General features: G+C 40.3%; 5 protein-coding genes across 17 annotated transcripts in view; 4 read left to right on the top strand and 1 right to left on the bottom strand.

Annotated features, from left to right (window-relative positions):
* Positions 1–4,265: 4,265 nt before the first annotated feature.
* On the top strand, positions 4,266–73,265 carry tiam1a (TIAM Rac1 associated GEF 1a). 7 transcript variants are annotated; one of them, XM_035953320.2, is made up of 29 exons: positions 4,266–4,284; positions 33,392–33,498; positions 35,628–36,277; positions 37,099–37,385; positions 38,536–38,808; positions 38,901–39,132; positions 39,840–40,012; positions 40,677–40,901; positions 42,257–42,442; positions 45,762–45,908; positions 46,161–46,235; positions 49,192–49,362; positions 51,341–51,445; positions 52,447–52,528; positions 52,785–52,871; positions 55,421–55,633; positions 56,736–56,869; positions 65,776–66,000; positions 66,292–66,360; positions 66,470–66,595; positions 66,887–66,995; positions 67,333–67,512; positions 67,636–67,754; positions 67,856–67,964; positions 69,022–69,080; positions 69,476–69,572; positions 70,307–70,394; positions 70,507–70,679; positions 70,807–73,265. In XM_035953320.2, the coding sequence occupies exons 3-29, from the start codon at positions 35,635–35,637 to the stop codon at positions 71,451–71,453; spliced, it is 5,034 nt and encodes a 1,677-aa protein (XP_035809213.2). In that variant the 5' UTR covers positions 4,266–4,284; positions 33,392–33,498; positions 35,628–35,634; the 3' UTR covers positions 71,454–73,265. The 7 variants fall into 7 exon arrangements, with proteins under 7 accessions (XP_035809213.2, XP_023137030.2, XP_054873180.1 ...); XM_023281262.3 differs by lacking the exon at positions 4,266–4,284 and adding an exon at positions 17,822–18,057; XM_055017205.1 differs by lacking the exon at positions 4,266–4,284 and adding an exon at positions 17,822–18,057 and having other exon boundaries at positions 49,195–49,362.
* A 1,353-nt stretch (positions 73,266–74,618) lies between these two features.
* Positions 74,619–113,784, top strand: grik1a (glutamate receptor, ionotropic, kainate 1a). Of its 5 annotated transcripts, none has more exons than XM_035953331.2 (18): positions 74,619–75,021; positions 86,797–86,964; positions 88,920–89,177; positions 90,533–90,714; positions 91,474–91,527; positions 91,734–91,904; positions 92,257–92,400; positions 95,871–95,978; positions 96,248–96,292; positions 99,789–99,905; positions 100,755–100,958; positions 101,503–101,726; positions 102,315–102,433; positions 105,901–106,118; positions 107,473–107,698; positions 109,901–110,151; positions 110,915–111,086; positions 113,235–113,373. In XM_035953331.2, exons 1-17 carry the CDS (start codon positions 74,940–74,942, stop codon positions 111,038–111,040), a joined length of 2,697 nt encoding a protein of 898 aa, XP_035809224.2. In that variant the 5' UTR covers positions 74,619–74,939; the 3' UTR covers positions 111,041–111,086; positions 113,235–113,373. The 5 variants fall into 5 exon arrangements, with proteins under 5 accessions (XP_035809224.2, XP_035809223.2, XP_023137008.2 ...); XM_035953334.2 differs by lacking the exons at positions 74,619–75,021; positions 110,915–111,086 and adding exons at positions 82,277–82,300; positions 83,225–83,335 and having other exon boundaries at positions 113,235–113,784; XM_035953330.2 differs by lacking the exon at positions 110,915–111,086 and having other exon boundaries at positions 113,235–113,784.
* A 5,537-nt stretch (positions 113,785–119,321) lies between these two features.
* map3k7cl (map3k7 C-terminal like) lies at positions 119,322–130,358 on the top strand. 2 transcript variants are annotated; one of them, XM_035953328.2, is made up of 6 exons: positions 119,322–119,742; positions 120,703–120,784; positions 123,626–123,684; positions 125,101–125,216; positions 129,426–129,590; positions 130,098–130,358. In XM_035953328.2, the coding sequence occupies exons 2-6, from the start codon at positions 120,709–120,711 to the stop codon at positions 130,114–130,116; spliced, it is 435 nt and encodes a 144-aa protein (XP_035809221.1). In that variant the 5' UTR covers positions 119,322–119,742; positions 120,703–120,708; the 3' UTR covers positions 130,117–130,358. The 2 variants fall into 2 exon arrangements, with proteins under 2 accessions (XP_035809221.1, XP_023137053.1); XM_023281285.3 differs by having other exon boundaries at positions 119,326–119,742; positions 129,426–130,358.
* A 132-nt stretch (positions 130,359–130,490) lies between these two features.
* bach1b (BTB and CNC homology 1, basic leucine zipper transcription factor 1 b) lies at positions 130,491–138,016 on the top strand. 2 transcript variants are annotated; one of them, XM_023281288.3, is made up of 5 exons: positions 130,491–131,620; positions 131,732–131,983; positions 132,658–134,043; positions 135,148–135,354; positions 135,444–138,016. In XM_023281288.3, the coding sequence occupies exons 2-5, from the start codon at positions 131,732–131,734 to the stop codon at positions 135,777–135,779; spliced, it is 2,181 nt and encodes a 726-aa protein (XP_023137056.2). In that variant the 5' UTR covers positions 130,491–131,620; the 3' UTR covers positions 135,780–138,016. The 2 variants fall into 2 exon arrangements, with proteins under 2 accessions (XP_023137056.2, XP_035809220.2); XM_035953327.2 differs by lacking the exon at positions 130,491–131,620 and adding an exon at positions 132,437–132,525 and having other exon boundaries at positions 131,845–131,983.
* A 3,059-nt stretch (positions 138,017–141,075) lies between these two features.
* rab38b (RAB38b, member of RAS oncogene family) overlaps positions 141,076–144,179 on the bottom strand; it is a 4,805-nt gene continuing 1,701 nt past the window's right edge. The window contains exons 2-3 of the mRNA XM_023281275.3: positions 143,574–143,851; positions 141,076–142,313 (exon numbers count right to left, since the gene is read on the bottom strand). Coding sequence (XP_023137043.1) covers positions 142,164–142,313; positions 143,574–143,851 — 428 coding nt within the window. The 3' untranslated portion in view covers positions 141,076–142,163. The remainder of the gene's footprint in view (positions 142,314–143,573; positions 143,852–144,179) is intronic.

Raw genomic sequence — 144,179 nt, forward strand, 5'->3', positions numbered from 1 at the left:
TCACATTTCTGGGGGAGGTTGCTTACTGTTTTCCCCCCAGGGTCGCAGTGTTCAGTATGGCCAAGAACTCCAAAAGAACATCTTGGACAGGCTTTTACTTGTTTATAAGCTGCATACTGTAGGTACTGGACAGATGAGGCTAAACATTATGACCAGACCTGAGTAATACGCTGTTGGCCCTTTACATGCCACCAAAACAGCCCTGACCCACCACAGCTTGCACTTTCCTAGAAGACACTCAGAAGGTGTCCTGCCTATCTGGCAGTGGTTGTGATGTTTCGGATCATCTGTGAGCTCATCAATGTGTTGTCTGAGGGGGAGTATTTTTCCATTTTTATGCTTATCAATCAATACAGAAAATGAAAAGCTCTTTTGGATCTGTGGTTTCCTCACAAACGTGATGGAGGCAAAATTGCTCTTAATTCAGGATGGAATTAAATTGCAACCACAGAGCAGTTCCTCTAAGCCAGGCAGATAGCATTAAGGCTTGTGTGATTAAGGGTACAATTACCCTCTTGAGATACAACCCTGCATGCACGGAGATGCTCGTTTTGAAATGAATCCAGAAACCTTTTCTGCACACTAGCCTGAATGCTCCCATTGAGGTATTGGGAGTCACTCCCCTGTGACCTTCCCCTGTTCTCTGGGGAGAAAGTTCACCTTCCGGTACACTGTCTACCACTGACATTGCGGGGATATTTTAGAGACTAGGAGCCATAGGTCAGGGGTGAGATGCCATAAATGGTGCCCGTCCTATGAGACATGGTTGGTTGGTAGACAGGCTAATTACAAGACCCCTATGACCTAACCTCTGACCCCTGAGAGGTGTGTCATGGGATCACAAGAGGGGAGCCCCTGAACACTGAGGTGCTGAAATTTACCAGCTAGTTTCTCTTTTTTTTTTATGTTCGTTTTATTTGCTTTCCTTCAGTTATTTATACTGCTAATATCCTTTTATGCTCTCCATTTAATAGGCAATAGTGAACCAGCCTCAGCAGGGTGTAGGACATGACTAAACTGTGTGTAGGTTATGTGAAAATGACTCCGAAGGGATTCAAAGGCCAATTTAACACATTACAACCCTGTTCTCATCCATGGTCAAACAGCAGTCTAGGGGTTTGACCTCTGAACTCAGTGAACTGCTAACCCTGCACGACCATAACTCTCACCTTTACTCAAGAAGTGCTTATTGTTCTTGCTTGGATGAAAGGCTGCAGGATCTTCAGTACTGATTAGGAAGGCAGGGAGCTCAGCATGATGAGGAGGATATTTGGCAATGAAGTATCTTACCAGATGTTTGACCTCCAAAGAAGCTTCTATATCCAACTTGTGAATGGTATTTGGTAGGAATATCACATAACTGGATCACAGTCAATGTTGACATGTTGTGCAATTTATGTAAGCTGAACTTTATGACTGCTTTTTTATCGAGCTATTGCATAATCTTATACCAACTTTGTAAATGCTATTCAAATAATGCATGTCTTTGGTATATTAGCTAAGCTAGGCTTTTTACTGGTTCCAACAAACAGCAGATCACGACACAAATCCTGGATTCCCTCCCCTGACTACCTGATTATTTACCTGATTATTTTAGAATATATTTTATTAGTCACATTTAAAGCTTGTTGGGGTCGGCTCTAAGCTATGTAGCAGAAATGGTGACCCTATTTGATCTACTTTGCAGCCTTAGATCCTGAGGTTGGGCCCTTATAACTGTTCCAAAGTTGAGGCTTAAATCTAAGGGTGATCAAGCTTTTGCCATCAGGGTCTCTCGGCTTTGGAATGACCTACCTGAGGAGATAAGGCTACAGAATCAGAGTCTTCTTTTAAATCACCTCTTAAAACCAATTTACCGGCTTTCTTTCATGAGATGTCAACTCTTTTACTCTCTTTTACTCTGCTGTGGCATTTAATGTCGATTTAATTACTGTATTTGTATAAATTGATGGTTATTCTATAAATTTAACATTGATTAATTTTTTAACTCTGTTTCTCCACTGTTCTTTGGTATTTTTTTCTGTTTGCCTTGACTATTTTTTTGTTGTTGTTGCAATATTTTCTTCTAGAGTATCTTCTTTTTAATTATGCCAGTCAAAGCACATTCGAAGCTTTTTTTAAAAAATAGAATTTGCTATATATATATAAAGTTAGTATTATATCATTGTGTGTTTCAGTATGTCCTAAACATATCGCTCTGACAACAGATTAATCATCAAGCAAACATTGCTTACTTTTTTTTCTGTTTTATATAATTGTAAATGGAATATTTGGACAGTTGGTCAGATGAGCAATTTTGAATAGTGGTAAAATGAAACTCAATAGTCAGTTGCTTATCTAAAACAAGATTCGGAGGCTGTATTAGAGCAAAAGATGGCTTCAGTTTGCAAACACACTCATGTAGACAATGCTTACAGTCTTAAATTACATGCCATCATCTGATAATTAGCACAAAATACCATGTATACAACTCAGTCCGATGGGAATGCCATTAGTTAACATGACATCTGTATTAAAGAGGCCATGTGAGAAATACTGCAGTTATATTAGTATTCATCTACATATTTTACATATATAAATTGAATCGAATGAGTTTTGAATTGCCTCTTCCCTCCTGTCCCCCACTTCTTTGTTCCCCAGAGTCCATTCATGCAAATGTTCCCCCTGCAGACACACTCTGGATTCCGTTATGTAAATTCATTCCCTATTCAACTGTTATCAAAGCAAATATGTAGCAGGGAGTTAGAGAAACAGCAAGTAGTGAACAAGATAAAGAGAGCAAGGCAGTTTGCCCAACGTTGCCAGCTTGAAAAGGTGTTTCCCAGCTCAGAGAAACTCTACGTTCTGTTCAGGGGTCTGATCAGAATAATATATCAGTGTTTATTTGCACTAAACCTACAGCAGACATGTTTACTGTCTTCAAGGTGACCTTTCTGTACAGACACACCAGCACAGATTACATGCCTCTGCAATTATTTTCTTCCTTACAGTGTGCACTTGTGCGTATGTATGTGAGATTTCCATTTAAAGTTCTCATACGAGTGTGTGAGATGTGCTGCACAGGTGTGAAGTGTTCTGCAGTTCCCAGCAGAACTACACACTCCTCTTTTTTGTCAGGGCGAAGGAGAAGGCTGGAGGGAAAGGAGGAAGGAAGTGAGCAGAAAGAAAGATGAAGAGAGGGTCCCTATTGCTCCTCGCAGAGAATAGAAACTCCACATTGTCCATAGACAGACCAGATCTGCTTCCCTCCCAGGCTTTTTCTTCAGCTCTTCCGTTCTCCTTTCTGTCCATTACAGATAATAGAACGAGTCTCAGCTCTGACCCCCACACTCTTTGAGATGAAGGAGGAAATTACTGTGCTAATATGCGCATATTTTGCATTCTTTTGAAATACCCAGCCCCGAATTATACACTTCACCCCATGTTTTGCTTAATTATTCATCTACTTGTGAAACGTTTTTGGGAAGTAAAGTATGTTCAGAGATTCTAAACCGTAAGAAGAAGACCAGGGCCGCATCTGCTGACTATTTTCTCAATTAATCGTTTGACCTATAAAATCGAGAGATAAAAATACTGAGTATTCCTGTTACAATGTCACTGGATATACATGACACATTTTGGGAGTTTTTGTAAGGACAACAATTCACAATTTTCATATCTGAGAAGCTGGAACCAACTCATTTTTGCCACTTTTGCCTGAAAAACAACTTGAGCAGTTAGTTTTCTGTCAATCTACTTACTACTCATTTCAACTCTAGAAAAGACACAGTATGGCATAGTTCGTGGAAGTCTACAAACTGTCTCTATTGCAATGTCGATTTTATTTTCTTCCAAGTGCTGGATCTCATTTATTCTTTGGAATAATAGGTGCTCATTAGCAATAGCGATTGATCTCCACTATGTATCAAGCTCCATTTATCTACTGTAAATTAGTCAGCACCCTAAGCAGTTAGATGCAATATGTTCATGCTATATCAATTTTCACAAGTATAAGCCATAATACTGTAATTTTATGGTTATTTTTATATGTCGTCTATGTTTCCTGCTGAGATTCCTCCTTGTTCTCCCACAGATGTTGGTCACCATTACTCAAGGTTGCTTGTTTTATGTGTCTGTATGTGCAGGTGGAGGTGAAGCTGTTCTGCCGCCGGTGTTTAAAGTCATCATATTAATTACTCATTGTGCCTCCAGTCTTGTCAGTCCTGGACAGCAATTAACCCATTTTAATTGAACTCATGTTGCCGAAGGAGGTGCGACAGCGACACCTGCAATCACAGAGAGGAGGTAAGTGTGAGAGTGATTCTTCCACCAGCAGCTGGTTGGTGGAAGGTGAGCATTCTGTTGCTCCATACAGCAATATCTGTTTATACAGGAAAAAGTGCTGTTTTGTGACTGTTAATATATGACTAAGAATTTAGATTCCCTTTGCACCAGGTTAGACAGTAGCTGTCTGGAACTGATGCTGTGCTGATGCAACCTTCTGAGGAATTAATGTCAGCCTAAAATGATTTTTTAAATCTATTCAACTTAATTAGATTAGTTACTGTGCTGCATTTTATTTAGGAACTTAATGTTGATTTTTTTTTTTTTTTTTTTTACTGATTAATTATCTCTTCTTGACACAATTTAACTAAAATGGCATCTACAGTAAATGCATCTAAATCCAACTTCCTTGTAATTGTAAACATTCATTTTTACAATAGTTTTGGTCTAAATTTGGTTAAGAGAATCATTTTTTCTGATTTGTAATCACTGGTATTGCATGTTTTTGTTTGACACTGTTTTTACAGTTACTCATTTACTCTAACAATCTTTTGTGCCAGTCTACAGCAGTTTTCAGCCTTAACTGGAGGAGTGTTTAGCTCGCTGCAGAGCTTACTAAATGATTTAACTTGCTATCTGAGGTTCAGGAGCAGGACAACGCCTCAAACACTCCTCTAGTTACATGTTCGGCATACTTAGGCCTGGTTAACCAATCCAGCACTGTTTGTCCCATTTTCCTGATCCCTTTCTCCCAACCTCCTAACTTGTCGCTACCCCTAACATCCCTTTTCCCATCCATTCATCCCCTCTTCCCTTCTTTTCTTTTTCCCACTTTTTAGACACAGTCTGGGTTCCATAGCTTTGTCAGTGAAACCATCACCTGAGAAGATAACCCCTCCCTCAGTCTCTTCTCCCAAACCTCTCAAGTAAAATGTCCCAGATCAGCTTCCCCATCCATCCTGTCCTCCATTGTGCTTTCCCATTAACCAATACTTCCTTTCCTCATTAAACCAGTAAACTCGCATCATTGTCACATGGCCCTTGCTAGTGCAATTGAGCAAATATGTGTGAATTACAGACCAATCTTCACTACACGAAAATCCTCCAAGGCGAGGATTTATTTCTAAAAGAGCTTGTTTATATGCAAATGAAGATTCAAATGTGAATACCATTAGGGTTAAAAGTTTTAACTTAAACCTGTGGATAGTGGTTCATCTTAAATGCTGTGGTACACATGGATGCCCTTAAACAGGATCAATAGCTGCTCATTAACTGTGACCCCAGAGCCATTTGCCTGCTCAAGCTGTGTGTTAATTTTTTGCTCAATTAATCAGTTGAAACCAGCAAGAATGGAGCAGGTCGTCAGAAGAGCACTTTGTCACTCATTCGGGAAACATACTCATCATCCATACTCAACAAACAGTTTGTGCTTAATGAGATGGGGAACAAGCCTCCTCTGCTTCACCTCACCCATCCAAAGGTCAGCATCCATTCTTGTCACATGACTGAGAGTAATGGATACCTGTGTGTGTGTGTGTGTGTGTGTGTGTGTGTGTGTGTGTGTGTGTGTGTATGTGTGTGTGGAGAGATCGTGTCTGTTTATGATGGTGCAAAATTAAGAAATATGACGAGTGTTTTCCATTTACATCGACTGACTGAAAATCAATTAACTAAAACACTAATTCAGCGCAGATCGGCTGTTGAAATAGTGTATTAACTACAGAAAAAGCTCATTTGACAAATGCAAACATTACTTATGAAGATCTATAATGTGTGTCATAATGGCAGCACTTAATGAAACAATACATTAATACATTAAACATGTCATCAACAGAACAAGCATCAAATTAATACATATAGGAGAATACTAGTAAATCAATACCTTGTTGTTTTTGTCAAAATATTTATGTAGAAGTCCTATATTTCACCATGTATCACAAAAACAATGGTACATATTTGGGATGTGGGCACTTTTCAGACATTTGTTGACAAAATTAGTGAGGATCAAACGGGCGATTAACAAGTTTTGTCTGTTTATTTCTAAAGTCAAATAGCCAGATGAAGTATGAAGTATCTGGAAGCTTATTTGGGGGTTTCTCTGAGCTTAAACTAGCTTGGCAGCATCTTTCAGCGTCACTAAATCCCATCCTTCTCTCCCTCCTGTTGTCTGCCTCTCTCTGGCCATTTGTGCTTTTAATTATTTGTGCTTGCCAGCTAACGCAGCATAAACCTAGCAAAGCACTGATGTGTTAGCAGGGTGACACACTTCCAAATCTGCTACAGACATGAGAGAACAGCGAAACACTCTGTCCTGTTTTTGTTTTTTTTTTTCAGAGCAGCTCACAGTGGTTCTTGGTTTTAGCTGATGTACACAGAAAGCTTCAGAGGAAGGTGAAGTGGGGTGTCAGGTGTGGACATCTGACACCCCACTGCACAATATCTTCCACCTCTGCATTCTGCTTGTGCAAATTTGGATATTTTTGTGTTAGTGTAGTACACACATTCTCAAAAAATACTATGCTACTTTACCATAAAATGTGTACATGAGTGTAAAATATGACATGACATGGGAGCATGCACACATCTTTTCAATTCATTAGCAGTATTTTTGCAATAGTTTGTGTCTTTGTACAGCCTGTTATGTGCGGCATCTCTGTTGTCACAATGCCCTACATCAACTTGGCTGTCTCATGTAGAAAATGTTGTACATGTGTCTGTGTTTCTGTGTCTCGTCTCTGTCTCTGTGTATCTCTCTCTGTGGGTGGTAACTGTTAAACTCTTCCATTTGGTGGGATTACTCTTCCACTCGGTCCTGTGGGAGCAGCCATCAGCCCGTCATCTTTCAGAGGAACACTATACCTTCTGATGCTTTAATCCCGTCTTCGCTCTCCTCCCCTCCTTTTCCCACACTCAACCTCTTAACCTCATCTCCCATTTTCTCTTCCCTCCCTCCCTTTTTCCCCGGGGCTGTCAACTTTCAGCTGAAGTGGCTGAAACTCAGTAGACGCAGCGGTGGCTGTGTTTAAAGCTGTGATGTTACGGCTCAGTCGGATGAGTTCAGTAGCAAGATGCTGCTCTTATTTATCCTTTTGGGAAGAAACTGTCAGCTTTGTATTAGTGTTTATCATGTAAACCGATAAATAAAAATGCTTGAGGAGGAAAATAACTTATTTCATCTGTATTAAGCAACGTAAATTTGTGCTTTGCATTTACACTGATCAGAAATAACAATAAATCATCTGCTTAATATTGTGTAAGTCACATTTGTGGTACCAAAATGGCATTGGACCAGTATAGACAAAGGTCATCTGGAGGTGTTGTGTGGTGTCTGGTACTGAGATGTTGTGGTGTGGGGTGGGCCTCAGTGGATCGGGCTTGTTCCCTAACACCCTGCAGATGGTCGATGTGATTGGTAATCTAAGTAGTTTAGAGGATGAGGCTTTTAGTTGAGTTCCTTGAGCCATTCATGAACAGTTTATGTGGCATGGCAAAAGTGTGTTCTGCTGGGGGGAGCTACTGCCATCTGGGAGTGGGTGGTACCTTTGTGTCATGAGATTTATGTGGATGCCAGACCCCAAGGTTTCCCAGCTATACATTGCATTTATTGAGGCTTATCGTTTATAACAATAGGTGCAAAACGTGGAAATAACTGTCATCCATCCTTCCATCCTTCCATCCTTCCATCCATCCATCCATCCGTCCATCCATCCATCCATCCATCCATCCATCCATCCATCCATCCATCCATCCATCCATCCAGGAAGGCACCCAGGAGGCATCCTGATCAGCCAAACCTCCTCAACTTCCTCTGTTCGACATGCAACAGTGACTGTACTTAAAGCTCCTCTGCATGTCCGAGCTCCTCACCCTGTGGACAAAAACTCATTTTGGCCACTTGTATCCACAATCTCATTCATTTGGTCTTTTTCCAGAGCTCATAACCATAGCTGAGGGGTGGAACAAAGACCTACTGGTAAACTGAGAGCTTTGCCATCTGGCTCAGCTCCATCTTCACCATGATGGTCTGGTGCAATGCCCACATTTCTGCTGATGCCATCTCATGCTCCACTTTCCCTTCACATGTGTGCAAGATCCCAAGATACTTAAACTCCTTCACTGGAGGCAGCAACTCACCCCCAACCCAGATGGAGCAAACCACTACCTTCTGGCAGAGAACCATGGCCTTAGAACAGTCATACAATTACATTGCGTACAAATGTTGTGACTGCATTGCTGACCTTTATATTCATTCTGATCATTTATACCTTCAACTGTGTGTTACTGTGCCAGCTTGCAGTTTCAGTGCTACTGAATGGGGCTAAATGATGTAGATTTGAGATGGCTGTGTGTCACAGATGTAATGAGACAAGCACAATTGGCAGACAAGCAAAGAAACTAATTCTGTCTCTGCTGCTTGACCTGGATACAACCCATATATGAAGATTTGTTAAACGAGTAGTGAGATGCGTGTGTGTAAAAAATGGAGGAGGGTAAGAGATAGAAAATTTGAAGCCCTTGTGCTCTATTAACTGTATTATAGTCACTATAGTTAAGCTGTATTTCGGCAGAGCTGTACTTTGGAATGGAGTCTAATGTCAGCATGTTCCCAATAGCAACGTGCTGATGTTAAGATGAGATATAATGTTTACCATGTCCACTGTTTAGGTTTAGCATGTTAGCATGCTATGGGGCTTTATGGGTAAAAATCATCCCTGAAATAGAGGGAATCTCATTACTCTATCATTCTGTTCACATTTGTGGTTTTGTGTCCCATAAATATCATCAATTACAAAAATGAACAATATTTCTATTATTACTATAGAGCTGAGATATGGTTTCATGATATTTAACTTATTTCACACGCACAAGTGTGTTTCTTTACTGGCCAGCATCACATGTGATATCAAAGCTTAGGGCCAGTGTTTTTTCCAGGATGCCACGTCAGAATCCATTTCCATCCTCGTCCAAGAGTCTCTGATGAGCAGTGAAGTCTTTTGATGTTCGAGGCTGCAGCCCCATAAGGGTTTGAGCTTATGTGTCTGATGTGTCTGGAGCGTGCTTAAATAACAAAAGAGCAGGATGGTCTGAGAGTGTGTGTGTGTGTCTGTCTGTCTGTGTGTGTGTGTGAATAATGAAATGGGCTGTGCAGTTTGCGCTCATGAGTTTGTGACAAGGTCAGGAGGTTGTGCGTCGTGTGTGCAGCCATCTGAGCACCATACAGCCCTTTCTGTCGCTCACTCTTCCTCTCTTGCATCCTTTACTGCTTCTCCACTTGCACAAACACCCACATTTTTTTTATTCCTTTGCTGCCATTCACTGTTCATTTCTCTGCAAATGAGAATCAGAGAATAAGAGAGCTGAGGTAAGCTAGCATGAAAACAAAACAGACACATGCAGCGTTCCCACCCCTCCCATGTGCTTGTATTCCAGATAATCATCTCTGAATGCGGCGCCCTAATTATTGCAGCTCCCTGTTTATGTTAAAGGGGATTATGATTGGTGAGTATGATACCATGCATTTACTCCACTCATCTGGAAGGTACCATTATGTATGGAGGCTTTATATCTGATACTTGCTGATTACGTTTGATTCTCAGTGATGCTGATTAGGCTTGCCAAACATGCCGAGTGCCGAGTGATGCCTCTTTCTCAGCCCATCCTCTTTATCCTCTATTTCTCTCAGGGAAAACAAGTGTGTGTGGATATTACTCTCATGGGACTTGGCACTGACGTTTGTGACTTGGTCTTGATCCATTTTTGGGTGTTGATTTGAGTTTATCCTGCCTAAACAGTTTTAAAGATACATTTTCTCTTCATTCATTGCTACGTATTCTTCATAGGATATTTTAATGGATTAACATGTGGATACAATAGACTTCTCTGCGGTAATTAGTCAAAATCCTTGGTTCGTTGGCTGTTGGAGGGCTTAGTACAAAGCCTCTACATCTCTGCTGACTCATGCAGGATACTTTAAGTACTATTTTTTCTGCCTTTGGAAAGACGTGCATTCGTTGCTGCCTATTTCAGTCTTAATTTAAACCCCACATTGGACATTATGTCTTAAATAAAGTAGTGCTGACTGTATAGCTCCAACTTGTTTTGTTTATGCTTCTGTTTGTCTCAGACATATACTGTAAATGACTTTGGTATGGTTTTAATTTTGTAGTGTCTCCAGGGGAAGGATTTGTTTGTGCTGTGATTGGGGGAGCACCTGCAACTTCAATGTGTTGTCTGATTTATGGTGGAACATTGTTGCCAGTACGTTTGAGTGAGTGCTTTATTAGTATTGATGTGTGAGCCGACTGTAACACGACCCATTCATTTCATAAGGGAATAAAGAATTTACATCTGGAGTCTAGCATTTACACCATGACAGGTCATTTATACATGTGTTTTCCTTTTTGTATGCTTATCTTGACCTGATTCTGCAACTGTTTGTAGAATGTAAAACAGTAAAAAGTAGCTGCGGTCATCTTTGAAACATTGGTACACACAAATTTTACCCCAAAGAAAAACTCAGAATTTTTGGAAAAATATACTTATTCACTTTCTTGCTGATATTTACATGAAAAAATCAATACCACTCTGATACTGTATCTCTATGCTAAGTGTAAATCCATTGCCAACATGAAGTTAATTTTGCTTTACACACAAAAGTAATGCTTAGGGGGAAACAGCTAATCTTGCTCAGTCTTGCTCTAACGTAACTTCTCAGGAGCCACTCAATTAGTTGCCTGGCAGCTGCACAGAGGAAGAAACAAAGTCTAACAAAGTCCAACAAAATAGAACAATTTGTCTTTTTTGTTTGTGTATCAAATGTAGGGTTTTCCTGTTTTTTTGTATTCCTTTCATTTTTATTTTAAAGACTATGCACACACATTGCTAGGCCTGTGGCAGTTTTGCAATTATTTGACAAGTGATTGAAGGTGCTAGTGATGCTTATGGCACAAAAGGAACGGCAGAAAAAGACAATTAAATTGTTGACGGCAATTATTTGTGAGACAGTTAATTGTCAAGTAAATTTCATGATGACGACAGCTCTACTCATGGCAAGCACACACAGATTACTTTAACTGTGACGCGTGATTAAACCTGCACATGTACAGTCTATGCTCCACTTACTAACAGTCTGCATTCAAAAACTATACTGTGTAAACATGTACTATAACTATACAAAAAGTAGCATGTAGTACGGATTTTATACTGATTCAGGATGTTCACAATAAGACCAAACCAGACTGAATTGACATAAATATACTGTAAGAAAAAAGGCGCTCAGTTGTACTGAAGCAAATTTAACGTTATACTGCCAAAGCAGCAGAAATACCAGGAGAACTAGTTTAAACCCATGTTTCACTTACAGTTAAGTTATGTAACAGTTAAGCGGTGAATCTGGTCCCTTCCAGTCGTCAGACAGGCATTACGTAAGTAACCATTCATCTTTGAAAGAATGATCATCATCCAGATTTTTATAGCTACCAAAACTGGAAACCAGCTAAACCTGTCCTAGCAATCTGCAAAATAAGTCGAGTTAACGTTGTGTACTATGGTAATATATGGTATGCAGTATTATCATAAATATGTAGCAAGCGGTTTTAAATACAGCCCTAGATTCTAGAGTCAAGTGACCTCTTGTCATTGTCAACATACATCTAACCTTCTTAAACCTGACCAGAGGTAACCAGCCAGAATAATTAAAAAAATTAAATTACATTTGGAGGCACATTATCTTGCCTGGCAAAAACAGACAATCATTCTCATGTGAAACTATATGGTCAGCAGAATTTGTACTGGTGTTACCCTTTGCTTGAATCCGATTTTCTTACTCATCTAGGTTGCTAATGAGAAAAGCATCACTTCTTGTGCATTACATACTTTATGTTATGTTTGGCTCTGTGCCATCAGTGCCTTCCCACTATCACACTGAGCCCCTCTCTCGCTTATGGCATCACTTAGATACATTTCTACCGTGTCTGTCAGATTTAACCACTCCGTGCCGACGCTCAATATGTGGTGATCAGACAGCAAAGCTCAGAATCAGACACATCCATGATGTAAATAACCAGCTCTTTTTTCTGACAGCACACTCACAGGGCTGAAGGTCATATCTCTCTGCACTTTAAAAGCATACTTAAGAATGAATAGTGGCGTGCAAATGACCACCAGCACAATATACAATGTTTCTGCGTAATGAACAAACTTCTCCCACATGAATATTCATTACAGTTACAGTTTTGGGCTAATGTGCTATGTGACCTTGCAGTCTAAAGATAAAGATCCTTCTGGCCCATTAGCAAATGTTAACATCAACTTGCTGCATATATGGCCTTTGGAGCTGACGATAGTGAACCAGAATCAATCTACTTTAAAATACAACTGTGCAAGTGTAAATCTGCCTCATATCCAAAATTAATTATCATTTAATATTAGCTGAGACAAAGACATTTGTCAAAAAAGTCGAGACAAATTCAAGACAGATTGAACACTAAGCATGGTGGATGAGTACCACAGCACTACCTGTATGTGGCTGTATGTTGGGTGAGGAACCACAGAGGAAGGCATATCCACGTATGATAGGGAATAATTGGCATCTCACCCATCGTGTCAAACCCAAACTGTCCATCATGACATTACGCCTGATGCATGTCACATTTTCCCAGTGTTGATCATGGTGGGGTGCAGTCTAACACCTGATGCCTGCTTATTTTTCAGTTTTTATTCCTGTCAGTCACTATTATTGAGCAATGTCTTCCTGTATACCTGTCTATTTTATTTTTTCTGCGTGGTGTGTGCCCATGTGTCTGTGCTTATATGTGATCAACACGTGCTTTGTGCACATACCGCTGCATATATAGTGGTGATCCACGCTAATGGAAGCTGTAATAGTGCTAGCCAGGAATTAGCTGATACGACCCTAAGCAGTGGAAAGAAGAACCAGTAGCTAAAGAGACTCGAAGAGAAAGGTAGCAGGCCAGAAGGGATATACCATTGTAGCCCAGCAGTGCATACATTATTCATCAGCTCTACTCGCATGGCTGGTGATAATGATTTTATCAAATCTGGCGTGGTGGGTGTTGGTTGGGTGGAGGAAATTCGCGTCCTGACTGTGCATGTGTGCATTTCTTTTTGTGTCCCTTTTCCAATACAGTATATGTTCATGAATTTCAATATAATAGCAACAGAGATGGCAGGAAGCATGAAATGGGAAACCAATCTCATCCCGCCGGCTCTTAACTGACATTGCCACCCCCACCCAGGCGTACGCCCTGCGATAACGCCCGATAAAGATTGAAAGGTGGAGTCTATTGTGCTGAAAGGCCGGCTAGCTCAGGTGTGCAGGAAGACGGAATGAAACGGCTACACTTACAGGGCTGCTACCAGATTTATTCAACAGAAAAGCTGAACAACAGAAACTGGTGAATAGGCTTTGATATCCATTTACTTTGCCAATCCGCCGACTGCGTGGTTGACAACAAACAATGTGTGTATCACTAAAGCAGCACTCCAAATGATGAGTGCAGGCAGAACAAAACAAGCAAACAAAAAGAAACCCCGACATCCCAGTGTTTCTCTGGCCCTCCCTTCGGCTTACATAACATCCTCCACCTGCAGTTGTTATTATTGCCTCCTCTGTATTCTGCTGGTTCAAACATGCCAACATCCACTGCATTGAGTTAGCACTAAACTGCTAGCTAATTTCTCCCCACTCCTTGGATAATTGCATTACAGCTCAATAACGGCATGTTTGGGTAGGAGTGTGGGAACGGGTTGTCGTTCATCCCTCTATATTGGCCATTTCCTGTTTCAGCCGGCTCACAGCACAACACGAGCAGCTATACTGTTAGATAACACGGAGAAAAACAAACGAGGGAACAGAAGGGACAGAATGGGAAGAGAATGAGGTCTGATGAGCAGACAGGTGCTTGGAGACAGTCAGACGGATAGCATATGTGCACGTACGTACACACAATCCTCACACAAAGGAGCTGTGATAGGCAAGAAGCACTGCAGGGGTATTGTCTGAGTAAGGTGCTGAAATGTCATCATGTGCCTGGGGGCAAAAAGCTCTAAATGTGTGTGTTGTCCATGCACCAGGGTACACAGATACTAGTGCTGTCTCCCCTCCCCTGTGGAGGCTCTGTCAGGTCCTTTTGTTGGGTAGATCTGTTACCTTCCCTGCCCTCTGTCCCGACTTGCTCGCCTATATAAATGTTAAATACCGAAACACCGGTTATTTCATTAGATGCACAGTGCAGCAGACAGAAGAAATGGGGCTCGTCAGCCTGTTATGTAATCGCCACTGTTTTTCTCATAAATTCCCATGTCCTGAAGCCAAACATTTTGGGGGGAAGGATTTGATGATCCTGAGAAATCTGAGAATTGTTTTGTCAGAGCATACAGAGAGTAATTTGTTGTTGCAGGGGGATTTGCCTAATTATTGCTTCATGTTTCTAGATTTGCTGTGCATATTTACTGATGGAAACATGTCCGTACATTTGTGTGAAACCCACCACTGAATCATCTCCTCAACGGACACATCGACAAGTTTTCTAAAAAAAAAAAAATGCCTGAAGGATACATCTTCCTTTTTGGATGCGAAAGATCTCTGGAGTGCTGCGGCAGTTTTTGGCAGTGAGACCCAAATTAGAATTTTTCTGCATGTCCTCTCTTTGGAGCTTGACATTCCTATGTGAACTTACTGACTTAAATTATTAAGTTGAGAAAATTTAAATATAAAAGTAAGTTTAGCTGATAGCAACTACATTGGTCTTTTTTTTTTTTTATATGGATCGATATCTGTCAAAAGATATGGGGAACTATTGTCTTTGCTTCCAGAACTTGCCTAAGAAGAAGAAAAAGATGGACCTACATGCAGAGCTAAGATTAATCAGGTTTATCTCAACAATATCTTCTTAGAAATTGCAGAGGAGAAGGCATGGGGATGATTCCCATGAGGAGGGTGGTGGGTTGGCAAGCAAGCAGTGAAGGCCCAAGAAAGTGGGATGCATTGAGAGGTTTCTGGCTGGATAGCCTGAGTGTTGTGGTGAAAAATGTGGCAGGCGGCTTTGATACAATGCAGAAGTGGCATGAAGAAAGAAGCAGGTGGTGCAGACTGAAGCAGCCACTTCTGGTTGAAGCTTGCAGAAAACAACGAGTGAACCTGAGGCAGAAAGACAACGGGGTTACTTGACTGGAAACGAGAACAAACTAGAGCTGACTAAACTGGAGTAGAGTGGGCCTTAGTGTTAGTACCATGTTAGCGAACTGAACAAACTGGGGTTGATTTTCCACTGAATCTCAGGTATGTGTGGGAATAGGCAGCAGAAGGGGATGGAGTGTCACACCCGGATAGACATACATGCAAAGAGAGGGAGACAAACCGGGTAAACAAGAGACACAAGGAGAAGGGAACAAACAACAGAAACAAAACACAAGGGACATAGAGAGGCATATGACACATACTGATATGGGAAAAGGGCTGTTTAAGTATGCTACCATGTTTGCTTTGAATCAACTGAAACTTTGGCAGAATGTTCAATACCTGATCTCAGTAAATGACTTCAAAACAACTTTATTTGACTTGGAAGCAGACAGATTCACATGTACATGTTATGACTGGTTCACATTGCTCTACATGAAGGAGTTACAGGCCTCAGTGGATGAGATGGGCTGTGCATACATCTGTGGTCTGGGTTCTTCACCAGGGAAAGCTTTATGGTCGCGTGCCAAAGAGAAAGCCACTGTTTAAAAATGCTAATTTTAAATCTATACTAGAGTTTATCAGATGGCATGTGGGAGACTCTAAAGTCAACTGGAGGAAGGTTCTTTGGTCTGATGAGACCACAATTGAGCTTTTTGGCCAACAGACTAGACGCTCTAGACTAGAGCCTGCACAAGCACTCCTCTCAATGCTCCCCACCTTGAAGCATGGTGGTGTCAGCATCATGATGTGGGGGTGCTTCTCGGCAGATAGTAGAAGGTAGAATTAATGTAGCAAAGTATTATAAATCTCTAGGACAATCTCATGCAGTCTGTGCTACTATATAGAAATGAAAGAGTGTTTATGTAAAAGCAATAAAAGAGGAAAACCACCATGGGGGTTGGATACTTGTTTGTGGCACTGCATAAGTTACAAACCTGTTTCTGTAAGGCTGAACTGCAAGTTACGTAGCACATTGCGTATAAGGGTGATTATTACCGACCAAACATTGTGCAACTCCTTTCAGCAGTTTGTAGTGACAGTTTGCCCCAACCTTTCCTGTGTTGAAGCACATAATTTTTTTGTGTGTTGGCTTGCACGAACATAAATGCTACAACTAAAACCGGTAGCAGCCAAGCTTCTCAGAATGCAAATAATTCATTTTAACAGCTTTGTCAACCACATGCAATCTTAAGGTCTCATAAAATGCAGAATGCTCTTTTGAAAATACCATAAGTAGTTACATATGGTTAATAGAATATTGGCATTTTTCAGTCAAAAGAAAGTTCCACATCCCGCTGTTTGCATTTACCTTCATATGCACCTATGTCCACTTGTGTTGATTACAGAGCAAACAGCTGACAATGCCAGTGACATTACGAAGCTGGGGCCTTACCTATGTTATGGTGCATTGAGTGTGGGTGTTTGAAACATATTAAGCTTTTGAATAAACAGTGGAATAGCGGAGTGTACTGCAGGAGAAGTTTGAGTAGTTGTTGTAGGTGTCTTGATATTGTTCTTCCCGCAAACTAGGTCATTGTGGAAATCCACAGTAACTGTTGTGAATCCAAGCTGACTACAACTGCTGTCAGTGAAGGAGCAACTCTTCAGAGCCACGTTTCAAGCCTGCAGGTGGTGATTTCTTGATACTCTTAAACGTGGGAGAAAATAGTGAAGTACAACTCGAGGGTCGATCCTTTTTCATTGAAGCTTCTCTTACAAAAGGCCTGGTGGGTTTTGAAATGGTAAAGGAAGGATGAAGTGAAGAAAAGGGAAGAGTGATGCAGCAGGATAACATGAGCTTTCGTGGAAGGTTTCCAAGACAGAGATGGATTTTTCTTGTACTCTACGGTGCACCTTTTCACCTTTTTACTCCAAGCACATCCCTGTTCCAGGGATTTCTTACAGGTTATATATAAAATAACATTTCCTGCCTACTTGCTCTTCACACTGTATTGGTTTTGGTTTTATTTTTCCTGAAAAATACACATACATACAGCATTAACCTACTTGCAGGCAGATGTGTTTGCGTGTACATGTGTTCCTATACGTTCACGTGTGCCTTCACTTGTCTACTGTATCTGTGTGTCATTGTTTTTGTGCAGAACTTGAGGCCAGAGAACCAGCAATTAAAAAGAGGACTGGGACATCTAAAGGCTTAGAGGCACAGACCCAGCACACATGCTGGCAGTCAATTGGCAAGCCAGGGGAGGTGAAATTGGAACGAGGGAAAGAGAGAGGGAGCAGAGAAGAGAGAGGGAAAGGAGGAGGATGAGGAGGAGGAGGGTGAGTGCATGTGGTAGAGAAGGGGAAACCAGAGAGAAGAGGGCGGGCTTAGACTCAGGCAGAGCACACACACCCTCTACTCAGGCTTCAGTCTGGTCTAGGCATGCGAGAGGCAGCATGTGTGAGTGTGTGCTGTGCTGTAATGTGTGTGTACATAGAGTGAAACGCTGCGCTGGAGCCCGGGACATGTCTCATTGATGCAAGGATTCCCCTCTTTGCTCTTGGAGAGGACACGTGCTGATTGTGTTTTAACCACCAAAGGGAATAAACTGTTACACACAGAGGAAACACTGGGAGCTTAAGTGAAGGTAAATAGACGCATCTGTTATTTTTAGGGTGTTTTTTTGCAGCTTTTTGAGAGATAGAGTTGTTGGAGGAGGGTTAAGGTAACTGGTTTCATGTGGTTTGTGTTAAGATGATTTGTTAACCATTTGTGAGGAAGGAGGTGAAGTTGGAAATTGTTCAGTAGTACAAGATTTTTTGCATCGTGTTATTTGCACGTTAGTATATGTGGGTGAGCGTACACTAACGTTTTGTAAGATGGCATGCTTTCTTACACAATGTGTGTCTCTGTATGTGAGTGTGACTTCTCTCCTTTGCCACTACAGTCTACTACTGTTTGGTAATGATTATTTCTTTCCCTCTTCATGACTCTCTCCCGCTCTCACACTCTCTCTTACACACACACACTCATGCAAATTTAGACAAATAAAAAGAAAATTGCTTTTAAAAAAAGGCCTTACAAATGTTTCAATAAGATACTGGCAGCATCCTTCATGGGCCATTGTGTGTATTAGTTGATGAAGGGAGTTTATCAATCATTAATGCCCTCAGCTGGGACATTACCTAGTTTCCTACCCGAGGTAATTTGTTGATAAGAAAATACCTTAACAGCTCTCTGGACTGCTGCACCTGATATTTCCCCTCCACTACAAACGGCACAGCTCAAAGGGCAAACGTAGGGATGCCTGCTGTAGCAGGGCATGTGTTTGATTGTGTGCTTTTACATAAGATAATACAGAGATATGAAATTACATGAGATAAAATGAGATTACTCTCACTGTGAAATTAAAAAAAAACGATACTCACAGTAATTACTGTTAAAAGCTCATCAGAGAGCTGCTGTACTCTGAAGAAAGGTAGTACAAGTCAAAATTTCTGGTTCCGTCATCAAAGGTGCACAAAGCAAAATGAAGAAAGAGGGATCACTCACTAACGGATTATGGTCTGATAAAGACATTAGCCTACTTTGTGTGTGCGCTCTGTGTTGTGAGGAAATAATAGAGGAGAGGAGAAACAGCTCAAGAGAATAGAGGGGGACTTATTCTGACAAAGAGGGAGACTTACTGAAAGTCATGAGGGAGCAGCAGTAAAAGGCAGAGTGGTATTGAAGACTTGGCAGAGAGCAACAGTAGCCGAGAAGACAGAGAGGGACAAGTTGCAAAGAAACTGAAATGCAGTAAACAAAGAAGGAGAGTCTGTAAATGTGCACAGTGGACATATTTACCATCTGTCACTCAACTGTATGTGTGTTAGAGCAGGTGTTGGGTCTCAGCTGTGCAGAGGGTCATCTTCAGGCATCCACACATCCAGTGAGTTATGGCAGATCAAGGGGCAGAGAGTCTCCGGTGTCCTTTCTCTTCCCTCACTTTCTTTCTTCTTCACTAGAGAAGAAAAACTGTCTCTTTTTGGCGTTTGGTTTTGCTCATTGAGAAAAATTTAACAGGTACAATGCAGATTGTTCTGGAGTATCTTAAACTGGATTAGTCATGAATCCAGTACAGATCAAATGAGGAATCCTTTAGTTTTGTTTTTTTAATCAAGGGACTCTGATTGATAGTATATAGTTTAATGTTGTTGTGGCATATCATATTCAGGGTTTTGACAGATAGGATATTCCTGTTCTAAACCGTGTAGATTCCTGTGATACACTCAGATCTTCCACAGAACCTCTTTGGAACTTTAAAATGAGATAAGTCACAGGACATTTTTCTCTCTCTATAACTGCAAAACGGACACAAAAATCAGAAATTCTCTCTGGCCTTATCAGCAAGCATTAGCACGGTGTTTACTCTGTTCATCTTTACTAGTAGCATTTGATGTGTTTTTTAAAAGAGTAAGACTGATAAACTTGCTCTCTGTCTATCTCTCTCTCTTTCTTATTTTCTTTTGCGTTATCTCCTCCCTTGCCACAATTCCCTGCTTCAGTTGCTGCCATGAGGAAGTTGAATATTGGCAGGGTATTTTGAGGAAGTGATCCGTGAAAGGGTTTATAGTGGCAGATAAAAACTGATGTCTGTGTGTGTGCATGTGTGTGTACCCTCGCACACTGTTTTTTTTTTTTATTTCAAAATTGACAAAGACTTTGCGAAAGCCTGAGGCAGTAAAGAGGCAGAGAGGGGGGGAGCCATTATCTCATATACTGTTACACACTGCTTATCCAGGTTTTTGTGTATATGTGTGCCCATTTACGATGTGAGCAAGCGTGCGTTGAGGGACAAACATGCCTGTGTGTACATCCACACAACCATGTGGTCTGGGTACAGTAAGCTAATATAGTGTGTGAGCGTGAAGGGGGGGATGGGACTGGGCTAAGTGAGCCTTGTGGGTGTATGTGTGTGTACATACTGACCCAGATTGATACAATGCTGGCATGGCTCACCTTTAAGGCAGATGTAGGTATTCTCTTTTACATACACCCAGCCTTGCATAAACAAACACTCTGGAGTCTCTAAATATACATTCATGCGTTTAACCAAGACTACAACGTGAGTAACTCCGTTCATAACCTCAAACAAAAATCAATGCTGAGCTTTAAAGTTAGAAGTTTAATGGATTTTTGTTCTCAAATGATAGATGGGTCCTTGTGACAGCTTGCTGCCCCCCATAGTGTAATTACAGTAATACTCACACAAGTTAATACATTGGTAGATATTCTGCAACCTCATTTTAGTCTCTACTATAAATACGAATCACCAGGTCATACTTATCCTTTGACCTGTTCATGTAAAGCTCATAATGCACTGCATGTATTAAATAGTGCATTATATAAATGTAAATATTCATAATAATAATGATAACAATCTTCTACTTCACCAACACCAATAACAACAGAAATCTCGATCTTCCAGCAGCTACTCTCTCATCATTGTCCACTACAAGACTCTTCTGATCTTGTGGCAGAGCAGACAAAGAAATGATTACAGATACGCTCCGTAAGATGTAATTTGATGTGCGTGCGGCAGGCATGATAAAGTGATGATGCAATTAAAGTGAAAGGGGTGATCTCTCTTTCTCTCTGTCTCATCTTTGCCTGTCTGCCTCTCTCATTTTCTAAATGTTGCTTCTTTAACGCTTCATCCGTCTTCCTCTGTGGTCCACTTATTTCTGCTGTTAAGCAAATACGAGGCTTATGCAGCCCCCGGTGCCCATCTCCCCGCATGCAATCAAGCTGTTTAAATGTTTGTGTTTGACTGTGCGCCTGTGGTTTCCCTGTCTGTGTGTGAGTTCCTGCCTCTCCATCTCCCAGTTCTCTGCCGCTGTCACTTGCAGCCCACTAGAAGTCTGCTTTGGGGAAAACCAGGGCAAAACTGGGAGTGATGGTGGAGAAAATGTTTGTTTGACTGATTAAGGTGCTGGTTCTGTCATGGTTGCATGCATTAGCAGAGGGAATCCCTTTGCAGTGTAGATTATAAAATATGGCTGTACTCCCTAAGCTTGGGGTCAGGATCCCCCGTCTTCAAAGGGAGTTACACACAGAAAAAATAACTTTTATGCTACTCTAAATGCACTTTGCTTCTTCTGATTGACTTTTTGGATAATTTAATTTCAGGTCTATATAAGGGGAAAACTGCTGAAACAAAATGCTATTTTGTTCAGCTGGTCGTAAACCATGTCGTGAAAATGGGTCACAAATAGACTTTCTTTCATTTTAAAGTCAAATAGTTTGTAAACCACTGGGATGGAGTGAGCTTTTGGAATTTTTCTGGAAATTGTGTAACACGGGAGCAGGCGAATGACTCGGTGTGAACATTATGTGAGACTGACGTGTTTGCTTATGTGCATCCGTTTGTAATGCCGCTGGTCTGGTTGAGCAGGACTAGAACAGCTGTCAGCAGGAGAGCGCAGAGCATCAGGTGAAGAACATTGTGCAAGACTCCTCAACATCAACCCTCTGTTGAGAAGAAAAAAAAACAAGATGCAAAAAAAGGGAGAAGGAGAAGCAGAAGGGATGCCTCTAATTTGTGAAGTGGTCCAGACGGGGGAGGAGTGTCTCAGAGCTGACATGAGCTGGCATGTGCTCTCATTCATTTCCTCCCTTTTGTCTGTTCTGTGTCTGCTGATGAATTGGGAGTTTCCTCCTCCCTTCCTTCCTTCCTTCCTTTGCTCCGTCTTTCTGTCGTGCTATTTTGTCTCTTTGTCTCCCTCTTTTCTTTCCTTTTCTTGCTCCATCATATCCCCTTCCCTGTGACAGCGTTGCCATCCCTGTCATGTCTGCCCATTATCTCTGATCAACGTTGCGTTCCAGCCCACACATCAGCTCTGGCTGCCAGCTGATGATGGCAAAATGCGTGTGTGTGTTTGTGTGTACAAGCATCTACATCTTATTTCACATACAGAAGGTTTGATCTTCATATTTCTTTCTGGGAGGATGAAAAAAGAAAGATGAATATTTATCATTTTGCATGAGTAATCAACATACACAGGATGCTGGTAGAGTGCAAGCAAGATGATATTTTGTCATTGCTAAGAAGTACAATATGGACGTGTGGTTTTGATGGGAAAGGGAAACATGCTCCGAGACAAGATGTGCTACTTGAACAGGAAACTGCTGTAAAAGACTTCAGAGACAGAGAGTGGAAATATATGTGTGTGTGAAGTGCTGAGTAGGGATTTAAGAGAGGAATTACTGCAGAGGTGCAAAGACTGTCTTCAAAGATTGTATTTATGCTTTGTTTGCACTGGGGAGATTTAGCCTTCCTGGGATCTCCTTTTATTTTTTGTCACTGCTCGGAAATCTTTACGCTTCCTACTTTTCGGCGTGGGTTGTCTGTGTAACTTTACATCCACTTGGCTGTGTAATTACAGCAGAGGAAACGGGTCAGTCAGCCGTTGTCTCTGCTCCTGCGTCTTCCTTGACTCCCATCTTTCCCTTCAACCCCCCACATAGATGGTTGCCGCTGCCGACCTGGCTTTTGGCGACTCAGTGCTCATCACATAGTCACACTTCACGTTGCTGCTTGTTGACCTGGAAGCGATGCGGTGGGATATTACAAGGCGGCCTCAAAAGCCTGCGTGTGCATTTGGAAGTGTGTGCAAGCATGTATGTGAAAATGCATGTGTGGGAGTGACAAAAACGAGGATGAAGGCTCACGGGCAAAGCTGGATTTTTTTTCTTTTTGTTTGTTCTTTGGGTATAAAGAACCTGTGCTGAGTGCTGGATAAGGTTTATATCAGACTGTGTGTTTTTTGACGTAGTCCCGTGGTGCATTAGGTTTTAGGCATGTGAATGTGTGCAAGCGTGGTCAGGTGGTCTTTGTCGTCTACCCTCAGGCCTGCACTCAGATGTCGGCCGGTCGTGTGGAGCTTATGCAGGTCACTAATGCACTGAAAGGCGAGGCTCTATTCACTGTAGCCACTCAGAGCCCCAAACAATAACCCCCGGCTCGGGTCCGCACAAGAGATCAACTCCCGGGAAATGGAGCCATTGACCTAGATCCAACCTCTTCCACTGGAAGAGACGCCACATAACCGACATGCTGCTGACATCCTCGTCTCAGAGACACAATTGTGTTTGTCACAAGGCGTCTATTAATCACTGGCTGAAATCCAACCGGGCAGTAATGTGAGGACCCTTATTCTATGTAGGATGGTATAGTTTAGCCTCATTAACATAGATTAAGTTTCACTTTCAGGAAGATGCTGCTTTAAGAAAGGGGAACTTATTGTTCACTTTTGCATACACCTTCTTTTCATCATGCTAATTTGACATCATGGGTTGGAATTTGTGTGTGGTTTCTACGCTTTAGCTTTACAACATTTATTTGTACCACTATCTGAGCATACTATGTTGTGTGGAGCTGAGTTAAAATCATTTAAATGCTATATAATATATACATAGGTTGCTTGGTTTTCCTAAAAGAATTGATCGAAAAGAAGTCAGAGAAAGTCTCAACAAAACAAGCAATGTGAAAAGCTAGTTGCTAGTTTGTTGGTTAATTAAGAGATCCATGTATTGTAAACAGTTCAGTCAGTTCTAAAAATAGTCATTAGTTTAGGCCTTAATCTGCCTTGAGTTTTATTTCAGCCTCTGTGTCTGTGTGTTTCTAACCTATTGTGTGCTAACAGAACTGGTCGGTTTGGTGTTGTTGAAATTTACAGAACATTGATGCAACAATCTGGGCGGAGGTCCACTCTCATTCTGTGAATTGGTCACACCTTGCAAGGGGTGTTTGTGTTTGTGTGCTCAGTGCACAAAGAAAGAAACAGAGGGAAGTCGGTTTTCTCTTGTGAAACAGATAAAAATAGTCTGATCGTGTGAAAAGGACAGTATATGATGCAGCAAATGCTCTTTGACTTGAGCTCATGTTGTTTATATTGTTGTCACTGTGTTATTAGGAGTTTTTGAAGGAGGATTTTTGTTTTTGTTATATTGTAATAAAACTATGTTTCTCGTCTCTTAACCCCTTTCGGCAGACTATCACAGGTTTGCGTTGAACTATAGTGTATTGTTTTGCTGGTCTGTCTCCCATGTTGGCCTGAGATGCAGACACAGTGCACAGTGAGCTGGTGTTTGTCTGTCACATTCTTGCTGAACATTTCTTACCCCCATCCCTCACTCCCTCGCAGCACATTGTCTGCTGTCTCTCCTTCAAGGGGGCACTTTGTTTGCAAGCGCTGCTGTTGACTCAGGTGCAGGGATGCACTAAGATAACTTCCTCTTTCCACATCCTGCTGCTCCACACCCCTCTCCCCCACCTCCCTCCAGGCTTAAACTCTGTGCTGACCGTTCCTCTGCTGCTAGCATCTCTCACGACATGACCTGCATCACCTGTGTCAGGTTTATATTGGGATGGTTTGTTTTGCCCCTGTCTCTCTGTACCATCTCATCCTTTAGTGTTTTTTTTCTCCCTCCCTCTCTGGTGGTAACATCTCCACTTTTCTACTCCTTTCCTGTCCTGTTGTTTTGCCAACCCCATCTATTGCTCCCTGGTGATGATTGAAGTATTACTACCAAGGTTTTGCATTTAACTTTAGCAGTGATTTTAATTACTAAAGTGATAACAGTTTTATAAACCATCTTTGCTTTGCTCTGACAAGTCTCTTTAACTAAGAGTAAGCCTGTACTTGTTTACACCCGAAAACTTTTATCTTTGATGCATTTATTTTAGAGTCAGATACAACAACAAACAGCTTTGTTAACACATCTGGGTTAATAGTTATTTTTTCTGGTTACTCTTGACAAATTTAAGGCCTAATTTCCATTTCTATTCTGTACAGAAACTGGAAATGATGACTCTGTGCTGTAGCTGCTTAATTTTCTCGTTGCAATTATATTTTTTGTCACACACATTAGAGTTCAAATCATATGTTTTTTCATGACGAATACCAGTTATTAGTAATCAAAGGCACCAGTAGGTGATATATGGATTTATCTTTTGTGTGAAAATTAAAAATCACGCAAACTCCAACGCAAAACTTTGTTGAAATGATTTTCTTTATTTATGTTTCACACATGTAAAATTAAAAGAGAATCTTGAAACATTTATCCTCCAGTGTTGAAAGGCTTTTCCTCATGGAACCAATCAGAAAGGGCAAGACAATACTCACTGTTTGGTGACTACAGATGGAGAACGGTGTCTGCATCAGGGCCAAAGTACAGCAGTTTTGAATTAACTTATTGTAATGATGGGTAAAATCACATCTGATAATCATCCATGCCGATAATTGGTCAGCCCCTTACAGAATGTAGCCTTAAAGCAAAAGACAGGATGCTATAAACCATTTGTGCAAAACTCAGTCAATCTAGATAATCATAGTAATCACAGCGTACACACGGAAATATTCAATTTGTTCTTCTAAAACATGATAATGAGGGCAATTTCATTTTTTGTGACTTTCTATTATATAGAAGAAACATATTTAAGCTTTGTTGTCCAACAGCACCAAACAAGCACCTTAAAGATGGCCTGTATCTTTCTTACAGACAGTCTGGTCAACACTCCAACAATAACCTCCTCAATGACTCTCTCCAGGTAGTCGCCCAGTCGTATCGTTACTTACAACAAATGGGGCCTGTTCACATCTGCCCTACTTTGAACTGACACAACATCTATCTCTACCAGCCCCTCAGGACCTATCAGCAGCACTCCACCTCTTTACCTCTTATGTCTCCTTCCACCTCGGCACACATCATTCATCTGTCTACCTGTGGCCCAACACTCGATTCCATCGGCTCCCCACCGCATTAACAGCCTCTCATCCCCGCTTTCAACACCATCATCTTTTTTTTTTCCAGACCCTCTTGCTGCTCTCATCCCATCCCCCCCCGTCTCAACCTCCCACCTCAATCAGTCTGCCTTTGCCTAAAACCCTCTTATCCCCCTCTCTCACCCACACAACCACCCTGTTATTTCGCTGTCCCTTCCGGCCTGCACACAGCGGAATAGAAGTATTACCTGCCAATTTAGCTCCATTCAAACCTCTCTGTGTTTGTCCACGAGTGTCTATATATGTGTCAGTGTCTGACTTTGAGGCGATTCTGTAGTGCAACTGGCATGAATTTCTGCAGACAGCATTTGATTCTGAAGTTAAATATCTTCAATCCAAGATGAAAGGAAACCAGTTTTCAAAAATACACTTAGTTGTCTGACTAAATTGGTTTTATTCTTGCAGTTTACATCATGCGGTAAACTATCCAGCTATTTCAAGCTGTACAACTCTTTACAGAATGGCCCATTCACACTTCATTACTTTATTGACATGTCAACCGAGCTGAGAGCAGTTTCGTCTCAGTGCACCACCAGTAAAACCTGAAGAGAAAAACAGGACAACTTCCACACATTACAGCACAATAAATTGCAAAGAATCCAATAGCACAAACACCGCAGGATTCCAGGGCGTGCCTAAGTGCAATGGTGATAAAAACAGATTGTAAAGTACTAAACAGACTATAGAGGATACCCAAGTGATTGGGTCATTAAACATGTTGAAGTAATTAATACAGTAGTAACAAGTTAGTTGTGATTTTGTCCTCCGTATTGGTGTAGTTTTGTGCTGATCAAATCTTCCAAAAATGCATAAATGACTTTCTTTTATCTCCTGATTAACAAAAGCCCAATATTGGCTGACAAATACAAGTCTCAAAATGCATGTGTTACAGTTCTGGAGTTTCTTTCCCCCTTTTTCTTCTTTTTCTTCTTCTTCTGTCAACAATAGCAGCTCCTCCTCCCCCAGGCAACCTCTTTGCCCTGCGGGGTCTCTGCAGTTACCAGCTGAATGTGGAGCACGGTCTCATCCTGCTCCTCCTGGATAATTAAACAACACTCCTCTTACTGCCTCGCACATATTTGGAACAGCAAATCACCGCATGAATATTCAGTTGATTGGTTTTGATGACTGGGAGGCGATTGTCTGTGCAATCACTGTTTCATCAGGACTGAGCCCTGATTGAGACCTGGCAAAAGAGGAAGATGACTTATTAATATTTAACAAACAGCAAATGGTAGTTTTTCATTCACCATCCAACCTGCTGCACAATGTGCCTGAACTCTATCAATAAGAGGATTTTCAAGTGGCATATTAACCTACAACAGAAGTCCCTGGAAGGATTTAATTAAGGCTGACATGTCTTGATCTTGACCTTGGGAGAATGGAGCGCTGTGATCATCTTGTGTAAAAGCCTCACACTGAAATATACATCTTTAAAAATCATAATGGGAGGTTTTAAATTGTGGGGTTTCCTGCCTTTGATTTCATACAGGGACTCCTGATAGCTGAGGTTGCACTCTGCAGCAGCAGCAGCAGCAGCAGCAGCAGCATTAAGAGCTGCACACAGTCATTGAATCTCTAGGGCCTCTCACTCAATGGAGGACTTGTGGTAGGAGGAATTTTCTTTAAAATATGGTAATCCCTGACTGCACCATGTGGCAGAGACAGTCAGCTGAAATCGGAGTTAAGGAGCGTACAGCGTAAGCTCCTAGAAAGACGGAGGAGCGTATTTAATGAGGTTAGTGACACTTGAGGAGCCCAGTGAAGTGAACTGACTGACAGTGAATTCCACTGTCCTTTATCTTTTTTTTTTTTTTTTTACTTGATCCTCAGTTGCCACACTGACCTAAAATCTAAAATCTTTTATATATGTCATCTTGGAGATGATATGCTGCACTACATATCATGTTTTTAAGCTCTTATCTTTATATTTCTTTCCAGTTTATCCTCCTTCACTCTCTCGCACATGCTTTTTTACAGCAATTGGCACTGAATTTGCTTTGCTAACACAATCCCAAACTCCTTTTCTCCACTTCGTTGTTGGGAGATGAAATAGAAGGGACCATAGTGAATGAATAACAATCATCTCATTTCCTCCCACTCCACTTTGTTCTGTCATTTTTTGTGCTTTGCCTCTGTGGCCTCGAAATGAAAGCGCTCTTCAGGAAGGAATTATAATTTGTCTCTCACCAGTTAAAAGAAATTAATGTTTGATTTGAGGAGCAGCCGAGACTCATGCTTGCAGGCACACTGTTTGTGTGTGTGTGTTTAAGCTGAGAGTCGGGGGGAGGTGGCGCGTGTCTTGTCAGATCCCGTAAGGATGAATAAGAAGCTAATCTCCCTCTTCCAGGGAATTCTGCTGCTGATGTTTCAGACAGTCGTCTCTCAGAGGGACTGTGGGAGTGCAGCGGCGTGCGCACACCCATCTGGACAATGGGATGTTTTCGGAGCGTATCTGACTCTTGTCTCGGCGTTAGATAGATGTAGTTCCTGCTCAAATGTGAACAATGCACACATACACACACTAAGGTGTGCACGTTCACAGAAGCAGTCAGGGATAAGCCCCCAGTTCTTAATTTTTTTGGACCATGAGCCTTCCTGCACTTAGCCCTAATTCACATGTTATTCACGGGGCATTTGTTATCTTTAAAAGCAGATTTGCTCAGCACAAACAACAACAAGGAAGCCCCACAGTGCATGCAGGCAGGCTTGTAGGTATACTTGTGTGTATTCCTACAGAACCTGGGGAGCATGGAGACAGTGATAAAACCCTTTGCCAAATTCCCATGGTTGCCTATTTAGACTTACTTGGGAATTAAGTTTTCCTCATCCACAAATTCCTTTGTTTACCCCCCAGCGAGAGCATAAACCTCAGTGACTTCACTCCTTGGCTATAGTGGGAGGATGAGGGGGGGGGCACAGTAACAATTTGAGGAATGTAAAAGGTGCGAGAAGAAGGCCTGAGGCATGGGTGATTCCTGTGTCTGCATCATGTGTTTTTTCAGCGAGATGCGGGGGGTGGTCATGGTTTAAGGGTGCGGAGAAAGGTCAGGGAGGCCGGGTAAGATGAGAGCTTCTCTGGTTACAGCCGTGTCTAGACCAGCCACTATTGTTGCAGTCTGCAGTTTAACTTGGATTATTTTTAAGCCAGTAATGGCAAAGAGAAAGCACTGGGTGGTAAGGATAAAACACAGTATCAATTACGACTGTCTTTTAAAGTGTTACAATTCAGGTCATTAATCATCATTATTTAGTCTTTGGATTAAGTACCTCTAAGGGGTTTTATCCAGTCCACAAAATTAGAGCTGCGACAGAGGTATCTAAACTGAAGAGTTAAAAACTATGTTTATCCAGCCCTAAACTAGTGTAGACATTGAGAAGTAATTTGATTTTATCACAAGTCATTAGTGGTTGCTTCTGAGGTGTAACATACTGTGACTAATCGTTTTTATAGCAAAACCTCAAAAACTTTTAGAGTAAAGTGTCATTCATATACGCTGAAGCTTTTTAAAAAGGCAGGAGATGACTTGTCTTTGTTAATGGTTTTTTTTGTTTCAGAAAAAAAAGTACAAAAAGTGACTTATTGTTTATAAAAACAACAGTAATGAAATAAAATGACAAATTCTGGTGCTTGTCTTCACTAAAGCCCAAGTTCTGCATTGGTAGTATATTGTTAAGTAAAGGAAATGCATTTGTCTTTGGAAAATAAAGTGCTCAGTGATTTCATAATATGAAACCAGTGTCAGACTTCAACAGCCAACTCCAGAATTCGGTGTAGACTTTGACAACAATGGAACATGTTTTCTTTGGCTCCATTCACCGCACAGTGCCGTACAGTGGTGCACATCCACGTCATGTGTAGTTTGAGTCTGCAGAGCGGCGCTGTGTGTCATTTGGGTGGAGCTGTGAGACAGGTGCAGAGATGAAAAGACTGGCAGGGGGAAGGAGGGTGTGTCTTCTCCATGGCTGTTCTGACAGGCCTTTGGTATTTTTCCAAAGAGCGCGAGTGCATGCGTGTGAGTCGGAAGCACAGCTCGAATTTCTCTGGGGATCATGCAGGTGTGTGTGCGACTGGAAGCATGTGTGCCTTCATGCCATTGTACTCTGGTGTGTGCTGCAGGAAACTACCTGCTTGTGTTTGTGTGTTAGGTGATAGGCCCTGTAAGTGTTGAGCGTCTCTCTAATGCAACCGTCTCCGTGTGGCAATGTAAGTTTGACAGCTTCAGTGCAGAGTTGTGTTGGTAAATGGCGCATAAAGTCCCAGTACAGTGCAGAGCCTTTGTCTTGCTCTGATTTTGTGGTTTAAATGCATGCAGAACAGATTTCCTCTCACAAAATAGAACATCTGCAATTTAAACATGCTGTTAGTGGAAGGATTCAGTGAATAAAAATCAAATCTAAAGTTTAAAATGAAGCAAAAGGCCTCTTTTCAAAATTTGTTTTAGGAAATCAGAATTCAATTTTATTTTCCCCAACATCCGTCTTTGTCCCCTCTCAGTGTGCGTGTCTGTGAGTGGGCATGTCTGCATGGTAATGATGCTCTGGCTGCTGTTGCGCAGGCCATTGTGTTAATACACTCTCTCAATGTGTTAATATACTGCGAGAACGAGAGGGTGAGAGAAAGAGAGCGAATAATTATGTTTCCCCTTTTGTCTCGGCTGCCTCAATTAAGCCTGAAGAGAGGCAGACAGAGCACATGTCTACTTATCCACTTAAAGCTCAGCAACAATAGGACCTCCCAATTTCTCTCTCTTTATCTCCCCCCCTCACGTTCTCATTCTGTACATCTTCCTCCCTCCATTTTTCCTCACTTTTCCCTAACAAACTTCTATTCATAGCACAGTACCCCCGATATTTTTTCCACCATGTTTCCCTCTTCTGTCTGTACCAGCCTGGGTTCCCGCCCTTCCTCATATGCTTCGCCTCCAGCCTTGCCTCACCTCTCAGCTCTTCATGGGTTTACCAGAGAACTCCCCCACCGCCTCCTCTCTTCGCTCCCCTTCTCCCTCTCCAGTGCCTTGCTGCAGGGCACAGGCAGAGGAAAAAATGAAGAGACTAAACATTTTTGACTGTACACTGCCGGGGGAGAGGCAGCGGTTTGATTTCCCCTGTGTCAGACAGGATGGTTTTGTTTGTTTGACCTGTGTGTGTGTGTTTTTCACCTTCTCCACACAAAACTCAGGAACAGACTGAACTATATGACTTGAGAACAGTAAAGCACATTGAACATAAGGTACATTCGTAGTAGAACACCTTCATTTGTTGTAGATGCTTTCATAAATCAAATATTGAGCCATTGTCGACTAACTATGTTGATGTGGGATTTTAAAGGAAAGCGGGACTAAAATCCAAAATAAATACTCAGCATCTGTCGAGCATTGTGCATCATGTTTGCTTTATGGGGGTGGGTGGACAGCATGTGGGTCGGCCTCATCAGGACATAAGGGACGGGGGAGAGATGAGAATAAAGGGTGAGAGGAAGAGGAGGAGGAGAAGCATCAGGGTCAAGTTTAGCTTATATAACCGCTTCCCACAGCTGTGCTGCAGTGGTTTGAATACACAAACATACATGCTGGCCTGGTGCAGTGTCAGAGCTGACCGGTGGAGCACAAGCATGGCAGCTTTTCGTGGTGCTCTTCCTTGCGATCAGCTGCTTTCATAGAGGTAGGATGCATCTTTTGCATCCTCCTCGTCTCCTCGAGCTGCATTTAAATGACTGCAAGATCCTCCGAGATGCCACAGGGTCACGAGAGGACAGAGGATGAGGAAGCACAAGTTTGCAGATCGCCTTTTTACTACTTCTCCTTTTCTGAACTCGCATTTCTGCATCTTTTCCCAGAACTGTAGAACAGTTGATTTACTGTTTCTACCCCAGAGAATAAACAAATCAGCAGCGTTATCTGATTACTATCTCTAATTTGATGACACAAATAACAAGGAAGGTCGAAGTTTGGTGCAAGTAACTCACAGCACTATTGTAGGACTATGGGAACAAAGTGATGCTTCTTTAGCATTCTAGAAAAAGGGGGAAAAAACGGCGTCTGTCCAAAATTACTCACCAGATGTGGGGGCTCCAAACAGACTCTGTGCTGATGGCCATTTGCTTTGCAACTCATAAAGCATGTCTTTTTCTCCCTCTTGATTTTTATTTATTTATTTTTTTAAATTTTTTACATCACAGTAAGAGATGTTCTATTCCATCATTTTCATGCTTATTGGCTTATCGGACCACAGTCAAATTGTACGATTGTGTTTACAGCATGGAGGCCAGCAGGTAGTCTTACACTGCTGGGAGCTCCTCACTTTCTGCACTGACCGACTGAACAAAATCATCAATAGCATCTGCCTTGTTCTGGGAAAAAGCTACATTTTCATCTGGTTGCGAGCTGAAAATATGTGCAAATCTTCACACAAGCGAGCATGCTGGCATACCTTCACACTATACATAGCACATTATGGAAATCCTGGTCTACCCTAAGCAGCTCAGGGCTGGTATTAGAGAAAATTAGGTCGTGTTGGCAAGGATCATTTAATTGAGTGTTAAGTAGAAAATCATACTCCATAGCTTCTTTCATCTTCTGTCATTTTACCACCAGTGTGCGTGTGTGTATGTGTGTGTGTGTGTGTGTGTGTGTGTGTGTGTGCGTTCTCTTTGTCTGCAGGGAAACAAGGGGTGTTTTCCCAAAATGTTTTGTGCACGAGTCTCTACATGTCTGCATGGTTTCGGGTGGGAAATGAGTTTCAGGGTAGGGTTCAAAGAAATTGTTTGTGAGCCCCCCGCAGGCTGGTACAATACATCTGTGCTTTGTTACTGATGATCTGTGTGTATCTCTTGTTTGTCTGCTGTGTTTTTTTGCCTGATTGCATGATCTTAATGACCGTATGTCCTTCGTTCCCTTTCATCATGTATACTGTCTCTCATTCTATACATTCCCTTTCTAGTGTGCACCATAGATTTAAATTTCTTTCAACTTTACTTCACCCTGTTTATGTAACATACCTGGCAGGTCCTCCTGCAGTAGTTTCAGAAATACCTTCCTCTTCTCGTCTTCTGTCTTCTACCTCTGTGTGCGTTTGACACATCAGGTCACTTTGAAGTTGTGAGAGCTCCTCAGAAACGCTCCTCTCTCTCTCTCTTCTTGTTTCTCTAAGGGCCAACTGACACCAGCCTTTGAGGATGTGTGGAGGATCGTGCGGCCGGTGAAAGATGACACCATACTGATGTGGGGAAAGCTGGTGATGCGGCTGCTAAATCATAGGTAACCACGAATTTTACACCTCGGTACCTCCACACTTTGCAAATCTCTGAAGGTGATTTGATTTTGCATTGAAGAAATCCTAAGAAATTATTTTTGCTGGTTTCAGTTTAAAGAAATAACCTCCGCTATGATTTTTAGATTAATTTTTAAAGGCACAATAGACTCGATGCAAGGAAACATTACATATTTTTCCATCAGTCTTTCTGCAGTTTGAGCCCACACTGAGAACCTGATGGTGTGGGTTTGATGATGTGTGACTCACAGAGGACAAACTGATCTGGCAGAAGTTGACTCAACAATTTCGTGTTCTTGTATAACAGAGAGCATGGGGTGAAATGGGTCACTGAGATAATGTCATGATCAACAGAACGCAGCCTAAAGCTGATTTCTTTGATGGACTACAGTAAGAACAGGACAACCAAGCCAACGGCCATTCATCAGTGTTTGAGATCAGAAGTGGACTGTGAAGAAGACTGAAATTAAGTGAAATGTTGTGTTACTTAGATTCCCATGACCTAAATTAAAATTAAAATAAAATTAGGGATTCAGGCATTTAAAATTTTAAAAGCCTTTGTAGTCCCTGAAAAAAAACACTAACATGATTTTGATGCATCCTGAATAGTTGAAAAAGAGCAAAGCCAGAAAACAGGGAAACTTTGAGAAAAGTGGCCTGTTTCTTTGCTCCAAATTAATCTTTAACTAACTTTTTTATCCTTGTGCTACCCCGTTTGAGTGTGCTGCATTCAGTAACTTAGGAAGTTTCCACCTTGACTGTGGATACCTGATCCCTGACCTTATTTGCCTGAAAGCTCAGCTCTGCAAGGCATTCGCGGACATTCTAGGACTTTGTTTCCAGCATGTGTAGAGTAAACATGAAACACATTAAACACAAATCTCCAGGCAGAATCCTAAGAAGTGGCTCAACTTTTCTTACTGTGTAATCCACCTTTGTTTAAGTTGCAGGTGCCTGTCTTAATTTTCTTACAAATGCAGTTCATGTACAAAGCCTACGTTTTAGTAATGATTTATTCATTGATTAAACCCCTAAAAACTCATCTCTATCTATCAATGTTACATTTAGAGGATTTTTTTCCTTCAAAATACTTATTTCCTGCCATCTATTAGATGTAACTCTACACTGTTGCTTCCTCTCTGAAGTCCCTTCCTCTCTCATCACCCACCTGCTCATTCACTCCAATTCATCTAGACTCAAACACTATAAAATTACTCTATGGTACACAATGACAGCTTGTAGTACAGGAGTCATTTTGGTGTACATGTTCAGGCTTGAAACAGATTCTGAGGAAAACGTTAAAAAGCAATTATACAGAAAGCCCCACCCCACAAGTTTACAGGATTGATTCATGTTTACCTCACTTTACGGGATGCCCATGATAAGCCACGGCACTGACTACTTATTTAGGTCATGATGTGTCTTGTAGCATCTACAAAACACCATAGGAACTTGTTAAAACAAGTGACTTCCATCCAGATGGGGTGTTTAACAACACATTGTTTTTCTGTCAATGAAAACAAAAAGCAACTGTCTATATATGACAAAAAGTCCATTCTGCTCTAAAAGCATTGCTTAAAGCCATTTTTTTCTTTAAACAAAATTAAGTAAGCCTTCACTGGCATAACAGTACAGCAAAGTGCAGTATTTTCAATTACATTTAAACTACTCTATTTGCCTGACCTCCTTAAAGACACTGGTTCAAATACAAAGTACAGAAAAATACATATATTTAATAAAAAGCAATAATAAGAAAAATAATAAAAATACTTTACAGACAGCGGGAACATGCATGTTTCTGCCTGAAATCTATGCCACTCCATTCAAATTTGATACTAGTCCCTGAATATTAAACACAAAAAGGTATGTGACACCAACTTCCTTTTATTCAAATGGTGTCGTTGGCTTGGTGTGAGGTTGATCATATTACTAAATACATGTACAGACAAACTGTTGTTCAGTTTGGTGCCAGACAAAAGCTTTGGTGATCAGTCTCCCTGTTCCAGCAAATTTAAAACACTTGTCCCTGCTTCCTAAGTTTATAATATTTGGTTACAGGCTGAATTAAGAGATAAAAATAACATTGTTTTACACAAATGTTTTCCTTATTCCACAGTTGAATCATGGGGAACGTGGAAAGTCAGAATGGGGACAGTGGTTTCTATGGCGACGTGACAGACCATCTCTCCCGCAAAAGCACATCCCGCTCACTCCGCCTCTCCAGCAAGCAGCCGATCACCCGCCGTTCAAGGCACTCATCCTCGGTGAAACAGGAGCACAGAAACTCCGAAGCCTCAACTCGCTCCTCCAGCACCCCGAGCATCCCGCAGTCCTTAGCAGAGAACGGACTGGAGCTATTCAATGCGCCAGATGAGTTTGAAGACTTCGGCATCAACCCGCACTGGACGCAGCGCGTTGCTATGACAATGAGGCCGGAGTCCTACCAGCAGGATGATGACCCCTTGGCCACGCCGACCCCTGAAACCTCAGAGGCCGACACTGTCGCTCAGGATGGAGGAGAGGACTCAATGGGCGAGGGGGACGTCATTGGAGATGAGAGGTACCTCCAGAGGATGACTGAGGGCCCCAGAGAGGGAGGGAGTTTTAAAAAGAAGCGGTCGAAGTCGGCAGACATGTGGAGAGAGGACAGTTTGGAGTTCTCTCTGTCTGACCTGAGCCAAGAGCATCTGACCAGCACTGAGGAGATGGTCGATGGTGGGGAAGAAGAGGAGGAGGAGCAGTTCACATGCCCCAGGGGCAACGCAGGTGATGATAATGAACACACAAAACACGTCCAATACTCTCATGTACTCATTCGGATGCTTATCTGTTTTCACTCCTGACATTAGTGTAAATCATGCCTCCATTCGCATGACTGGAAGCGAAGTCTTTAGTACATATTTTCTGTTAGAATATGTAGGTATATAGTATATAAGTATAAGTTTATTAATGTAAGAAAACATCCCTGTAACTGCCCAAGAGAGTGGTGACTAATAAGTGAGAAGCTCTATATACATGTGTGTCTATTCATGGGTGTTGGGGTGTTGATTTGATTCACTGACAGGTGATGAGGGGGATGAAGGTGGGAAAAACTGCAGCCTCTCACTGAGCAGCGAAAAATGATTTGAGGAAAATGTGCTGATTGAAGGTTAGCTGCCATTCATCAGTTGCAGCGGTTCAGTTGATCACAGGATTGTTAGCCTAACTGCCGCTGTGCTGGAGCTGTGGGAGTTCGGCGTGTCAGCAGGCGGTAGCTGGCAACTGCTGCAGGTCCAAGAGCTGCCATAAGTGGTCGGCTTGCTCAGAATAATATAAGGGCTTCTACTGCAGACACACAGACTCACAATCACTCAGAAAAATCACACAGATGCGCAGAAAGACACACGGAGAAGGTTAAATGTGGCAAAGTCATCTGAAAGTAACTGACTGTAATCAGAATACGCTCACCTTGCTTTGACTCACACAGACATTAAAACACACACTGCCTCTGCAGTAACCACCTGTGTGTGTGTGTGTGTGTGTGTGTGTGTGTGTGTGTGTGTGTGTGTGTGTGTGTGTGTGTATGTGTGTGTGTGTGTGTGTTCCAGGCTCGGCTGAAAGGGCATCATCTCTGGACCATCTGTGCAGCCAGCAGAGTCCAGGCCTCAGGGGGCAGAGGAATCGCTATGCTAAAAATCGCAGAGAAACCCAGTGTGGTGGAGATGGAGAAGGAGAGGAGGGGTTGATGTCTCCATCCGAGGAGGACGGCGGCGGCTATGGAGCGTTCACGCTCCCATGCCGGCGCTCCCACTGCCTCTCTGAGGGCTTGGCAGGGTTGGGTATTCCAGCTGCACCTTGTCCTGCCTTCCAGGGACGACGCGCACAGACTACTCAGGTTTGATCACATTTCATACATAAATAAATATTCAAAGCAGACAAAACTCTTCTCTTCCTCTACTTTTGCCTTGTATTCATTTCTGTTCCTTCTTTGCAAAATCCAGACCCCCTAAACTTAGAATATAAGATAGTAGGACTTTGTCTACCAGTAGTTTCCAGGAAGTTCAGGGGCCTCACAGAAATGACAGAGGACACCAGTCAATCCAGCAAATTAACATTCTGTTGACAACCGGAGACATTTCCTGTGTGTGCTTATGCTCTGCAGTTGTGTGTATGCATGTTATATGTATGCACACCCAAGTGTGTGTTTGCAGTTGGGAAGAGGATTACAAGAAATCAGATAGAAAGTTGTTGTGGTGCTCTTTCTCCCGTGTCCTCACATGCATCATTATATACAAAAAAGACATTTTGAACATTCTTTAGAAGATTTTCTCTTGATCTTACTCAAGCAGAGTAACCAAGTTGGTGTAATGCATCACCAAGAAGCCAGTTAGTAAGATATTCACTAGATAAAAACAGAACTATGTCAGTAGAATAAAGGCTATATCCATGTGCTTTCTGTAATTTCCGTGTGTCGTTGATTTAAAAAAAAAAAAAAAAAGTCAAATAAGAAGGAAGTACTAAAATAGTGAACCAGGCTTTTCTTGCAACTCATTCTCAGAACCCCTAAGCACCCTTGGATAGCAGATCACCCCTAAGTGCTCATTATAAATTCATCTAGCCGGGCTGAGGGGGGTTGTTGGATATAAATAGACCGAAAACACAGCAAAAAACAAAGAGAAACAGAGCAGAGGGAGACTCAGCTTGGTGAAAGCACAGAGAACCTCATGCTCAAAGTGAAAAGCCTTCTTTTATCAGAAATGCATAGGAAAACATGTGCACAGACAGACTTTATGATGCACTGAAGCACCTAGCAACATGCATGTACACACTTTAAGTAAACCTCCTGTGTATCCTGAACTGTCTGGTTGATTCGAGAAAAATAACTTCTTGTATAATGCAGACTGCTAGTTGATTATTTAGACTGGTGCTTCTTTCTGTGTGTATCTGTAATGTCACTAGTTTATATTTTGCTGATCTAAATACATCGATTTCTGTACATTGATATTCGCTAAGTAAATCCTTTCTGTTTCTATCCTGGATGACAGGACATCTCTGGTGTTTTGGGTGAGGGAAGTGAGTACGGCGACAGTGGGATCGACGGTGTGGCCACAGAGATAGATGGAGATGGAGAACTGGTGTCACGGCGATGTAAAGCCATGTCGGCCTCCTTCTCCGTCTACTCGGCCACTGAGAGCAGTGTTTTTAATGGGAGCGACAGTGGCAGCAGCAGCACAGGAGGAGGAGAAGGTAGAGGAGGCGAAGGAGGCAGGGGAGGCGTGTACGAAAACTTCAGGAAGGAGCTCGACAATCAAGCCTGGGTTAGTTATATTTGTATATGTGTGTGCATTGCCTTCAAATACAGACTCACTGTGTTTCTAATCCCTTCATCTTCCACTCACCTTCTTATCAGACAAATCAGGGCCGAGACTGCACGGAGGAGGCAGGTTCAGCTGTGAGCGATGAGCAGAGCAGCGGCACGCTGAGCAGCGCCTATCCATCCGACACTGTGATTGGCTGTGCACAGGGCACAGTGAGGAAAGCAGGAGCTCTGGCCGTGAAGAACTTCCTGGTTCATAAGAAAAACAAGAAGGTGGAACCTGCAACAAGGCGCAAGTGGAAACACTACTGGGTTTCTCTCAAAGGTGTTGCACAGAATCTCATTTCTTTTATATTTAAAAATTGTTTTTAACCTATAGGTCATTGTGAACAATGGAGAATAGCAGGATGCAGGTATCCATTGACATCCACATCAGAGTCTGATGCAGCACGGTTGAACACAAACACTATTATCCATGCTTCTGCGACTGAAAATAAATCATTTTAAACAATATCTTGCAGCCATAATGTCACATTAAGATCAGCATCTTCGCCGGACTTCTCTCTCTCTCCTGTTAGATTCTAATCACATCAGACTTAACACAGTCCATGCCCTTGGTTGTCAGCCCTGCTGTCTTCTCTCACACTCTTCTGTGTGGCCTAACATTTCCTCTCCTCAGTCTCATCACAATTTAATTTTATGGTGGGATCCGTGTCTAATCCAATCTCATCCTCTTGAAATACACAAGATACAGCATCTGCAGCTACATTCCTGTCTGTCTCCACTGTTTGTTTCCACCACTTTTAAAATAGATAAATGTTTCTGACCTCAGGTTCTAAATATGCACTAATAATAACTATTGGGCGGGCTTTTTGTTATGTTGTTTAAATACAAATTAAAAATAATTGTAATATTGGCACAAATACATTTTTTCAGTGTTAGTTGTATTTGGTTTACAGATTTTCTTCACATTTTTGATTGTTTTCAATAAAATAGAAATGTTAAATGTGTCCTTCATTTCTTTTTTTCAAGGTTGCACCCTTTTCCTGTATGAATCTGATGGTCGTTCAGGTATTGACCATAACAGTGTTCCAAAACACGCACTGTGGGTGGAGAACAGCATTGTCCAGGCCGTACCTGAACATCCCAAGAAGGACTTTGTCTTCTGCCTCAGCAACTCTGTTGGAGACGCCTTCCTCTTCCAGGTAAGAGAATCACTGGAATTCAAAACATCCATGTGACATAATACTTCTGCGGCTTTCCAAACAAAGAGTTCAGGAATGTTTTTTATGCAATTATACAGGTAAGACAAAGCAGCAGAGGTGTTTTATATGCAATAGGTCTATTAAACACAATGGAGGGTTTCCATATTTTTAAAAGTAATTTCATTGTTTTTATTTTATAAAGGAATTGATGGAAATAAAAGAAAAGCTAATTTCCCCAGAGGGATTTCTCTTCCTCTCTTTCTCTCTCTCTCTCTGTGTGTCTGTGCACATCTGTGTCACATGACCTTTAGCCATGTGTGGGAGATAAGACAATACTGTGTCCGTGTGTTTGTTTTATGTCTGACATGTTTAAAGGCCACACTGTCATACTGTGACAGTGATCCACCACAGGGACCATTGTGTAATATTAAAATGTGTCTATTTATATTCATGACAGCTCTCCACTGTGACATTCAAGTCATGAATAGAAAAATATGTAACTAAATGATGAGATTATAGGAACCACCTTCTCCCAGAGGACAATATTAGGATTTCAATTCTTTTAGCTGTCAGTTGCTTAATGTCATCTACTGTCTGTTTTGACTTCACCAGCTATGTTTGCTTTTTTTTTTTTTTTTTTTTTTTTAATCACCTCTCTTGTCAGACATCAGGCCAAACCGAGCTGGAGAACTGGATCACAGCGATCCACTCTGCATGTGCGGCTGCTTTGGCTCGGCAGCACCACAGGGAGGACACGGTGCGACTGCTGCGAACCGAGATCCGCAAGCTGGAGCAGAAGATCGACATGGACGAGAAAATGAAGAAGATGGGAGACATGCAGCTGTCCACCGTCACCGATGCCAAGAAACGAAAGACCATACTTGAGCAGGTGTGGAGGCAAGCGATTGGTGGCAGTAATGATCATCAGACACAAGTGGACATCACAAGTCTTTTTTTCATATTTGCATACTGCACATTGGTAAAATTTTACATCCACATGATGCTGACATGAACCAGTTTTGTTATCCCATGTGGCAAGAACCCTGCTTCCATCTTTAGCTTTCAGGTGACTTTCAGCAAAAACACCTAAGGGGCTTCCACAGATGCACAGCTTTGTACGTTTGAACTGCGCTGATCCTCTCACACACTCAAATCTTGGCACTAAATCATCTCTGCTGCGTGGCGTCACCCAGACAAAATGTTCTTAAGGAGTACTTCCAGCCGCAGATGTTTTCAAACATCCCAACTGGTGCTCATTTATTAACACATGCGAGTGCAGTAAAATGCAGAATATCTGTAACACATGCTAAAACGCTTGCAACGCATGTATTGGTTGGAAGGTGAAACTAAAATCTCCTGCTAATCCCTCTGTATTTAACAGGTGCTTTATGAGTCAAAGCTTTTCCAGGATCAAATTTGTTCACTTTCAGTAGCTTTATTCTAATTCCATGCATGTCTGGAGTTGCTGCTGAATGTTAAAGCAGCATTGCATGTAAACATTGCAATAGAGGTGAAGAATGTGTTCATTAACAATAGGTGTCCTTGTTCGAGCAAGTCTCTCTTTCTTTATATGTGTGTGGCATTTGGTTAATAGCCAAAGCTACAAATGTTATATAAAAAGCACTGGGAAGTTGTTAATGGTAGAACAATCACCTTTCTGAAGAGGCACATGGAAAGATTGAAACTGAGTAAACAATTATATAATCATCTGACTTCTGTCCAGATCAGTATTTGGAGCCACATTAATCTGCAGATTGAGTTTAGGTAAATAGAGCTATGTTGAACTAAATAAGACTCAAAGAAAGAGGAGTTGCTTTAATTTGCACGAAGCCCTGGAACAAACAGGTGATGGCAGGAACCAGTGCATATTAAATTTAGTTTGTGTTTCATCATGAGTGAGTGTGTGTGTGTGTGTGTCCCTGTGTTCCACCTCCCACGGCCCACCCTGTGATACATTGCACATAGCACAGCAGGTCGGCAACTGGTGGGGGTTGTGTTGGTGAGTAATACCTCTCCACAGGGGCTGCAGCACTCCCACATCTCACTCCCTCTGAAACCACCGAATAACCATCTAACACAATGTGATATATATTATGCATCTTTTATCTTTTAGTCTCTTTATCAGTGTTGTTGTTTTCATTAGTGGCCAGATTTAATTTAAGAGATAAGTCAGGATCTTATCAGCAAAGTTTGTTGCATTATTGCAGATTTATCACTTTTGGTTTTTAATCTTTAATCTGTTAGATCTTCTTGTGGGAGCAGAACTTGGAGCGCTTCCACATAGATCTCTTCCGCTGTCGCTGCTACCTGGCCAGTCTGCAGGGCGGCGAACCTCCCAATCCCAAACGCCTCCTGGGCTTCGCTTCACGTCCAACCAAACTGGCGATGGGACGACTGGGCATCTTCTCTGTTTCTTCCTTCCATGCACTGGTATGATTAAAACATGCACGCAGCCGTGCACATGCATTTTTAGAACTGGTATTTGACTGCTCATTCCAACTGTCTATCCAACTTGCTGTAATTTTGCCCTTAAACCTAATCAGAACTCATTAATGTGAACTTGCCCTTGCGTGTCTCTACATGCTCTAGTAGGCATAGCGTGAGAGGTTCCCAACTGCCGACCTTCAATAACAGCCCAGCTTGGAGAGTGGGTGTGTTTATCAGGCTGTGAGCGTCTTGTCACATAAACCTACTGAGAGCAAGAATTTCTGTTTGTATGACAATTGTTCAAACTAATAGACACCGCATGTAACCTGAGGTTAAACCACACCGCAACTGAACATGCAAATAACAAGCAGGAAAGGGAAGGATAAATGATGCACACTGCTGCATTTGTTGAGCACACTAGCTGCTATGTACGGCATCTGTGTGGCAAGCAAGGAGCTAGTTTAGCTAAAATATGATGACATACCAGAATCTGTTAATGCATAGTTATATTGATTTGACTCTAACTCTATGGGCTTGATCTTTTGGGCTTGTTCCTTTTTGAAGGTCTTGGTTGTCTCACACTTTGTTGTGACAATGGAATCCAATACAAGTAAGAAAATCTTTAAAAGATGTATGTGAAAAACAGGCAAGTCTGAAAGTGTAGCCAAATGTGAAAGTGGCATTGTTTGTAACAGCCAGCAGGGGGTGACTCCTCTGGTTGCAAAAATAAGTCTGATTGTGTAGAAATCTGTAAGAATGAGCCAGCTTCTTACTTCATTTATTACCACAATAATCATTTTTAATCATAATTTAGAGTAAAATGGAATAGATGATACATCCAGGTATGTTTTATGGTGGGGCTAACTTGTGAATGACAGGTTTCTTCCAGATCAGTGTGTCTTGTGTCACTGAATTCTGTGTCAGATATCATCCTTCACTGATTATGTCCAGGTTCAAAAAACTATGGTTGTGATGGGAAGATTCCAAACTTGAGGCTATAACAAATGTGCACAAAGCAGTGGAGGATGTCATGGTGGCTACTTTAATTGACTACTTTATTTGTTTTTACATACAGTCTATGAAAAAAGCCCCTACAGCTGTCATGTATTTTCTTTTTTTTTGGCATTGCTTGTACACTTAAACCCACGTGCTGCACTTCTAACCCTAAATTCAATCAAAACTACCCTTTGAAGAACGTGAACACAACAAAAATGCCCTCACTTTGGAGACTTGCCCTCATCATTTTCTCGTCACACTGACATTTCACCTGTCACAGTACAGGTGCACACTGAGATTTACGTATGTACCCTGTGTGTCCTCCCCATGCAACATTCAGTTTGTTCCGTTACAAAGTGTTCCAAAAGCCGGAGAAGACAAATGACAACAAAGCATTCTTGCCAATTTGTTCTCCTCTACTGGTGTGGACTGATGCAGCCTGTGGCTAAAGGCCAAGTCATTTGCTCAGTGCTCTACAATGTGGTCCTAGTCACCTTGAGTACTCCAAGAATGTACAGAATGAAATATCAACATGGATGGAATGATCTATATGCTGCTGGGTATCACATGTCTGTTTGCTTTGCCAAATAGCATTCAGGAAACAGAGAGTGAAGCGAAGAGAAAGAAGTGGAAACACCACACACACAAACACACACACCAACATCAGACATTGACAGAGTTTTTTGTGATTGGTGGATCGATACAAACTCTGTTAGTAAGCTGCCATCCCTGAGGCACTTTCCCACAAACAGGCTTAACACTCTCTGCCCCTTGCTCCCCCCCTTCCTTTTACTGCCTACACCCTCACTACTTGCTTTGTCTGTGTCCATCTTATTCTGTCTCCCTCCTTTTCCATATCTGCTTTATTTTCTCTCTTCGCCCTTTTATGTTTTCTCTCTCACCCATCTCTATTCTCCCTCCATTTTCTTTCCCTATATATACATCATCACACCCACATTTTGAATATTTCTATATTATATTCTTCAAATATTGCTGTAAATGGCCACATTTATCAGGATAATCATGCATTTGCCTGAGTGTGAAACAACTGTATAAATGATTTAAACTCAAATGCATTACCTCAACACAATTAAGAACAGAGCTTGGCAGCTAATTAATGTAATACAAAACAAATACAATGAATTAATTCATATTGCCGGGAGCAAAATTTCTTCGCAGTTTTTCCTCTGTCGCAAAAAGAACATTTCTATTTTTTCCTCTTCATATTTATCAGGGTTGTTATCATGTATGGTTGAAGGAGACATCGTAGTAAAGCAGGCAGCAAAAAGGCAACGCAGCTTACATAAGAAGAGTCTGGAAGGCAGTTTGACCTATTATGTTTGAAGTGTGTGCGTTTCTGTTGAGGAGACAGCAGACAGCAACACAACTGCAGTATAATATGTAGGCATTGTGTGTGCATACATATATGTGTGATATGTGCATATGTGCAAATATATATTGGCGTAACGTATAGTGAGTCTGAGCCACTCACACTCTGGTGGTTGAGGGTGAATTAACCCAGATATGCCAAGAGCTGTTTGCCTGTGCTCATGTAGTAGGTCACTGATGGAGAGGTTGAGAGGTTCAGTATGTGCCGTTTGTATATACTGGGAAAATGTGTTTATATGCATATATATGCTGGTGCGTTTGCCAGTCGATGCATGCTTTTATAAGTATGAATGCAAACAAGTCACTTGTTGAATAAACAAAGACCAGTTCAATCAGCAAACAACATATATACACTCACATTCCCCTATATATTTTACTCCATTCATTTGAGCAGCTATTCAACAACATGCTTTAAGGGAAAGAGGTATGGCACTGCGACCTAGCGGCAGTTTCATCTAGCAAAATAAAAGGATATTAGATAGCTTAAGATACCGCTTCCTGCATCAAAATGAAGGAACTGATTCTTACACTCCTTACCTGAATAAAGCAAAGCATATTAATGAATATGATATTAAACATCAAAGGTAAAAAAAAAATCTAATAAAATCCCCAGTGGTGTATCAAGCTGTGCAAGAAAGGCCTTGATTGATTCAGAATCCTTTTGTAGATAGCTGGTTATTTAGATGTAAAGTAAGTATCGCTTTGAAACAGAAATCGACATCGTAAATGAACAAGGATTTATTATGACTGCAAAAAGCTGAGTCATTATGTTCACTGGAGAGACGTGCATGTCTTTAAATGTGTTTATGAGCAACATCAATTGCTCAAATATACATTCCTTTAAATACAACAGCTTGGACTGATATCAAATGATACATTTAAGGTTCAAATACACTTTCCATTAATGTCACGTTCTCTATATTTATCACTGTTCCAGGTGTCTGCTCGGACAGAAAGCAGCATCCGGAGGCGGAACCAGGCCGTTCCTCGTACCTTCAGCAAACGTCGCAGCCGTTTCTCCTCCCTCTGGGGCCTGGACACCACCTCCAAGAGGAAGACCAAAGGACATCCTTCAATTGACCAGGTTTGACTGACTTCACCATGTTTACTGTCTGACTGCAGACTGAATGAAAGTGGATTTTTATTGATGATCCAACTCAGCTACTAAATATATTGCATTTAACAGTCTTACATGTGTTTTTGACATGCAATAGAACTTATTCATATAAGACACTGTGTGTTTGTAGTTTGTGCTTAAAGTGCCTTCTAGCTGTAGATGTAATAACTGCTCTGTAGGCGATGCTTTTGACACGTACTGTGCTCTGTGTGGCTGCAGGTGTTTGCTGATGGGATGGAGCCTGTGAGAAAGCCTTTGGAGCGCATGTTTGAAGACTCCGCCAGCGAGAAATCTGTAAGAGCTCCGCCGCTTTTATTTGTTAAAAGTGCCATCGCAATCAAAATGTGCCTTCAAGTTAAATTTGATGTCAGAGTTGTGTTTTCTTTGACATTTGTTGCTGTGTGTTGTTTCATTTCTCCCCTCTTAATGTAGATCAGGATAAAGCAGACTTAACTAATAGAAATTTGGGAGTTACATTTTAGGGAAAAGTGCAAGTGAACAACATCTTAAAATCTTAATTTCTTCAAAGCACATACTAAATGGTGTAATAAGGTAGATCTCTGTTGTGGTTCTCTCCCATTTTGCAGCCAAATTAAAGTTATAAAGGCCACAACGGTGAATGTTTATGTCTATACAGTAATAATCTTCCTAAACCTTAACACGGTTCTTACTTTCTTTCTTAGTTTAGCATTCACTGAACCCAGAGCTCATGTAGCTGTCAGGTAACTCATTGTCATTGTTTTGCCTTTTTATAAGCCAAAAGAAAACCCACTGGGGCATCTTATCAACCTCTGTACTTGTATAATGGGTTACAGGCTTCTTAAGACCCCCAGGCCACCAACATCGCTGGATTTTCCACCTCCTTTTACTTAACTGAGATCCTTTTGGTGCTCTGGTTCTTCATTTGGAGGGTTGTCTGGGGAAGGCACAAAATCCCTGCACCCTTCCGCACCAATGAACACTTCTTTGAGGTCATTTTGAGGTTCTTGCTTTAATATTTTCAGACATCTACGTCTCTCCTCCATGTGGGTGCGATTGGAGAAATTTGCAGACTCATAAAACTTTAAAAGCTGCAGACTCTCTCTCTTTTGATTTCATCAGATGATTCTCGAGTTTATTTGTGGTACATAAACAGCATTTTTCATCATGCAGCTGTTCCTTCCGCCTGCATCAGTCAACAAATTATTTGCTTCATGCTTCAAGCCTCTACAAAGTACAAAGGGTCTGGAACGCCTTTCTCTTTTTTCTCACCACACACTTTTTTTTTCTCATTCTGCGTCACAGCTCGAGATAATGCCATTATCCTCATTCTCCTCTCTCTTTTTAGTTTATCAAACAACATTTCCAGATTAGTGTTGACAGATTCCCATTTCTTTTTTATTTGCTCCAGGCAACTCCGACTCTCTCGGCATCAAATAGGTTATCCACTGGAGGGATATTTCTGTCTGCTAATCCCACGGAGACAAATTTGATCTGATATTTTCAGATCATTAGCTTTCTGATGCTTTAAGAAATTATGCAGACATTTGCTACCACAGGGCCTGGCGGTTTCACACCATCTGTGCTTTCGTGTATCTGCTGCAGTGACCACAATTTACAGACAACTGCAAATAGAATGATCTCTTAAGAAAGAAGATCATCCGAGGCCAAGGTCCCCTGTAGTAATTTATGACAACCAGATAAGTGATGAATATATATGAACTGTAAAGGAAAAATGTCCAATTATCAAGGGGTTGTGCAAGGACAAGCGTGCCAGCTCCATATTTTATGAGAACTGGTACAAGGCAGCAGAGATGAGGAGGCGGAGGAAAGGCAGTCCTCTGTCTGAACCCAGATAGACACAAACTCTGCAGCAATAACCCGCTCTGGCTGTGGAGGCCCCCAGTGGCAGACTGGGAGATCAATTTCCTTCCACCTACGCCCAGCTTCAGCTGGCAGAGTATGGAATGACCATAGAGAAATGCAAAAAGATACAACATGCTTCAGTTGGTAGTAAAGTAGAGCTTGAAATGCTGCATCAGCGGCAAAGATTTAGATTTTCTCAATGAGAATTTCCAGCAAGATCAGTTCCAAATGTTCGGTCTGATGGAAGAATCCCAGCTTTAATTCTCTGTTTGTTCTGGGGAATTCTACTGCTGGCATAAGAGAGAATGAGAGAAAAGGACAGTTTAGTTCGCTTCCTAGAACCCCCCAACCCCACCCCAGCAGAGGCATCCAAGATAGGCCAGGAGGGGAACCAGATGGTGCCGAGCAGGGCTGGGAGTTCAGGGAGTTGGGGGAGGTACGAGTTTCGGGCCCCCCAGTCTGTTGTCTGTCTGAGACAATGTGTGTGTCCTTCTTTATAACCCTGCGTGTCTGTGTTTTGTTTGTGCTTGTGAACATATGCGTTTGTGAATGCAAAAATGTGCTGTTGCATATAGTTTTCTCTCTCCGTTTCCGTCTCTGTCCCACTTTCTCTCCAACATACAGATTCACACACAAATACAGCCAAGTCTAAGTTCATTTCAGGAGGGACCACTGGGCCGGATTGTTAACTGTCAGCAGATTGTGTGGCGTGAATGAAAGATGGGGAGGAGGGAGCTGATAGAGTGATGTACAGATAGGGGAAAGGGCACCAGAAGGAGAGGGAATGATTAATGGGAGGGGGGCTGAGATAGAGGAATGAAGGAATAAATGTGGATGCTGTTACTTGATAGGAGGAGATACGTTGCAGACGGTGTGAGGTCAAAAAGAAGAGAGGTGCAAAGAGGGGAGAGGCTGACATGACTGCCAGGTTGTCAGAGGTCAGATTGATGGGCTTAAAGGTTACAGACAATGGCTTTAAGAGAATGCACTCATGCCCGCGAAAATGCAAGAGCACACACACATGTAATAAATACTCATGCAGGGATACGACTGTATGGAGAGGGCCTCATCAACACTAATGAATTAGATTTTGAAACCAGATCTCCTGCTGCTCTTGGGCTACCACCTGTTTCCATCATATTGGTCTAATCAATATGAGCAAATGTGGTTGCATTTCTCAGGAAGAAATAATGGAAAATGCTGCATGAGTTTGACTAGTTTAACTGTGGAAGACAGAATATGGTTGTTTTTTCTGGATCTTATCGTTCTTCAGACCCTTGGCTGCTGCTGAAGCGGTTTCATGGCTACGTTAAGCTTTTGTTGGTGTGTTTTCTGTTTTTACTGAGTACAAGGGCTTCTCAAAGATGCATAAACATTTGTGTATGTGTGTGTGTTGTATTTTCAGAAGGAGAGAGAGGACACTGTGAAAAGTCTTCCTCAGCAAAACGTAGACAGCGATATCTGGGTTCCTGATTACCTGAAACCCTCCTGGGTATGTCTGCCGAACAATCAGCCTGTCCTGGCTATCGTACAGCCCGGTGAGACAGCGCTGGAAGTCCTGAGTTCCATCTGCCAGGTGGGCCATTACTGATAGCATTGTAAATGTGATATTACTGGAGTCTATTTACAGTGCCTATAAAAATATTCACCCTCCATTTACAGCTTTTCAACATTTAATCGTGGTCAATATAAATTTGCTTTTTTGACAAGAATTTACAATGTCAAAGTAAAACAGATTTCTTCAAAGTAATTTCAGTTATTTAAACAATATGAAATGTAAAAAAAAGTGATTGTATAAGTATTCACTCTCTTTAAAGTCACTGAATTTCACACAGGCACAGCTAATTGGTGCTAGAAGTCACACGGTTAGTAAAATGGAGATCATCTGAATTCACTGAATGTGCCAAAGCTTTATGCGAGAGTGGCAAAGAGAAAGCCACTGGTAAAACAAACAAACCAAAAAACTCATGTTAAATCTAGACCAGACTTCGCCAAAAGGCCTATTGGAGACTCTGAAGTAAATTAGAGGGATATTTTTTATTGTGATAGGACCAAAATGCGCTTTTTACTGATCAGAATGCAATGTTTGGCAGCCACCAAACACTGTACATCATCACAAACATACTATCTTCATTGTGAAGCATGGTGGCGGCAGCATCATGTGGGATGCTTGCAGTGTCTAGATGTGCAAGGCTAATTCAGAGATATTCATATTGGTATTCAAGGCTGTTATTGTGGCCAAAAATGCTTCTACAAAATGAAGGGGGTGAATTCCTATGCAATCACTTATTTAAACTTTTGTATTTATACTTAATTGGCATTGCTTTGTAGAAATCAGTTTTCATTTAGCCATTAAAGATTTTTTTGTCAGCCCTTGTCAAAAAGCCAACTCATATTGATGCTGAAAATCAATAAAAAGGAATAACTTCAATAAGGTGGGTGTGAATATTTTTAATTGGCACTGTATTACCCACAGGCCTGTTTCTTTAAGGCTGAACTACATTTTGTACAGTACATTGCGTACAAAGCTGATAATTACAGACAAAACATTGTGCACCATTTTAAATAACTTGAAAAGGCAGTTTGCCAGCCTTTTCACTATCAGAGCACATCAGTTTTATTGAGTGAAGGGATTAGGGTATGTACACACATAAACGCTACAACAAAAACCGGTAGCAGTCAAGCTGCTAAGAATGCAAGCCATTCATTTTTGTACCTTCATCAAGCACATGTAATCTTCAGATCTCATAGAATTACACACAGCTCTGTTAAAAAAAAGCTTAGAATAGAATAAGTAGTTACAGTAGTTTTATCATTTATACCTATATACCATGTGCCATTATCATTTTAGAGTCTGTAAAATGGTAATGGCACAGTCAAAGATTTTTTTAGGCAACAGAAAAACAACACAGATGATTAAATACTTCTTGAATGAAAATCTGAATATGGACCTGAGAATACCCAAGACTTCTTCTTTGTGGCATCCAAGCACCGTGGAGGACAGTTTCACAGATTTTTAAATAATTTTCTTACCTTACAACATCGACTGCGTATTACTGTCACACCCAGTCTTGTCACTAACCTTTCCACTCCATCTCCTCTTCTCCCTAATTGGTGTCAGTCAGAGACATACACAGAATAATGATGCCTAATGATACGTTCCACTTATGGGTCTGTTGAAACACATGTATAAAGCTGGCTGGTGTGTGCATGTGTGCCATAAACATGTCACAAGGAACTAGAGCGTCTAATTCAAGCCGTCTGTATGTTACATGCATGCTGATATACGTGGATTACTTACATGGTTGGATACAGATATATCTGTGTCCTTTAGTCGGGGGATGCCATGAGCTAGAGTGTGGTAACAGTAAAGGGAATTATGTTTTGTTTGCATTGGTTAAAAGACCGACTTGGCTTTACAACAAAAGAAGAATACACACAACTAATTAGAGTGATTATGTCTGTCTTATTTTGTTTCTGATTGTTTATTTTAGCAGTTTTGTCCACTTGAATATGCATTTTTACTCATTTCTCTCCTGTTTTGTTCCCTTCAGACCCATAAGATCGACCCATCTGGCCACTACCTGCGTTTGAAGGTGTGGGTTGACAACCAGATGTTTTATTATGTTCCCAAATTTGAAGAGGACGTCTCTGATCTGGTGAGAAAGCACACAGTACTGTGGTAATAACTTGTGATGTATTTGGGTTAGTGTCCCAATTTTTCAATTCAGATTATGTAAACACTCATGTCCAGTAATCAAAGACACAGACCACAGTTATTTAACTCTAAGTGTCATTTAGATTTTTTTGTTGTTGTTGTTATTGTTCCATTACAGTGTCCCATTTGGATTGTGGGGTCTTCCCCTTATTATTAATTAATTTTTTGCTCCTTTATTGGCAGATACGAATGCAAACTTGTGCATGTTTTATGACTGGGTTGCTGATTTGATTTGCAATGCATACAAAATTCCCAGGATGCAAAAGAAGCGCTACAGCACATGCTATGAATTATGCAAAATAGTATTCCAAGTGTATTATATGCGCTGTGAACATTTCTGTTTGTGAGTGTTTGTGCTTGAACGAATCTTATTATTCAAGTAAACAATCACACTCACTGAAAAAGACCTCACCTTCACATTATTCAGCCACTGTAAACCCTCCAAATGAATCCTCTTTGTGACGGTGCTTTGTAGGTGATACACTGAAATCTTTCTCAAAGCACTATCATTGTATTACTCGCTCTTTTCCTCAAGAGCTCTTTTATCTCCCTGCTTTGATCAGTGACTCATTTCACCCTCTTTCATCTTTAGTCTATGATATTACGTTATTATTTCTCCTTGGCGAAGGCTATTACACACTGCAGACTTCTGTTCCTGTCTGTTGCTTCATACACACAGCTGTGTCTATGCTTTCGCCCTCTGTGAGGTCAAAGCCTTGTCTGAGCACCCACTCACTTCACAGACTTAACCTGAATTCTGACCCAGCAACCTTCACATGCAGTTGTTCTGCTAAGGAGCCGGAGCAACAGATGAATATATTCATTCTTTAGTAAGAGCAGTAGCAAAACCTTGACCTTATCCATCTAGCATCATTGCTGTCATTCAATTTTTTTGTCTTCCCAATTAAATTTAATTCTTTTCATCTTTTTTTTCGTTTGCAGGTCTACAAAGAGATTGAGATTTGCCCCAAAGCTACAAAAGTGATCCGGTTTGACAAAGCCGAGTCCTCCACCATCGGATATGGTATGCTTGTCTCTGACAGTAGCCCTCAGTTCTTGACATGCTCTTAATTTCTGTATCAAATTGATTTCATAATGGACTTTATTAAGTCATGCTTTGTTAATGACTAAAAAGGATGACCCATTGTGTGCACATGTGGTCTAAAGTGGATCCAATCGCTCTGCGGTTATGCTGCACACTGTCAAATAGAGATATTCTAAAGAGGACTAATGAGAGGGGTTAATAAGTGAATCTCTGTGTCTAAAATCTATTTTCATAGGTTTTTCTGTGGCGGTTATCGATGAGAATGGGGAGCAGCAGCTTCACATTACTGAGCTGAAAGCAGGAGGACTGGCTTCAACTAAAGGTACTTATTTTTTTTATTAGGAAACAAATGTGAAGTGTGTGATGCCTTTTATAGTTAGTGTCCTGAGCGTTTATATTTACATTTAGAAATAGAGTAGAAAAGAAAACTAGAAGGGCAATGATCAGATCTGCACCAAAATTTCATGGGTTCCAGCTTTGCCTCTGCTCCACCTCTGCACCGAGTTCCATGAAATTCAGCCTGGTTGCTTTTTGTATAATCTTGCTGACAGACAAACAAAAAAATGGCACTGAAAACATTCCACCGCCTCGGCTCTTGCCTTGGCGGGGGAACAAAAATTCAGGATAATTACCACGGCTGAATCTGAGTGCTGTAACAACAGAGGTTATGTAAAGGGTATGTGAAAGCTGGGTAAATATTTCTCTCTTGAATTGACATTACACACTGAAACACCTGAGAAACACCTGATTCCACACTACATCTTATCAGTGTAGATTTGTGTGACTGCACTGTATCAGCTACTGAACCAACATACCTGGATTTCTTTTGTTTAGGGAGGAAGTATGGTAGCTTAGGGAAGGATAAGGAAGAGATGAAGAAAAGGAAAATACACATTCTATCTAGAAAGGTGTTGCCAGAGGAGGGAAGCTGCTTGCTCATAGCTATGATGCAGTCTTTCATTTGAAATTCTGTGGCTCAACATTTTGGCTCACCACATCACTTTGGAAGATCATTCACAGCCTAGAAATGCCTCAGTCACTATGCCTGCATGGCATAAACCAGCAGCTAGATAATAAGTAGTAGAAAATGCATCTTGGGACTTCTCAATTTGACTAAAACGATATGAATCGCCTGTCCTATATTCTGCCAGTCAGGTGTTTTCTGGCTTTCATCCTGATGGCGGGATGCACCCAAGCCTTTATACGGGAAATAAAAGATTGTGAGATTGTAAGAGCTGCGCATTTGTGGCTTTCTTTTCTTTTCTGAGAGAGAAAAGGGAATTCCTTTGTCTGCTTTGAACAGCTGGGTCTCGAGATCAACCCCCATTCACAGGTTCCTATCTTTTAACCAAGACACGGAGACCTAATGGGTTTCAGGAACATTTGGCTGCTCTGTAGATACAACACTAATGTATAGAAAATAACATGCCCCGCTACATGTGCCCCAGGGTCACACCAAGGTTACTCAAGTGTGATATTGTGCCCTCCAGTGTATTAGCAATTTAAAAGCTGCTTGCTTAGCAGGCTGCCAGCAGCCAGAGGACACAGCTGTACTATCTACGTCTACAGGCGGGAAGAGATAGAAAAAAGCTTGTGGCATCCAGATAGCACAATACATCTTTTTGCAATATTACACCACATTCTGCTGAATCACAGAGTTAAGTATGTGGGGCGTAGTAGTAAGTCTGCGTGCACGCTGCGATGAGCCGTGCGTGTGGTTTATTCAGTGAAGAGAATGAATGGGGAATGAAAGAGATCACGCTTCAGTTTCTGCAGGGTATACGCAAAAAATCCAGGCCAGCACTGGACAAGGAGCCCCAGAGGGTCTTTTTCTATCTCTCACTATAATTCCTGCCCACCCCAGCCCCACAGAAGCGCACACAAAGACACATGCATGCAACACACTCAGCCAAGCACACACAGTCATACACACACGCGGCAGTATATGGCCAGAGGGGTTATCTCTCTCTGTCCAATAAAGACTCTGCTACAGCTGACATTTCACATTCCAGACAACTAGGTCATAACTTGCAGCAAAATGTGTGCCTTGTATGTCTATATATATGTAACTGTGCATGTGTGTTTGTATTTATGGTTGCGTTATAAAAGTCCTGTCGCAAGATGTCTGCTGTTTCTATATGATATAAAATTAGGGTGACATTGGAAGAAAAGATCATGTGTGATTGTGTTAACAGGACCAAAAAAAAACCCTTAATTCTGCACTGAGGGCAGGTGATACCGCTGTCACATCTCCTGAACAATTGTCACAGCCAGTCAGGTTTATTGGGCAGGTTGCCTGCTAATTGGTCAGCTAATTGAGTAGTCATTCTCAATTAACAAAGCCGGGCACAGGTGGTCGAGGGGAGGGACCAGAGAATAAAGCCACAACCAAAGCAGCGTTCCAGTGAAGTCAGTGGTCTCTTTTATCCTATATAGAACCACATAGACGGTGTACATGATGGCAGGACAGGAATAGACATGCATTGCACACTCCCCCTTAACTCCATCCAGTCCTATTAGATCACAATTTGCCTCAAGGAAGCAAACATGGAACGATGCATTTTTAATATATTGGAACACATTAGAATCCTAACATGTCTGATTAGTCACACAGCTGCTGCTGGGAAGTATGGCACTAAAGTTTTGTTTGTCTGCATCGTTTGTACACATTAGCACTCTTGAGTTGATGGAACATAGGAAAGCTATAATCATGGTATCCTGCTGTTTGGTCATGGCCACACGGATAACTCTTTTGCCTTCTCTTAGTTGTTCCTATTACTGTATTTTGCAGTGTATGTTTTTGCCCCAATTTAAACCACTTTCAAGCACCCGAATTTTACATTTGTTGTGTTTTTTTTCATTTTCTTCCAGGTTTGAAAGTCGGTGATGAGATTCTCCTGCTCAATGGTAAGCCTGCATCTGCCCTCCAAATGGATGATATGAGGACTGCGTTCGTAAACCAAGAGCTGACCTTGAGCATCAGCACGCTGCCCCAGCTGGACCCTCGGGTGCTGTGCTCACTTCCACCCCGGCGCTCTGATGGGGAGCAGGACACGACCACGGACATCTTCTCCCAAAACCAAGGTGAGGCTTCATGTTCCAGATAAACAAAGTTGTGTTTATTGGATAATGTATGCATACAGAGTCCTCTACTGACAAATACAGAGAGCTTATTTTACAGTTTCAGATTATAATTTAGGTTTGCTGATGACCATAAAATAAGGTAAAATGGAGAAGGTCAAGAGAGAAAATGAAATGTGCTTTTATGAATTTGCCTTGGAGCTTTATCTCTAAAGTGAGTCATTCTGTTGTGTAACAGATTTTTCTGTTTAAATTCAATTAAGGTCACCATTCTAATTGGTATTTTATGAAAAAACAGCTTTATTGTTGGAATTCTGTGTTGCATTATCATATACCCTCTAACCCCTCAACTTTAGGTGGTGGAAAAAAAAAGGCAGACGGCACATAGTGATGCTTTGTTTTTTAAGCTGAGGGTGAATAGGGCGATCTGCTAATTATGCATGTATGCTGTCTGATAGCTAACCTGCAGGCAGCCGCCAGCCATCCTCTGACCTGCTCGTTTTATTTGTGCAAGGGCACCATTTGTATTCCTTATAAACTGGGACTCGCAATGCACAGGCTGACAAGCTGGTGTTGTTTATACAGGGACTCAGAGTGGTATGAATATTAATATGAATCCTTCAGCAGTGTAGAACTGTCATTGTGGAGGATATGCCATATGCAGAGGGTCAGACTGAGAGTAAAACACTTTAGCAGCCAGATGGAGGTTACTGATGATGTCATGCTTTAGAGGAGGCGAGTGCACACAAGAGTTCTTCAACACAGAGGAGACTTTAAATTGGAAATTTCTCCTGCATATGGATGGAATAATAACCAATTAGATTATACAACTATATGGCAATTTCATCATGGTGGAAGGTAGGAAAAAGAAGAGACTGGGAATACCTGTTTATATGTTAGTTTTCAAAGCAAACATGTAATAATCCAGAAAGATGCCCAGACACTTGTGGGCCAAAAATTAATACTTATAGGAGGCTGGGTTGTGAATTTTTACAGAAATCTGCAAAAGGCTATAGCTGAATATCAGAGAAGTCCCAAATATTTTATACACACAACGTATTTGTGCATTGTCCATTGTCAGCTCTGTTTTTGTCTCTGTTTGTAGAGGACATCCTGGATGAGGTGTCCGGTTTGACACTGGAGAGCCCAGAAGAGAGTTTAGAGGAAGGATCTCGACTGACCCCACTAAGCCCGGGTGATCATCAGGAAGATAAAACCTGCATAGGAACTGCACAGAAGGTAGGAAATGGCATGCAAAGACACAATCTTGATATGTATATACAGTAAAACAAAGAAAGACACATATGTGCAACAGATCAGGGGATTAGCAGTTACAAAGGATGGAGTTTCACACACCCTGTCAGATGTCTCATTGCAGTCAGTGACAGCAGCTTTTTTTAGTCATTTTTGAGTCTTTGCCTTGTCATCTGTCTGCCTCATTGCTTCAGGGGAGTGTGATTTATTTCTTACTTATCCTCAATCTTTATTCACCAGCGTTAGTACTTTTTTCCTGTGTATGAGTAACATGAAGCCACAAAGGGGAACTGCTTTTGAGGCCGATCAATGAAAGAAACGGCGCAATTAGACCATATTTACACATATTATTATAGGAGGTGTTCACATAAGTTATTAAATAAGAAAATTTATGCCAGCTTGATGCTTACAGTAAATTTGTAAACTCAATCACAGTAATCATAATCAGATTCTTACATGAATAATGTTTTCTATATGATGCTAACAACATGTTACATGATTGTGTGTAAATCTGTCAGTGTTGGCACATGAACAGATGTGCATACTGTACGTACTAGATGCATGTGTGCTCTGAAGCACGGAAATGGAGACAGACAGGTAAGTGAAGGAGCGAGTGAACAGCATCACTTTCTAATTAAGATTATGTCTGGTCTGATCAGGGTCGGCGCAGTGATTGCCGGGACAGGCCGTGTGCCAGCCAGTCTCCCTTGGATACGGTTGTCACTTCCATTACCATGGCAATGTCTGATAGCCAGTAACCACCGGAAAAATTTTTTTCTTTCTATACCTCTGTTGATTGCCGAGACATGAAGCAAAGATGAGGAAAAGGGCAGGACGGTGCTGTGTTCTCTCTTAGATCTGTGTCAGTGAGCTTCAGTCTTGAGGGAGAACTAACGGGGCAGGTCAGAGCTGGCTGGGCTCAGTCCGGTTGGACACAAGTGGTTCTGTGACTCCAATGTGCCATTACTAATTGGAAGCAAAGTTTGAGAAGATGAGAGAAATCCAGACAGATAAGGGTTTCCAGGGTGGCTTTATAGGGACGGGAGGCCTGCTCAAGTCTCATTTGGGGCACTTGATGTGTGGAAAACATTCAGTAAGTTGTTAAACTTTGCAAAACAGTTTGAAGCTCGACACAGTCTCTAATTACCATTTAAAGAACTTTTGCTATTTTAAGCTCACAGTGCATCTGAAAGCTGTTAGAAATCTATTCAAATCTATTCAAACAAGTGAAAGAGAAGAAAGCATAAAATGCAACATGAAATCTTTGTATAATTCAATTTCTGCAGTGTGCAATTTAATCACTTTAATGTTTAAAAGCTTAAGCAGTGCTGCCAGTGCCAGAGTAGCTGTATGGTGTTTATACAATAGGGTAAATGCAAGGATTGGGAATTTTTATCACCAACAAATGGGGACAAAAGTGTATGCAAAAGAAGTAAAAAGTAGCCTTAAAGTCTTTAGTCAGCACTGTGTTTCTGAATCTGTAGTTCTGGGATTTTAAACCACTAGATCACACATGTGAAACAAAGTGCTCCTGTGGAGAAAAAATCAGAATGTTTTTATGACTCTTAAAGTGTCCCTTTGTGTTTTAATGCTTAGACTCTTTTGTTCTTCAATTTAATAGAACAATAATTTTTTAAAAAAAGCATTCTGTGTGCAGCTACAGCTACAGCAACCTTAAACCGGATCTCCACTGATCTGAGCTCACTTCCTGAAGACCACAATAGGCAGGTGGCTGATAGCCTGGGAGAGCATTACTGGAGCATGAGTTCAGGCTTTTTATTCAAATACACCGCTTTTGTTTGACTTTGCATTTATCTACCGAGTCACTTTTAAACTACTAAACTTTGGGTGTTATGTGTAAAAAGGAATGTGTCTCCCACACAGAGCCCAAGGATGCAAAAAACCATCCAAATACAGGATCTAAATACTTACAGTCTGGACTGTATAAAGAAGGAAAAACAGTTCCCTGTAAACAACAACACCAGCGCAGGTTAGCAGGACAACAAAGCCCTGAAGGTCTTTATATGATCTTCAGCTCACTTCTCAGTCTCTTACCCGCTGCTCCAGTCTTAAATTCGCTGTCTGATTTGTGTCCTAATTTCCATCTACTGCTGTTTTTTTAAGACTTCCTTTTTATCTTCCCCTTCCTCCACCCCTATTTTTCCTTGGCTATTTGATTTACTGTCAGATTTTGTCCCCATAATTAAGAGCTGCAGTGTGAACATGTCCTGTCCCAGACATGACAGCTCAGCTTTTTGTTTGTTTGTTCCTTCTGATCATCCAGTCTCCTTATCTGCTGTCCTTTTGTTTTGAATGCCCTTTCTTTCCTCCTGTCCTTCCAGTTTCCTTCTGATCTCCGGTCCTTTTCCACCCTCCTCCTCACTAACCCCCTGCTGCTCATTATCATAAACAACATGAGGCTGCCTCTGGCTCTCACACAGCTCACTCTCTTAGCTATCCATCCGGCTGTGAGCTCTGACCTCAGCCTGAGCTCTTGGATGCTTCGTTTGCCAACAAAGAAAATCCAAACTTGCCAAAGAATCCAGGGGAACTACCACCAAAATCGTTATTTCCTTTTTTTGAAAAACGGTTGCTCTTTTTCCCCTACATGTCGATCACTCTTTTGTTTTCTGGCTCTCCTATTTGGAAACATGCCGAAGTGCTGAGGACTACGTCTTACCTCATTTCACCCAGTGCCTGCAGTCACATGGTGGCAGAAGACTGGAGAATAAGAGGCGAAGTGGGACAATTTTAATTATCCCCACATTCTAATTACTTCATTCTCCACAGTGTTTCACATCATTTAGTGGAGATAAATGAGTGTCTGACTAGCCGGAGGAAATGGGAATGTTCATTATTTTAGACAAAGCAAGACAGAGCAACCTCCCCAGTATGATAAACCAAGCAGAGAATGAAACAGCGATTGCTTGGGATAACAGCAGTTATGGAGATGACGGTGATTACCGACGTTCTCTAGGTGAAGTCAGCCTCACGGACAAGTGCTGGCTATAATTTAGAAAGGGTTATCAGTTAGGCTTAGGGGCATTTGAAATGGAAAATACATTATGCAGTGATTGAAGGGTGGGAGGGGGGGAAGGTTTTCATCTAGGTTTGTTTTGATTGACTCCTGATTGTACATTTCCAGACAGTTACTTGCATGCAATGCTTTTGTTTGTTGTAGTTAAATTAGCTTCCACTAGTATGAATCCATAAGTGCTGTTTGTCTTTCGCCCCTATTTAAAGATGCTCTTTCATTCGCTATCTAATCATGCCCAGTGGTCGAAAGTAACTTATTTGCTCATGTACTACACTTAGTACAACCATGAATTACTTGTACTTTATTTGTATTTCCATTTTATGTAACTTTATACTTCTGCTTCACTACATTTCAACATAAAATATTGTACTTTCTACTCCACTACATTCATTTGACAGCCTCAGTTACATTTATGATGAAGATTTAACATTCTAGATAATATAACAAGATTTTAAAACAACAGTTTTGGCTCCTGAGAGCTCCTACAAAGTAGGTTTTTTCTAATTAAATTTCTCACATTTTCATTTCAATAAATGTTCAAATGAATGTCTCTTTTAAAAAAAACAAGATTAGAGAAAAAGATTTCAGATGATGTAAACGATTTATGTATCAGAATAATTTTTTTCATCTTTCCTCTCCTTTTAATGAACTGATGATCTATAAGATTTAGCATCCTTGTACATGAAACTGTAAAAGTAAAGTTCAAACTAGCTCCATGAAATGCAGCTTCAACAATAACATGCTGCTTATGCTGAAGTATTAATAATCTAATGATATAATGTTATTTTTACTTTGCTTTAAATTGCTATATTTGTTCTTAATTATAGGATTTGAATACTTCTTCCGTTGTTAATCAAGCCTTGACTACTTTCTCATTTGTTTATGTCCTCTCATAGTTTACCACTAGAGGGAGCTCTGTGCTGATTCATGAAGCCTGCAAGACGACAATGATGTTCAGTGTTAAAACTGAGCAGGCAAATGGTGCAGATCAGTTTGTGTTGATTGGAATATTTTCATAGTGCAACTTTTTATTGATCCTATTCCTCATGTGTGCCTGTGACATGATAAAATAGCCTGTAATTCTACTTATATGCATAAAGATGAATTTTTGTATGTTCTCATGTTAATACTGGTTGTCAGTGCCTTGCACTTGCTTTGCCTTCATAACTTTGTAGGAAGAAACTTCTTTAAAGTCTAAATGTTCACACATAGATTTGTTAAGACTGGTGTCATAACAAAACCATCCTTTCAGTTCAGATTAAATGATTAAAGCCTCTCTCTGTACATCCCATCATTCCTCATGGGGATTTATGGATTTGCATGTTTCTCTGATTTCCAATGAAACTGAACTTCAAGACTCATCCTCCCCTCCCTTCCCCTCCCACCGTGTTCACTGACATTGACAAGTACATGCCTGTTCTTTTTTTGAAAAACACTGTCCAATCAGTGATAAACTGAGCATTGTCCATGAATATATTTCTATTTATGCGTACATTTCTGAATATCAAAATGCAGCACACACACACGTGTATATTCATGTGAGTGATGCGTTTCTGTGTGCCAAGTGTGTGGATATGCGTAATCTCTGTTTATCCGGGCTCTCGCTGTGTGAGGTTTCAGCTGATGGGTGTGAGAGCAGGTTTGTGCTTGTCTCCACACTCCTCCCTCGTACTGTACTTTTCTACCTCTGTGCTCTGAAGGCTGAGTCGGACATGTGGCACATGTGCTAAAAGGATAAAGATTTGTCTCTAGGGTGAGGGAATGCATATTTTGGACTTACAAGAGAAAAGGTATTGCTGCTGTGCCTGTTTTTTATTCACTTTCTGGTTTATTGTCCCTGAGCTTCTGTTGTTTTCACGTATCTGAGGTCAAGGTTTTGTGTGTTGCATATATGTGCTCATTTGTAGCCAATAGATTTGGAATTAACACAGAAAGTCTTTCTCTATCAGACTTGCCGTACTTCATTAATACTATACTTGCATTTGACAAAGTGTAAAGTAGCATTCTTGAAGATTTTACATGTTTTTGATCCCAAACGTTTAGAAATTTTACCAGGTATTCAAACCCCTTTGGAGAAAGTCCTTATTTTCAACAGCTGTGACATTCTTTTCTTATCTCTGCTCTTAAATCTGCTGATCAGTCACATTTAAAATCAGGTCTTATTCCACTGGGTATTGTGTAATGCTTCTTTTCTCAGGAATGACAAGTGTGCAGAAGGTGTGGTTTTGCGAGCTGTACCTGAAACTCCAGTCAGACCTGTATGTGCAATTTACTGGTTGACTACCATAAATGTAGATATTTAGCGCACATGGGAATTTCTTCTTGTGTTGCATTGGTATCCAGATGTTGTTCCCCTTGACCATGTGATCATTCTGACATTTAATTGTATTGTTCCATGAGAGCGAGCTCAAATATTTACCTTTGTTTAACAAGGCTGCTGTCCTCAGAAATGACACGAGTCTCTCTAAGCTGTGATGAAAGAGAGAGAGAAGGCAGATGCCTGTTGTCCTTTCCTCTTGGAAGTATTTGGCTCTCACCACCCACTGCTTCCTCACCTCCCATTCTCTCCTCCCTCCTTTCTCCTCCCATCTTTTCTGCCATCTCCCATGAGGATGTGATGCTTGGTCTTGTTATTTAATGTTGTATTCTATACTGCTGCTGCTGCTGCTGCACTCAAACACCTGGACAGAAGAGTGAGGAAGGACAAGAGACAGAGCGAAGAAAAGAGGGTGGGAACAAGGAGATAACAAGAGTGAGCAGAGACGGTCGCAGGATTGAGAAAGTGATTGGATAGACGCTGTAGGATAAGGTGACATGAGAGTGCTGTTGTTTATTGCAATCTGTTCTCTTCAATCTGTGTAATGACCTATTTGTTGAGCTGAAACTGCAGTGTTTTTAAAAGCAGCAGTGCAGAGGGAATAGCAGGCGTTTACTTGTACACTTTTGATCAGTTTGACTGGACAAGTTCAACATTCATACATTCTGCATAGTTGCACATTCTGGGGGAGAAAAGGAATGGAAGCTACGAGGACAGGAAATGAACACCTGACTTCTCACTGAAACCTGTTTGAACTGCCGGGATGTCAGCTTTCAGAAGGAGCAGGAATTCCAATCCCTCGACCGAATCCATCTATGAAATGTTACAGCTGGTGAGCCGTGCAGTCTGACATGAGAGTGATTGAATGCATGTTTGTGGTGGCTCGTGTTGTCGATTTGATCCCGCAAAAGGCCAGTGATTATGTCATGGTACTGTATCGGCGGTGCTAAGCTCCTGCTTTAGTCCAATTCCCAGTGGAACAACCCAGTCAAATAATTTATGTAATATCTGTGTCTCACGTCATGTGGTGATTCTATGGAATACAGTGTTCAGATTTTATCGTGTCATACCGTCTTGTTTATATTTCAAAGGAGTGGAAAAAACAAGCAACTAAATGGCATCACTGTGCTGCAGACACAGTGCTGCATAAAGTATATAATAACTGCTGTATATAATCACACAGGGCTCGGTTGTTTCGGAAGTTGCTATGAATGTCGACATAAGATTGCTTATCTTGAACTTAATCCTTTAAATCGCAGAATCTAATTACTGATGCACATCATCATTTTCAGTATGATGGTTATTTGTCAATTAAGCTGCCATTTGGAAAGTTAATTAGTGCTGCTGGCGCAGTGTTATGCAGCCATCCTTCTCCTTCCTCTGTCCCCATCTCCTGCTGTCATCTGTCTCTGTCACTGCTCCATCTGTCACTTGGCTGTCTCTTATTCCTCTGGCTGTCAAGGGCAAGACCTCACTTATGAGCAGCAAGACTGACAGTGTCATTTCACTTACAGAGAAATGCAAATTCAGACTCATTATTACAGCAGGATCAGTGTATCTGCTTGCACATTGATCACTGCATCCTTGTCTGTTTCCTAATACTCTGTTTATGGACATAGATTTATGATCCCTAAACATATTTGAAAATTAGCCATGCAGTCAGTGGTACAAAATGTTTTCAAATGTGTCTGTGAGACCAGTTTAGGGAGTTCTAGATTGTTTTCAATGCAAATCCGTCTTTGGATGTTCTAATGTGACTAACAGTTTGTAAGCGATGCCTGCAAAGCCGTGTGACTGACTTGGACATGACAGAGGATTCGATCTTACAATAGGTCATATTATTTCTTTTGCATAGCGTTCTTTTGGTTTATTGTGTGGTTGGTGTTGTGGTTTCCTTCATGCGACTGACGGAGATCGTCTTGACTCCATGAAAGGAATTTCAATATCAGCATACCTATCAAATGGTGTGTGTTTGTGTGTGTGCGTGTGTGTGTGTGTGGATGCAGCAGTGTTGCAAAACTGGTTTTGAAAACCACAATGGAAAATTATGTTTGTCATCGCTGCGGCCCAACAGGAGACAAACCATGGCATCAGCAAAGACAAGCCAGCTGACCAGCTGTCTGCGAATCGGTCAGTAGAAGCACACAAGCAGGTGCAGAGTATTAGCACAGATTACAGTTAATAAACACTTTCGGCGACCCCCCATGCAGACGAGGGATATTTTTGTGACAAACATTTGCAAAAGGACTTCTATGAATAACACTGATGACTGCGGGACTGAATTAGAAGCATTAATCCCATCAAACTAAGTGGTGGCTGAAAACTGGATTGCCCCAGCTTTGTGTTTTCTACAGATACAGATTCTTTGGTTTGCATCATCCCATCAGTTGTGCACAAAAGAATTCCACTGCAGTGTCTCATGGTGTCCAGTTGTGCTGCTTTGTCATGGTTTCAGCCTGTTTGTTTGTGCTGTAAATCCCTATGAATGTCCCTCCCTTATTAAATTAAACCAATTCTCATTTCTTAAAAGGTTTATTTCATTAATGATGGGCACACTTAGGAATACAATGAAGTGGAAAGATTTTGCAAAAAGCTATAAAAGGCTTTAATGTTAGTCTTGGACAGGACTTACATTAAATAAAAGTGTTAATCCATTAGTTTGTGTGCAATGTGTGGGCTGAGCTCATTCATTCCTTCACAGTTCAAGGAGATTCTTTTTTCCTTATTGACTACAAGTCCAGGCTGACTAGAGCCTGCAAAAGATGTCAGTATACATCTCTCCATCTCTTCTTCATCTCTGAACAGAACTCACTGTTCTAACAGCCTGTCTGGACTTGCAAACTGTACTATCAAACAACAGATTCACAAATGTTTGATTTGAATTTTCACTCGCAGGAACATTGGGTCGTTCTGACAAAGGAAAGACTAATAATTCAGATTCGTCTTAACACATCCCGCTTCTCGCTTTTGATGACGCTGCCCTGTCCCTTTCTCTCTATTTTTGAATTTCCGGTGTACCGTTATGCACACCTTCACAGCCTTGGGACTACTAAAGAATACAGTTAGGTGTTGACAGAATCTCTTGATTATATGATATTTATGTTCTTGTGTGGGTTCCAGTGAGTAATTCTGAAAATGCTGTTGCACGTCAGTACAGAGGGTGATGCATCGGGGCTTTGCAATGACATGTTTCTTTGTCTTTATGCATCATTCGTAGGTTAAAGAGTAGCAGCAACATCAATTAATATTGGTGGTGTGAATAGCCAGAGAGAAGCTGGAAAGAGCCCCTCATTTTTTTGAACTATTAGCCCTACTAACAATTTAGTCTGGCAGGTCTGCTCATGCTTGGTATTTTTGATAGCGGGGATGTTGGTGGGTGTTGTCATGGCAGGTTTTGGAAGAATGTGCTATATGTATTGTCAGCAGTGCATATTTTCCAGTTTGTGTATGTATCTGACTTTAGTGATAGGGGCTTGACCCTTAAAGATTCTCCAAATGTGTCGATTATGACACGTCTCATTGCCTCTTTCTGTACAGAGCACGGAGCAGGTCACCGCTTTCTGCCGCAGTCTCCATGACATGAATCCCCTGGAGTGCCCTATGTCATCCTCCTCATCGTCGTCTTCGTCATCCCTCTCCCCGAGCCCCGTGTCTGCTCTGCCGCCCACTGCAGGCGCTGCCACCCAGAGACAGCTCTCCCACGCAGACAAACTGCGCAAGGTCATCAATGAATTGGTGGAGACGGAGAAGACCTACGTCAAAGTGAGCCTTTCGTTTGTTAAAGACAGTCTTTAAATCCAGTAGCCGGTGAATCATCCCATCTTTTTCAGAATAATGCACATACAGTTTCATAGATGTTTTGCTGAATGTGTGTCATGGTGGGTTAAGTTCATACCTATAGGAGCAGAATTCTTTCTTTTCTTGAAAAAATCCTTGGTAATCACTCCTCATTAAAGAGCCTTTACATGAACAGACACCCACACATGCACTGCTCCTTCCTCCTTGAACATCTGATAACAGGCTGATCTTCTTCATATTTCTTGTCTTTTTCAGGATCTGAGCTGCCTTATAGAGTGCTACTTGACGCCCTTGCAGAAAGAGAGCTTCCTTACACAGGATGAGGTACTTTGGATCACAGTAGTCCAAGAATAAAAAAGTGTTTACATAAAGTAAACATAGTCAGTGCTGCTAAGGTGGCACTTGAAGAATGATTGATCTGTGTCTGTTGCAGCTGGATGTTTTGTTTGGCAACCTCGGGGAGATGGTGGAATTCCAAGTGGAGTTTCTCCGAACACTGGAAGATGGAATCAGACTGGTGCCAGATCTGGACAAACTGGAAAGGGTGGAGCAGTTTAAGGTCAGAGAAGGGGGGGATCTCTTGACCTCATTGCACCATTCAGATTTGAAACCACTTGATTTTGCATTTTGGATGCTGGTATTATTTGGAGAAGTCATGATATATTGCAGCTTACAATTTTATTCCAGTTTTACAGACAAGTGTTTGCCCTAACTCCTTTTGGCACACAGCTGACAGTTTGGAACACAGTTGAGACATTTGCTTATTTAGCTGCTTGTCAAAATAGTAATTCCCATTTACTGCGTTGTGTAAAAGCAGACTGTGATGTAACACGCTTGTCTTCTTCCACAGAAGGTGCTGTTCTCCTTGGGTGGTTCATTCCTTTATTATGCTGATCGTTTCAAGATCTACAGCGCTTTCTGTGCCAGTCACACCAAGGTCCCGAAGGTCCTTGCAAAAGGTAAAAACATGCAGAAATTCCTGCCTTACTCCTCTGATAGTTACACTGTAATTTATTGCTGTCTTCCATCTGTAGCGTGTTTCAGCTAAAGGCTTAGTGTAGTAGAGGAAGCATGTTGTTTTATTCACATGCCCTGCAGTGCAGATGGTGAGCTGCCAGTTGATTTCTGTATTTACTGCCCTGGTTGCTATCCATGAGAGACACTTTAGTGGCCACTTGTTTAGGTGTTTTTCTCTCATCTTAAGCTGGTGTCTTTTAGCAGCAGCTGTCTTTCAGCTGCTGTGTGCCTCTCCTCATGTATAAAATAAATGACTGCTCATATTTTTGCTCTTTGCAGCCAAGACAGACCCAGATTTCAAGGCCTTCCTGGCTGAGAGGAACCCCAGACAGCAACATTCATCCACTCTGGAGTCTTACCTCATCAAACCCATCCAGAGAGTCCTGAAGTATCCGCTGCTGCTGAAGGAGCTCTACTCTCTCACCGACCCCGACAGTGAGGAACATTACCACCTGGATGGTAAATAAATGTCCTTTTTTGCATTTATTTTCTGCTGTCTTTGGGCGCAAAAAAAAATAGGATACAATATGTAATGGTGTCTATGATTTGGAGCTCTTTATAATTAATTATTGCTTCATTCAGTTGCAATGAAAGCCATGAACAAAGTTGCGAGTCACATCAACGAGATGCAGAAGCTTCATGAGGAGTATGGAGCAGTTTTTGACCAGCTCATCAATGAACAGACAGCAGATAAAAAAGAGGTAATGTACATTACGTTCAAGGATATCAGTCTTGAATTCAATAAAGTATCCTATTCGTTATTTTTGAGTTTTATTTATATGCTTTCTTCTGTTTATCTCAGGTTGCTGACCTCTCAATGGGGGATCTGTTGCTACATTCCACTGTGGTGTGGATCAACCCTCCAGTCTCTTTGGTCAAGAGTAAAAAGGACCCTGACTTGGCTGCTTTTGGTAAGAGTTCATGTGGAATGTGAAATGATTCTGTCCTACTTTTGGCTTCCTCAGTGTAGTTTTTTTAAAGTTCCTGCTGTCTACATGGGAATACAGGGAGCTTTTACATAGTTACAAGACTAGAAAAACTCCTTGTGCATTCATGAGCTGAAACTGACATTTAGCACGGTGTTATTTGCAAAAGGAAAACTGACATTTTTAGATTCACCCCTAATACTTGACCTCAGACCTGTAAAGGTATTATTTATTGCATTACTGTTGGGTTTGGTTGCATTACAGTTGAAAACTGTCTTTTTGGGTAATGATTGGTTAAAAAGTTTTGTTATGAGTACTTACAGAAGCAGTTGATGACATGCCTTTCTGGAGCTTTATGCACAAGACTGTAAAAACAACATATAACTATGAATAGCCTGTAGACGCATACAATACTATAGCATTTTCCAAATACAGTAGATAAGCAGTTCCACTTTTCTCAATGACTAAGGAGCATATCTACTGTACATTTGAATGTGCTGTGCTCAGGAGATTGACTGCATACTGTGTGTGAGAGCATCTTAACAGCTGCAGGCACGTGGCACTTTACTGTATAACACTGTCAGGTTTAGGCGCTATTTCGGGGAGTGAAAAAAATAAACCCAGTCAGGCATATTACATGAGGGATCTTTACATTCTTTTTCGCTTTTTATGTGAAGTGAATATTAATGGGATGTCATGCAGTTCCCACACACCCAGAAGTGCCCAGATGTATTTAAAATTCTACTCAGTTGAGACACTTTTGGCAATAAATATTACATCTGCAGTGCATATGGGCTTTTCAAGCAAGGTGATAGTGAGTAGAAGTGGCTGCTTTGCACGTGTGGTCCATTTTTATCTTTTCTTCTGCTGATACATCATTCTTTTTCTCTCAAAAGCTGTGTTCATTGACACCTCGCATCATGCTGTCACTGACTGATAAATTTGGTAATGAAATGTCCTTTGATATATGTGATGACTGAATGCAAACTCTCCTAATGGTTTCTTTTATTTCCCTCTTCATCTCTCCCCTGCACTCATTTAGTGTTCAAAACAGCGGTTGTGTTTGTGTATAAAGATTGCTCCAAGCACCGGAAAAAAATTGTAAGTCCTTTTTGTTTTTCTTGCCTATTTTCTGTTAATTCCAGTTTGAGCTGCACTGTGTTGGAGGATGTGCTCTGTGGAATGGGCCTCTGTGTTTCCACTGAAGTGCTTTTTAAAAAAAAGTTCTGAATGGCACATTGAGACCACAAAGAAATTAAGTTTAATGCCTTTCATCATGGGAAAATGGACTGATTATTGACTGATGATATTTAATGAGGACAGTTACTGGCGACAGAACAGACAGAGGAGATTTTATATGCACACTTGCAGCTCAGTCGATGCTTGTGTGTGTGTTAAACCAGCCATCTGTCACTGCACTCTTGTGCTCTCTGCTGCCATGATGATGCATTGCAGTGGTGGTGTGTTAGATATCCACTTGTCTTCTTTGTCTTCAGGGTGGATCTCATCGTACGTCCGTGAGCGATGATAAGGATCCCTTCCGTTTCCGTCACATGATCGCAACAGACTCTCTGCAAGTCAGAGCCCTCGCAAGTACGTCTTTTTAAATATGGTGTCAAACAGGCCCAGTTTTCTGTCTTTTACTTCAGGTCCCATCAACACTTTGAGAACTGATTTGTTCCTTCAGAAAAGTCATTAGACTTGCTGGTTTTGTTAGTGTTGGCCCAAGGATAAATCAGAATCCCATCTGGACCAAACACAAAACTCAGGACTTAAACTTATTTAATCTGCTTAATTGACTAGTTTAACAAACACATACAATCTTCTAGCTGCAATTTATGTTGGAGGAACTAACTTATACAATACATTTCCATCAAAAAACATTTTAATTATCTCCTCATTAGTTGAGAAAGTGCACTTAAGTCATTGTCATATTCTATTTTTTAAAAAAGGTATTCTGCATTTTTATGCTGAGATCATAAAAAGACCATTTGCATGTGAGAATGTGTCTTCTAAACCACCACGGTTCTTTTGTACAAATCAATATTTCTGAAAATCGGTGTAGCTGCTTTTCTCTGTTCGCAGAGCATAAATGATAACCTTTGTGAAAATAATAGATAAATACCCATTATTAGCTCTGCATGCAATCTTCCTCGCATCCCATTTCTGTCTCAGATGAACCTTGCATCACCCTCTGGCTATTCAAGTCTAGTATGACTGTTTATCTTCCTAATGGCCAGTTGTTAGCGGAAAAGAAATTGATGACGGAAATTAACTGAATTCTTTTTATAAATGTAGATCACATCTCTCTTCTCTCCCTCTATTAGACTCTGAGGCCACAGCAGTGTGTGAAATAGTCCACATCAGGTCTGAATCTGAAGGAAGACCTGAGAGAACCTTCCAGTTGTGCTGCAGGTATATATTACTTTTCCAGAAACTGTATATGTATATAATATATATAAACCAAAAAGCTTTAAACTGAAGTAATACATTGTTTTAAAACCTTATTTTTCTGCCTGATTTACAGTTCTCCAGATAGTAAGAAGGACTTCCTGAAAGCGGTCCACTCCATCCTGAGGGAGAAGCAACGCCGACAGCTTCTTAAGACAGAATCTCTGCCACCCAACCAGCAGTACGTTCCCTTTGGTGGCAAACGCCTGTGTGCCCTCAAAGGGGCTCGGCCTGCCATGAACAGAGCAGGTGGGTGTATCTTCTGGCGTACAGGAATCTCAGTATGCCACTGGAACAAACACGTCTCTACATCAAATGTGTGCATCAGTTATTACTAAAATAAAATATGATGATCTTCTCTTTCTCTCTGCTTCAGCGTCAGCTCCGTCTAGAACCCTGGCCCGCAGGAAGCTGATGAGGAACCGCATCACCATCGACACCGACCTGGTTTTCCATGGCAACAACAACAACAGCAACGACTCCAACCCCTCCCACCAACTGTCCTACCCGTCCTCCAGCTCTCCGCTCTCCCAGCATGCCCCCCTTCAGTCCCAGAAGTCTCAAGGAGAGGACACGGACCGCTGGGTGGAGGAACAGTTCAACCTGGGCTACTACGAGGACCAGTGTGAGGGGATCGACGTGGGGCAGGTGAAGGAGACGGACATTTTGAGCGACGATGACGAGTACTGCAAGTCTGTCCGAGCAGCGTCTGCAGAACCGAACGCCCTGGAGGGGGAGATGGAAGGATTGGACCTGCGAGGCAAAGAGACGAGGAACCTGAATGGACGAGCAGAGACTAGAAGTGGGATGATGCAGGAGGAGGAAGCTGATCGAATACAGCACGCTGACGATTCAAACTCATTTGCATCCTGTGGGGTCTCGCTCTCCCGCTGTGCGACCCCGACTCTAAAACTTGCCCCCTTGAAGCAGTGTGCAGTGGAGGGGGCCACAAATAAGGACCACGATGTCATCTGGGTGCGGCGGGATGACTTTGCAAATGGGTGCAACAGCGACGTCTTCTGAGAAGGAACTGATAGAAGACCAACGCTGATTTCTTCCACAAGTAGGAGTGCAAGAAAAGATGGGGCGAATTGGATACAAGCTTTAAATCCGTGAATCTGGAGAACGTGTATAGAAGGTCTTCAACCTCAGCCAGTGCTCCCTGCATCACTACACTATCCTCTTCCTCCACCTCACCTGCATCCCCCCAGTTCTGACAATCCTAAAGAACCGAAACACCCCAGTGTGTATAAAAAAAAAAGCAGCTTCATTTGAAGTTTCTCGAGAGATCGTTACCCAGAGCTGCTTTTAAGCGAACCAGAAAGATTACACTGTGTTTGGACACACACCCAGACGTTACACACACCAGTGGATTTGTATGTGAACATATGAACAAAACAGCACTGCATGTACACGCAATTAAACAAGCAAGTGTGTGAGTGTAAATACATATATATTTGCTGTAAGTGCATATAGTACACAGAAGCACAGACACAGAAAGTCAAGGCAGCTACTGTACCTTGCACACATTGTACCGAAGAGACGTCACCGCTGAGCTTTGACCTTCTGTCCCAAAATGTCTATTTTTCAACACAGGAATGTGGGTGTTCTATTTTTCTGACTCAGAAACCGTGTTTGTATCTCGACACTCAAGGGCTGTGTGTTACTGAACTTCTCTTCAGGGGCTTTTGGCTTAATGACTGCTGTGTAGAAGATGGTGAGATCTAACTAGCTTTACCGCGCTTTTTATATTGTTTTAACTTAATGTCAGCTGCACATCGCTGTATAGTCAGGGGTGCAACAGAGTGCCGTTAAGCTCTTGTGTAAAAATGTTTTAAAGCTCACCTCGTCTCCTATTAGATCCTTTTTAAAAGATAGTTGGGACAACAGATAGCCTACATTATTTAATCATTGCCTTTTTAAAAAAAATATTATTATTATTTACTGTAATTTTTAATGTTTACACCACATTCAGCTGCCCAGTGTTACAAACTACCTTTTGTGTGTTTGGTGCCAGTAAACAGGCATGAGAAAGCCATCACTTATGCCCTTTCACATGAATGTTCAGTCTTTTTTTTTTTTTTTTTATTGTTTCTCGAATAAAATGTTGTTTTATTTTTGTTAACAGATTTTTTTTCTCTTTCCCCCTGCAGACATGCTCTCTTCATGACATTACATCATTCCTACAATCCTGTTTTACTTGAATTTTTCTTTGCTGTTTTGAAAGGAGGTGTTCAACAGAGCCATGTTTGCGACTGTACTGTGACTTCAAGGAGAAGAACAATCATGCAGTTGAACTGTCATCCTCTAACGGATATCATTTTCTGCTTTTTAACCAGTTCCTTTTGACTTTTGTCATGTCAGGCAGTGACATTTTTACATTACTGGCTACATTTCCACCTGACCTCCCTGCATTCCTTCCTCTGTCCACCAGGCTGTGCTGCTTCACTGTGTCACCACAACAACATTCTCTGCTCAACACAGTCGTGCGCACCTTAATGGATGTATTGAACATGCACTTAATATCCAACTGTGAGAGAGGGGGGAACCCGCCAGCTTCTCTGACTGGCAGTGAGAGGAGAGTGGATGGAAATACTACACTTTGGATGATGTAGTGTTTTTATTTTTATTACAATGCTGGTTTCTTAGAGTTGAGCTTACTGGGTCATTGTGCTCAGTTAAGACTTCAGACTGTGAGGTACAATCACCAGGCCTTGGAGGCAAATCCTGTGAGAACCCCCCTCTGACTTCTTCCTTTGTACTTTTAAAACTGTGTTCGTACATAAAACTGTAGAGCGTTACGATTTTTATGTTAAAATAAATTTTCTAAATTTATTTTTTGTGTGTGCTGATTATTTTTCATTTGACAGGATGAATACTTTTTCTGCGACTAAAAAAACTAAATTTCATCCTTTTCAGTCCTAAATTGCTTTTTATTTTGAATGAAGTGGGAAAAAATGAAACAAAAGACCGACATTTTACAAACTGTCAGTTTCTAAATGCATTCTTTAATTGAATAGAAAGTAGTCCAATTTCTCAGCATGCATGGTATTTAACAGAAGCTCTACAGGGAGACAACTCTGCTCAGTATTCATATCAGGCGACCGTGTTGTTCGGATTGTTGCCCAAGGACTCCTTCTGGAGATGCTGGATGGTCATTTTCAGTTAATTAAGTTTGTCTATATGCCGATTGTCTGAGGTCCAGGTTGACTTGGCAGGTTGTCTCAGATCACTTGGCTCCCAGCTTTGAGACGATTCACAAACACTGTGATAAACAAAATGTCAATTCTGACGTGTGCGGATTTTTTCTTGAGGAGGGCAAAACATGGGAGGCCGTGGGAATGTCTGGCTTTTTCAAATGTCACAACATCAAACAAGGAGTCCAGTTAACAAACCATAGAAAGGGTTAGGTCTGTTAATGGAGGGTTTGTTTTAAACTCATTAATCAGTGATTCAGCCAGATCTTTAATAGGGATGTAGAAGCACACCAGGTGATTTTTATATAAAATACATTCCCATTGTTCACACATCCCATCTTTGCTTTCCATCTTTTTTTTTCTTCTTTAAATCCTGGGACTGGATGGGAAGGAATCCAGCGATCCAGGCAGATAAAACCTCGCTTTTTCTGTAGTGAGAGATAATCTGGCATCTGCCCTGTAACCTGAAGATTATTCTCCTTTCATCACGACCGGAGGAGAGAACCACTGCCAATCCATCTGCTCCTTAATCCAAACCGACAGTGGCCAAACTAACCACAGATAACTAGAATTAGACCGCGCGTACCTTCAGCGTAAAAGCTGGTCTGTTTTGGTCAAGTTTGACAAAACAGGTTCCCATTGTTTGGAGATTTTTGTTATTATTTTTGAAATATTTTATTTAATGTATTCCTAAATAGGTAACACAATTTCTGTTCTAGGTGAAGTGTAACAAAAGTCAAAGTAATGTTAAAATAATTAGGATGGACAGTGTAAACCTACCTGTGTGCATATGAGCCTATACCTGTCACAAACAAATCATCTTCTGGCAGCAGGCTCTTGAAGAAAACGCAATTTCACATGTGAAGTAGCAAATCTCTTCACGATACTTGAAAAGTTAGTTGAACGCTCTTACGCAAATGGGTTTTATTTTGAAAATGCGTCCTGGACGTTGATTCAATTTCGGTTTCTTTGACACCAACTCCTGCGCTCTCACTCCCTCCAGTTTCTGCCGCCTCGGAGGCGCACAGACTGGTGGTCACTGTGGCTCACCCATTTCCCCCGCAGCCATTTTTTATTTAGAAGATGTAACCTTGATTGATCTTGCACAACAAAGTTGGATCCGTGTGACTTGCCGTCAACATTTCTCGTTTCTTTTGCGCTACGGAGTGATGCGCAGTGGATGGATCGCGCTGGGAATAAAACTTGGGTTGCGCGCTGGCGTGGCACGTCAGTTGTGTCCGCGCTTGGATAGATAGAGGCTGTTTCTTTCTGTCATGGTCTCAACATTCGCGGTGAGTTCGCCTGGAGCACTATGGAGGGAAGAAAGAGACTTTTCTGCTGTATTCTCTTCGCGGCGCAGCTTTGCCTGAGCTCGGCACAAGTCCTCAGAATCGGTAAGCGCAACAGCTGTTTACGCACGGTGTTGTTGGCGTTTCTTTGCGTGTGTGAGTTGGCTGGATAGAGTCGGAACCGAGAGTGTAGCTGTATGAGTGTGGGTCACATTGTCAGTAACATATAGGAGAACATCTTAGTCGTGTAAATGCATAATGTAATCTATTCCAAGTCTGTGGTAAGTAACCTACAGTTGAGCTTTAAATGTTGTCTCCCCCTTTATTCCAATTTAGTGGTATTTCGTGCCTTTACATCATGTGAGAGTGATTATGGGCTTATTCTTCTTATTAAGTCTGTCAGTGAGGTTCTGTCAACACAGAGGAAAAGATTACTTCCATTTAATGACAAAATAGACTTTGACAACTTCTGTCATTTAGCTTAAGAGATAAATTTGCCATCTGTCAGCTCTTTCTGAGTCCACACATCCAGAGTTGTCTGTCACTATGCAGAAAGCGAAGGTAGTTAAAAGAATTTAATGATTCAAGTTCAATGTTCCCTCTGACTCAATAATTAAAACTTACCTCCATCAGTTCATCATACTGAACACACAGAGGCTTGCTGCTAATCACAATTATATCAAAATGTCTTGAAAGATGCTGTTGATAAAGGGAAAGTTAAATCAGTGTGAATATTAGAATTTGGACCAAAACCATCCTGTGAACTTTCCCCATATTGTGCCATTAAATGGTTTGTTTGGAGCTGTTTAAAAAAATCCCTAAAAGTAATAGATTATTGATTTCTCTGCATACTCTTTCGACTACCACACACTCCTGTCGGGGGCATTTCCTTTCAAAAAATACGCCCCGATCATCTTCAATCCCGCTGTCATCGGCCTGGTGGAGGTAAGAAGAGTCAGAGAGCTCCACCTAGATTAGATTAGACAGGAGGAGGCTGGTGAGCACTGAGGGCTATGTTCATTATCCGAGCATCTTACTTTCAGGCTTTCAAAGAGACCAGAGTCGAACAGTAATATGTGGATCTAATTGACTGAATAAATTGAGAAATGGTGTCAGTGCCACCTGCTCTCAACTTGGAAAAGGTAGGCAGTAGGCTACAGTAGGTCTACATATAGTTCTCATCCTGGACTGGATGAGCAACACTTTGTACACCTGGGAATATACTTCATATTACATGCAGTTATATTTCAAAATGTGACACCTTTTTGCATTAGAGGACTTGATTTTGTGTTTGTGGTTTCAATTGATTGTACTTTTCCCCATGTTACATACAGTAATGCATGTGATGATGGAGGTGCTTTGTCATGCGTCACTTACAGAACCATCAGTGTGTTTAGAAAATGGTCAATTATGTTGTATATCAGCGCTTCACAAGTCAATACGAAGCCATTATGAATCTCTAAAAAACTGTTGAATATTGAAAGTGTTTTTTCAAAGCTGTTATATAGCCCTGAAATTACATTTCCTCCTTCTCTATTATTCAGAATCCAGAATCTATGAGTCTATAAATATTGTTCATTTTAAATTTTAACTGCCGGACACCAGATGTCTCCTGCTTCCCTGAAATATCCACTCTTGTATGCGCTCTGATGTTGGAAGTTTCCTCATCCCGCTTGTGTAAGTTACATATTGGATTCTGACTTGCTTTCGAACCAGAATCCTGCTTGTAGGTTACAATAAATTTCAGTTTGACATGAGCACAGAGAAACTTTCCTTCCCTTCTGAAGATTACAGTGAAAACAGTGTTTCTAGTGTCAAAACTCGACACAGTGTACATCAGTCTACAAAGTAAAGGTCACACATTTTAAAAAAGGTGAAGAACAATAAATAATACACATTTTTGAGTGAAGTGGAGGTTTAAAGAGCTTGCTACAAGGACAAAGAAAGGCTATACACTAGCCAAAGGGATCATAACCTGTCGACTCCAAATACTTTTAACATAAGCCTTTTACTGTGGAGACTTATTACTCTACCAAGGAACGGCAGAGTTATGTGACGATTGGCGAACGTTTGTCCATCTGTTTGTTTGTTTGCAACATTACTCAGAAATGGACTAACTTATTTGGATGAAATTTTGAGTGATGGTCAGAAATGACACAAGGACCAAGTGATTAGATTTTGGCAGTGATGCGGCTTATAGTCTGGATCCACACATTTGTTAAAGATTCCTGTATCATTGCGAGATAGCGGCACAGCATCACTGTAACTATGGCAACAAATGAACACTACGTCAGCTGCCTGCTGACGATCACAGGATTGTGATCCTACTACAAATCAACCATTGCAGACTTATCAGCACTTATCCGGAAGTGATACAAGGAACAAGTGATTAAATCGTGGGGATGTTTCCGAGTTCCATCAATTCCCGTCGCCCGCTACATATTTAAGCCACGTAATATGGTATCTGTACTGAACGTACACATGTATAACACACGCCTCTGCTCAGTGTAAGGTCATTTTCTATTAAAGATTTCAGCCATTGGAAATGATAGAATGACTGAGCAGCCTTCTTGGAATACTGTGCTCTCTGAATGCACTTTTCTTTGTTTTAAAAGTGTTATTTTCACAGTTATGCTACCTATCATTTGAATAAGCTATTAAAAACAGTTTTTTAGGCTGATACTGATTTTGGATATCAGTATTGGAGGATGGACAGTTTTGATGAAGATGCATACTCACCTATGTGTTAGATCTTTTTTGGCACAGACAGCATTTATTCTTTTTATGCACATGTAGTGGTTTTATGATGTGGAGTTTAGCCCTGGATCACACATTAATATGCAGCACCATTCAATACCAATACTTCAGCTGAGACCCCTTGAACAACACAAGTCTGGAAATTCACAATTTAAAAAGATTTACATACAGAGGAGACGCTATCAAAGTGTGCGTTTGTGTGTCCATGTCGCTGCATGTGTGTACGTAAGAGAGAGACTAATCTGAGAACTGCAAAGTTTGGCTCCAGGTGTTGCCTTCTGTTAAATCGATTTGCTTAAGTTAAGCTGGAGCCGTAACCTAGATTTATTCAAAAAAAAAAAAAGGCTACCTGCTTAATTTTATTCATTAGTTCTTTTTTCTCTGAGAAATTAGGTAAGCTATTAGGAAAATGAATGAATTGCTCCTCCGCTAAATTGCCAGAGTTTTGGAAAGTTAGTCTCACTTTTGTGGAAGATATATACACGGATATACTGTGGAATTGCCTTCTTCGGGCGCGTAATCGTTTATCATGCTGGCAGAAACCCAGCACTTTTGGCTGGGAGTAAGAAGGGGGAGCTGGGGCTTGTCATGGAATTACATGACTGACCTTCTTTATTTGTAAGTATTGATCCCATGGTCTCATGAGGCTCTTCTTGTGATGTGCAGACTGAGCTCAGAATGGCCCTTTCTTTCCAGTCCTTTCTTTGTTCATAGTGGCACCTGTGCCTGCTCCATTTGTGAGCACAAAACAAACAATTTTGGAACCTGAGAGAGACTCAACCTGAAAGGAAGCTGTGGTTGGTATGAAAGCTTGTGTAATGCAAACCACTTTTGTTACAAAAACTTGTGCCAAAAATTGCAAATGACAACCAAGGATTTCTTTTTTTTAATGTCAGTTTAGGGGCTATTCAAAAAGCATCTGGTTCTTGCATAGTAATGTGCTAGAAATGTGTCAGACAGTGTCGGCTAAGCATCTTATAATCTCTGCTTGCTGCATTAGTGTTGCTATTGATTTCCGGCCCGAATGCATGACATGTTTAAAATGATTGGAGTTTTAAAACTGCTTCCTTCTTCGCATCACCACTTATGCGAGTGCACATTGAGAGGCTCTTGATGTAGTACATGATAACTTTCATCAGCTCCTTGTCCTTTTGCTGCCCTTGCAGTCATTTTCAGTTTTTCCTGTCTGTCCATGTCTCCGTCTCAACACCCCTGATTGCATTTTTGCCTTGTTTGGCCACTCCTCCTTTGATTTTTCTACACAGAACAAATTGTTTCCTATGCATTTTCCCACCTAGAACAACAATGTGCAGTGAAATGTTTGACACCTGAGACCCTTTTCTGCTCTCCCAGATGCATTTCCTCCAGCTTGTTGCTACATAACCTGTCCAAAATGCTTGGCAATCCCTGTTTTCAGAAATGCACTGATGGCAGTAGTTTCTGTCGCTGTGAGGAAAAAAATGGAGAACACTCTTACTTGTCCAATTCAGTGATCTCTCAGAGCTCTTAGAAAGATCCACAGTGCTTCTATCTCAGGTACTGAGTGGCAGTTTGATGTGTAACTGCCTTCGGCTGAAAAGTAGTGCTAAATAATGGATGACTCAGTATGCTTTTTGGGTGATAAACATCCAGCGGTCAAAGTTGAAAGTGTGAAAACCAGTTAAACATGGTGGTATGATAATTAGTAACTGCCTATTAATGTCCCCTTATCATCAATTAATCATTACACTTTGAATAAGTTATGCTGAAATGGAGCATTTTGTGGAAACGTGGCAGCAAAGGCAATGTGTGACTTTGATGTACTGCAACACAGCAAAATAATATCCCCTTTGTGCTTTACAGACAGATTATGCATTAAATCTTGCATAGCTTTACACAAACATCACAGAGGTCAGGCAGGTAAGTTGTCAACAGATTAGAAGTCTCTGTGAGAAATGCATAATGTGGGAGTTCACAAACCATAAAGATAGATAGATAGATAGATAGATAGATAGATAGATAGATAGATAGATAGATAGATAGATAGATAGATAGATAGATAGATAGATAGATAGATAGATAGATAGATAGATAATAAATGCTAGATCTGTTTTATTATACAGCAGACATATTACATTTTCAGCACTTTTAAATAATGCAGATCTTACCCAACCTTTAATTACCTCCAAAGACACTGGAAAAACTTACATTTTATATTTCCAGTCATCCTCAATTTGGTCATAATGAGCTGTCTTGTGTTTTAAGCAGTCTCAGTGCATCCTGAGTGTGATTGAATTTTATGCAGATAAAATCTACCTGCAAACCCCTGAAACATATTAAACGGCATTTACAGAGTCCTGTAGCATCCATTTGCCGTGTCTTATATGCCAGATGGATGTGCTTTCCTGGGGCGAATTATTCCTCATTATTTGGGGGCTAAATGAATGCTTTTAGTACTCTAAGGTACATTAATTCATTTGCGAGGAAAAACATCTTGTTAAAAGAAAATACAATTTTTATGACTGCACCAGTAGAGTTCAAGCTGCTCCAAAACAAAGGATGACAAATGACTAATGTAAAACATAATTATTTGTAATTAAATAGTGAAGCGAAGGATGGATGGTGTGAAACTCTCTGTGCACACAGAAATGCGAATATCTTCATCCCTACGGTGGGTTGTTGAAGAGATTGATCAGGTCTGCGTCGCAGGGTGGCACAAAGCTCAGATTGATTCTTGAACTTATTGTTTTCCTCTAAATGGAGGCAGATGAACCTCTTATCCATCCATCATACCGCACCAAAGATACACATTTTCATGGTAAACTTTTTTCGATCACAGCCGATGAAACTTTAATATCAAGGGCCTGTTGGTTCTTCTTTGAATACTATTTTGCTACAATGGTATACAAGGATGTTTTATGTGTGTGTGTGTGTGTGTGTGTGTGTGTGTGTGTGTGTGTGTGTGTGTGTGTGTGTGTGTGTGTGTGTGTGTGTGTGTGTGCTTGAATGTTGATATGTAGTATGAATGCATGGAAATGTGGTGTTGACAAATTATTATCCCTTTAGCATGCATAGAATACGAATCAAGGCTTTACAGATATTTCCCTATGGGAAATCGGAGGGAGTGGCATGTATCAGCCATTGATCATGATGGCCAACTTACACAGCCAGGTATTAAGGTTCATTTACATTGTGTACACGATCCACTAATCTTTACACAGCACACAGCTTCTCAGGCTACAATAATCTGACCTGCACTTAGTACTAAGTGCATACAAAGTCTTGATACATTTTCTCCCCGGCTTCCCATATTATATGCGAGGAACTATACAATATCATCGTCCAGCTGTCTTGATGACCCAATAATTCAGGATCCCTCAACAACTCCCTGGATTTTTATCACTGCCTGTTTGAAGAATGAGCAAATGCAATTTACTTCAAAGAGCTTATTCATACAAGTCCAACTCAAAGAATATATACGTAGTCTTTTCGCTAAATTTGCTGACTTTTTGTGTCAAGTATTGAAACCAATGGCTGGAACGGAACAACAAAACTGCCATATAAATGATTGTTTAGACGGTTTTATTGCTGCTTGTGTTTCAGCAGTGTTTAAGGCTATGTGGCACATTTGGGAAAGTATGCTAATTAGCTTTTTGGATGAAATTTAAATTTGACGATTAATGGAGACGAGGGGTGGCACCACAGACCATTCTGACAAACATTTGCATCTTTCAACAATCCAGCCTGTCTCCACATGAGGAAATGGATTTAACGCTCCAGTGACTTGGCTGCTTTTTTAAATTATTTATTTTTAAAACAAGGTTTCAAATATTTTAGGGCATTCTCAACTTCATTGTCAACATCATCTTGATTGTCTTTGGTCATGGACGAACCTGCACAGCCTTTGTTGCAGATATTTCCAAACGAGGCTCTATATTATATTTACACTGAAAGCAAAAAGTCTGAGGGGAAAAAAAGACCACTCCTCACAACCAGTGGTGAAGTCCATTACAGCAGTATGCATGTATTCATAGAACTAGAACTACAACCGGTAATTTTTATTTTATGGCTGTTTTTTCTTCTTTTTTTTGATAAATGAAGATATTTCTCTATGGCTGTTGTATATAGATGTATTTTAACAGCTCTCTCCCATTCAACCAAGTAGTTCTGACCCACAGAAAATGTTTACACTGACTTTGTAGGAATTTGAAGATTTTCTATTTTTGTCATTGAAAGGTGTTTTGATTGTATCAACTTGCATATTTTAAAACATAAATAAACAATCTGTTTGTTTTAATTAGTAACAGTGTGTATGACTTGGGTTTAGCTGTGGATTTAATTAATACTATTAATAATCCAGAGTTCTGGAAACAAGTGATACAGACTGAACCATAACCTGCAGCCCAAAGAAGGAAAATGCAACGCAAAAGACTGGAGTACCACAGTGGCATGTCAGCCAATGACAGTATGGAGCTCAGTTCAGACAGCCACTGATTCTCAAGGCCCCTTTCCGTCCAATCATCTACTACTTACTAAGTCCAGCCCACTTAGCGTGCTTTATAAATGAGGCAGCGTTCATTCATTCTGCCCGCTCCACCATGCTCTGCAGATCCGCAAATCATGTCCTCCTCAGAGAGCCCTCATGCAGGTTAGGAAACTCGGTGTCTGGAGATTTATTATTACCTTCTGACTGTGGTTATGTCGGGACCGACCGATCCGTCTTTAAAATAGGATCGTAGCGTTTAAAATCAAAGCGGGCCAGTCTTCCCGAAGGTGACACTGCCAATCAGACCGGCGTTACTCAGAAAAAAAGTCCCGTTCGTCCTCTTTAGACAATTTTAAAATCCTGCAAGAGCTTCTAGCAGTCAAATCCAACCTCCAAGCAGGGTAAGCCGTCAAGAACTAAGCATCACGTATTCCGAAATCCACATTTTCTCAGCGACTATTACCTGTTGTACAGCTTCCGGGTTCAAGTCGGCTGTTGCCGCCCACTTATGTGACGTCGTAGTCAATCCACTGGACTCCTGCAGCTCCAGCGCCCTCTGCCGGTCGGACTCTTTTCCCCTCCGCTGCAGCCACATCTGTAGCCACAAATTGTCAAGTAATGATATCAGTCAAGTTAAATTCAATCCAGTTCATCTAAATCAGACTGGAAAGTAGAAAAGTCTTGGTGGTTGTGTTGAAATGTCTGTTACTCTCAAGATCATGATTCAAGGCCGTCATGGGATATTACAATCACTGTGTTTATGGTAACTGAGGGAATTTTACCGAGTGCTTTGGGTTCCTCCTACAGTCCAAAGACAGGCTGATATTAACTGATGATTCTAAACCATCCGTAGGTGTGATTTGAATGCACCTTGTTGTTTGTCTCTGTTTTGGCCCTGTGATGCACTCTTGACCTGGCCAGGGTGTAGTCTGCCTTTGCCCAAAGCCTATATCTGCCTTCTTTTAAGATAAGCATAAGCAAGCCATTAACCTTAGGCTTTCAAAGCTGATTAATATTATTATAAAAGTGCTTCGATCTTTATCGCTAGTGCTCATATACTTTCTGTTCCCTCTCTTTTGTGATTAGGTGCCTAGAATGACTTACCAATGCAATGGAGATGCGCTTCTGTTCGACACTCTGGGAAGGCCCTGTCCAGGCCTTGGTGTTATGGCCTCCACATCCCATGCTAACACTGTGGTATCTCCCATAAGCTACACAACCTATTGCTTCCGCTCGTCCTCCACAGCATATGAACATTTCCTCTGCCTAAATGTCATCAAACATTGCTCAAAGGCCATGAAAAGTTCATATTACATATAATCTATAATAAGTATATATAATTGGTGCACTGTTTCATATCACGAGGGTCATGCATGTTTGCACAAATTCAAAGGATATGCTTCATGTTTGATGTCGCACATATAGTCTCATATCTCATAGTAGATTTCCTTTGTATCAAGTGACTATAATAGTGCCTTGCCATATGTTCATCTGTGTACATTCAGCATGCTGCTGATCCCCTGCATCAAGATGTGAAGGTTGTGCATGCTTGCACGAAGTCAAAGGAAATGTGTGATTCTTGACCCCACACATGGAGCTTTGCATTAGTTCAGACGGGCACGAAGTCAGGGAGGCACAAGACTCTTTTCTGTCCAATTGTTTATTACTTAAGTCAGGCCCACCCACTTAGCATGCTTTATAACTGAAGCAGTGTTGATTCATTCTGCACTGCTCCATGCTCAAAACATTGCTGCTACTCCAGCCTCTACAGACTAACGAATCTCCCCCTCCTCCCTGTCTCTTCCTTTTTAAAGGTTCAATATCATAACTATTGCAATTTCACAAAGAAAGCTGCAGCACACCTCTGTATCTGCTCTTTTCAGTCAGTGGTAGAGAGGAGGAAGACAAGGAGCCGTTTGGGAGCAGTGCGCATTTTGGTATGACATCTCAGCAAGCTGCAAACCTGAACTGCTGCAAAGACACACCTTCTAATTTGTGGATAAAGGAAAGAATGAGAGGAATGGTTAGATCATGTACATTGAGAACCATTTAAGTTGGTCTCCTTGTTTCTGTTCATTTAAACGTGAATCTCAGGCTCTGCTGGGGTGTTTGTGATCTCAGGGACTGTCTGTGTCATGTTTGCTCAGATTGTTCCAGAGCATCACTCAAGCAGAGTCACCGCCAAGCAGAAATGCATGTCATTCTGAAACAAGTGGTTAAATCTGACAGTGTTGCTGCACAGTGGATCGGTGGTTAGCACTGCAGCTGGAAGATCCCTGGTTCATGTTCTGGCCTGGGCTTGGGATCTGTCTGCATGTTAGTTTGTAAGTTTGCATTTTCCCTGGGTTCTCCGGCTTTCTCCCACCGTCCAAAAACATGCTGAGGTTAACCGGTGATTCTAAATTGTCCGTGTGAGTGTCCCAATGGAAGTAATGGTCTTAACAGGGTCACCCCTAGGTTAAGTAGGCTACTGTGGAAAAAAAAAAAAATTCTTTCCACCTTAATTTGTAAAATTTTACTATTTCAGAAAGCAAGGCTATTGTGAGGCTCATTTTCAGCCGTTGTGCTAAGCCAAGCTTTATACTATTGACTCTAATTTCACATTAAAAAAAAAAAAAAAAAAAAAATATATATATATATATATATATTAAAATTGCTGTTACAATGGGGTTTATTATGTACTCTTTACAGTTGAGGTTGTTTTACAACATGCAAAACTATGTACTTGAACTTGACGATCACTACACATGTAGAAAAAATTTGGCATACATTCATTAAATCGAATTCCCATGTATCCCTCTCATGACGGACCATTTTACTGCATCATGTTTCATTCACAGTAAATCCCAGCATCTGGTTGAGAAGTGGGACAAGAATGAGTGAATGCACAACTGCTGCACATCTTCAGAGCAAACCAAAACAATCAACCAGCGACCAGGATTTCCTGCTCTGCTGTTGTCAATGTTTCAGAGTTGGTGAAAACTGTGGTATTCTTGAAAAACCATTATGCAGTTTGTTCACTGCAATAAATCAGAGCCTGGGAAAAGACAGGAACACTTTGCTGGAACTGGACAAATAGTCCAAGAAAGTGAGCAAATTGTTTGAAATTATAGCTTCAGAAAGAAACCTTTTTCTGACCGCTCAGGAAAGTCTCCTGAAAAATGCTAACTACAGGACTGACAATTACTTGTTCAATTAATTTTTTCTTTTGTCCCTGTCGTGAGTGATGTGCCTCGACTCATCTTACAAAAGCCTGTTTTGAACTTCCACAAGAAGCTCAAAAGCCTTTTTATTTCCTGCCCTTTCACACTGTGGGAGCAATTATGCTACTTCCGTTTCATCTGGCCTTTGAATCCACACTTCACATCTTCTGTGCCCAGATGACAGGATGTTGATGAGGAGTTTGAGGGCAATTTCAGAAGTCTGTCTGAACAGTATTGTTTCCTGAAAGATTGCTGACAGCTGGTCCATGCAGCGAGTTCTATGTGGCCTTGGGTCCCCACACTGTAAAAGTGAGAGCAATGGAGAAACAGTTTGCATCAGAAACTTCCTCCAGCGAAGACAAAGAGACAAAGTGTTTAGAATATATGTATAAAAACAAGTGATTTCTCATCCTCAAACACTTAATATTCATCTTCATTTGCATGCTTCTGTGAGGGTTTTAAATTAATTATCTTCTTGGCATTGAAACGACAAATATTATCTTTTATTGTGGGCATAACGTATTTATGGCTTTGTTTATGACAGAGAAGTTTGGCTGGAATAAAAATAACTATTTATCACCCTCATTAAGTCGGGCTGCACGGAATATTGTGCATAATTTCAGAATGTGCAAACTGTTAGGTGCATTTGTACAACAAATATCCAATGTGTGCATGTTGTAGACCTCATGTTTATAAAAAGCTTCTGTTATGTAAATTAAATCTATGTTTTATCTACTCTAATATCTCCTGCCTGTTTCCAGTTACATAATAAGACACCACCACTACCAAAAGATGGCATTTACAAAGGCATTATAGCTTGTACTACATGATTTCTTAATGGCGAATAACCCTTTTCTCTAATAACTTTAGGCTTTCCAGGTTGGGAAAAATACTTTTGACTAGTTTGACCATCTATTAATTATGATTATTAGATCTTCTTGACACTTACAGATCTGATGAATAAAGCCCTTTATTATAGCTTATTAAAATTTTTAAAAGAACATGCAGTAGCTTGAAAATGTGCAAATGTGTTACTGAGAATATAATTACTTGCATTAATTAAAAAGGATATTTAAGCAAATGTGGTTTTATAACATTGTAACCCAAGATTTGTGTTGTACTGATGGCTTTCAACTGATCTATACAGCATTACGAAGTTATCTCAGAAGCATTAATGAACCTATTAGTGAGAACAAGCCTTTCACAAAGGGTGCTTTTTATGAATTGGTGGCTATGATATTAAATGAATAACATCCATAACACCTCATTGATTCCATTACGTTTGCTGCTCTGTTGATAATTTCATGTATTTGATGAAGTAAAATTCAAGAGTACAAGTCCCCCGGTGCAGTGTAGTGTACATAGGCTTCAGGATGATTTTAGTTAGTATCCTTTTTGAACTTTTAAAGCTTTCTGCTGATGGTCTTTGCGTTTCCCCCCCATCTCCATGTTCAGGTGGTATCTTTGAGACCCGAGAGAGCGAGTTGGTGAGCATGGACGAGCTCGCTTTCAAGTTTGCTGTGAATAACATAAACCGCAACAAGACCCTGATGCCCAACACCACTCTGACCTACGACATTCAGAGGATCAACCTCTTTGATGGATTCGAGGCTTCCAGGAGAGGTAGGAAATGATTGTAAGACGTCTGTGTTTGTGTTATCAATGCAAGTGATGACATAATAATGCTCTAGTTCCAGCATGAATATGTCCATGTTAGGGTTTTTTTCTGGCCCAAAACCGGCCTTTGAGTCCAGTAGGCATGACCTCAGTCTGTGGATGATTCTATAATTAGGGGTACATTTCAAGTCCATGGGGTGTATTTGTCAATTTTATCAAATATTGTTGGTCATTTTCTCAAGCAATGACCAATTTCAGATTGGATGATATTTCTCTTTCATTTAAAAGAAAAAGGTAACGAGTTCCATAATTTATTTTGCAAAAAATGCAAATTATATATTGGAATTTACAGCTTTTGTGCTGTCCGATTTCTTCAATATCAAGTTTGCTCTTAAAACTTAACAATAGAATATATGTTTTTATATATTATTTCAGCATTAATTGTTCAAAAATAATCATTATAACATGATAAAGCTGTTTTTAAATCTATTTAAAATATTAATATACATGAAATTATTCACTTAATGTCTGTCCGAGAAATCATCGTCAGCTGTGTTACCCACTGATAAAACCCCTATAAATCAGCACTGGTTTGCTCCAAAATCACATGACTCACATTGGTGGAGGGCACATCCTTTTTGGTGGGAACCCTGAAGACAGTGTGGTAAGTTTCAACTCCTCCTTGTCAATATTTCATCAAAATGTCTACACATGGAGCGGATTAATTGTTCATCAACTGTGTTATCAACATTTTCCTGTGTACTTACTTTATATGTTTTAATGACAAAAATGTAAAGAAAGCACACAGAAATATGAGTTGATCATGGTCATGTGCTGACATCTTCAATGTCTGTAGCTTGCACAAAGTCCAAAAAATGGAGGAAATGTCAACTGTGTCATCCATCAAGTGTAACACAGTTAACATGGTTTATTTTCATAGTTCATGCTTATTGAGCGTAGTTGGTTTAAACACATTGACTTGATTATACTGATTTAGGTAGTAATTACATAAATAAATATAAAAACAAATAATATTCAAATAATAAATCAATCAAAACATAGTTTTCATTGCAAAGAAAGGTTTCTCTCTTCTTTTCCTAATGTGTCCTGTCAACTGTGTTACTTCTGTCAACTGTGTTATTTTGTTGTCAACTGTGTTACAGATGATTTTTGTGCCATAATTACATAAAATGTTGGCTAAACTGTAACATAAATGATGAGAGACATTTCTAGAGAGTGAGGACTTGCATAATAATGTTGAGTAACTTTTAAATTCAGTATAATATGGATTTATGTTAAAAAAAATAGTCATCCTTGATGATAATATCCTGCAGAATATCAATTTTCAGCTCAAAATTCTTATTTTCAAAGCAGTTAGACAAACAACAACAAATCTCTGGATGAATAGACTCAAGAAGTTGCAAATAATTGTTTTATCAAGAGAGAGAGGGAGAGAGAGAAGGAGGTCAGGTGGGGGCGGAGGAGGGGGCCCTGACAGTTACCTTCTTCAGAAATTCATGCATTTCTTTTAAATTTCTGACCATTCGATAAACAAAAGAAATCTTTTCTGTCTAAGTAAATGAAACCCCAGTTAACAAAACCAGTTAAATTTGAAAACAAGATAAATCTAATTTTGGCTCTGTTGATTTAGCTTCCAGTGCTCTTAAATAGTCATTTCCAGATTTAATCATTAAATCTGGAAATGATTGGGGTTTTTTTGGTAAATAAACCAATAATCTTCATTTGAAACTCTGTATTTACTATTGTTTGAGACTATTCTAACCATCCCAATAAAAAACAATCATATAATGTTTTTCTATCCAGTTACTCATCTTTGTTTTTAATCAGAAGTGGAAATGGAAAATGTTAGTTTCAGTTCCCCAAAGCAATGGAATTTGATTAAACAATTTCAGATCTACTATTGTTCAACCATCTGTCTCTGTGCTGTTCTTTTTCTGCAGTGTGTGACCAGCTCGCTCTCGGGGTGGTTGCAGTGTTCGGCCCTTCTCACAGCTCCTCGGTCAGTGCTGTTCAGTCCATCTGCAATGCTCTGGAAGTCCCTCACATACAGACACGCTGGAAACATCCGTCAGTGGACAACAAAGACACCTTCTTCATCAATCTGTACCCTGAGTACACCGCCATCGCCAGGGCCATCCTGGACGTAGTCACATTCTTCAAATGGAGGAAGATGACGGTGGTGTATGAGGACAGCACAGGTAGAGCCCATTGATTGCATTAATCTGGCTGCCATTGTAACCTTTAAAACTGATTCACAAATACTTAAAGGTGGAGTAAGCCATTTCTGAGCAAGTTTGTTGATATTTGATACTGATTGATTGATAATAGCCAAACAAACACAACCCTCCCTTTAATGCTCCTTGAGAAGTCCCTCGAATTCATGGATACACACTGGCATGGCAATGACACTAACAACAATCCTAGCAAAAGAGAATTGTTCCAGCCTAAAAACTACTAAAACTATACTGGATCAGAATGACTTACTCTACCGTTAGTTACTTACACACCTAATACATAGAAATGGACACAATAGAAGCAAGAATTCCTTGATTAGTCCCTCCTTCATGAGGATATAAAACAAATATACACAAGGAAAGTAGTGTTACATTATAGTAGGATAGTTTTGGATTACAAAACTATTACACCAAATATATTGATATTGTTACAAACTATTTTTTCCTTCACAAAATTGTTTGGACAGGAAAGTTTTCAGGAAACTGCCTTTAAGAGAAAGAAAATGCAATATAAACCTTACCATTATTTTACAATAACTAAAATAACACACAATATTATGCTTTATATCAGTGTTATAATAGTGTATCATCCAGCTCTCCAACTGAATAAGTTTAACATTTATTAAAAAAAAAAAAAAAAAAAAAAAAAAAACACACTGCTTTTTCTTAATATCTTTTTGTTTTTCACTGCATTGCTGGTTATCAGCCTTCAAACTGCATGACATTTGAAATGAAGGAGTGAGAGGCAGAAGAGGTCAAAAGTGCTGTCTTTTGTTTTCTGGACTGTATTTTCATGTCATGGTTGTAATTACAAAATACAATTCTGGCTACCAGAGTCGCCCTCTTGGTGCTGGCCAGTGAACCCAATCTGTGACCGGGCATCAGTGGCTCATATCAAACAGCTGCCAATATTCATGTCCTCTGACTTCACACTGTGAAGAGCCAAACCACAACACTGATGGCATCAAATCCTGTGGTTTCCCTTATCGAGTTCCTGCCTATGACCCAGAGAATGTGAAATTCTGTTGTTAAAATGTCACAGATTATAGATTTTTTTTTACCGATTATTTTCTGTCAGAAATGTACTTTCCTGAAATGTCACATAGAAACACATTCGCACAATTACGTAATGTTGTGCACGAACAGGCACAGGATACAGGAGTTTGTTTATGACGGAAGTATGATTCTTGTTTGAAAACAAAGTAGACAAATTTTGTTCTGTATCTGATCTTGACCTTGACCTTTGCATGGGGGGGAAGGAAATTAGCACATTTCTAGAGGGGATAAATAAGATTTAATTTTCTGGGGTTTTTTTTTAGGTCTTATGCGGATGCAGGAGCTGATCAAGGCTCCAGCAAAGTTCAACTTGAAGATCAAGATCCGCCAGCTGACCCCGGGTAACCAGGACGCTCGACCGCTGCTTAAGGAACTGAAGAAAGACAGAGAGTTCTTTATTATCTTTGACTGCTCCTATCGCATGGCTGCAGAGCTCCTGAAGCAGGTCTGTACAGGGATTCATCAAAGTTTCTGTTCAACAGTTTGCTCTTTTGTTCTACAGATTTCACAGCATGTTTATGCATCCTGTGGGGGTAGAGTGTTTGATGAGACTTATCCAAACAATGCATTTTTATGTTGTGGAAAATCACATGGAAAGTATTTCATTTGTTTGCTAAGGATTCTATTATGTATTAAAATATGGCCATTAAATGATATAATAGAGAGTTGCTGAGTTTCTCTACCAGATAGCGTAAAACTTTTCTTATTATTCTAAATGGCCTGCAACTTATTGTTTATCATGTTTTTTTTTGTTTGTTTGTTTTTTGCAATTTGGGCAAAGCCTATTTAGCTTTGATGCTGTTGTACATTGATTCCAAAAATGGCTGATGAACTGAACAGATGAGAAAGTCTTGCACCATTAAAGAAGAAGAAAAATAATCTAAAATATCCATTTCTGTTGTCCTTATACTTCAAACTAAATTGATATTTTTTTAACCTAAATGATATAAAAGGTACTGTACATGACTATTTTTTTAAACCTATAATTTGCCTTTATTCATATCTGAAGCATTCTTATTTGTTTATAATGACACCCTCAGTATAGAATATCATAATACCACTGTTTGACATATTAGATACACCAGACACACTGTATTTTATCACATGAAACAAGCTGTAGCGCTGAATAGTTTGTCATATTTAAGATGAGTAATATGGCCTGGCATTTTAGTTCATTACTGTATTTCTTCTTTTGATGCTGCAGCTTTCATCGATGGGGATGATGACCGAGTACTACCATTTTTTCTTCACGACTTTGGTGAGTTGTAAAAATGCACAGTTGAAACTGCAAAGTAAAACTGGCTTTGTTAATTTACTGTGTATGTTAAAATAAATCAGTGTTTATGAGAAAGTTGCACCATGAACTCGAGCTTAAATATGTAGGCTGCACATGCTCTCTCTCATTAAACACACATTCTTCTCTCCGTCCTGCTGCTCATCTCCATCTCGCCTCTCCTCTTACAGGATTTGTTTGCGCTGGATTTGGAGCCGTACCGCTACAGCGGGGTCAATATGACGGGCTTCAGACTGCTGAACATCGATGACCCGTGGGTGACTTCTACGATGGACAAATGGGCCATGGAAAGACTGCAGGGTCCCAAACAAGAGATGGGCCTGATGGACGGAGTCATGACTGTAAGCAGACAGACATCAGAGAGCCAGCGATGGCTATTTGTATGCTGCTTCCATACCAGTGTAAACCACAAACATCTGGCAACCTGTAAATCTTTGGTGAACTTATATTGCAGCATAGTAAAAATGTAAATCCTCAGTTGTTTTTATTCAGTTGTCATATCTGCATGATGTGTTGTTTACTTGTTTGGGGGCAACATTTTCTTATATTAACTATCATAGTTTCAACTTATTGCGTTTCCATCTACAAAACATGCTCCCTCGGTGTCATAATTCAGCTGTTTACAGCCGATGTTTATTTGCTTTTGAGTGTAGCGTTTGAAAAAAAACTCTCTTCTCGCTGCCTCCTCTGCAGACAGACGCAGCCTTGATGTATGACGCAGTGTTTATGGTCGCTGTTGCATCCCAGCGTGCCACTCAGATGACCGTCAGCTCCCTGCAGTGCCACCGCCACAAACCATGGCGTTTCGGACCACGCTTCATGAACCTTTTCAAAGAGGTCAGTGTCATAAATCCCCAGCAAGGCCTGAGAAGCTCCTGTTGCTTTCAGCTTGACCACCGTACATTTTTGATGATGCGTTTTAGTGTGTTTTTGAGGGCGAGATCCCTAAAATCTGTAATGCCTCTTTCGCAGACGTGAAATTCACCAAAGCCGGATGTCAGATCATTTCGTGTGATATGATATTTTATGGGTCCCTACTGACAGGCCAAGCTCTGCCTCTGAAAGTGCACAACATGAAAATACATGGTATTTATGTACTTACAAGTTGAAAGGATGTGGCCCAGCCTGACTGTCAGACCAGATGCCTACAGACAGAAATGAGGCCTTTGATGCATGAGTGTTTTGATCTCTTAAGTCTTAAATCCAGCAGAGGACTGTTGCCTGCCATGGAGAAGGAACATTATCATTCAGTCCCCTCACTCGTATTTTCATCTTCATGCCCCAACCCACTTTTTCGGTTTCTTTGCATCTTAGTGTCTCTCTCCTCCTCAGCTTTTGGCTTTGTTTGCCGCTGCCCTTCCTTTGAAGCATCTGTCTTCCTGCGCTATTCATCACTCGATAATAGCCTTTTTGATTGCAAGAACCTGTAATATGTCTCACACAACACTCAATTAAAAATCATTTCTTACAACAGAGCGCAGGCTATGAGGACACAGCTTTCATTTCAGTGGCTGAAATTAAATCCCGGCCACTGTAAACTGCGTGTTCTCTCTCTCGTTCTCCCTCTGGATGTATTCAGGGTGTTTCTGTGGACAAAACTAGCTGATTTCTATTTTACATGTGTGGACACGCTTTTGTTATTCAGTGTGTATCATTTCCTGACACAGAAAGAAGGTAATATCCTGGATTTCAAATGTTAGCATTGTGTGTAAATGTTTATATCCACAACGGCAAAAAAGTTATTTCTCAAAATCAACTCATAAGTTAATAATGACTGTAGAGAATTTCTCTTCACTAAATTTATTATGCATGACGAATTCCCAATCTTCAGGAACTTTTCTTACTTCTTGCTCTTCATAGCTAGACAAAGATGTTGTATTTTCTCTGTTTTCACAAGAGAAATAAAACTTGGCCTTGTTTGTGCTGCAGTATGACTGTGCTCACATTACTGCCTTCTAATTTTAGCATTTTAGCAAATTCCGCTTCGACTTGTTTGCTCCATAGCTGAGATCTGGCTTGCAGTTCTTCACAAAATACATCAGGAGAAGGTGGAGGGGTGTTATTTAACTTGTTAAAACATGGCAAAAGTAGAGGAAAGTTACACCTTTTGTGGCACATTTTTACAATAAACACCAAAAGAGTCTTTCTTGAATCTTAGTTACTTTTTACTTTTGCTTTGTGTAACACTTTGCGATTCTTCTCAGTAAAATTTGCAAATATCTAATTAAAAATGGTTTTGCAATTTTCTCTATCAATTTTATTTGATTACTTCACACACTGATAATTGTCTAAGTTTTGCTCACCTTTATGTTGCATCAAAATTAAGTTTTTGAACAATAAAACAAAACAAAAAATGACTCACTGATGGTCCATCTGTGTTTTGCACTCATGGTTGGACTGTACTATTTTCACCTGGGTGGACAGTCATTAGGCAGCCATGAACCCAGTAGGGCAACCATATTATGTATTGTGAAGTGAATCTGAACATGGAATGATTTTTTGGATTGGCTACTGTATATATTAGATGATGTGTAGTCTATAACATTATTAGAATATTGTCGTCTTTGCTTTCATTCATGTATTCATTTATGTATTTACATCTCAAGATTTGTATCTTTACATGGCGGAGGGTTAACACTCCAGACCTTCTTATAATAGGGTAGCTGCAAAATGATTGCATGGTCAGATGTGCTGTACATATTGTGGCTGCCCTAATGGGTCCATGACTGACTGAAGACTCCCCTGGGTGCTACAGTCGAACCACAAAACACAGAAATGGAAAATTAGAATATTAACATCTTTATTTCCATTAAAACTCTAATTCTGAAGTAACAACCCAAACATAATTAAAAATGTAATCAATAGAAAGTTTGCCTTTTGTGAAGTAATCTCAAAAAATGGATAATGAAAATTTCCAACCCGATTTTTTTATTTGATTCATTTTTGTGGTATCAACTGGACAAAGAACAGCGAAGCATTACACGGACCCATTTAGGAATTGTCAGCCGATGACTGATGCCACAGAGGGAAACCTTTTCCTCCCAGCAGATCACAAAAGTCAACATCCGAAGCACTTTGGGCAGATAAAGTCGAAATTGAGCTCTGTGGAGCAGCATTTGTCAAGCATATAAGGCTGCCTGTGGCACAGGAAACATTGCAAAGATAGAGAGAAGGACGGATTTCATGAAATATCAGCAATTTCTGGATGTAAATGTCATGCAGTCAATCAGGAAAGAGAAACTAAAAAGAGTCTGGCTAAGAAATATAAGCTAAAGCTTTTGGAATGGCTCTCACAGTTTCCTGACTTGGAGAAAAAAAAGTCTGTGGGTAGATCGTCCACATGCTGTGCCCACAAGGCACACGGAAAATATCTCATGACTTGAAGTGATCTGCAAGAAAGAGTGTCTGGAGTACTAATTACTGGCTCACTGACTGTCCAAATGATTGCAAATGCTGCAATTCTAAAATAAAATACAATACAGATTAAAAAACAGCATTAACATTTGAGGTTGTACTTAATTTGTGTGTTTGCTGCAGAGGTTGTATTTACTTCTTTTCCCTTCAAAAAGCAATAAAATAGAGAATTTGCCTCAAGGTGCAAACTACTTTATTTTCAAGTATACGTCCTTTGCTTTCTCTCAGTATCAGAACAAACAAGAAAACAGTTTTTTTATTCATGCATGCTTAGGGTATTTGAAATCAACCTTTTCCTTTTGTATTTTACATACAGATTTTAAGTTTTCTATTGTTGTGTAATTATTGTTCTACTTAGGGACAATGGATCCAAATTAGCTGATAGCTATCTCTGGTGTGATTACTTCTGATCATGCACTGTCACAGCAAAAATAAATGATAAAATAACCCAAAAATCTGGAGTCTATTAAACAATAGAAGAAAAAGAAAAATATTGACATTATTTTGTGCAGGATATTTAACTTTAAATCCTTAGAGAAGCCTTTTTAAAAGCATCATTTGATGAAAAACATGACACATAGAAGAAGAACGACTGTAACGGCAGTATGAATCATCATGTAAATACAGTTACTTTAGCTGCCATGTACATAAACCTTTATGCTTATGAAAACTTTACCAAAGAACAACCTGTAGACATCCTCTAGTATTTCCCCCGATGTCATCAAGCGAGTCTTTTAGCCGCCTGTCAGCATGGACTTCCTCTCGCTGCCTGGATCTCCTTCACTTCTCCTCCTGGGAGTCTGTACTGGAGCCTCAATAATTCTCTGCATATATACGAGGAACTCAGATGGCCTCCCACTTCTCTCTCTTTCTCTGCGTCTCCCTTTTTGTAGGCACAGTGGGATGGACTGACGGGGCACATTGTCCTTAATAAGACAGATGGCCTGAGGAGAGACTTTGATTTGGACATCATCAGCCTCAAAGAGGACGGCACTGCCAGGGTGAGCACAGAGGCCTGGAACAGCCAATTACACCACTCTCATGCTGCTTCCACGCCGCCTGATTCATTCCATTAAGGCGTGTCTCTGTCTGTGTCTGTGTGTATTGAAAACAGAGCGAGAGCTACTTTAGAGATTTTGTTTCCTATAATCCATTCACACATTTATTATTTAGCTTAGATTGGTCCCGTCATGAATATTAACAATGCTGCAACAAGTGTTTGTTTCTCTCCACACTGTGCTTCTTGTTGCCCTCTTTGGGATTTCTGAAGGGTGTAGTGGAGGGCGGAAGTCGCCTCACGAAAAGGTGGATCAAGGTTTGTGCCGGCACCTTGTTTGGTCGAAGCGTTTGTTGTTTGCCCCTCCTCGCCCTATTCTCACTCTATATGCCGTGCACCTTCCTGCTCCTTGCCTTGTCAACCTTGTTTCTCTTCACTGATTTTGTGTACAGCAATGCCATGTATTTGACATTTCAGTTTCCCGCCCCTCCTGTATGGGTATTGCCGCTCTTCTGACAGTTGTCAGAACTTTTTCAGGGGTAGTAGAAAAAAAAAATTGAATTCCTTTGTTTAAACATACATAGCAGCACCTCCATTAGAAATAAGACGTAAATCCCGCAATTTTACTTAATATAATGTCGCTCCATTTCCACAGCTGGAGGTTGTGAGTAGTAGGGAAGAAATAAGCAAACGGATCCTTCACTTTTGCAGAGACTCGTCCGCTACTTAGCAACTATTAGACTGCTGTCATGCTTTCAAGGAAATCATACAGGATAGCAGGATTTAATTGCAGCCACGAGGGATCCAGTGAGCGGAAGAGATGACGGCTTAAGTTGTGTTTGAAGGCTTGCTACAAGGCAGGCAGGCTTCCTTTGCTGGTGTTTGGCCCGTGGGCCGTTGCACAAGTTAAATGTCACTCTCGTGGATTTTTTAAAGATGTGCATCAAATCATCTTTTCAAGTAAATCCAAATAACTTAGATGAAGTTGAATGTTTGGAGCAAAATTCTTGTCAAGTGGGTTTGCTTTTAAAGTTTTATGAGTTTCACAACTCTCAGTTTAGTCTCACGACATATAGCTCCTGTAACAATACTTCGCCTCATACCTTTGCTTATTATAAAACCGATTATTTGATGAGTGAAAGAACAAATGTTGAATTAATTCATCACCTCAAAAGCAGTTTTTTTTCAGAAGCTGGCAAACTTCTTCCTCTTCTTTTCCCTCAGTTGTCAGGCAGACAGATGCTGTCAAGGTGCAGAAGCAGTGATTTCTGCTGTAATTTTAATTCCATTCAGTGCTTTTAGTCCTCAAAAGCCTCCCCTCAGAGGAAATACCACTATATGGTAAGCACATCACAAAAAACGCCAGACTTTATGGTCATGAAAAATGAATTATCAGTCCGTTGCAGTCGTGTTAGTTCTTGGGCACTGGAGTGTTAAATACACTCTGAAGAAGAGGATGAGACTAAACAAAGTAAAAGTCTCCTGAGAAATAAAGTATTTTCTCTTAAAGTTGTTGCCTACTCTGGAAATAATGTGTTTTTTCCCTCCTCAGCTTTCTTGGCCTGGCTTAGTAACGTCTCAAGCTCTGTGGTAACGGTTTTCCAGTCTGATTTGGTTCTGGATGAGGATGAGCTTTAGGATTCACAGATAACATTTTACTCACAGCATATGAGAGAGAATTCCTGTCAGTTTTTATGCCACACTGTGTTGTTGGGGAGTGCTCTGGTGCGCGTGATAAATTTGCAGGGTTATACACAGTAAATCCATGACTTAGGGGTTTAAAAGATGATGACTGTATGCATCATGGTCGTCCCAGGCTATATATTCTAGCATAAATTTCATTGACTTTGTCAGATTACCTTATTACTTAAACTTCAAGCAGACTAATCATGCAGCTGATATTCATAGTTCACAGTTCAACTACATGAGCTAGATGCTGTGAAGTCACACAATCTGAGCCCAAAACGCTCTCCACACGTCCAAAAATATTGTTCTTACTCTGTCCATTAATCTTTGAGATTGAGGACAATACAATTAATTAAATCCAACCCCTTTCACAGAGTTCCTCATCTGCTCTGTCCAGAGATAAGACAGATTTATGGACTCCAGCACAGAGTGGACTCTTGCTAAAGTGCCACAGTGGAGATATAGAGTGCTTTTAGCAAGGTTATAAGTGAGCACATTTTCCATCTGCCTGACGGTGTTAGGGAGTAATAAAGATGGAGCGTAATGAAGAGTGAAAAGCATGTTATCTTTCGGAATAGGTAATGCCACACAACCCTACTCTGCGAAATAAATTGTGTAAAATAAGGCTGTACCTTCTGTAGAGCTCGGTTTAATAAGAGGTACTGATGCGTTCACTACTACTCATCCTCTTATGCATGGAATGAATGAACAGGCCATTGTTTCTGAATAAAAACACCAAAATGCGTTACTTTTTGTTCGCAGAGTGAATTTGCCAGAGGAGGAAAAGCTGGTCTCTGTCACTTGCATTAGCTCTATTAACAATGAAGCGTAACAATTTAATGTCTTTAGCTTGATTGCATCACTGTCATGAACTCTCCTGACCTTTGGTTGGCTCTTTTAACACTGAGTGGATTTGAAGGGTCATAATCCGGCTGCCAGGCGTCTGTCCTAATCTGATAACTGTCTGGATTATACCGCCTGCTCCGACAAATCAGACAGTCTCATTCACACCATGCTGTCCACTATCCTCACTACACTACTATCTGATTCCTCCCCTCTTCATTCATGCTCTCCCTGCTGCTGTGATTTCCCTTTCTTCACCTTTGTATTCAAGTAGAGCTGTAACTAACAATTGTTTTTTATTAAGATTCAGTCTGAATTGTTGTGATACTATTACATTATCTATAAAATGTTAGAAAATCTACAAATACAAAGTAATTACCAACAGGCAAAGATCCAGCTATTTTAGTTTATTATTACATAAGCAACAAACCAGAAAATCCTAATGTTTAATGTGGCTCCTGGAAAAAAAGAATATTTGATATGAAAAGAAAAAGAAAGCAAGTTATGCAGCTGTACTATTTTAGATACATTTGAAAATGAACTTCTTTCTGCTGCCACTAGTCTTCATTTCAGTTTTAAACGATGAGTAAATGCAAAAAGATTCAATCCAAAGCAGTAATTTATTATAATGAACATTTGTTGTGAAAAGCAGCTTTTTTTCAGGCTGTACATTAAATTCAGTACCTGCGAGTTAGAGAAATCGCTGCACATAACAGGAACGATATTGGCTTCCTCCAGAGTGACTGCAAACATTTTACTTGATGCAGAGTCTGTTTGGAACAAAACGCTTCTTCGTTTTCATATTCACTGTACATTAAAGTTTTCAACACTTTGCCCAGAATCATCAGAGCAAAGCCTGAGCCAAGAGAAATGTCTTAGAGTAGTGAATAGAGCAAAAGGTTGAAAAGCAGCCAGGAGCGTCAGGTCTTTTAACCTTTATACTTACTTCTTTTTCATTTTTCTGTTCGCCGAATCAGAAAATGTGATTAATATGCAGCGTGTTGGAGCAGGTTCTAGTTTCCTGTTAAGACTTGGAGACTAAATAAGCATCTGTATTTGTTTTCTGAGATTAAAGAAATAATCAATGAGCTTATTTCCTTTAACAGCACAAGTGGCAGCGATCACAAATGATACATATATAGCCTCATTCAAAGCTTTCGCAGACGTAAACACGTCGGACATAAACTACAGTTTTGTTGGTCTTCAACAGTGACTCCGTCATGTGTTTTTTGATCAAAGCAGCAAATGTGGTTCACTAAATCTGAAGCCCTGTTTGCCTCTCCAGATTGCCGTGTGGAACTCGTACAAGGGGATGAACCTGACGGAGAAGTCCAGTCGAGACAAGAATAACAATGTGACAGACTCTCTGGCTAACAGGACTCTTATTGTCACCACAATACTGGTGAGGAGGAGGAAGGAGGAAGGTTAAACAGAGGACAGCATAGGGAGAAGGAGGGGAGTACATATGAGATGTGTAGAGCGCAGATAGAGGGGACAATAGAGGAAAACAGAATGAATGAATACAATGGTGTTCAGGAGAGGCTAATGAGTTCAATAGTATTTTCACTATTTTCTCTTATTGTCACACATAAAGGGTTACACACAAAGTAGATTCACATTCATCCTCTTCTTAGAATACCTACATGTGTACATTCAAAGAAAATTGGATTTGCTTTGTATACTTACTCTCTACCAAGACTCACCAGATTGAAAATAAAAATCCTGCTTTTTTTTTATATTAAAGGTTCCTCATTGTGCCTCTTTTCAGCAAATAAATTAAAGTCTCAAATATTCCCAGTGGGTCTTTCAGTTATTTCCGCTGAAATTACCACAAAGATGATTCATTCCACCATGACTGTATAACCCCTGGTTTTATTGACTGTTCTAAACTGGCTTTTTAGCTCTGAAAGCCAATTGGCTGCTGTTGTTCTCGCCCCCTTCAGGAAGAAAACTTGCTGTCTCCGTCTATAATTGACAGCTTGGAGCTATCGATCACAATTTCAAATTCACAAATCTGGACAATTGTTGACTAGTTATGTGTGGCACAGTAGTTGGAAGTTTTCAGGAATGGCAGATGTAAACATATTTATATCTTACGAGCTTTTATTTTACAAATCCAAATTCATAACAGTCAAAAGACACAATTTTTTTTTTTCACCCAATGGGACCTTTATTACTAAGAAAGCACAAAATTAGTACATCTTGAAAGCAAAAATTATATATTTTTTTTCTTTCTTTTTTCCTTATACAGGAAAATCCTTACGTGATGGTAAAGAAGTCAGAGAAGGAGCTGGTTGGTAATGACCGTTATGAGGGCTACTGTCTGGATCTTTTAAAAGAGCTCTCCAACATCTTGGGTTTTACGTATGAAGTCAGGCTTGTGGGTGATGGGAAATACGGAGCCCAGAATGACAAAGGGGAGTGGAACGGGATGGTCCGAGAGCTGATCGACCATGTGAGTTAACAGTTGAAAAAATGGTGTTAAAAAAAAAAAACATGTCCTCCACAAATTATTCAAGATTCAACATTTTATTTGCATATCCTCATTGTATTATTGCTTGTAGATTTACTTCTCAGTTTTAAGAGTTTATATTGCAGTAAAAAAAAAGAAAACTTTAACAAGGTTTGTATATTGTTGAGATAACCCTAACCATAGTTCTGGACTTTCAAAATGATTTACCAAATATAGCTATAAAAAAAAAAAAAATTTTTTTTTTTTTAAAAGTATAGGCATAATCAGAAATAACAGGACGTTTATCTTTAATATTTCCGGAGATATTGTCATCCAAGCATAGCATCAAAATTTAATGTATGAAAAGTGTGCTAGTATTTGATATATCAGACTTAAATTTCACAGATACCATTTTAAATATCCATAGACTGTGATTAAAAGCTTCAAGCAAGTCAGAGATTGTTGGATAGACGTCATCTGATGATTTGAGATTGAATAACCCAGTGCACCTGTAGTGTCTTACCTTTTTTTTGGGTTTCTTTTTCAGGTTGCAGACCTCGCTGTAGCTCCTCTGACCATCACCTATGTTAGAGAGAAGGTCATCGACTTCTCCAAGCCCTTCATGACTTTAGGTATCAGCATCTTGTACCGGAAACCTAACGGCACCAACCCGGGCGTGTTCTCGTTTCTTAACCCTCTGTCTCCTGACATCTGGATGTATGTGCTGCTAGCCTGCACAGGAGTCAGCTGTGTGCTCTTTGTGATTGCCAGGTAAGAGGATGGATTGATGCTTGTGATAATGAGATGATGTGTGATGTAATGAAAGAATATAATATAGGATATATAGTAGACAGTGACCTCCTACTCAACGATCCATAGGCCTGGTCAGCCAATGCAAGATTATGCTACCATTGAGCATTTTAAAACAAACAGTCATCACTGATGTATGAAATTCATCTGACAAAAGTCACAAATTGGCATAACTGCACTTCATCAATTCTCTGCTGCTCTAAAATAACCAAAATATGTGCTTTTAGCTGCCAGCTGCCACATTGGATTTCACTGTGCTTGTTGAGTAGCTGGGAGTAATTGCAAATTCTCTTCACCTTTCTCTCAAGTAGTGTGTAAAACCTCTGCCAACATGTTGCACCTAGCAACCCGTTAGTGAAATACGTGTGTTGTGAGAGTCAAAATGCAAATCAAAATAGAGTGTAGATTGCAGTGGAGAAGAACTGGAGGCATTCACTGATGTCAAGTACATGACTAGTGTTCGCGAGTGCCTCAAGATTAGCCACACTGCCGTCTTTATTTGAGTTTCCTTTCATCTCCCTTTCTTTCTGTTCTTTTATTGTCTTGCAGGTTTACTCCGTACGAGTGGTACAACCCACATCCATGCAATCCTTCCTCAACTCTGATACAGAACAATTTCACTTTACTCAACAGTTTCTGGTTTGGCGTTGGAGCTCTCATGCGGCAAGGTATTTCACTGACTGTCCAAGTGACTGCATCATATATAGTTTTAGATTTGCAGTGAATGAAATTACCAGTAGTATGAAAAAGAGAGAAGGTCCACCAAATTAGCAAACTACTTGATTTGTCCATGAGCTCAACATTGATAGCTAGAGCTGTTTTTTGAGCTGATTCCTGTACTGTCAGGTCAACATCATTTGCCTGTACCTCAGAAAACCATTAAGAATCACAGCTGAGAGATACTGGAACTGTTTATGATGTTTTAACACAATGTTTCAGATATGGTTTGTTATAGAAACAACTTGATAGCATTTTAGAAAGAAGAGTGTTTGGGATAAGACAAGTCATTTGTTAAGGTTTTAGAAACATTATTTGTATAATAATGACTGCTTAAGTGAGGAGATTTTTGTTGTTGCAGTCGTGAACATGCCTTAAAAACACAACGTTAACTGTCAGTTTGAAACTCAGGAAATCAGGACAACAGCAGTTTGTTTTCTTAATCTCAGATGTGTAAAGTCCAGACTTGGTCATTCTGCAACCAGACATTCTCCTTTGCTGATATTGTGCTTACTCTGACTTTTGGAGGGCATTTTCACTTAACCCTCGTGTCGTCCTGCAGGTCAAAATTGACCCGGTTTAAAGTTTGAAAATGTGGAAAAAAAAAAAAAAATTCACAGTCAAACTTCTGATGTCCACATTTTCAACATTTTTGGGAAATCTTTGAACATTTTTTGGTGGAAAAAAGAAATGTTTAAGATGTTTCTTAAGAACATTCACAAAAAAAATCAACCAAAATCCAGCAAAATTCGCTGGATATTGGTTGATTTTTTTGTGAATGTTCTTAAAGAAAATATTAAAAGTTTTACTGATATGTATATGTAATCACTTTAGATATTTTTAGGTTTTTTTGGAAGATTTTTACTAATTTTTTGAAAATATTTATGAGAATTTTCTTGCCACATTTGGGGGATTTTTTTTTTTTTGAAAATAAAACTTTTAAGGGAAACTTTTAAGGAATTATTGGAATTTTCTTCCTGAAGGTTTTGCAAATTTTCAGAAATTTGTGGGGTTTTTTTGCTGAATTTTTGGATTTTTTTCAGACAAGGAAACAATATTTTTTGGTGCCCATAAATGAGGACAACAGGAGGGTTAACATGATGAATGTGATTTTGTGGTGCTTGGTGAAACAGAGAGGTGAAAGGCCTTAATAACATCCACTCCATGCTGTCTACCCAGCACAAAAACAGCAGGCAGAAGAGGTTGCCAACAAGCTGGGGAACATAATTTGAGAAATACTGTTTTTTTTTTTGTGTTAGATGTCTTGACAAAACCCAACCATGACCAGAGATACACTTGATAGCTACAAATAAACACTTATTCTATATGGTGCTGTTTTAGCATTATTTTTGCACCAAAACCCCTGGTCAAATTCCTCGTATGTGTGAACCTACTTGGCAATAAATCGTTCTGATTCAGATAATGTAATATAATATCATTATAGTGTTTATCAACTTTCTTCAAGTTTTCTCCATCATGTTCTGAGCTGTGTGAATTTATATGTTGAGGGGTGGATAAAATTTATCCTCTCTTACTTTAAGCAGAGTCCCATAAAAGACAACATCTGGTGCATTATTTGATACTTCTTCAGCACAAATGCGCCTAATAGTGTGTCACCTGCTTTAGTAAAGAGGCACAGATTGCTATAATAGAGAGCTATAAATAATAAATGAAAAAACAGTACAGTATTAACTGTTATTACTGCAAATGATGTAGGAGAGGAATGCTGTTAGAGAATTGTTCATAATAAAAGTTAATATATGTATTTTTAACGCTCAGTGCACTCTATATGCAGCTGCCTATTTTAATATTAGAGCTCTTTAACTTGAGTCTTCAGACATTCAAATGTTATACCCATGAAGTGCTTTCAGGTTTGACAATGTGCCATAATGAAGAATACTGGGCAATCAATTCAGTCTTTGGCCAAATCAAAGTGAAATGAGTGTTATTGATTGAATATCCTCTGTGATAAATACCAACAGACCAATCGATTTTCCAACCTGTGATCCTTTAGCTGCAGGACTTGCAGCAACCACTAGATGCATGTAGTTGTAATGTCATACATACACTTTTCCTGCTGTAACTGCACGGCTTTGTTAAGTGGAATTATTAACATGTAGCTACACAGGTTTGCAGACATAACCGCAGCTGAGAATCTGTATTCGCTCAAAGAGAATATGGGTAAAAGAACTGGTGACAAGCTAAGAAGATCATCTCCACCGGAGCTCATCAGCAGTGCAGCATCAGTTATCATGGTGATCTAGCAGGTTCAAAGAGAGCCACCTTCATGATACTGAAAACTCTCCTTACTGACCCATTAATCTCACTTTGTCGTACCCTACTCTACACTACTGTAGCTTTAAAGGGCTACTAATAACAAACACCACCAACTCTATGCTGCAGCACTATCCAGTCCACTCAATGCACAGCAACAACTTTACTGACACTGTTCACTCTCCTCTAAACTGTTTAATTCAAAACATCAATATTCGCCTCTTATTTTCTCTGAATGCCCTTTCCGTGTAGCCTGGATCCACTTCCCATAAACTGCAGCCAAACCCTGTTATAAGAATTATGTTGGACTTCATGGAGACTTGATCTCCCACAAGGCAGGAGATTTGGGCAGGATAAGTCTGACATGCCTGATTGGATGACCGGCAAACCTACTCACAATATCCGTCCACAGCAAAATGCCAGCAACAAGCTACATTTGTCAGATTTGTTTGCTGTTCAGAAAGACGACTGTATTCATAAACAAAAAGACAAGAAATTGAAGCTTCAATTACGAATGGATACAAATCATAATTTCATTTCTAACCTGTAAGTCGTTTTGCTGAATAACACAGTTGTGTGTCCTGCTACTCCTGTTTTACTTTCTATCATCTAATCCAAAACAGGCTCAGACAGATTTCATAGTTTATACACTGTAAGCTGTCACCGTGTCATATTCTGCTTAATTGTGGCACATAATCTAGCTGGTTGGTGGTTTACAGTAAACATGATCAAGTTATGGTGCTCATTTGATTAATATTTCATTATGTTTTTGCATGATGTGCTGCTTCATTTTCTTGACATTCAGCTTTCAGATTTGGTTCTTCTAATTTGTAGTGTTATGTTTGCTTTTCACACCAATATATAGTTTTAGCAACTTTCTGGGAGAAAAAAAAGTAGTGCTAAGAGAGAAAATAACTATGCCGCTTTATCATTTGGAGCAGAAGTGAAAGTCCATTTGGAGCCCTGGTGTGAATCACTCTGTTACAACAACTCCATGTGAACCAGAGCACCTTGCTTTGGAAGAATATAGTTGTTCGACTTACACTTTGTACAAACACAAAAAGGCACTTATCATGCTCATGTTAGCTTATTCATTCCTGCATTATTACCAAATCTTCCACCATTTCTCTCCCTTTGCTTTCAGGCTCAGAGCTGATGCCTAAGGCCCTGTCTACTCGTATAGTTGGGGGCATCTGGTGGTTCTTCACTTTGATCATCATCTCCTCCTATACGGCCAACTTAGCAGCCTTTCTGACTGTGGAACGAATGGACGCACCCATCGACTCGGCAGACGACTTGGCCAAACAGACGAGGATTGAATATGGAGCTGTTAGAGACGGATCCACAATGACCTTCTTCAAGGTAAAGCCGATGCAAGCTCCTGTATGTTCTGTTCAATTTAGCTGCAAATTAAGTAGCTAATAAAGTTCAAGTTGTTGATCCTACAGTGGAATGCTGTACACAATGGTAAGCTGAATAAATGTTATTATATATTATGTTGCAGATGTCAAGTGGAGACCATTGCCAATACAGTGTATCATTTTCTACGCTAAAAACAAACCTTTTCTGTGATTCATTTTTCAAGAAAATGGTCTTCGTCTGTTCAAACCAAGAGCATACAAATCATATAAATGGATTCATCATCAGTGAAACTGTAAAATGTTTGTAGGCTGTAAATCCCCAAAAATCTACATCTAATTATGCCATTTTAAATGCAACCCAAGTTGTTTTTAGAACAATCTTTCAAATAAAAAATGTTCTTCTTCTTAAATAGCTGTAATTATCAGGTTAAAAGTCAGAATAAGCTGTGTTTCCTTACAGGTTTCTGAGCAAATTAATTGGGCACAGTAGTCGCAGTGTTGTGTGCTCACTTCTGAAAAAAATGTAGTTTTCCCCCCATCTGGCCGTCAGATTGAATTCACAATAACACAACAGCTTATTTGTATTCTGTATTCTATGTCATGCTTTTAGATGTGAGCGTGAGCCTGTGGTGCAGCACCTCCCCTTCATAAAATCATGGTCATATTCCCTCAGCTACTACCTCTATCATCCTGTGTTTTTGCCAAGCATCCAATTTTTTAAAAAAAAGACAAAAAAACAAAGAAACAGAGAGAGGCAGAAGCAATTACTTTGATTACAGGAATTGCAGGATGCATCAAGATTTAAGTATATGATTGGATGTGGAGAAGATGTATATCAGGATGACTTGTGTTTGTGTTTGGGGATGTCTGTGCTGAAGTTAGACATATGTTAACTTGTTAGTCCTCATTATATAATGTATCAGTGTGCTGGTGTCTTCAGACAGGGCTGTCACTTCCTTCGCCTCACAGCTACACACTCTCCTTGCATCCTGTGGCTCAGCAGGGGTGATCCATGCAGGGCTTTATCCTCCCAGATTGCAGCCAGTGATTACACTGCCTGGATAGGAGGAAGCAGGCTGTGTTGATGGCTTGAACAAATTGAATCAGCTGGAGGAGATTTAGAACACAGCTGTCCCATTTTCTCTGACTGAGCAAGGAGAAACAAACACACACATACACCGAGACACACTCTGAAAGATACATCCTGCTGTATATGTGTGTATGATAGTATTTCGAATCCAGTTAAGTGCATCTATGGTGTGTAAATCTGCAGCCTCAGACATGCATAGCCTATAATTTCCACATAAGTGCATTAAACTTCTGACAAACTTTTGCCTGTTTGGATCGTCCTTCAGAAATCAAAGATCTCCACCTATGAGAAGATGTGGGCCTTCATGAGCAGCAGGAAGAACACAGCGCTAGTTAAGAATAACAGGGAAGGCATCACTCGGGTCTTGACAACAGACTACGCCATGCTGATGGAGTCCACCAGCATCGAGTACATCAGCCAGAGAAACTGCAACCTCACACAGATCGGAGGTCTCATAGACTCCAAGGGCTATGGAGTGGGAACACCTATTGGTAAGAAAAATGACTTCCTTCCCACTGCCTTCATTGTCAAAAGGCAAATACATGTCTTTTTACTGTAATGGAACATGGATTTAACATAATCCACTTATTTTATACCTAAAATGAGACCAGAACGCTTCTATTTTTGACTGGTACCTTTAACACAGCATAACCCATTCAGACTTTCACACATCCATGACTTGTTCTCTATGATTGACATTTAACCTTAGTGTTAGTCAAAACAAGCCACAGAGAAGTAAATACTGCGCAAATCCCATTTACACAAGCACTGTTAAAAATGCACTGGAGGTCTTGTGTTACTAGAATAGAATTTTAATAGAACCTTTCTAAATGGAGGTCTTTGAGCTTTTGATACCAATTTTATTTTATCTGGATTTTGAAACTTTAAGTGCAGAGCTGTGATCCGGTATCCTCAGCATGCAAATGCATTACCATCAAAAAGCTCTGCCAGCTGTTCAAATGGGCAAATGCTCCTGTAAGGTTTTCAGCCAGTTTTGTTGGATTGAGTACTTAAACTGGAAGCAAGTCAACCTGCTGGACTGTGTTTGTAGTCGGGCACTGTTGGATGTTTACTCAAGCAGTACTTAACGTCTTGCATCTCTCTTGTGCTTTCTCTTTTCCTCTCGAGGTGTTCTTTAGTCTTTTATCTTAATATATTCTACTTTTTAAGTTTTACCATATCAAGAACATGCCTCACACCTGCATAAGTTGAACATATACATGAGGGGAAGTTGCCAAATGCATACATTTAAATGTATGGGCCCAACAGCGGGATTAATGAAGGTGTTCACCAGCAGAAGGTGCAGTGATTTCAAATAGAGCAATAAAAAAGTGCGTTGAAGGCTAAAATTATGCGCAAGGAAGCAAACAAATTCCAAAGTTCAAAGGTTCTTCAGCTGAGAGGCTCTTCTCTCCACAGACATTAGGAAGGCATACAAATCTCTGTACTTTCTCTGCATTATAGGTTTCTATTTGTCACCCATCCCTTTTTACGGTATATTTTTAACAATATGTCCTTAGATATCCTTAGATATCTTGTTCCCTCTGGCTGTCTTACCCTGCCATTCATGGCATGTTTTTTATGGATGCACCATGGGTGGAAGGCAGATCCAAAATTCCTGCAATGCGAGACAATAAAGTGAAGCTTGAATCTTGACACACCTCCACCAGAGACTCAAGTCTCCTTCATGTCAGCAGGACAACCTGATGAGCCTGTTGTCAGCTGCTCTCACTCTGCTGCCTTTAGAAAAGATCGTGCATTGCTGAAAATAAAAACGCCCACCACAGGATGGAGGAACGTCTGCTGCATAGATGATTAAGATAGATATATGGTAAAGTGGCACTTACCTGTGCTAGTACAGTCCACTCTGACATTGTCTGTATTCAACCTCTTTTCCCTTCAGGTAAAAGCCACTAAAACAAGCAAGTCTGAACTAAATGCAGACATATAAAGGGTACCTGCACCTCTTAGATACTGCAGCTGAAAATTCTGATTATCCTTAATTTCGGACACGAAGAGATGTTTTTGCCTGTGTCTCCATGGTTTCAATCTAGAGCAGTTTATGTGATACAGCATCAAGACTTCTGAATAGATGCAAAGCAGGAAAAAATGATGCCATCCTCCACTCCAATATCCAGCTGCTAGACAAACTGTTCGGGACGGAGTGTGCATCAGGACCATTTTTACCAATTACTGACTCATTTATCGGTTTGGCAGGATGAGTAGGGACTCGGCACAGGTTCAGGTTTAAGGTTAAACACATCCTGAAGAACCAAATACACAACTGAGTGGCACACCGCTTTAGGAGCCTTAGGCTGATACCCTCAGGGCAGATGCAGCTGTGACTGGGCTGAGCTGACAAGCTAGTCTGTTCAGCTCCTTCTTCACCTGATCAACAGACTTCAATGCACTGCTGGATATTGCGTGTTTGTGCATGTGTGTGTGTGCATGTGTGTGTGTGGTGGGAGTGAAGTCATAGCAATACCATTTAAAGAAGAGAATATGAATTGATGTGCATATGAAAGCCCAACTTGAAATGCATTTTAAATCAATACGTATTGCCTCATCCGGGCTGCAACGATTTTTTTTTTTAAATGTAGACATTAGAAAGTAATTATCAGTAAAGAATAACAAGAGAGTAGTGGCGTGCAATTGCTCTGTAAATGTAATGTGTTTCTATTCACCCTCGCCAGGTTCCCCATACAGAGATAAAGTCACCATCGCCATCCTTCAGCTGCAGGAGGAAGGGAAACTGCACATGATGAAGGAGAAGTGGTGGAGAGGCAACGGCTGTCCAGAGGAGGACAACAAAGAGGCCAATGCTTTGGGCGTGGAAAACATTGGCGGTATCTTCATCGTCCTGGCCGCCGGTCTGGTTCTGTCCGTGTTTGTGGCTATAGGAGAGTTCATCTACAAGGCCCGCAGGAACGCTGACATAGAGGAGGTGAGTGAGCCTGCTGTTCCTGGGCTGTGTGAAGATGACAAATGACCGGAATAAAGGCTGCATTTTGCTCACAGCAGACTCTAAAATGAGCTCTGCGTGTGAAAGTATCATTTAAAAAAGAATTACAGTTTAATTGTAGGTTGCTAAAAGCAAGAGTTTTATGGGAATTGAGAGTGTTCATTCTTTTGTCCATTTTTAGAGTGAGGAATGTTGTGTTTAGCTTTTCTTTGCTAGTTACTGAGTCATTTTTTGTGAAGAATAGAAGTTATTGTTCAACTTTATTTGCTCAGTTTTAATTAATTTGCTGAAAATAATACTTGCACTTGCAGGCGTTGTGTTTGCGGAAAAATCATTGCATGGATTTATGACTTATCAGTGTCTCGCAGTCCTCAGCAGTACACAATGAGCTCCACAGAGTAAAGAAGTGCTGAATTGTCAGCTCCAAACAACAGACAACTAAACCATTCATTCGCTGTTATTTGTGTAACTCAATTATTTCTTATATTCCCAGAATATGTCGTCAGTACTGGATAATCCCTGAACGTACATGCTTTGGTTCTTGTTTTTAGCGACAGAAAGACAACGCCATGAAAGAGCAATAATATCACACACACAATTACTTTGTTTGCTTTTGTCTTATTTTTGAGTTCTTCATGTTTCTCTTTATCCCATGTTTTTATTCAGTTATCAGATTTTCTTTCTAGTCTGTTTATTTCTTTTGTGTTCTCTCTTCCATCCCGCCCTTTATTTTTCTTTGCATCAGGCCTTTTGTTTCTTTTACGGGGTGCAATCCCGTCAGTTTCAACGTCGCGGTTCCACCTCTTCCTCTGGCACCTCTTTGTCTACCGATCTGGAGAGCGGCAGGCTGCTGGGGGATGACACAGAGTAGCCGTGGCAGCACATTTTCTACATCACATACTCACTCTAGATGATAGGTTTGTAACCAGTCATCCCTCCCTCTGGCCTTGTTGAAAATACCCCAGCATTCCTTGCACCTTCACCTGCAGTTTCACCCAATCCCGATTACTCAACTTTCAAAACTTGACCCTCTGGATTTACCTGACAAATGTCTGTTTTGTGTTGTGTCTTGTGGTTGTTTTCAGCTGCGATGTCAGTGAACTTTCCGGTACAACTTCAGGCCACAATAGACTGCCAGTTTTATTCTTGGTGTTGTGAAACCACTGATACATTCAGGCAACGTGGTTTCCTCCTCACACTCAGCACTAGAGTTTAAATAACTGGGTCTTTTTTTCTTCAGTAAAACAGAATTTTTTAGGGACTGGCAAGCTTGAATGCATCTTATCTTAATTATAAGTGACCTCTCATTTGCATGCTCTCATCATATGTGAGGAGCACTTAGCTGATTGAAGCCTGCAAATATGGACTTTTATGATAGAAACACTTAAGACATTAGGAAAGTGTAAGTGGTGTGTTTTTGTCCAAAATTATGAAAATTCTGTGTGATTTTCAAATTGCAGCATCTTATTTCACACTGTATAAAAAGTTCAGAGTGGTGCGAAGCTGTTTTCCTGCATCTGGTTAAGTAGTTTTCCAATAGAAGTTTTGGTCTCAGCAGACGTGTGTGTGTACTTAGGACGCCTTTTGGGAAATCAAAAGATAGGAAAAGTTATTTGAATATTTTCCTTCTCATTAACCTCGTTGGTGGACTGGTTTGGTTGACTGAAATTCGATTAACAGTGATTGAACAACGTGTCGAGTTAAGATGTCCCCTGACACGAACCGAGGGCCAAAAGTAAAGTTGTAACATCATAAATAACCTTTGGTGACTGCAGACCGTTTTAACTGAAGTAATGATGGATGGGACCACAGAGGAATATACATTTCAAGGGCTTTGCTGGTCCCCTGAACTGACCTTGTCATCTAGATCCATCCGTCTCTGAAGTAAAACCCAAGAAAATATTCAGTTAGGTATGGCACTTATTAGGTACAAAGAATAACTGATGCCACTACCACTGAAGGGCATAAAATCAGTTCACGTAACGAATGCATATTATATAAACCCTTTAGTAAAGGTACCTGATTTTGTGTTGTGTGTGTGTGTGTGTGTGTGTGTGTGTGTGTGTGTGTGTGTGTGTGTGTGTGTGTGTGTGTGTGTGTGCGTGTGTGTGTGTGTGTGTGTGTGTGTGTGTGTGTAAAGGTGAAATACACTCAGAGTGCTACGTGACAAGAGTCTGTAACTCTGCGATATGACAAGTAAATTAATTTCAACTTCATACTTGATTTAGTTCCAGTCAGGCATGGTTATATTTTTACAATGTTCTGCTAAGTCCAAAGCATATATAACTTCAGTCTGTGGTTTTTGGCAGCCTGTAAGGGCAGAATTTGGAACACGGTAGGTTTTCTCCACCGATGCTGAGTGTTACTGGTGTTCGTGGGAAACCCTGCAGGAAGCCACATTTGGTTGAGAAGTCTTAGGTAAAGTGTGAAGATAAAAGAAGAAGATCTTCAGGTGTCCTTGGCTCTAAAGACCCAACAGATAAACCGAAAACTTTGTGCTAGGAATGATGATTTGCAAAATAAATTTTGTGAAACACACCATCCAGAGGGAAGCAAAAATAAACGGCAAATAAGCATGATTGAAGATTAATGTGTTCAATGCAATGTAATATTCAGCAAATTTCCTGGGGCTTTTCATTTCAGACGGCCTTCTCTTTGATAATTTCAAATTATTACCATATTATGAATTCATAGCTTCCTGCAGTAGGATTCTGTACAGCAGACACTGCCCTTCATCTCTTGTCTGTGTAATTGGATTTTATGATGAGACAACAGGGTCTTTTACAACTCCTTTAGATACATTTACACTTCATGTGTGGTTTGTCATTTCCGGCCAGCTGACTTGAGGTTATTGGCTGCATTCAGCTGCACCCTAACTCCTAGAAGCTGATTCCAATAATTCCATAACTTGTGCAGTTACATAGCAGAGATATATTATTTTTATGTTAATACATTCACAGCCTTTAAACTAATGGCCAAAGTTCATAGAGATTGTGTTGGATTTATTGGAAATAATCTTTATTGGTGTCTTAACCCAGGCGTGTAATTATTCATCTCTTTGGCAGTGCATGTCTTTTAGCGCCGTGATGGAGGAGTTGGGCATCTCCCTGCAGTGTTACAAAGGCATCCGGAGGAGGTCGCGGCCTCACAGCGGGGCGAGGTCGGCTTGCATCTTCTGTCAACCCAAACGTACCCCAAAGAGGGAAGGAGGGAGACGAGACGAGAGCACTTGAGCCTCGAATCAGAGACTGCTATTTCATCATTTCCCACTTTTCAGATTTGTCTGTGGGCCACCAACTGGTATGAAGTTGTTTCCTCATCAACCCTGTCTTTAGACCGTCTGTGTGTGGATAGTACATGAAGCATTATAATGTAGATGTAGTGTACAGCATCATAGCCTTGTACCAACAGTAATAATGTTTAAAAAGGTGATGACTGCAAGAGTCAAATCTCTCTCATAGTATAAACTCATCGCTGTTCCCCTCATGGCTGTAGTTTACTGTTATGAGCAGTTTGCACAGTTGAATCTGCACACTTTCTGGATCCTCCCATTGTGTAAATGTATTACGACTTCACCGATTTTCAGAATAAAAAAGATTTTTGCATTTTTTTAAACTGTTGTGCGATTAGTTACTGTTGTTGCATATAGCCAGCGGTGTTTTGTGTGCCGCATGTTTCTTTTTGTATGCCTACTGGCAGCCAGCAAAGTGGCTTCAGAGTGGATTGCTGAGCCAAGCGTGGCCAGTGAAAAGAGATAACGACCTCTAAGGAAAGACGGGAACACACCTGCTGTTTTATACCCTTCATGGACCAACATCACAGACATCAAACCAGACACACACTCACACAGACACGCATACTGTAGCCACATGAATACTTGTGATCATGAAACATTGCTGTCAGTGCATCAGGTTTTAAAAAAAAAAAAAAAAAAGGATATACAGGGAGAAGGCAAGGACAAAGTGAGAAGGAGGTTTCTTTTTCCTTTTTTAAATGCGTGAAATCCTCAGGAGGTCAAAGACAAAACACTACTTTCTTGTTCCCTTGGGAGTAACATTCTTGTTTTTCAATGAGTCTTTTTTTTTTTTGCAGCTCGCATTTGTCAAATCTGAAAGCCTGTGGGGAAAGCTTGTCTCCCAGTAGTGACAGTGGATCCCAGAGGATGTGTGTGTGTGTTTAAAAAAAAACAAAAAAAACGGAATAACTTCTGCCATGATGAGATTTGCTACTTTTTAAATACATTGCAAACTTGACATGCATGTTATACAGCTAAGCCACCTACAGCTATAATAAATGATGGAGCCTTTATGAAATAATGACCAATGCATACATGGAATATTAGCAAAAATCCATCATTTTGGAAATACAGCAGATTACCATGAATATTCCTTATTAAAAGTCAATTGTGAGTCATACGTGCTCATGTCAGCTTCATTTACATGATATTGTCTGACTAATTTACACATTCAGTGTGGCTTTATTCTCTACTCAGAAGCAGGACGCTCACCTGTCACATCTCCTGATGTCTCACCTGACACATCTCAGCAGCCTCAGCACCATCACCCCTCTGAGCATGAATACAGAGAGCATCCATGACAGTCATCACAGACTGATTCACACACCCCTACTGGAGCTCGTGCTGGTAGAACGTCAACTCCAACACCCGAAAGACACAAAACCTTCAGTTAAATATCCTTCAACAGCACCATTCAAGCAGTGGTGATGATATTTATATGTTTATTGACATTTCCACTGTATTTTGCATTTTATCCAACATTAGGAGCTTCCCCAAATCCGAGTTTGTTTCTCTCCACTGTCTTTAGAGTAACAGAAATTTATCAGCAGATGGAGGAATACAAGAGTTCACTTATGCTCCTTATTTCCATTTTCTTGACCAGTTTGTTCAACCTCTTCTCCTCACCAGTGCAACTTTTCAAAGATTCCTACTTTTCACTCTACAGTCCAAAAGTCGGGAAAAAAAACTAACAAAAGAAAGTGATTTTTCTTTTTTATTTTGCAAATTTTATCTCTATTTTTCAACCATTTATTTTTCAACAAAACCTAAAATAGGTTAGAATTTCTAATGTTTAATGTAGAATAACATTAAAAACTTTAATAACCTTAAAAAAATACATTTTTAAGAAAATTAAAACAAAAAATTACACCACAAGGCTATTAAAATACATTACAATTCTTTTTTATTTATTGCATGAAACTGTTAAATATTGGAAATATATTTACAATTAACTGAAAAACAATATTGAGTCTGATATTTTAAATAGATTAATAGATAAATAGATTAATTTCTTTAAACAAGAGGTACCTTTTATCATTTCCAAAATAAAATAAAAAGAAAAAAAGAAAATGTCTTCATCAGTATATAATAGCTATAACCATTGTTAATCAGTGTCAGTTCATATCAATCCATCATATATTATATATTAATAGATTTTTACACATGAAAGTACCCTTTAATAAACAATAAAAGCCAATAGAAAATGCATGATGTGGTGTCAAATTTAAGCTTGAAAATGTATTTTAACTGTGGAAAATTACTATATTCAATGAAATTGTTCTTTTGTGTTACTTTACATATTTTGTGGCACCCAGCTGCTGGAATATTACGTGTTTTTTTTTTTTTTTTACAATGAAGTGTTGGTAAGGCATTAACTCCACAGGGAAAGACACAGACTAAATAGTCAGTGGAGCACCTTAAATTTTTCATCTTAACATTCATGATCAATATTATTGACAAGACTGACTTCCAATGCCACGATTTTACCTGCCAGTGCGATGACATTTCAAACATGAAAGAGCAATAAATGACATAAATAGTTTATAAATGACTTGAGTCAGAGGCTGTCCTGTGACATTTCTCCCAGTGGACTGCACTGGTTTGTGTGTAACCTAGGAGAATTGGACCAAGCTTTTCTTAATCTCCTCATGTAATGAGTTTTCTCTTTTTTTCTTTTTTTTTTTTTTTTTTTGGTATTCAGATTAATTCTGGGATTGGGCTCAGTCCAATGTAATAGCGTTTGGTTGTCTCTAATCTCCTAACCCTATAATTCTTAATCAAAACCAAAGGCAGCATTTTTTTTTTTTTTATCATTATCTAATCCATCATGAATGAGGCCATGGATTACAACTCTGACCTTGGCATTCTGCTCAGCTGAGCAGGACTCTTGTCCTTCTTACTAACCTGAGATGCCCTCAGCTGACTAATGTGCTGCTGTTGTGAAGTTGTTGTCTTCACCTGTGTTCTCGTCCTTGTTGGTTTCACTCAAACTCTTTGCCTCAGTGATCTTGAAACATGGAGCTTTCAGCCTTGGTGTTGCTGGCAAGGCGAGGGGAGAAAGGGGGAGAAAAGAAGGGATAGTGGCATCTGTCTGCTAGTGTGGTCAGTAAGAAGGTCAGAGATTATACATGAACACCTCTTGCACAGATGAGGAGAGAGAGATTTAGAGCAAAATCCAGAGAAATGAAGGAGGACAGAAAACTAAAGGAGCCTGTTGTTGACGTCTCTAAAAATGGCCAATATATTGTCCTGTGAGCTCATTTTTATTTAAAAATAAGCTCACAAAACACAAAGAATCTCAGCAGAATTTAGATGGAATCATTTTTACCACCACTATATAAAAACAGCTGCATTATTAAAATAAATTGTAGAGCAAAAAATCTTGTTTCTTAACCATATAGATCTTTCAAACCTGTCAAGTCTGGTTCATGTATATGAGGCTCTCAACTGTACATACAAGTACAGAAGAATCAAATCTAAACTATGACTGCAGCATAAGAGAGTGGCAGACGTTTGAGTGTGTCCCATCCATCACAATGAAATGAACAGTCTCTGGGGCTGATAAGGCAGGTCTGTGTCAACAGCCTGTCAATGAAGACAAACGAGGAGGAGGAAGACTCTTAGAGGTGCACAGCATCATTTATCTCCCTCCCTGCCTTTCTGTTTCTCTCTCTGTCTGACTTTCTCTCCCAGCTTCTGAAGCCCTGGCTGTAAATAATTCAGAGTGAATGCTGTCATCTGCTGGTGTGCAGGTGAAGTGGCCTTATGGACATAAAGCCTCTGCCCATCAGAACAGGGAAAAACCTTGAACAGCAGTTCTTGCAGACGACCACATGGTCTAATTTATGAGTTGTTTTTTTTGTCTTTTAAACCCATCTTCATGGGCTTATGGTCAGTTTGGCAGATTATAATTATCATGGGCCCATTAGGAATTCTGATCATGCAACCAGATGGAAGCCAGCTTGTGATCTGTTGTGCAGTTTTCTAGTTAATTATTAAATATTTGGGGTTTTTTTCATTGTTATCATTATTTTTAGCAACATGTTGGAACAAAGGCAAAATATTGCCTTCATGTGAAAACCCTGCAGCTACAAAGTGTTACTTTTTTCCAACTTTTAAGAAAAACTGCCCTTTTTTGTCCTTTGGTGATGATGCAGTTTTCAGCTAATTCAGTTAGGCTTTAAGTTGGTTTGTTTTGCTTCAGCAGATGGATAATTTTCTCATTTCATGAAGTAACACTTAATCTTACACTTTATCCACAACCCAGAATCGCAGAAATTTCTAGATGTGTGGTTTTCACTGGACAGCTAGGAGAAGTAACTCATCCTGATATATATGAGAATAAAATCATGAGTTTTAGTCTGTAGTGAAAAAACAATACAATAACCCGGAGCATTTAATCAAATGTAATGCTTTCACAAAGTTGAGGAATGAATGTCAGATTTTACTCATTAGGGACAACTGGGCTGAGGTTTATTATCTTAACTTATTCCCTATATCAGTATATAAAAATCCTATAATGCAACTCAGCAAATAGACATTCTTGTTGGATTATTAGTACAGTAGATGTAAAAATTATTCACCCTCCTTGCTTTTCAACAACGAATCACGGTCAGTTCAATTTGGCTTTTTTTCCCCCCAAGAAGTTAGAAAAAAAGATTCTTCCCTCTTAAAATGAAAATGGATTTCTACAAAGTAATTTCAATTTTATGGGAGAGATGGAAAGACAAAGCCGTTGTTGAAATAAGCTCTTATTAAATCTCAACTAGAGTTCACCAGAGGGCGTGTGGAAGACTCTCAAGTCCACTGAAATACGTTTTTTTTTTTTTTTTTTGGTCTGAACTTTTCGCTGTCAGATTTGATGCTATGTTTGTAGACTGCAAACACTGCATCATCACAAACACACAAGCATGGTGGTGGCAGCATCATGATGTAGGGACGCTTCCCTGCAGCAGGCCCTGAAAGATTTGTAACGACAGAAAGTAAAATGAATGTGGCAAACTTTGGGAAGTCCAGTCTGCAAGAAAACTGACTTAGGAGTAGATTTGTTCTCCAGCAAGATAATGGCCTGAAGTATCTGACCAAAGCTAAGCACAAATGGTTTAAAGACAACAAGGTGAATGTTTTAGAGTGGCTGAGTAAACTGCAATCCAACTTAGATTTTGGGGTGGCGCATTAAAAGAAATTGTCCACTCAAGATCCCTTTACAACCCGGCAGAGCTTGAGCAGTTTTGCAAGGAGAAATTGGTAAAATTGCAGCATTAAGATGTGCAAGGTTGGTTGAGACCTGTCCAAACAGGTTCAAAACGGCAATTACAGCCAAAGATCTACTAAATATGGACCTGAAGGGGGTGAATACTTGTACAGACACTTATTTTGCACTTGTCTTTTTAAATTGACATTAATTTGTAGAAATCTATGGTTGCTTTGATATGAAAGAATATTTTTGTTTTTTAAAATAAATACTTATTTAAAAAAAAAAAAAAACAAAAAACATTTTATTGGCCATGATTCAACGTTGAACAGCAATGTTGGACACTGTTTAAACCACTATAGGGCCTATAACCTGTGAGAAAGCCCAAGTGAAACAAGTGTACAGGTGGGTTTGACTGACTGCATCCTCCAAAATCTACCACCCAAAGAGTAAACACGCTGTGATGTCTTGTTTTCTTCCATAAGAGCTATTATAACATGAGATGTTCATGCTGAACAACTGCCTCATTGCACAGCTATTGCAAAGCCAACGACCATCCCAGCGGTATGACCGTGTCACTCAAAACAGTGCTGCAGCTATGGGCATTTTTGCGGGCTAAAGTCATGTCATCTGAGACATTTAATTGGGCCCGGGCCGCCACAGGGGCACAGCGGACGGCATTCCTCCACCGCCTGCGCCCTGTGTTGCTCTCCGCCGCGTGGCTGCAGTCCGTGGATAACATGTACATGCCCACGCAAACTTGAGCAGCTGGAGTCCTTCTGACTAACGCTACCGTAGTTTAGTCTACATGGTGGGAAACGTGTGCTTAATTGGACACAAAACAATCTGGTTAGAGTCTCAAGATAGAAGGGGAGGTCAGCTCTTGGAGAGGTAGTTGTGCCGTCTTTGCTGGATTTGTGCCGGAGCGCAGCGCCTGAGATACAAGCGTACTTTCTCTGAAGAGACTTCAACACTGGTCCGACGGGAAGCCAACAACAATCAGCACTGAGGACGTACACCACTGTCTGATTGTTACTTATTTCACTGCAAGGAATTTTCTGGGGTCTTGTTCGCGCTACTTCAGGTAACAATGACCAGCTGGCGCAGACTTCTCAGCAGTGCATGCAGGAGACAGTCAATACTTAAGGAATACACGATCCTCTATTACAGTGTGCAATATATACTTACAATATGTGCATGATCTGTTTTATTTAACACACTAATGCTGTCATACTTTGATGCATTACATGTTTTGATGAGGCTTTACTTCAAAATGTGTCTTCTCCAACCGAGAGACATTTTTTAAGCTGCTTATTTTCTGTAGAAGGTCACTGAGTTATGTTGTGAGAGAGAGTGAGTTTAGCAGGGTTAAAGCAGGCAAATGCCCTGATATAAAAAGCCTGTACCTTCACTGGAAGGGGGGCATGCAAAATCCAGACCTCAGAGCCAGTCTGTCAAAGCTCTCTAATTATTTAATCCCACTGCAACTCTAAATGCATGATGAAACTGCTGGCTGTGTGTGTGTGTGTGTGTGTGTGTGTGTGTGTGTGTGTGTGTGTGTGTGTGTGTGTGTGTGTGTGTGTTCATAAAGCTCCACAGGAGTGGTTTCATCACATGCTTTATCAAAGGGTCTGCAGACATTTCATTCCAACTCCACACTACACCTGCTGAGTTCAGTATTTCGTTCCTCCTGCTGGTTAAAGTCACATTGATGTACTAAGTTAGAATAAGTTGGGCTGATTGCAAACTGTATGCACATCAAATCAGGGCCAAACTGCTGATTAATGTGCTATCAACCACTTGGGAAAATAAGTTCTCTTTACAATTTTTCAGATCGTCTTCACGTCTAAGTTTGAAATCAAATAGCAGAAAAAAGAAAAAAGCTGGAAATCAACGCATTAAAGAAGCAGGAACAGTGTTTTTCTCAAAAATAATGAATTAGTCGAAAATGAGGCCGTTACATTTGCTGTCAGTTTTCAGTTGACTGATTAATTTCTGTATTGTGACATCGTCTTTCATGAAGTCCTTTGAATTGTGCTAACAGGGATAAATGATCACCTCAACCAGAAGAGTGTCTCCTGATAAATCTGAAGTTAGAATCGCCTTCAGCCTCGATGACACATCAGGTAAACACACACATACACACACACACACACACACACCTTAGCTATCTGCGTATACTTCACATACAAATGTTCACACACACGACTGTGTTCCAGTATTTCAAAATGATGGCAACAACTTATTTTGAGTTGAGTTACCCCGATTACTCAACTGATCATTTAACACCACATGAAGCCCGGACTTCTGCTCTCACTGCGTTTCCAGTATGTGTGGAACATGTGCACGACATTCTTCCCACCAAAACAGAGCAGGCACAATCTGCCCCGCACCCTCACACCCTATCACTTTAACTGTGTTCATTCTTCTACACTGTAACTGAGACAGGTGCTCACTCTATTTCTGTAGGACCACAGCATAATAAAAACAAACCACACACGCATGTGCGCAGCTGTGCAAAATGCACCTACACAGGCTGTTATTTAATCTCCGATCAAAACATGCACAATTGATCCTCACGCACACGTACTGGGAGATCTAGCCTACCTATGGTGCTAGGTGCTGCCTGTCAGGATGTTTTACTGCAGTGGGGCCAGGCTTTGGGACAGCAGCTTCAGCTGTGCAATGGCAGAGTCAGGTTTCCCCTCTAATACTAACAGTGTCCTGCTGTCTGATTCACTGTTCAGCTTTTAGAACACTGGCCTATATTTATAAGCAGTTAACACTTCCAGTCCTGCTCCACCCATCTCTGATCCCCCCTTGTCTTTCTCTTGTGAGATGAAGTGCTATAGTAGGAACGACACACTCGAGTCTGACCCTGAACAGAGATTCTTTGAACTCTCTGATATTCTCCTTGTTATTTGCACATTACAGTAGGATTTTTTTTTTTATTGCTAATTTTTCATATATGTCATTTTTATTGCTTGTTTTATTTTCTCCCTACATAAAAATCAACCTCAAGGCTCACAGCGGTTTGCAAAGGGCCTTGTTTTAATCTAAGTTATAGCTCAGGAGTGTTTCAGGGACAATCTGACCTTACCTCCAAAATCACACTTTAGATATTCCCTGGGCGATCATGTTGTAGTCTCTTTGAACTCATGTTTCCCAGCAGGGGAACTTTGCTCTGTCTGGGGATCATCCTCTAGGCCCTTCATGACTTCATGCTCGACATAGTTATAACCCCACACTGTGTCGATCCTAAGCATGAGAACTGTATTTATTCCACATCATAATTGGCCCCCTGGCTGTTGGCTGGCCCACTAATACTCCTCCTTTTAGAAGGTTGCATCATCCCAGGATTCTCCACATGTGTTCCACAACTCCACGGGGACATTACTATCAAGGCGGAGGCCGGTGCAGACAACCTGTCTGTATCTGTCTGGCTGCCTGTCTGTCTGAATCCCTCGCTGTCTGTACATCTGGCCTGGCTATTTGTCTGTCTGCTACATAGTTGTCCGTCTGTATTCTTATCCGGCATGTCTTTCAACCTGACAGCTCATTACTGCTGTTCAGTAAGAGGACATGGCTCATTTATAAGTGCAGCTCTGTGTTGCTATGTTGTGGTGTCATGCAAGAGGCCCCTATAGTGTTTCATTTTGGGCCATTTTATGAGGTGAGGAAAAGCATTAAAACAAGTGAATGTGGATCAAGCCGCTCAGCTGTACGTCAGTGGCACTCAGCAAACTATATTATGTGTATTATATTTTAACGGAGGACACGTTATGCTGATTAAATAAACCAAGCTGCAATTACCATTGCATTTTAAAAGGGCTGGGAATACTTTCCTACTTTACAGACAGTCAGGTTTGCATATTAAAATCAACTTGCAGTGAGTTTAAGCTCAAAGTTAATCACAAACATTTAGATGTTTATTGAATAAAAAACTACATATTTCATATTAGCCTTCAAAGGCAGTGGTTAAAAGAATAAATTGTTGCTTGTTTGTCTTCTTTTTTTATTTTATTTATGCGCATATAGCCAACTGCATTTTGCTATCATTTCCCAAAGTAAGGGCTTCTTGTAATATTGCCAAAGGTTTTAAAGGCAGTCTTTACACACAGTGGCATTGCCATGTGATTTGAATCTGAATTTGACTACATAATTGGCCTAAATTAAATTTCAAGACTCTGTCGGCTAATTATTGCGTAGTATTTAAATGAATGAGAATCAGGACCATCTGGTAGGAAGAAATTAATCAAAAAATCAGTGGTACAGTAGAAAGTAGAGAAACTACATGCATTTCCTACAGGACTATGATAAAAATAAATTTCTAGAATAGTTCCATCCTGTGCTTCTTCGTACCTCTACTTCATTATTTTCAAGTGGAAAAAACGTAAGCTTTAGTTGCTTTACACATTAAGATTTGCTCGTAATCAGAATTTTCATTGTTATAGATTTGAATACTAAGCGTTTTATAAATACCTAAAACCAACTCCAGCACCAACACCATTAAAATACCTTACATGTTAATGCCCCGACAATAATTAGCTCTATAACATTCTGTAAAGGACTATTCAATGCAATAAGTACCTTTAACTTTTGACACTTCAGAATTTGTGTGCAAATTGTGCAGGTGTTTTTACAGTTACAGCTTGCTGTTACTTTTACTCAAGTCCAATACTTTTTCCACTGTGGTCAGAAAGCACACAGTATGTGATGATAAATGTCCAGCAGTATGCATACATAGTTTTTTATAATACACAAACACAACAAATACAAAAAAACAAAATAGTACAGAACATTTTTGATGTGATTAACTGATGTACAATATTGAGTTTTATTGTAACAAAATGTGTTATTCTATAATTGTGCTATTTATTTGTTTTTTTTTTCTTTTAGTACTTCTCTTGTTATTGTTAAATCTTTCTTAATCAGTTGTAGCTGATAAATGTGTTCTGTTTGAATAGATGTAAAAGATGTGGAGGACATCTCTCAGACTTTCCCGGATCTAGAGCAACGATTACAGGTACACAGCAAACATACTGCTGCATCTAACTACACTGAATATACAACGTGTTGTTTGACTTTGTCAAATAGATTACACATGGTAATAACTTTAGCTCCACAGTGCTGATAAAGAACAGCATTACCTGCCATTTAAAGGGAAAATCTTTATTAGAATTTGATATGTGTGGCTCTGTTTTGTGGTATTATTTTTGTGGATAGCCATAAAAAAATGTTTTATACATGATTTGATTCCAAATGTTCTTGCTCTGCTAATCTTACTGCTGTTATCAATACTGAATGCTTCATACTCAGTTCTGAATGCCAAAACACTTCTCGCAGAGAAACTGTTCTGGGAATCACTAACTGAAGTAGAAAGCAGACCAGAAATTCACAGTAAAATAAATAGATAAAATATAAATCCCTTTAAAAATTAAATGTCCTCCTGGAATAAGCTGGACATCACAGGCTATTAAATAAAACAGAGTATCTGAGGGTGGGATTTTCCTGTAAAGCTCCTCTGTTCAGGGTGGTAGCTGAATCTTTAAAGAGGTAGAAGCTTGGCTTTAGTTTATCAGTGTTTTTACTCTTTGCGCTCACTTGGCTATTAGTGTTGTCATTGAATTATCCTTCAACCAGTGCCACTGCCAGGGACACATAAACTGCATGTTGGTTTAGAGTATCAAAAGAAAACAGTTGTAGCAGGCCAGTGAATGATAGCGTTCAAACACGCTGGACGTCGCAGGAAGTGGAAGCTAACAGTGTTCTCTCTCGTTCACTTTTCTCCAAGTTTTACAATCTGTTGTTTGCGCAATGTGGAGCACAAATTACCATATTACACCTGTAATTGGATTAGATTTGATCGTGCAAGTGACCTTGGCATGACTTGGACATGCCATCTGATGGTGTCAGGTCTCCTACTAGCGAGCCTTCCACCTTTAGAAATAAAGCCCCCACAGGACCAATGTAAATCAGTGTCTTTCTGACTGTTCTCAAGCATTGCATGTTGTGCCAGTAGTGGGAAAAGGGAGTTTACTAGAGCTGCAAAAATGAATTGAACTACAGATATGAATTATTGTCCATTTTAAAGCAAAACCTTTAAAAGATGTCTGACTCAGGCTTTTGAAATCTGAGGATTTTTAATGAAATTTATTAAATTTTTGGACTGTTGATCGAATGAAATAAGACTTTTGAACATGGCATCTTGGATATGTTTTACTACCCTCTCTTATTTTGTAGACTCTGAGTATTTAAGGGAGAAACTAATTCACAGATTAATTGATAGTGACAATAATAGTTAATTCTTGATCTAGGAGCATTTATAAAACTGATTTGAAAACAAAAATAACAAGTGAAGGTTTAATCATACTGGAGTGTTGTTGGTGTCATATAAAACTCTTCATTTGTCACAGACCTGTTTCTCTCTGACCTCTTGCAGCCAGTGCCACCTTGTGTTTCTCTGAGAGAGAGCGTTCAGGTGTACAAGGAGCACTGCAGGATGGCCAGAGAGTTCCATCAGGTCAAACACGAGATTGCTGTGCTGGAGGACCGCAAGTAAGGCCCAAAAGGAATTACTATTACATCGATTATACTGATCTGATTACCACTTGTTAAAATACACCAGTGCAAGCCATTGTGGTGCAATAGTAGCATGTCTATGTCCAAATCAAAGGACTGTGTGTTCAGATTATGTCACTGTCACTGCTTAGACCTGCAAAAAACATACAGCTTTGTATTTGTATTTGTCTGTAGTTTTCTAGGGCAGAGAAGTGTTCTGATAATCCAAAATGAAGTTATTTAAATTATATTTAAATGTCAAGTCACTGTGAAACTATGAACAATAAAACTCAGAGTTTTTTCTAAGAATCATAATCATAATACCAGTAATAATGATTAGTTATTGTCACAAAAACATATATTTGGAAGTAATGCTTGCAAGGTTTTTAACTTTAATTCCCACTGGCACCACATTTACTCAAAATGCAGTAGAACTGTAAGGGGTTTTGGACCAAATTGTCCACCAGGTGGCACATGTTAACAATGTCTGTGCAGCATTTAGAACACAAACTGAGAGCATTTCCCTGTAAAATGATATTTGAGCATCTGGTAATGCATAGTTTCAATTTCAGTTGTTTGTTTTAATCATTCTGGATGTTTTTTTTTAAACTGAAAACAAGACCAAGCTTGTTTAATATATATATGATGTGGAAGTTTCATGGTATACATTGTTTTTTTGTTTAATTCTGAATCATATTTGGGAAATCTAGCATGTTCGCTGGGGTGAATACTGCACTACCTGGAGCCCTCATCAGGTCTAATTGAATGAGCTCTAATGCAAGCTTCAATGCACAAACAGTGTGTACCGTATATGCTTGCACATAAACAGGGTTGTATGTCACATACACACAGTGCACACTGTCCCCAGTGTCCTCTGCAGCTGTGAGGAGTCTTAGCAGAGGGATTTTCAAGGCCCTTGCTATTACCCCACCGCCACACCTACACACACACATGCACACACAGACATGCACTGACACCACTTACACCACTTCACAGTTCCTAAATAGAGAACAGCAGGCAGACTCTGATGGGATGAGTGTAGCCTTGAATCTAGATAAGAACATGATGAGTCAAACTGGTACAAACTCCTGCTTCTTCGCGCTGACAATCACGCCAAGATTCACTGATACACACGCAGAACACAAAGTTGGACGCACATTTATAGTAAGCAGACACACAACAAGGCACAACAATATCACAAAATGTGCTTTTGCTAAAAAAATACTCAGAAATTTGCTAAAAAAAATATATCACTTATTGGATTTTTTAAAAAATGTAAGACTGCTGATTCTATTTTCATGAAATAGAGGATGTTTTTATATTTTCTGTTGTTTGTCACTGCCATTAACAAACTTGCGTCACAAAATGAAAGCTTTGATACGTCTGATATGAGGAAGTTGATGCACAGAAGAACAGGAGAGTTTCAGACATACAGTGAAGTGTTGCAAGGATGACTGCAGGAATGACACTTAACACACAAGAAATTTTCCACAGTACACTGCTGCCTTTGGTTAGTATTGGTCAATTACAAACTGTAGTAGTCACATGTATAGTTCTTTCAACTCATTCCACCAATGTAGCATTCACATAAAACTGTCAACATTGTTCAAAGGGAAATACACATTTACAAGAAACTTTCTCACACTGCTATTAGCCCTGAGACTGTTACTGATACTATCATGATACCAAAAGATTACACAAGAAACACTCACTGTGAAAGACCTGTTAAAACATGACAAACAGGTTTAAGACTTATGTCAGGAAACACAATAGAGTATTTGAGATTGTGTCATATCTGCTGACATCTTTCATAAACTTCATGCACACAAAAGAACAACAAAGGTGATAGTGTAATGTCTTTTAAATTATGTTATTTTTAAAAAAGGCATTTTGTACAGTTCATATGAGACTTAGTCTGGATTCTCTGGTTTCTTGAAGGATTCTGAAAAGATCCCTTCCCCTTTTTTCAGGCTCTTGCTGTCTCAAAAAAATGCATGCATACACATGCACCCACATGCATGTACATATGCATGCTTCAGCTTGTTTCTATTAGCAGAAAAACAACCATTTAAGACAAAAGCTGTGCATCTGAATCACTAATCCTTCACTGTGAATAACACAGAATTTTGCATGAAGCTGAAATCTTGTAGTTTAAAAAAAAATGCATTTTAATTGCAGTTGAAAACAACTGTGCAGAACCAAAACAATCAAATCAGGTGTCAAATCACTGTTAAATAACCTGTTTTTATCCAAAAATCATATATAAAGTTATGCTTGCAAATTCTGAGGGAATTACCAGCTTTTGACATCATTGGGAAATGTGTAAATAAAATGAAAATGGATTGTGGTTGCATAGGTACACATCATACTTTCCACCAAACTCTTTTGTCTGTTACTCATGGATCTGATATTTCAGGAAATGACTCAGCTGAACCTGGTTTCAAATGTAATCCATGAAAACAAAGGAAAGGCCCACAACTGAAATCCAAAAGATTTGGAGTCAACTATTGACCTCAGATTGATAGACTCTTCATTTAACATCGGGGTGATTGCAACACTCTAAGACATAAATCTGTAAAATAACAGAAAATGTACTGGCAGCACATTATGGGGACTAAGTTTTCTATTAATTAACAGTTCAAATAATAATAAAAAAGAAAGAAAAAAGGCATTTTTTTATATTTTAACTATAAGTTTATAGAAATAATAAATAGATGTTTGCTAATATTTAAAGCTATGGTGTATCTAGTACATTTTCTGTTTTCTGAAAATACATGACACTGTCAGTTTTTTTCATGGTATATCTCCAAGATATACGGTACAAAAAGTGTTAAGTCAAAAAAAAAAGCGTCTCTTCATGTGTGCTTAAATCAGTTTTGCTATAAACAACAGGAGGGAAAAAAAAGAAACAAACTAAAAGATTTGGACTATTAAATGACATCGCATTCTTTCATAATTATCCCATTAAAGCTCCACACACGACCTGTATTGTCAAATACAAAAATAAATTTTGCTGTTTGTTTACGCTGCTGTTCTGTGACTTGGCACTGACCAAGTGTAATGCAACACTGACATTCACATACTCTCATTGCACGCATGCATGTACATGCGCGTATGCTGACAATACCATTCAAAGTCCGAAGGCTGATCATTGTTTTCCAGGGGAAGTCAGGTCATTCTGCCTAAACCAGCACTAAGTGTTTCAGTTCAGTGAGCTTTAAAGGGTAAAACAGCCGGGATGGGCACTTTTTTGTGTTTAATATGTGATGTTATCAATGGTGCCATGTTCATGACTCCACGTGGACTTATAAGACACCAGAAATGCTAATGGAGCGGTAAAACATGCAAGATTTAGACATAACTTCTTATATTTAACATTACAATGCAGAAAGAAAAGAAGTAACTTTGTCCTATTGCTCAAACGTGATAAAATCTGCCACAGAAACATTTCCTCTCTTAAAATCAACTCACTTTTATTGTCATCTCTTGTGAGGAACTCTTCTAAAAGGAGGGGCATTTTACTGTAAAGTGTAGCCCTTAAATGATCATATAATAAGCAATAAAACAAATTTGTCACCGTAAGTTCCACCTCATCTAGACAGAGCATTTCTCTTCAAACCTGCCAGACCCTGTAGCTAATGGTAATATTCCTGAATGTGACTGAGGACACAGAGATCTGTAGTATTTATCAGAATTATTTTGCACATAAAATGTAGAGCTTAACTATAGATGTTTTAGTTAAAATGTTTGTAATCCACATTTCCAGATTTGTACAATACATTAAAAAAAACCCATCTTTTCATATATTGGAACAACAATTTGTCTTTAGTTTCTTTAATAACACTATAAACCCCATTTGACTGCACAAAATGTTGCATTTACTGATTGTAAAAAGGTTAGTGTTGTTTCCCAACAGTATGCACGTCAGCCTTCCTGTGAGTCTGCATTGTTTCCATGGTTATTTTGGCTTCCTCCCACATTCTAGAAACAAAGCAGCTGTAGGCTATAAATTGCTCATATGTATGAATGTGATTGATTGTCTGCAAATCTGCCTTTCCTTGAACTAGGAACTTATTACAGCTGTCTCCCTGCCTTAGTGTATGCTGGGACAGTTTCCAGCTCTTCACAACACTTGATATAGATTAAGTCATACTAAGAAAGAAAATTAACAAATTACTCTCGGTAAAAATCTTTGTCCTCTTTTAGGCGAAAGTTGCTGGCAGAGCTGGTGGAGGATGAGAAGGTTGCCATGGAGATCGCCCGTCTAGAGGAGGAGTTTCGGCGTCTAACAGAGGAGAACCGAACCTTGGTGACTGTCCACAACGAGCGCGCTCAGCAGCTGGAGAGGCTGTGCCCGACCGGTCGAACGAGGCAAGACTCCTCGTGACCTCTGACCTCCACAGAACCTGAGACCACCTGACTTTTAGCTGACACCAGGCCAGGAAACCCAACCAAAAGGCTCAGCTAGTGCTCATTTTACACAACTGCAGTCTGTGAATCAGCTAATTACACAGAAAGGTGCTGTGTTTATTCGTGTCTGAGTCATTCGCTTGAACCACAGTCGTTTGCAGACGTCATCATCGTGAAGTTGTTAGTGATTCTACAGAGCTATGAAACAGTGCAACTTCTTAGGGTGCTGTTTTGTTTTTATGTGATCTTGCGGAGCCTTCGTGGTCGCTATTGCAATACCTAACACGTTATATTCATCCAGTGTCAGCTGTAGGAATGTGACCAGATATTTTGATGTTTGTCTCAGGTCCTGTGGAGACTCGAATCTTTTACCTGAGGTCTGTCGAGCTAGCCAGAGGTGGTATGACGCGGTCCAAATGTTGTGTTTTATCGAGTGTTTTAACCTCCTCTCCCTCTCTCCCACCCCAGCACACAGATGAGTGTTTAACACAGTGTCTGGGATCTGGAAATTATAACCGTTTGTGAGGAACACAAAAAGAAGAAGGGTGATTATCCATTTCACAGTATCTGCTGCGACACAACACTGTAAGAGTTGTACATTTTTTTTGGTTTTTTTCTGATGTAGTGAAAGTAGTGTAGTGTGTACGTGTAGACAGGGAACTATATGACAAGATAAACTGTAGCTTATTGTCCTCATCTAATAATAAAATGCATTTGATTTTAACGCCAGCATCAGTTCCTTAGTTTCATTTCTCCAAGCCAGCGCTGTTGTGTTTGTTGTGCTCTGTCTTTACTGCCACCAGGCTTACAAAGAAAAAGGAACTAGACAGTTTTTTTTATTTTCATGACGAGATTAGTTCATTCTGGAATTATGAAACAGTCACCTGATTGGCCAGTTTGACTCTGATAGGCTTCCCTCTTCCTCCAAATCATGTGACACTGGCAACAGTGCTTTGTGGAGATGATTATCTGGTTTGGCTACACTCTGTTGTGTGCTTTTTCTTTATGCAAAACCCATTTACAAAGATAATAATTACACCTTTTCTCAGTATTCAGTTATATATTACTTATTTCCATTATTATCCATGTGTTTATTATATGTAACTGGCCAATAACAGTTGCTGACACCTCAAACAACACAAATTATCTAACATCTTTATATTATGGATATATTATATGAATATTTAAAAACTTTATGATTCAAGTGGGCATTAGATATGCAGGTATATTAGATGTGCTGATTCACTTAAACCTCTGCCAGCGAAGCATTTCTCTCCCTCTGTTCACAACACACACGCACAATGACTTGCTTTGCTACCTGTAAAAACAAGATATGAGATAAGTAGGACCTACTGGAAATTATTAACCTTTAGATTAACATAACAGCCTCCTCCTTGCAACAGGTCAGTGACATTTGTTCTTGTTTTTTGTTAGTGCACAGCTTCTTTTCAAATTTCTTTCTCCACTTTGCCTGCAATTAGATCAGAAGGTTCAGGCAACTTTTAGATCAAAAGACACAGACAACAGACAATATCTTCTTTTCAACAACCAGGTTTGTATTCCTCTACCCTCACCTTAATCTCCAAATGATGTTCAGTCTGTAAAGGGATTTTCTGGGAAAAGCCTGTTAGTTTACCAGACAGATCCAAGGGTGGGATTGGTATGGACGGGAAAACTGCTTGCTCATCCTTTATCAGCAGGAGTGCGTGAGTCAGCGCTGCTCTGTTACACCCAGAATTGTTGCAACACACACACACACTCACACTCACACACAGAAACACAGACGCACACACTCTCCCTCCTCTCACATACTCACACACAGGCCATATGACTGAGTCAAGCTCAGTTTTTAGTTTGTAGCCGAGTTCAGATAAGGCATTCTGGGAAACACAGCCTGGTTGGACGGCATTCCCTTTAGAAATAACCATGTCTGCTCAGCAGCTGGGACTTTCTTTGACACCGTGAGAAACTTGGATACAACAGTTTGTAAGGTAGGCATGTTTTAGTTGGTGTTTTGAAGTCGTACTTTTAAAGTCTGGAATGTACTGTCATAGCGGGGCATTGGTTAACGGGGACTGTATATGTGTGTTTTGTGTATTTAGATGTCCCTGATGGCCATGTCTGCCCCCCGGTCGTCTGTGTTTACATTCGAGTCTACATTGCATTCCTGCCATGTGCTGCGCTGCCTGGACGAGCAGCGTTGCCGGGATGTGCTGTGTGATGTTACGGTGGTGGTGCAGGGTCAGAGTTTCAGAGCACACAGCTCCGTACTCGCTTCCTGTAGCGAGTACTTCGCCCAGAGGATCTCGTCTTCCCTCACACGGCACGGAGCCGTGATAATTCTGCCACAAGAGGTGAGATGTCACCTCACGATGCCGTAACAGACGTAGTAGTGACACACAAGCTCTGCTGCCTCACAACAAACAAGGAATGTGTTTGAAAGCGAAGTGAGAAAAGTGACTAAAAGTGTTATTTCCTCAACGAGTGTTTATGGTGCCTTAGATGGGGATTTTTTTTTTTATATTGCTACTGTCTCTAATCTTGACATGCCACATTGAAAACACTAACATAAAAAGTATCTCTTATCAGCAGGGACATCCAATCAGAATAGATCATAATATGAAATAAATTAATATCTTGTCTAAAAAAGTGTAAGAGCCCTCAAACTTAAGTGTTTATTAGTCTTGTTCATAGTAAGTACTCTGTTTCTTGTATAGAACTGTTTTTTAAAATGACAAACCTGTTTCCATAGATGTCACATTATCATTTTTTCCCCATTAATTTCCCCCTTTTTTATGTGATTTTAGAAACTGTAAAACCATTGAGGCTAAATTTTCATGGTCACATGTATTGGTTGCTGAGGCACTACAATCCTCAGCTTTATTTACCACAGCAGGTCAGTGGTTTCTCCACCATTTTCTGGCCAAAAACATTTTTAAAATGTATTGTAGCTCGATCCCATCGCTTTTCCTTGAGAGCACACTAGAAAATAGAAAGTGCTCATGTATGTCATCTTCCTCTGTTACAGGTGACAGTTGCTGGCTTTGAACCATTGCTGAAGTTTGCCTACACATCCAAACTGCACCTTGGAAAAGACAATGCCTTAGCAATACGAAACTCAGCTTCCATTCTCGGCTTCAGAGACCTAGACGAGGCCTGCTTTGATTTCCTCCTCCCGAAGTTCCTCAACAAGGCCCAAAAAAAGAGATGCAAGAGCCAATTATCAAAAGAAAAATGTGGCACAGACACTGACGATGTATTCTTGGATGAGAAAGAAGTAAAACCAGTGGCTGACTCACCACCTCCGCAGGAAGTGGCTTGGGACTGTAACAAATCTGTGAAGAACAAAATGGGAAGTCAGAACAGCACAGACACTGTTACACCTGTAGCTGAAGGAACAAAGGAGCATTTTGTGCAGTGTCCAAAATATCGAAAGTTCCAACTAGCTTGTGGGAAGGAAGCTTGTGTCCCAGAGAAAAATCTAGCTGCTCCTGTAAAGGCAACCAGGGGTGACTCTGTCCTCTCCTGCTCCAGCAGGGCAAACAGTAAGAATGAAACTGAAGTTGAGTACTCTGAAATGTCAAATGCCTGCAGACAGAGCAAAGGAGTGGCTGATGACCCACAGAAAGCTGAAATATATGTCAGGGAAACAGAGAATTGTGTAGGCAGAATGGAAGTTGATACGGTTAAGAAAGACACAAACGATAGACAGGGAAAAAGGGATGAGAAGGTGAGAGAGAACGGTGCTGCAAAGATGGAAGAAGAGATGAAGCTCCCCAGTGGAATCAGATCTTCAGACATAACCAGTGTGAAAGCAGTCTCCTCAGAACCAAGCGCAAGGCTTAGTGAGATGTCAGCAGGGTTAATATTGCACCATTGCCCTCGGAGGGCCTTAAATGAGGGCCCAGCCATCACTAGTTCACTGGAGCACGAGCGGTTTGCCGTGGACTTTAAAGAAGACAAGAAAGCAAAGGACCCTGATTTGCCAGTCCCTTTTCACAGAGAGGCAGAGGAAGAGAAAGAACTTGGGGGTAAAGGGGCAAATAAGGCCTGGCAAAGAGGGCAAAGAGGCCAAACAGGCACTATGGAAGGAGCGACCCTGTCATTAAATACTACCAGAGAAAGTGAGGCAGTCGAGCATATGAACTTCCAGGAGTCCGAGGCAGGGTGTTCTGCTGATACAGGGAGCAGATGGACACAGAGCACATCTTCAGATTGGCTGAACCTCAGCTCCACAAAAACCAGCTGTCCCTTTTTGCAGGATCTGGACCAAAGGAAATGTTTACCGAGGCTGTCTGAGTGCGAAGGGGCATCTCAGTCGGGTCTTTCCTCCCTAAACTCAGGGGAGGATGGAGACTCAGGGACAGAAACTGAAGGAGACAGTGAGGCGTCCACCAGGGAGAGAGCGAGGCAGGTGAGCAGGAAAACTATGACTCAAGTCTGCCAATGTTCTGCAGCTCTGCTCTCCTGTTTATTTGTCCTGCTGTCTCCTAACTGTGGAGTTCATGTTGTACTGAAATTAGCCCGTTAAGCAGCGTCATTGTCACCCTACCTGTAGATTACCTCACTTTATTTGTTTTAGATAAGACCTTTAGGTACATTTTGTCACACACAAGTGAACATTGGCAGTAGGTGGATTTGCTATAGCGCCAAGTTAACTATTCACCCAGTAGAGATGATATGTGTGTTTCCATGTGTGTACATTGTTGCCGTGTGTGCGTCTCGCTAATTGGTTCAGAGTTCAATTCAAGCCGAACTTCATGACTCAGTCTGTTGAGTTGCTAATGACTGTAGGTCAAACAAAAGGTTTGAGAAATTTATCTTTCTACTGTCCAGATTTATCATTTGGATTCGACAAAAAAGTACTGTGACTGTGCAGAAAAAAAAGCAAAGGTCATTTTAGAGGAAACGCATTTCTTTTATTTACTCTAGATAAAACACAGCAAGATTTAAATTGCTCCAATGAACTGCTCAGTGTACATTTCCTGTCACACATTAGCAGCAGCAAGTTTTTCGAGTTAACAATTAACAACTTGGTAAAAATATAACTGTCCGAACTCTGTGTCCATTTGGCTTGACTGGCTTTATTTCTCTTGGTGCATTTATAGCAAGTTCCATACTGACTTTTGATTGAATATTTCTCAGTTTCATTCAGTGAATTTTATTTCATTAAATGAGAGTTTTAAGAAATATATGTTGACAATGATGTTTCGACAAGCAACCAAATTTTTCACTATACTAACCCTCTAAAGTAGATATAAGTGTGATGTCCCTGCAGGATATGAGAATGCCTTTAGTCTTACTAATTAAACAAAGCATAGATTTTCATTAGTTTGTACCTCACACAGTCACAATTCCGTGTTCCTGAGAGCTTGATATACATATATATATATATATATATATATATATATATATATATATATATATATGAAGAGGAGGAAAATGCTACTTCATTGATGCAGATACTCTCTCACATGTCTGTTTGTATGACCTTTGCTTCTTTTTGGGGTTTTCTCAGATGCAGTTGCCCTATTCTGTAGACTGGATAGTGGATCTGAGTCGAAATGACTTCCAGCAGCTGCTGAAACAACAGGTCTTTACGCGCGAACAGCTGGACTTTGTTCATGATATGAGGAGGCGCAGCAAAAACCGTCTCGCAGCTCAGCGATGCCGCAAGAGAAAGCTGGACTGTATATATAATCTGCAGTGTGAAATCAACAAGCTGGTGAGTAAAATCATTCCATTTTTCATAAAGCAGCCTTTTGGTTATAGTTGTTTTGATCAGATTGTGTGTTGTGCATGTGAATGTCACAGAAGACAGAGAGGGAGAAGCTGATCGTGGAGAAGAGCCAGCTGAGCCAGCTGAAGATGAAAACATGTCACAGTGTCTCTGCCTTGTGCCAGAAGGTCTGCAACGAAGCAAATCTACAGCCAGAGCAGCTGCAGGTGTTAGCCAAATACACCTCCCCAGACTGCCCTATGTCCTCCCTCTTTTCTCACATAGACACACTTCTTTCGCAGCATGGGATGCCACTCCAACCGCAGGGATCGCTCTCGGCCTGTTCTGTGGACCTCGATAAGTATATGGCATCGGAGGAGGCTCCATCCACCTCCGGCAGGAACACACTCACAGGACAACATCCACTTTAGATACACCTCCAGTACACATGCTGCATCAAAACCCACAGGAAGTTTGTGCCTGGGGTTAAGATTTCGAACTGCACTGTAGCTCGTATCGTACAGGATTTCAGGACATTATGATGTAGCCTGAGTACAGGCTGCAGTATAAAGCAGTGACACAAGATCTCATCACCACACACCAATGCATTTACAATGAGAAGGCCGTAATCAGCAGATGTTTTAATTTGCTTGCTGCCTTTTCAATTTAAGATTTATAGTGAGGGGTCGGAAAGGCATTTCTGATGTTCTAAACCATTTATTTTACTTTTGTCCTGATTACAAATCTTCCATAGAGTTCTGCAGCAAATGTTTTTAGCATTACAAATGGCTTATTGCAGTTTATCTATTTTAGGGGGAAACAAATCTGCACATTTTGAGGTGTGTTGAGAATGTTATAATTTTGACAATGACAAATTCATAGGTTTGAATCAAAGAGAACAATGTTTTTTTTTATAACTGTAACATATTTCACCGCTTGATTACCTCAGGATAACTAAAAAAATAATCCTTATATGTATATTAATTGCTTTAGAAAGCATTTTATATGGTTTGATATTGAACAATTCTCAGGAATCTGGATCAAGCATGTTCCTGTAAACAGGAAGATTGAGCATACATTACCTCTTGCAGACAGTGTTTGTTCTGCCTCTCTCTAACAGAATGCAACACACCACAGCATTTTGCACCAAAACCACACAACTCAACAAAAAGACTTGACAAAGTGTGCCGTGTTTACCTTTTGGTTTAATGGTTGGCTCTCCTTTGTTTCTTTTCTGACTGTCATCGTGATCTCTTCTCTTCAGCTGACCACAGTGACACAGCTCTTTTAAGCTGCACACACCTCGGAGTTTTGTTTTGACTCACTGAAACAGACCTCACAAATTTACTTAGATATATTAAATAGTTCTGTCTAAAGAAACTGCACTTTAGCAAAGTTTTAATCCATGAATAAAGTTCAAGTTTAGAAGAAAAGCTGTCTTTTATGGAAATATTTGAGAAATCCGGACTGCTGGACTTTTCTAACTTTTATTGGATGGAAATGTTGCATGCTGTCCACAAACTTGTTATCTTAACCACCTTTATCTAAATTGCTTCTCAAGGACCAAGTAAACAAGTCCCTTTTGGATGCAGTACAAGCAGATTCATGCTCATATTGTGTGCCTCCTGTACCTGTACCTGTTTTCTATTTGCTTTGTGCATTCCGATCATTGCTCTATTTTTTTTTTTTTTTTGGAAAGTTTTAAGTTGACTTTTGCCTTTTTTTTTTTATAAACTCTGCTTATTGTAAATATTTGACACTCAGGACTCTTTACAGAAAACCAGCTTTGCAGCCCCTGATCAACTTTTGCTGTATTTTATTTTCACTTATTTATGCAGGTGTTTTCAGTCAATATAATCATCCAAGTGCAGATGGTCTTTCAATAATTTATGTAAGTATGAAATGATTTTATAATTTGGATTTTATGACAAAATGCTCACCACATTTTATTTTTAATGACACTGGCCTTTGAGGGTGTTGAGTTGTCTAGTGGTGGTTAATGACAAAAGAATGTTTGATCTCCCACTAAGCTGACTGCAGGGTGCACATATTTGATCTCACTGGTGCTTATTGCCCTCTAGTGGCAGTGCATGCACAGTCAGGCAACTGGCAGCATGCTGTGTGCACTGATGTGTACAATACACAAAAAGCTTTTCTCCTATGTTCATTTATTTTTAATGCACAAAAATGACTGTATCTTCCTGCAATCTTGTCCGAAATGATTCCTGCAATTTCAGGCCAAATGTGATAAATGTAACCAAACAAACAAAAATGCTCCAGCCAGTAAAATATGTTTGTTTCCAACATCCTCCACTTATGAAGATATCCGTAATGCAATGCACTGTTGTTGAAAAACCATCAGTAATGTTAATGAGATGTAAAATCTGGCAGTGTTCAGTGTGAGTGATGAATAGCCGAGCTCATAAGGTCTTTGAGGACTCATCTTTCAACCTGGACAGATAAATTAATGATTTAATACTGCGCTTCATATGTCATGTTTCTCCCTCCTGAATCTTAGTCACTCACTCCCACTTAGTCTCACCTCTGTTCCCTGTTTAACGTACTTTCCCAATTTCTCTTTGTTTTCACTTTTTTTTCAGCAATCCTAACTCTCCCTCCAATTTTCTCCTTTTGGAGGCTATGTTAATTAAAGGAGACTGTTATTTCATCTCTCAACTTTCTTTTATGTCAGCAAATGTAGCATAATGTTCTGCAGATGATTACAAAACTACAGTCAGATTTGTTAATCACACTCATTTTGGTCATTCTCACAGACTATTCATGCACTTATCAACGTGAGAGAATTAAAGAAAGTCAATCCAGAGGGCACAAAGGCCAAGCAGGTCAACTTGGCCCTGATAGATCGGGTGGAAACTGAGAGTCGATGACTTCTAAGGGGCTTAAAGGTGAGAAAATCACCCTAATGGAGGAGGCCTTTTGCCTGGGAAAGCTTGTGTTGATGTTCACGCAATATGATCTGGTCATTCCCGAGTGGCTGCACCTCACTTTAACATGTGTGTACTTATGCAGGTTGACTTAACAGTGTATTTCTTTGTTTGTTTGTTTTTTGGCAGCAATTAGCCATCTTGGGAAACATACACATTTCTAGTAGTATGATAGCATGATATCCCATAAAAGTTCTGCTAGCATAATTAAAAATAAAGCTTAGGAAAAGAATAACAATCCAAAATGAATTAGATTGTTTCTGCTCTGCATCTGTGATTTTGTTTGGGCTTTAATGTTTTAATCTGCAGTGTGGCACATTTGACAACAGATGGCTCCACTGGAACAATTCCTGACAGTGAGAACTAGGAGAGAGACACTTGATAAAAATCAGATCAAGTCACTTCCATTGTCTGAGCACTTGTGGTTGAATTACGTAACTTGCCACAAGACTCTGCTGGTCTCCATGTGATTAAGCAGGCTGAATGTGTTCTCATTTAATAGAGTTAGCACTTTTAATTTGTGTGAATTGTGTGTGTTTTTCTAAAGGCAGTTGAGGTGAGCCTTTCAGCGTTTCAGTCTCTGTTTACCTGCAGGCCCTCCTGATGAGTCGGTGGTGACCTTTTGTTGCTGGAAGATTTAAGTATTGCATCTGTTCCATTACATTTTCTCCTCTTACTAACCGCTTCTCCCTCTCCTTCTCTCTCTCCGTCTCAGAGAATATGCGAGGATTTTCTGTAGGTGGTTCTTTGGCAGAGTCTGAGAACTACAGAGAGCATGATATGTTGGGCTCATAATCTCAGTAATGAATAGTTAAATCAGTGCCAGCTGTCGTCACAGGATGAATTAATAGACAAACTGCGAGAGTTTGCTCCACTAAATTAATCCAAAATAAAATAAAATTCTCATTTTTGTTTTATTTTTAACAGCATATTTAAAAATTTTAATAAAATCCTCACACTTTACAGATTTTTACAACTTCATCAGCATTAAGATCTTTACAGGGAAACTGAAACCATATACTTGATTTCTGTCAGTCTTTTATTTATTAGATTAAACTTGATGACTTTAGGATGACAAAATTCTTCCACAGTATTTTTAGATCATTTCATGGCTTGTTGGTAGTGATGTCTTAACATGAGCTAAAAGCAGAGGACCAAATCTAATCCCCTCAGGCAGAGAATAATCCACAGTCATGTGGCTACCTAATGAGAACCTGAGAGTCCTGGATCAGCCTGAACACACACACACACGCACACACACACACACACCCACACAGATACACATTTGTGAGTTTAAACTAATAAAACCTGGAAGTTGATTCACTCTCTTTTACTGTGATGAACTACTAAAGTTCCACAGTGGTCATGAGGCAGAAAAATATTTGTTCCATGTTAAATGGCATGAATGTACTTTGATGTTGCAATATATGGTATATATGTGAAAATGGCAAATAGATTTTACTACTTTACAAATATTAATCCAATAGTGGATTATCTGGAGATATAAAGTTATGCCTTTTTTCAGGTCGAGATGGTAGAGTCCATGCTTCTAATCCAATGTACTTGTAGTGAAATTCAGTCTCTATACCCTCATGGTCCGCCAGCTGTCCGTTCTGTGCGCGCGCTGAAAAAAAATCTGGTGTTCATACACAGCCCTGGCTCTGGAAATGAGAAACTAACAAAGTGGCTTGGGCTGATCCACACAACACTATTCCAGCATGTCCTGGGCTAATTTTCAACAAATCTGTCTGATTCTACACTTAATTCTCACAAAATGTATTTATTATAAAGTAAAGTCCTTTGCTTGGATTTGCATCTGAGTGTTCCTGTTCAGTCGAAATCTGATCTAAAAAAACATATAGTGTGACACTATACTGATATCACATGACGGATGGTGTCACACACCTTCACTCACACCAGACTAACACTGTAAAATTGTCCTGTGGAGAAAGCATTGTTTGAATCTATCACACTCTCATGTGCATGCTGTAAATCACCAACAGGAACTCACACATTAATTCATGACACCACTGTATCAGGCTTGCAAACATGGTGTGAGCCAATAGAAACAATGCAAATATGCCTTTAGAAACATACTGCACATTTGAATAGATGGCAGCAGACCAACCCACAGTTGATTTTATGTTGATGTGGCGCTAGTTGCATCTAAAGGGGCTGGTGTAGAATTTATTAGAGGTCAGGAATCATCTTTGTTGTAAGCCAGCATAAGAAGGGAGGAGTAAGATTTGCTTAAGGTTAGGTAGATGATACCACTACCAAGGAATACAGAGGTGCAGGGTCATCACCTTCACATATGCAACCAGTGGCTTCTCCTTGGACTTTCAAATAAAGCACTGCATCTAAGGGTCTACAGCTGAGTCGGTGCAAGTGCATATATAGTGTGCTGCACATATGTAAGTCAATGAGAGAAAGTAGAGATAAAAAAGGCAGGCAACATTTAATAGAAACACAGTTAAAACAGTCACATTCAGAAAAGATGAGGAGAGAGGATGAGGTGAAAAGGAACAAGGACATGGAAAGTGGAAAAATCTGTCTATGTGTACAGGTATTGGTGTGTGTGTGTGTAGGTGTGTGTGTGTGTGTGTGTGCATGGTGCAGCGAGAAATAGCTTTGCTGATGTTAGAGGATACCCATAAAAAAGACTCTAGTTACCATGGATACTGGGAGTTGGGTTTTGGCAAATGAACTCATGAGAGTGTCCAGTTTGCAAGTTCTGATGTGTGTTCCTCTACAGAAGAAAAATACTACACACATACACATATTAACTAGTTCTGATAAAACTTTACTCAGATGTTGCAGCCAAATAGTTGTAACACCAAACTTCAGACAGAAGGAAAACCACTCCTAGTTCATTAACAAACACTTTTCTCTCTTTTGTCTTTGAACATTTAAGCCTGAACAGCTCTCGTGAACCTGCCTACTGGCCATGAAAGACCAGTTACACTAGGCAAGATCCAGGATGTGTGTTTCAGTGTTTTCTTGCTGCTTGTCCCATCAAAGTTGCTGCTGGAGTTACGTGTTGTTACTTAAATTGCCAACTTAAAAAACGTTCAACAAAATAGTCAGTTGTAAGAAGGACTTTAAGCAATTCAACATAGTACATTAACCACACGTGGCACTCACAAAGGCATACTGTAAATAACTTAATACAATTACAAAACAGTGTATGTGCAAAATTCACATTCAAATTTACAATTTCACAATAGCACATCTGGGATCCACCGAAAGTGGTCGATACTGATTTCTTTGGCTCGTGCAGAGAAACCTTAACATGCTCGTCTCCCACAGTGTCTTTATCCCCAAGTTAATGTGAATGTGAAGGTAACCAGAAGGAGAACAGTAACAGTCACACTTGCTTGAAATGGTGAGAAAAAAGCTATAAGTTCTACGACATGTTTGTTTTTATTCTGTCATTGAGGTGCACCTTTGGGTGTGTTGCATCAACCATACTGGGAGCACTTACTCCTTTTGCTCAGGGAGCTGAGGATGTTTCCAGTGAGATGTTGTTAGAAGTGAGAATGTAATCTTAAAAAGCTGACCACCGACTCGTTTGTCTATGCTTTTTGGCAAGACTGACCACATCATGTCAAAGAATACAGACAGCAGTGTTATGATATACGCTCACAGTATGACAACTGCACTGTTAAATCAACGTGCAACTGTGTCCATGTGACTTGGTTTGTTCCACAAAAATGTAACAAACAGAAATGTTCAACTCTGGTTTGGACCAAAGAAGCCAAACTGTGGCAAATAGATCAGATTTCCTTGAACGGCTGTGGGGTGCATCTGTCCCTCTTTGTCCTTCTGTGCCTCCATTCTCTTCAGTCCCACAAATACTTCCTCCTGTTATTATTTGAAGCAGCCGGAGCAGCTCATCTCTCTGTTGGAGTTGAGCTGCGGGGAGATGGTGTCCGGTACCACAGATTTTAGTATGTCATTCTCTGTCGCCATAATGTGCTTGACCAGGAAGTTTGCAGCTTCATTGATGTTGAGGTTGTCCTAGCAGAGAGATTAAAAGATGCATTAAACAATATTCCAGCTTTGGTTAGCTTGCTGTTAGTCTATAGTGAAGAAGACTGTGTGTGCACCTCGGTGTGTTTAAAACTACTTTATGTAAAGGCTGCAAACATTTTCTTGCTGATAAAAGAATAGGTTAGATCTGTTTGCGTAGACTACCTCTGACACTTGTGGCTGAACCTGCACCTTGGAAACTTTGACCTCTCAGAATGTTGAGGGTTGATGCCACAAGAAGCAGCACACTTACGCTGCTCCAACACATCAGTGTCAACAGAGGATGTGCAAAGGAAGACAGTATTAGTAGAATTTAAAGCTTCTGCATACACTGCAGTGTTTGAATTAGTATATGCAAGAAGTTAATGTAAACCGTTATGCAACACAAATATTTCTTTAGCACATCCACACACAGTATTGTACAGAAAATATTTGTTAAAGCCTACATGACTATATTTTAAATTGTACAAAGGATCCTAAGATGGTATATATCATGACTATATTAATGCACAAAACATCTTCACTTCTCTATTATCATGTGGTTTTACTGCCATAGAAACACACCAACTTGAATTTTATTACTTCAGTCAGTCTGATGCAGCTCCAATAATCCATCGAGTTAAGCAGAAGCAAAATATACATGTTATCTGATATTGGTTATATGACTTTGAATCTAGTCAAGGATGGAATTCAAAGCAGTGTGGCTCAAATGATTAAATAACCTTTCTTTGATTAGAAGCAGAACTCTCTGCAATATAGTAGCTTCAGAAGACGAGACAGTTTACACTTGATCACTTTAATAACTTGTTCTGACCGTGCTTTGTTAATGTATCTCATAGAGCCACCTTCCAGGAGGATATGAAATTCCAGCTGGCTCTGTGGGGATGTTTGCAACTGACTGAAGTGACCTGAGTGGGAGAAGAACTCCACTGGGTGTACCAGCCGCTCACTGGTAAGTTGTACAATCTGATCCATTCACTTTGACATTGATGATTAAAGCAGGTCTAATAATGTGGGATGATATGAGTAGATTTTTATGTCTGTCGATTACAAATGAAGACCCGCATACAGTTACTTGTAGTCAACTGCTCTCCAGTCTGTATGCTAAACTATGCTAATCCTCCCCTTACTTGAGGTTCATGTTTAACAAATGATAGTGGTATCATCTCATCTACATATTCTCATCTACCAGCAAGGAACAAAGCAAGAAGCTAGAGAAGAATCCCTTCAGCCATGCTCTGCTCTCACCTTAGCAGAGGTCTCAAACCAGCCAACAAAGCCATGATCCTTGCAGAACTGGTCCATTTTGATGCCGTTGTTGGTCAGCTCCCTGCCCTGGTCACACTTGTTGGCCAGCAGCACGGTGGCGATGCTCTGTCCATTAGACATCATTAGTTTAGAATCCAAGTCCTCCTTCCACTTAATGACGGCCTCAAAGGTTGTGGGCCGCGTCACATCGAACACTATGAATGCTCCCATGGCTTCACGGTAGTACACTCGTGTCATGTTCCCAAAACGTTCCTGACCTGTCATGAGCAAACACACAAACACACACAGGGAGATTTGTTCATTGCTATGGCAACGCTGTTGTTCCCGTTCATTAGTCTGATGACAGATTTCCATTGTTTTTCTGAATTTTTGCAGCAAAACAACCAACGCAGCTGACATTACGGCTGCAGTTAGCAGTCCCTGCATTCTCATGAAACAGCACATTCCTGTAGTCTTACTGTCACGTTGCACTTAACTAGATGGTCAGTGCAATTACTTGTTCCTGCTGGTAATAAGCTTACTTAAATTAAACCTGCATTTTGCAGGTTCTATAACTGTATTCATGAATATCTGTGACAACATAAT

This window comes from Amphiprion ocellaris, chromosome 14 (assembly GCF_022539595.1).
Source record: "Amphiprion ocellaris isolate individual 3 ecotype Okinawa chromosome 14, ASM2253959v1, whole genome shotgun sequence".
NCBI lineage: Eukaryota > Metazoa > Chordata > Actinopteri > Pomacentridae > Amphiprion > Amphiprion ocellaris.

Excerpts from the sequence above, each read along its gene's own strand:
- grik1a (XM_035953330.2), top strand. The coding sequence starts at position 74,940 with ATGGAGGGAAGAAAGAGACTTTTCTGCTGTATTCTCTTCGCGGCGCAG. Across the intron at positions 91,905-92,256 it reads TGATGGACGGAGTCATGACT|ACAGACGCAGCCTTGATGTA; the intron begins GTAAGCAGACAG and ends CCTCCTCTGCAG. Across the intron at positions 102,434-105,900 it reads TGGAGCTCTCATGCGGCAAG|GCTCAGAGCTGATGCCTAAG; the intron begins GTATTTCACTGA and ends CTTTGCTTTCAG.
- bach1b (XM_023281288.3), top strand. The coding sequence starts at position 131,732 with ATGTCCCTGATGGCCATGTCTGCCCCCCGGTCGTCTGTGTTTACATTC. Across the intron at positions 134,044-135,147 it reads CCAGGGAGAGAGCGAGGCAG|ATGCAGTTGCCCTATTCTGT; the intron begins GTGAGCAGGAAA and ends GGGTTTTCTCAG. Across the intron at positions 135,355-135,443 it reads AGTGTGAAATCAACAAGCTG|AAGACAGAGAGGGAGAAGCT; the intron begins GTGAGTAAAATC and ends TGAATGTCACAG.
- map3k7cl (XM_035953328.2), top strand. The coding sequence starts at position 120,709 with ATGATCACCTCAACCAGAAGAGTGTCTCCTGATAAATCTGAAGTTAGA. Across the intron at positions 120,785-123,625 it reads CAGCCTCGATGACACATCAG|ATGTAAAAGATGTGGAGGAC; the intron begins GTAAACACACAC and ends CTGTTTGAATAG. Across the intron at positions 123,685-125,100 it reads ATCTAGAGCAACGATTACAG|CCAGTGCCACCTTGTGTTTC; the intron begins GTACACAGCAAA and ends GACCTCTTGCAG.
- tiam1a (XM_035953320.2), top strand. The coding sequence starts at position 35,635 with ATGGGGAACGTGGAAAGTCAGAATGGGGACAGTGGTTTCTATGGCGAC. Across the intron at positions 46,236-49,191 it reads ACTCCGCCAGCGAGAAATCT|AAGGAGAGAGAGGACACTGT; the intron begins GTAAGAGCTCCG and ends TTGTATTTTCAG. Across the intron at positions 56,870-65,775 it reads GCATAGGAACTGCACAGAAG|AGCACGGAGCAGGTCACCGC; the intron begins GTAGGAAATGGC and ends CTTTCTGTACAG.